The following is a 144,179-nucleotide window of genomic DNA, read 5'->3' as shown; positions in this document are numbered from 1 at the left end:
GGGGAAGACATGTAGTTACACCTGGAAAAAGGTACCCTGGATATAGAAATATAATTTCCAGCTACGGACATCACCCATCTTGCCCACCTCACCAGTGTAGGCGAAGAAACAGGGTTACGCCTGGAAAAATGGGTCCAAAATCTAGAAACATTTCCAGCTAGAGACATCACCCATCCGACCCATCTCACCAGTGTAGGGGAAGAAACGGGGTTACACCTGGAAAAAGGGGCCAACAATATAGCAATACCATTTCCAGCTAGACACATTACTCATCTGACCGATCTCACCAGTGTAGGGGTTATAGCTGGAAAAAGGGGCAGCAAATATAGAAATATCATTTCCAGCTAGAGACATCACCCATCTGGCCCATCTCACCAGTGTAGGGGAAGAAATGGGTTTACGCATGGAAAAAGGGGCCCCAAATATAGAAATATAATTTCCAGTGGGAGACATCCCCCAACTGGCCGATCTCACCAGTGTAGGGGAAGAAACGGGGTTACACCTGGGAAAAGGGGCCCCAAATAAAGAAATATAATATCAAGCCGAGATATCACCCATCTGCCCATCTCACCACTGTAGGGGAAGAAACGGGGTTACACATGGAAACATCGGCCCCAAATATATAAATATCATTTCCAGCTAGAGACATCACCCATCTGGCCCATCTCACCAGTGTAGGGGAATAAACTGGGTTAAACCTGGAAAAAGGGGCCACAAATATATAAATATCATTTTCAGCTAGAGACATCACCCATCTGGCCCATCTCACCAGTGTAGGGGAATAAACTGGGTTACACCTGGAAAAAGGGGCCACAAATATAGAAATATCATTTCCAGCTAGAGACATCACCTATCTGGCCCATCTCACCAGTGTAGGGGAAGAAACAGGGGTACGCCTGGAAAATGGGACCCCAATAAAAGAAATATAATTTCCAGCTAGAGACATCACCCACCTGGCCCATCTCAACAGTGTAGGGGAAGAAATGGGGTTACACATGGAAAAAGGAGCCCCGGATATAGAAATATCATTTCCAGCTAGAGACATCACCTATCTGGCCCATCTCACCAGTGTAGGTGAAGAAACGGGGTTTCTCCTGGATAAATGGGCCCAAAATATAGAAACATTTCCAGTTAGGGACATCACCCATCTGACCCATCTCACCAGTGTAGGGGAAGAAATGGAGTTACACCTGGAAAAAGGGGCCAACAATATAGCAATATCATTTCTAGCTAGATGCATCACCCATCTGACCGATCTCACCAGTGTTGGTTTTATGCCTGGAAAAAGGGGCCACAAATATAGAAATATAATTTCCAGCTAGGGACATCAGCCATCTTGCCCATCTCACCAGTGTAGGGGAAGAAATGGGTTTACGCCTGAAAAAAGGGCATCAAATATAGAAATGTAATTTCCAGCGAGGGACATCCCCCAACTGGCCAATCTCACCCGTGTAGGGGAAGAAACGGGGTTACACCTGGAAAAAGGGGCTACAAATATAGAAAATAAATTTCCAGCTAAGACATCACCCATCTGGCCCATCTCACCGGTGTAGGGGAAGAAACAGGGTTACGCTGGGAAAAAGGGGCCCCAAATATAGAAATATCATTTCCAGCTACGGACATCCCCCATCTGGCCCATCTCACCAGTGGAGGGGAAGAAAGGGGCCCCAAATACAGAAATATCATTTCCAGCTAGAGACATCACCCACCTGGCCCATCTCACCAGTGTAGGGGAAGAAACAGGGTTACACCTGGAAAAAGGGGCCCCAAATATAGAAATATAATTTCCAGCCTCGGACATCACCCATTTTGCCCACCTGACCAGTGTAGGCGAAGAAACAGGGTTCCGCCTGGAAAAATGGGCCCAAAATATAGAAACATTTCCAGCTAGAGACATCACCCATCCGACCCATCTCACCAGTGTAGGGGAAGAAAACGGTGTTACACCTGGAAAAAGGGGCCAACAATATAGCAATATCATTTCCATGTAGACACATCACCCATCTGACCGATCTCACCAGTGCAGGGGTTATGCATGGAAAAAGGGGCCGCAAATATAGAAATATTTCCAGCTAGGTATCAGACCCACCTCATCAGTGTAGGGGAAGAAACGGGGTTACACATGGAAAAAGGGGCCCCAAATATAGAAATATAATTTCCAGCGGGAGACATCCCCCAACTCGCCGATCTCACCAGTGTAGGAGAAGAAACAGAGTTACACCTGGGAAAAGGGGCCCCAAATAAAGAAATATAATTTCCAGCTAGAGACATCACCCATCGGCCCATCTCACCAGTGTAGGGGAATAAACTGGGTTAAACCTGGAAAAAGGGGCCACAAATATATAAATATCATTTCCAGCTAGAGACATCACCCATCTGGCACATCTCACCAGTGTAAGGGAATAAACTGGGTTACACCTGGAAAAAGGGGCCACAAATACAGAAATATAATTTCCAGCTAATGACATCACCTATCTGGCCCATCTCACCAGTGTAGGGGAAGAAACAGGGGTACGCCTGGAAAATGGGGCCCCAATAACAGAAATATAATTTCCAGCTAGAGACATCACCCACCTGGCCCATCTCAACAGTGTAGGGGAAGAAATGGGGTTACACCTGGAAAAAGGTGCCCCGGATATAGAAATATCATTTCCAGCTAGAGACATCACCCATCTTGCCCACCTCACCAGTGTAGGGGAAGAACCGGGGTTACACCTGGAAAAAGGGGCCAAGAATATAGCAATATCATTTCCAGCTAGGGACATCACCCATCTGGCCCTTCTCATCAGTGTAGGGGAAGAAACGGGGTTACACCTGGAAAAAGAGGCCCCAAATAAAGAAATATAATGTCCAGCCGAGATATCACCCATCTGCCCATCTCACCAGTGTAGGGGAAGAAACGGGGTTACACCTGGAAAGATTGGCCTCAAATATAGAAATATCATTTACAGCTTGAGACATCGCCCACCTGGCCCATCTCACCAGTGGAGGGGAAGAAAGGGGCCCCAAATACAGAAATATAATTTCCAGCTAGAAACATCACCCACATGGCCCATCTCACCAGTGTAGGGGAAGAAACAGGATTACACCTGGAAAAAGGTTCCCCGGATATAGAAATATCATTTCCAGCTACAGATATCAGCCATCTTGCCCACCTCACCAGTGTAGGCAAAGAAACGGGGTTACGCCTGGATAAATGGGCCCAAAATATAGAAACATTTCCAGCTAGAGACATCACCCATCTGACCCATCTCAACAGTGTAGGGGAAGAAATGGGGTTACACATGGAAAAAGGAGCCCCGGATATAGAAATATCATTTCCAGCTAGAGACATCACCTATCTGGCCCATCTCACCAGTGTAGGTGAAGAAACGGGGTTTCTCCTGGATAAATGGGCCCAAAATATAGAAACATTTCCAGTTAGGGACATCACCCATCTGACCCATCTCACCAGTGTAGGGGAAGAAATGGAGTTACACCTGGAAAAAGGGGCCAACAATATAGCAATATCATTTCTAGCTAGATGCATCACCCATCTGACCGATCTCACCAGTGTTGGTTTTATGCCTGGAAAAAGGGGCCACAAATATAGAAATATAATTTCCAGCTAGGGACATCAGCCATCTTGCCCATCTCACCAGTGTAGGGGAAGAAATGGGTTTACGCCTGAAAAAAGGGCATCAAATATAGAAATGTAATTTCCAGCGAGGGACATCCCCCAACTGGCCAATCTCACCCGTGTAGGGGAAGAAACGGGGTTACACCTGGAAAAAGGGGCTACAAATATAGAAAATAAATTTCCAGCTAAGACATCACCCATCTGGCCCATCTCACCGGTGTAGGGGAAGAAACAGGGTTACGCTGGGAAAAAGGGGCCCCAAATATAGAAATATCATTTCCAGCTACGGACATCCCCCATCTGGCCCATCTCACCAGTGGAGGGGAAGAAAGGGGCCCCAAATACAGAAATATCATTTCCAGCTAGAGACATCACCCACCTGGCCCATCTCACCAGTGTAGGGGAAGAAACAGGGTTACACCTGGAAAAAGGGGCCCCAAATATAGAAATATAATTTCCAGCCTCGGACATCACCCATTTTGCCCACCTGACCAGTGTAGGCGAAGAAACAGGGTTCCGCCTGGAAAAATGGGCCCAAAATATAGAAACATTTCCAGCTAGAGACATCACCCATCCGACCCATCTCACCAGTGTAGGGGAAGAAAACGGTGTTACACCTGGAAAAAGGGGCCAACAATATAGCAATATCATTTCCATGTAGACACATCACCCATCTGACCGATCTCACCAGTGCAGGGGTTATGCATGGAAAAAGGGGCCGCAAATATAGAAATATTTCCAGCTAGAGACATCACCCATCGGCCCATCTCACCAGTGTAGGGGAATAAACTGGGTTAAACCTGGAAAAAGGGGCCACAAATATATAAATATCATTTCCAGCTAGAGACATCACCCATCTGGCACATCTCACCAGTGTAAGGGAATAAACTGGGTTACACCTGGAAAAAGGGGCCACAAATACAGAAATATAATTTCCAGCTAATGACATCACCTATCTGGCCCATCTCACCAGTGTAGGGGAAGAAACAGGGGTACGCCTGGAAAATGGGGCCCCAATAACAGAAATATAATTTCCAGCTAGAGACATCACCCACCTGGCCCATCTCAACAGTGTAGGGGAAGAAATGGGGTTACACCTGGAAAAAGGTGCCCCGGATATAGAAATATCATTTCCAGCTAGAGACATCACCCATCTTGCCCACCTCACCAGTGTAGGGGAAGAACCGGGGTTACACCTGGAAAAAGGGGCCAAGAATATAGCAATATCATTTCCAGCTAGGGACATCACCCATCTGGCCCTTCTCATCAGTGTAGGGGAAGAAACGGGGTTACACCTGGAAAAAGAGGCCCCAAATAAAGAAATATAATGTCCAGCCGAGATATCACCCATCTGCCCATCTCACCAGTGTAGGGGAAGAAACGGGGTTACACCTGGAAAGATTGGCCTCAAATATAGAAATATCATTTACAGCTTGAGACATCGCCCACCTGGCCCATCTCACCAGTGGAGGGGAAGAAAGGGGCCCCAAATACAGAAATATAATTTCCAGCTAGAAACATCACCCACATGGCCCATCTCACCAGTGTAGGGGAAGAAACAGGATTACACCTGGAAAAAGGTTCCCCGGATATAGAAATATCATTTCCAGCTACAGATATCAGCCATCTTGCCCACCTCACCAGTGTAGGCAAAGAAACGGGGTTACGCCTGGATAAATGGGCCCAAAATATAGAAACATTTCCAGCTAGAGACATCACCCATCTGACCCATCTCAACTGTGTAGGGGAAGAAATGGGGTTACACCTGGAAAAAGGGGCCAACAATATAGCAATATCATTTCCATCTAGATGCATCACCCATCTGACAGATCTAACCAGTGTTGGCGTTATGCCTGGAAAAAAGGGCCACACATATAGAAATATAATTTCCAGCTAGGGACATCAGCCATCTGGCCCATCTCACCAGTGTAGGGGAAGAAATGGGTTTACGCCTGAAAAAGGGGCACCAAATATAGAAAGGTAATTTCCAGCGAGAGACATCCCCCAACTGGCCGATCTCACCCGTGTAGGGGAAGAAACGGGGTTACACCTGGAAAAAGGTGCCCCAAATAAAGAAATATAATTTCCAGCCGAGATATCACCCAACTAGCCGATCTCACCAGTGTAGGGGAAGAAACGGGATTACACCTGGAAAAATCGGCCTTAAATATAGAAATATCATTTACAGCTTAAGACATCGCCCACCTGGCCCATATCACCAGTGTAGGGCAAGAAATGGGGTACACCTGGAAAAAGTGGCTACAAATATAGAAATATAATTTCCAGCTAAGACATCACCCATCTGGCCCATCTCACCAGTTTAGGGCAAGAAATGGGGTTACACCTGGTAAACTGGGACACAAATATAGAAATATCATTTCCAGCTAAGACATCAGCCATCTGGCCCATCTAACCAGTGTAGGGGAAGAAACAGGGTTACGCCTGGAAAATAGGGGCCCCAAATATGGAAATAGCATTTTCAACCAGGGACATCACCCATCTGGCCCATCTCACCAGTGTAGGGGAAGACATGGGGTTATGCCTGGAAAAAGGGGCCCCAAATATAGAAATATAATTTCCAGCTAGAGACATCACCCATCTGGCCTATCACCCCAGGATAGGAGAAGAAACGGGTTTGACCTGGAAAAAGGGGCCAAAAATATAGAAATATCATTTCCAGCAGAGACATCACCCATCTGGCCTATCTGACCAGTGTAGGGGAAGAAACAGGGTTATGCCTGGATAAAAGGGGCCCCAAATACAGAATTATTATTTCCAACTAGAGACTTCACCCACCTGGCCCATCTCACCAGTGTATGGGAAGAAACGGGGTCACACCTGGAAAAAGGGGCCCCAAATACAGAAATATCATTTCCAGCTGAGACATCACCCATCTGGCCCACCTCACCAGTGTAGGGGAAGAAATGGATTACACCTGGAAAAATGGGCCCAAAATATAGCAATATCATTTCCGGCTAGACGCATAACCCATCTGACCACTCTCACCAGTGTAGGGGTTACGCCTGGAAAAAGGGGCCGCAAACAGAAATATAATTTCCAGCTAGACACATCACCTATCTGACCCATCTCACCAGTGTAGGGGAAGAAACAGGGTTACACCTGGAAAAAGAGTCCCCAAATATGTAAATATCATTTCCAGCTAGAGACATCACCCATCTGGCCCATCCCACCAGTGTAGGGGAAGAAATGGGTTACACCTTGAAAAAGGGGCCCCAAATATGTAAATTTCATTTCCAGCTAGGGACATCACCTATCCGACCCACCTCATCAGTGTAGGGAAGAAACAGGGTTACACCTTGAAAAAGGGGCACCAAATATAGAAATATAATTTCCAGCTAGAGACATCACCCATCTGGCCCATCACACCAGTGTAGGGCAAGAAATGGGGTTACACCTGGAAAAAGGGGCCACAAATATAGAAATATTATTTCCAGCTAAGACATCACCCATCTGGCCCATCTCACCAGTTTAGGGGAAGAAACAGGGTTAGACCTGGAAAAAGGGGCCCCAAATATAGAAATAACATTTCCAGCTTGAGACTTCACCCATCTGGCCCACCTCACCATTCGAGGGGAAGAAACGGATTACAACTGGAAAAAGGGGCTCCAAATATAGCAATATCATTTCCGGCTGGACGCATCACCCATCTGACCAATCTCACCAGTGTAGGGGTTACGCCTGGAAAAAGGGGCCGCAAATATAGACATATAATTTCAAGCTAGAAACATTACCTATCTGACCCATCTCACCAGTGTAGGGGAAGAAACAGGGTTACACCTGGAAAAAGGGGCCCAAAATAAAATATGTAAATATCATTTCCAGCTAGGGACATCACCCATCTAGCCTATCTCACCAGTGTAGGGGAAGAAAAAGGGTTACACTGGGAAAAAGGGGCCCCAAATATAGAAATATATTTTCTAGCAAGAGACATCACCCATCTTCCCCTTCTCACGAGTGTAGGGGAAGAAATGGGTTTAGCCTGGAAAAAGGGGCCCCAAATATAGAAATAACATTTCCAGCTAGAGACATCACCCATCTGGCCCACCTCACCAGTGTAGGGGAAGAAACGGGGTTACACCTGGAAAAAGGGGCCCCGATATAGAAATATCATGTCCAGCTAGGGACATCACCCATCTGGCCCACCTCACGAGTGTAGTGGATGAAACAGGGTTACACCTGGAAAAAGAGGCCCCAAATATAGAAATATCATTTCTAGCTGAGACATAACCCATCTGGCCCACCTCACCAGTGTAGGGGAAGAAACGGGGTTACACCTGGAAAAAGGGGCCCCAAATATAGAAATATCATTTCCAGCTGAGACATCACCCATCTGGCCCACCTCACCAGTGTAGGGGAAGAAACGGGGATACGCCTGGAAAACGGGCCCCCAAATACAGAAATATCATTTCCAGCTAGAGACATCACCCACCTGGCCCATCTCACCAGTGTAGGTGAAGAAACAGGGTTACACCTGGAAAAAAGGGCCCCAAATATAGAAATATAATTTCCAACTGAGACATCACCCATCTGGCACACCTCACCAGTGTAGGGGAAGAAAAGGAGTTACAGCTGGAAAAAGTGGCCCCAAATATAGAAATATAATTTCCAGCTAGAGACATCACCCACATGGCCCATCTCACCTGTGTAGGGGAAGAAACGGGATTACACCTGGAAAAAGGTGCCCCGGATATAGAAATATCATATCCAGCTATGGACATCACCCATCTTGCCCACCTGACCAGTGTAGGGGAAGAAACGGGGTTACGCCTGGAAAAAGAGGCCCCAAATATAGAAATATTTCCAGCTAGAGACATTACCCATTCGACCCATCTCACCAGTGTAGGGGAAGAAACGGGGTTACACCTGGAAAAAGGGACCCAAATATAGAAATATCATTTCCAGCTAGAGACATCACCCACCTGGCCCATCTCACCAGTGTAGGGGAAGAAATGGGGTTACACCTGGAAAAAGGGGCCCCAAATATAGAAATATCATTTCCAGGCAGAGACATCACCCATCTGCCCCTTCTCACCGGTGTAGGAGAAGAAACGGGCTTTAGCTTGGAAAAAGGGTCCCCAAATATAGAAATATCATTTCGAGCTAGAGACGTCACTCATCTGGCCCATCTCACCAGTTGAGGGGAAGAAAAGGGTATACGCCTGGAAAAAGGGGCTTCAAATATAGAAATATTATTTCCAGCTAGAGACATCACCTATCTGGCCCATCTCACCAGTGTAGGGGAATAAACGGGGTTACACCTGGAAAAAGGGGTCCCAAATATATAAATATCATTTCCAGCTAGAGACATCACCCATCTGGCCCATATCACCAGTGGAGGGGAAGAAATGGGGTTACACCTGTAAAAAGGTGCCCTGGATATAGAAATACCATTTCCAGCTACGGACATCACCCATCTTGCCCACCTCACCAGTGTAGGCGAAGAAACAGGGTTACACCTGGGAAAAGGGGCGCCAAATATAGAAATATTATTTCCAGGTAAGACATCACCCATCTGGCCGACCTCACCAGTGTAGGGGAAGAAACGGGGTTACACCTGGAAAAAGGGGCCCCAAATATAGAAATATCATTTCCAGCTGGAGACATCACCCACCCGGCCCATATCACCAGTGGAGGGGAAGACATGTAGTTACACCTGGAAAAAGGTACCCTGGATATAGAAATATAATTTCCAGCTACGGACATCACCCATCTTGCCCACCTCACCAGTGTAGGCGAAGAAACAGGGTTACGCCTGGAAAAATGGGTCCAAAATCTAGAAACATTTCCAGCTAGAGACATCACCCATCCGACCCATCTCACCAGTGTAGGGGAAGAAACGGGGTTACACCTGGAAAAAGGGGCCAACAATATAGCAATACCATTTCCAGCTAGACACATTACTCATCTGACCGATCTCACCCGTGTAGGGGTTATAGCTGGAAAAAGGGGCAGCAAATATAGAAATATCATTTCCAGCTAGAGACATCACCCATCTGGCCCATCTCACCAGTGTAGGGGAAGAAATGGGTTTACGCATGGAAAAAGGGGCCCCAAATATAGAAATATAATTTCCAGTGGGAGACATCCCCCAACTGGCCGATCTCACCAGTGTAGGGGAAGAAACGGGGTTACACCTGGGAAAAGGGGCCCCAAATAAAGAAATATAATATCAAGCCGAGATATCACCCATCTGCCCATCTCACCACTGTAGGGGAAGAAACGGGGTTACACATGGAAACATCGGCCCCAAATATATAAATATCATTTCCAGCTAGAGACATCACCCATCTGGCCCATCTCACCAGTGTAGGGGAATAAACTGGGTTAAACCTGGAAAAAGGGGCCACAAATATATAAATATCATTTTCAGCTAGAGACATCACCCATCTGGCCCATCTCACCAGTGTAGGGGAATAAACTGGGTTACACCTGGAAAAAGGGGCCACAAATATAGAAATATCATTTCCAGCTAGAGACATCACCTATCTGGCCCATCTCACCAGTGTAGGGGAAGAAACAGGGGTACGCCTGGAAAATGGGACCCCAATAAAAGAAATATAATTTCCAGCTAGAGACATCACCCACCTGGCCCATCTCAACAGTGTACGGGAAGAAATGGGGTTACACATGGAAAAAGGAGCCCCGGATATAGAAATATCATTTCCAGCTAGAGACATCACCTATCTGGCCCATCTCACCAGTGTAGGTGAAGAAACGGGGTTACTCCTGGATAAATGGGCCCAAAATATAGAAACATTTCCAGTTAGGGACATCACCCATCTGACCCATCTCACCAGTGTAGGGGAAGAAATGGAGTTACACCTGGAAAAAGGGGCCAACAATATAGCAATATCATTTCTAGCTAGATGCATCACCCATCTGACCGATCTCACCAGTGTTGGTTTTATGCCTGGAAAAAGGGGCCACAAATATAGAAATATAATTTCCAGCTAGGGACATCAGCCATCTTGCCCATCTCAACAGTGTAGGGGAAGAAATGGGTTTACGCCTGAAAAAAGGGCATCAAATATAGAAATGTAATTTCCAGCGAGGGACATCCCCCAACTGGCCAATCTCACCCGTGTAGGGGAAGAAACGGGGTTACACCTGGAAAAAGGGGCTACAAATCTAGAAAATAAATTTCCAGCTAAGACATCACCCATCTGGCCCATCTCACCGGTGTAGGGGAAGAAACAGGGTTACGCTGGGAAAAAGGGGCCCCAAATATAGAAATATCATTTCCAGCTACGGACATCCCCCATCTGGCCCATCTCACCAGTGGAGGGGAAGAAAGGGGCCCCAAATACAGAAATATCATTTCCAGCTAGAGACATCACCCACCTGGCCCATCTCACCAGTGTAGGGGAAGAAACAGGGTTACACCTGGAAAAAGGGGCCCCAAATATAGAAATATAATTTCCAGCCTCGGACATCACCCATTTTGCCCACCTGACCAGTGTAGGCGAAGAAACAGGGTTCCGCCTGGAAAAATGGGCCCAAAATATAGAAACATTTCCAGCTAGAGACATCACCCATCCGACCCATCTCACCAGTGTAGGGGAAGAAAACGGTGTTACACCTGGAAAAAGGGGCCAACAATATAGCAATATCATTTCCATGTAGACACATCACCCATCTGACCGATCTCACCAGTGCAGGGGTTATGCATGGAAAAAGGGGCCGCAAATATAGAAATATTTCCAGCTAGGTATCAGACCCACCTCATCAGTGTAGGGGAAGAAACGGGGTTACACATGGAAAAAGGGGCCCCAAATATAGAAATATAATTTCCAGCGGGAGACATCCCCCAACTCGCCGATCTCACCAGTGTAGGAGAAGAAACGGAGTTACACCTGGGAAAAGGGGCCCCAAATAAAGAAATATAATTTCCAGCTAGAGACATCACCCATCGGCCCATCTCACCAGTGTAGGGGAATAAACTGGGTTAAACCTGGAAAAAGGGGCCACAAATATATAAATATCATTTCCAGCTAGAGACATCACCCATCTGGCACATCTCACCAGTGTAAGGGAATAAACTGGGTTACACCTGGAAAAAGGGGCCACAAATACAGAAATATCATTTCCAGCTAATGACATCACCTATCTGGCCCATCTCACCAGTGTAGGGGAAGAAACAGGGGTACGCCTGGAAAATGGGGCCCCAATAACAGAAATATAATTTCCAGCTAGAGACATCACCCACCTGGCCCATCTCAACAGTGTAGGGGAAGAAATGGGGTTACACCTGGAAAAAGGTGCCCCGGATATAGAAATATCATTTCCAGCTAGAGACATCACCCATCTTGCCCACCTCACCAGTGTAGGGGAAGAACCGGGGTTACACCTGGAAAAAGGGGCCAAGAATATAGCAATATCATTTCCAGCTAGGGACATCACCCATCTGGCCCTTCTCATCAGTGTAGGGGAAGAAACGGGGTTACACCTGGAAAAAGAGGCCCCAAATAAAGAAATATAATGTCCAGCCGAGATATCACCCATCTGCCCATCTCACCAGTGTAGGGGAAGAAACGGGGTTACACCTGGAAAAATTGGCCTCAAATATAGAAATATCATTTACAGCTTGAGACATCGCCCACCTGGCCCATCTCACCAGTGGAGGGGAAGAAAGGGGCCCCAAATACAGAAATATAATTTCCAGCTAGAAACATCACCCACATGGCCCATCTCACCAGTGTAGGGGAAGAAACAGGATTACACCTGGAAAAAGGTTCCCCGGATATAGAAATATCATTTCCAGCTACAGATATCAGCCATCTTGCCCACCTCACCAGTGTAGGCAAAGAAACGGGGTTACGCCTGGATAAATGGGCCCAAAATATAGAAACATTTCCAGCTAGAGACATCACCCATCTGACCCATCTCAACTGTGTAGGGGAAGAAATGGGGTTACACCTGGAAAAAGGGGCCAACAATATAGCAATATCATTTCCATCTAGATGCATCACCCATCTGACAGATCTAACCAGTGTTGGCGTTATGCCTGGAAAAAAGGGCCACACATATACAAATATAATTTCCAGCTAGGGACATCAGCCATCTGGCCCATCTCACCAGTGTAGGGGAAGAAATGGGTTTACGCCTGAAAAAGGGGCACCAAATATAGAAAGGTAATTTCCAGCGAGAGACATCCCCCAACTGGCCGATCTCACCCGTGTAGGGGAAGAAACGGGGTTACACCTGGAAAAAGGTGCCCCAAATAAAGAAATATAATTTCCAGCCGAGATATCACCCAACTAGCCGATCTCACCAGTGTAGGGGAAGAAACGGGATTACACCTGGAAAAATCGGCCTTAAATATAGAAATATCATTTACAGCTTGAGACATCGCCCACCTGGCCCATATCACCAGTGTAGGGCAAGAAATGGGGTTACACCTGGAAAAAGTGGCTACAAATATAGAAATATAATTTCCAGCTAAGACATCACCCATCTGGCCCATCTCACCAGTTTAGGGCAAGAAATGGGGTTACACCTGGTAAACTGGGACACAAATATAGAAATATAATTTCCAGCTAAGACATCAGCCATCTGGCCCATCTAACCAGTGTAGGGGAAGAAACAGGGTTACGCCTGGAAAATAGGTGCCCCAAATATGGAAATAGCATTTTCAACCAGGGACATCACCCATCTGGCCCATCTCACCAGTGTAGGGGAAGACATGGGGTTATGCCTGGAAAAAGGGGCCCCAAATATAGAAATATAATTTCCAGCTAGAGACATCACCCATCTGGCCTATCACCCCAGGATAGGAGAAGAAACGGGTTTGACCTGGAAAAAGGGGCCAAAAATATAGAAATATCATTTCCAGCAGAGACATCACCCATCTGGCCTATCTGACCAGTGTAGGGGAAGAAACAGGGTTATGCCTGGATAAAAGGGGCCCCAAATACAGAATTATTATTTCCAACTAGAGACTTCACCCACCTGGCCCATCTCACCAGTGTATGGGAAGAAACGGGGTCACACCTGGAAAAAGGGGCCCCAAATACAGAAATATCATTTCCAGCTGAGACATCACCCATCTGGCCCACCTCACCAGTGTAGGGGAAGAAATGGATTACACCTGGAAAAATGGGCCCAAAATATAGCAATATCATTTCCGGCTAGACGCATAACCCATCTGACCACTCTCACCAGTGTAGGGGTTACGCCTGGAAAAAGGGGCCGCAAACAGAAATATAATTTCCAGCTAGACACATCACCTATCTGACCCATCTCACCAGTGTAGGGGAAGAAACATGGTTACACCTGGAAAAAGAGTCCCCAAATATGTAAATATCATTTCCAGCTAGAGACATCACCCATCTGGCCCATCCCACCAGTGTAGGGGAAGAAATGGGTTACACCTTGAAAAAGGGGCCCCAAATATGTAAATTTCATTTCCAGCTAGGGACATCACCTATCCGACCCACCTCATCAGTGTAGGGAAGAAACAGGGTTACACCTTGAAAAAGGGGCACCAAATATAGAAATATAATTTCCAGCTAGAGACATCACCCATCTGGCCCATCACACCAGTGTAGGGCAAGAAATGGGGTTACACCTGGAAAAAGGGGCCACAAATATAGAAATATTATTTCCAGCTAAGACATCACCCATCTGGCCCATCTCACCAGTTTAGGGGAAGAAACAGGGTTAGACCTGGAAAAAGGGGCCCCAAATATAGAAATAACATTTCCAGCTTGAGACTTCACCCATCTGGCCCACCTCACCATTCGAGGGGAAGAAACGGATTACAACTGGAAAAAGGGGCTCCAAATATAGCAATATCATTTCCGGCTGGACGCATCACCCATCTGACCAATCTCACCAGTGTAGGGGTTACGCCTGGAAAAAGGGGCCGCAAATATAGACATATAATTTCAAGCTAGAAACATTACCTATCTGACCCATCTCACCAGTGTAGGGGAAGAAACAGGGTTACACCTGGAAAAAGGGGCCCAAAATAAAATATGTAAATATCATTTCCAGCTAGGGACATCACCCATCTAGCCTATCTCACCAGTGTAGGGGAAGAAAAAGGGTTACACTGGGAAAAAGGGGCCCCAAATATAGAAATATATTTTCTAGCAAGAGACATCACCCATCTTCCCCTTCTCACGAGTGTAGGGGAAGAAATGGGTTTAGCCTGGAAAAAGGGGCCCCAAATATAGAAATAACATTTCCAGCTAGAGACATCACCCATCTGGCCCACCTCACCAGTGTAGGGGAAGAAACGGGGTTACACCTGGAAAAAGGGGCCCCGATATAGAAATATCATGTCCAGCTAGGGACATCACCCATCTGGCCCACCTCACGAGTGTAGTGGATGAAACAGGGTTACACCTGGAAAAAGAGGCCCCAAATATAGAAATATCATTTCCAGCTGAGACATAACCCATCTGGCCCACCTCACCAGTGTAGGGGAAGAAACGGGGTTACACCTGGAAAAAGGGGCCCCAAATATAGAAATATCATTTCCAGCTGAGACATCACCCATCTGGCCCACCTCACCAGTGTAGGGGAAGAAACGGGGATACGCCTGGAAAACGGGCCCCCAAATACAGAAATATCATTTCCAGCTAGAGACATCACCCACCTGGCCCATCTCACCAGTGTAGGTGAAGAAACAGGGTTACACCTGGAAAAAAGGGCCCCAAATATAGAAATATAATTTCCAACTGAGACATCACCCATCTGGCACACCTCACCAGTGTAGGGGAAGAAAAGGAGTTACAGCTGGAAAAAGTGGCCCCAAATATAGAAATATAATTTCCAGCTAGAGACATCACCCACATGGCCCATCTCACCTGTGTAGGGGAAGAAACGGGATTACACCTGGAAAAAGGTGCCCCGGATATAGAAATATCATATCCAGCTATGGACATCACCCATCTTGCCCACCTGACCAGTGTAGGGGAAGAAACGGGGTTACGCCTGGAAAAAGAGGCCCCAAATATAGAAATATTTCCAGCTAGAGACATTACCCATTCGACCCATCTCACCAGTGTAGGGGAAGAAACGGGGTTACACCTGGAAAAAGGGACCCAAATATAGAAATATCATTTCCAGCTAGAGACATCACCCACCTGGCCCATCTCACCAGTGTAGGGGAAGAAATGGGGTTACACCTGGAAAAAGGGGCCCCAAATATAGAAATATCATTTCCAGGCAGAGACATCACCCATCTGCCCCTTCTCACCGGTGTAGGAGAAGAAACGGGCTTTAGCTTGGAAAAAGGGTCCCCAAATATAGAAATATCATTTCGAGCTAGAGACGTCACTCATCTGGCCCATCTCACCAGTTGAGGGGAAGAAAAGGGTATACGCCTGGAAAAAGGGGCTTCAAATATAGAAATATTATTTCCAGCTAGAGACATCACCTATCTGGCCCATCTCACCAGTGTAGGGGAATAAACGGGGTTACACCTGGAAAAAGGGGTCCCAAATATATAAATATCATTTCCAGCTAGAGACATCACCCATCTGGCCCATATCACAAGTGGAGGGGAAGAAATGGGGTTACACCTGTAAAAAGGTGCCCTGGATATAGAAATACCATTTCCAGCTACGGACATCACCCATCTTGCCCACCTCACCAGTGTAGGCGAAGAAACAGGGTTACACCTGGGAAAAGGGGCCCCAAATATAGAAATATTATTTCCAGGTAAGACATCACCCATCTGGCCGACCTCACCAGTGTAGGGGAAGAAACGGGGTTACACCTGGAAAAAGGGGCCCCAAATATAGAAATATCATTTCCAGCTGGAGACATCACCCACCCGGCCCATATCACCAGTGGAGGGGAAGACATGTAGTTACACCTGGAAAAAGGTACCCTGGATATAGAAATATAATTTCCAGCTACGGACATCACCCATCTTGCCCACCTCACCAGTGTAGGCGAAGAAACAGGGTTACGCCTGGAAAAATGGGTCCAAAATCTAGAAACATTTCCAGCTAGAGACATCACCCATCCGACCCATCTCACCAGTGTAGGGGAAGAAACGGGGTTACACCTGGAAAAAGGGGCCAACAATATAGCAATACCATTTCCAGCTAGACACATTACTCATCTGACCGATCTCACCAGTGTAGGGGTTATAGCTGGAAAAAGGGGCAGCAAATATAGAAATATCATTTCCAGCTAGAGACATCACCCATCTGGCCCATCTCACCAGTGTAGGGGAAGAAATGGGTTTACGCATGGAAAAAGGGGCCCCAAATATAGAAATATAATTTCCAGTGGGAGACATCCCCCAACTGGCCGATCTCACCAGTGTAGGGGAAGAAACGGGGTTACACCTGGGAAAAGGGGCCCCAAATAAAGAAATATAATATCAAGCCGAGATATCACCCATCTGCCCATCTCACCACTGTAGGGGAAGAAACGGGGTTACACATGGAAAAATCGGCCCCAAATATATAAATATCATTTCCAGCTAGAGACATCACCCATCTGGCCCATCTCACCAGTGTAGGGGAATAAACTGGGTTAAACCTGGAAAAAGGGGCCACAAATATATAAATATCATTTTCAGCTAGAGACATCACCCATCTGGCCCATCTCACCAGTGTAGGGGAATAAACTGGGTTACACCTGGAAAAAGGGGCCACAAATATAGAAATATCATTTCCAGCTAGAGACATCACCTATCTGGCCCATCTCACCAGTGTAGGGGAAGAAACAGGGGTACGCCTGGAAAATGGGACCCCAATAAAAGAAATATAATTTCCAGCTAGAGACATCACCCACCTGGCCCATCTCAACAGTGTAGGGGAAGAAATGGGGTTACACATGGAAAAAGGAGCCCCGGATATAGAAATATCATTTCCAGCTAGAGACATCACCTATCTGGCCCATCTCACCAGTGTAGGGGAAGAAACGGGGTTACTCCTGGATAAATGGGCCCAAAATATAGAAACATTTCCAGTTAGGGACATCACCCATCTGACCCATCTCACCAGTGTAGGGGAAGAAATGGAGTTACACCTGGAAAAAGGGGCCAACAATATAGCAATATCATTTCTAGCTAGATGCATCACCCATCTGACCGATCTCACCAGTGTTGGTTTTATGCCTGGAAAAAGGGGCCACAAATATAGAAATATAATTTCCAGCTAGGGACATCAGCCATCTTGCCCATCTCACCAGTGTAGGGGAAGAAATGGGTTTACGCCTGAAAAAAGGGCATCAAATATAGAAATGTAATTTCCAGCGAGGGACATCCCCCAACTGGCCAATCTCACCCGTGTAGGGGAAGAAACGGGGTTACACCTGGAAAAAGGGGCTACAAATATAGAAAATAAATTTCCAGCTAAGACATCACCCATCTGGCCCATCTCACTGGTGTAGGGGAAGAAACAGGGTTACGCTGGGAAAAAGGGGCCCCAAATATAGAAATATCATTTCCAGCTACGGACATCCCCCATCTGGCCCATCTCACCAGTGGAGGGGAAGAAAGGGGCCCCAAATACAGAAATATCATTTCCAGCTAGAGACATCACCCACCTGGCCCATCTCACCATTGTAGGGGAAGAAACAGGGTTACACCTGGAAAAAGGGGCCCCAAATATAGAAATATAATTTCCAGCCTCGGACATCACCCATTTTGCCCACCTGACCAGTGTAGGCGAAGAAACAGGGTTCCGCCTGGAAAAATGGGCCCAAAATATAGAAACATTTCCAGCTAGAGACATCACCCATCCGACCCATCTCACCAGTGTAGGGGAAGAAAACGGTGTTACACCTGGAAAAAGGGGCCAACAATATAGCAATATCATTTCCATGTAGACACATCACCCATCTGACCGATCTCACCAGTGCAGGGGTTATGCATGGAAAAAGGGGCCGCAAATATAGAAATATTTCCAGCTAGGTATCAGACCCATCTCATCAGTGTAGGGGAAGAAACGGGGTTACACATGGAAAAAGGGGCCCCAAATATAGAAATATAATTTCCAGCGGGAGACATCCCCCAACTCGCCGATCTCACCAGTGTAGGAGAAGAAACGGAGTTACACCTGGGAAAAGGGGCCCCAAATAAAGAAATATAATTTCCAGCTAGAGACATCACCCATCGGCCCATCTCACCAGTGTAGGGGAATAAACTGGGTTAAACCTGGAAAAAGGGGCCACAAATATATAAATATCATTTCCAGCTAGAGACATCACCCATCTGGCACATCTCACCAGTGTAAGGGAATAAACTGGGTTACACCTGGAAAAAGGGGCCACAAATACAGAAATATCATTTCCAGCTAATGACATCACCTATCTGGCCCACCTCACCAGTGTAGGGGAAGAAACAGGGGTACGCCTGGAAAATGGGGCCCCAATAACAGAAATATAATTTCCAGCTAGAGACATCACCCACCTGGCCCATCTCAACAGTGTAGGGGAAGAAATGGGGTTACACCTGGAAAAAGGTGCCCCGGATATAGAAATATCATTTCCAGCTAGAGACATCACCCATCTTGCCCACCTCACCAGTGTAGGGGAAGAACCGGGGTTACACCTGGAAAAAGGGGCCAAGAATATAGCAATATCATTTCCAGCTAGGGACATCACCCATCTGGCCCTTCTCATCAGTGTAGGGGAAGAAACGGGGTTACACCTGGAAAAAGAGGCCCCAAATAAAGAAATATAATGTCCAGCCGAGATATCACCCATCTGCCCATCTCACCAGTGTAGGGGAAGAAACGGGGTTACACCTGGAAAAATTGGCCTCAAATATAGAAATATCATTTACAGCTTGAGACATCGCCCTCCTGGCCCATCTCACCAGTGGAGGGGAAGAAAGGGGCCCCAAATACAGAAATATAATTTTCAGCTAGAAACATCACCCACATGGCCCATCTCACCAGTGTAGGGGAAGAAACAGGATTACACCTGGAAAAAGGTTCCCCGGTTATAGAAATATCATTTCCAGCTACAGATATCAGCCATCTTGCCCACCTCACCAGTGTAGGCAAAGAAACGGGGTTACGCCTGGATAAATGGGCCCAAAATATAGAAACATTTCCAGCTAGAGACATCACCCATCTGACCCATCTCAACTGTGTAGGGGAAGAAATGGGGTTACACCTGGAAAAAGGGGCCAACAATATAGCAATATCATTTCCATCTAGATGCATCACCCATCTGACAGATCTAACCAGTGTTGGCGTTATGCCTGTAAAAAAGGGCCACACATATAGAAATATAATTTCCAGCTAGGGACATCAGCCATCTGGCCCATCTCACCAGTGTAGGGGAAGAAATGGGTTTACGCCTGAAAAAGGGGCACCAAATATAGAAAGGTAATTTCCAGCGAGAGACATCCCCCAACTGGCCGATCTCACCCGTGTAGGGGAAGAAACAGGGTTACACCTGGAAAAAGGTGCCCCAAATAAAGAAATATAATTTCCAGCCGAGATATCACCCAACTAGCCGATCTCACCAGTGTAGGGGAAGAAACGGGATTACACCTGGAAAAATCGGCCTTAAATATAGAAATATCATTTACAGCTTGAGACATCGCCCACCTGGCCCATATCACCAGTGTAGGGCAAGAAATGGGGTTACACCTGGAAAAAGTGGCTACAAATATAGAAATATAATTTCCAGCTAAGACATCACCCATCTGGCCCATCTCACCAGTTTAGGGCAAGAAATGGGGTTACACCTGGTAAACTGGGACACAAATATAGAAATATCATTTCCAGCTAAGACATCAGCCATCTGGCCCATCTAACCAGTGTAGGGGAAGAAACAGGGTTACGCCTGGAAAATAGGGGCCCCAAATATGGAAATAGCATTTTCAACCAGGGACATCACCCATCTGGCCCATCTCACCAGTGTAGGGGAAGACATGGGGTTATGCCTGGAAAAAGGGGCCCCAAATATAGAAATATAATTTCCAGCTAGAGACATCACCCATCTGGCCTATCACCCCAGGATAGGAGAAGAAACGGGTTTGACCTGGAAAAAGGGGCCAAAAATATAGAAATATCATTTCCAGCAGAGACATCACCCATCTGGCCTATCTGACCAGTGTAGGGGAAGAAACAGGGTTATGCCTGGATAAAAGGGGCCCCAAATACAGAATTATTATTTCCAACTAGAGACTTCACCCACCTGGCCCATCTCACCAGTGTATGGGAAGAAACGGGGTCACACCTGGAAAAAGGGGCCCCAAATACAGAAATATCATTTCCAGCTAGAGACTTCACCCACCTGGCCCATCTCACCAGTGTATGGGAAGAAACGGGGTCACACCTGGAAAAATGGGCCCCAAATATAGCAATATCATTTCCGGGTAGACGCATAACCCATCTGACCACTCTCACCAGTGTAGGGGTTACGCCTGGAAAAAGGGGCCGCAAACAGAAATATAATTTCCAGCTAGACACATCACCTATCTGACCCATCTCACCAGTGTAGGGGAAGAAACAGGGTTACACCTGGAAAAAGAGTCCCCAAATATGTAAATATCATTTCCAGCTAGAGACATCACCCATCTGGCCCATCCCACCAGTGTAGGGGAAGAAATGGGTTACACCTTGAAAAATTGCCCCAAATATGTAAATTTCATTTCCAGCTAGGGACATCACCTATCCGACCCACCTCACCAGTGTAGGGAAGAAACAGGGTTACACCTTGAAAAAGGGGCCCCAAATATGTACATTTCCTTACCAGCTAGGGACATCACCTATCCGACCCATCTCAAAAGTGTAGGGGAAGAAATGGGTTTACGCCTGGAAAAAGGGGCACCAAAATAGAAATATAATTTCCAGCTAGAGACATCACCCATCTGGCCCATCACACCAGTGTAGGGCAAGAAATGGGGTTACACATGGAAAAAGGGGCCACAAATATAGAAATATTATTTCCAGCTAAGACATCACCCATCTGGCCCATCTCACCAGTTTAGGGGAAGAAACAGGGTTAGACCTGGAAAAAGGGGCCCCAAATATAGAAATAACATTTCCAGCTAGAGACTTCACCCATCTGGCCCACCTCACCATTCGAGGGGAAGAAACGGATTACAACTGGAAAAAGGGGCTCCAAATATAGCAATATCATTTCCGGCTGGACGCATCACCCATCTGACCAATCTCACCAGTGTAGGGGTTACGCCTGGAAAAAGGGGCCGCAAATATAGACATATAATTTCAAGCTAGAAACATTACCTATCTGACCCATCTCACCAGTGTAGGGGAAGAAACAGGGTTACACCTGGAAAAAGGGGCCCAAAATAAAATATGTAAATATCATTTCCAGCTAGGGACATCACCCATCTAGCCTATCTCACCAGTGTAGGGGAAGAAAAAGGGTTACACTGGGAAAAAGGGGCCCCAAATATAGAAATATATTTTCTAGCAAGAGACATCACCCATCTTCCCCTTCTCACGAGTGTAGGGGAAGAAATGGGTTTAGCCTGGAAAAAGGGGCCCCAAATATAGAAATAACATTTCCAGCTAGAGACATCACCCATCTGGCCCACCTCACCAGTGTAGGGGAAGAAACGGGGTTACACCTGGAAAAAGGGGCCCCGATATAGAAATATCATGTCCAGCTAGGGACATCACCCATCTGGCCCACCTCACGAGTGTAGTGGATGAAACAGTGTTACACCTGGAAAAAGAGGCCCCAAATATAGAAATATCATTTCCAGCTGAGACATAACCCATCTGGCCCACCTCACCAGTGTAGGGGAAGAAACGGGGTTACACCTGGAAAAAGGGGCCCCAAATATAGAAATATCATTTCCAGCTGAGACATCACCCATCTGGCCCACCTCACCAGTGTAGGGGAAGAAACGGATTACACCTGGAAAAAGGGGCCCCAAATATAGCAATATCATTTCCGGCTAGACGCATCACCCATCTGACCAATCTCACCAGTGTAGGGGTTATGCCTGGAAAAAGGGGCCGCAAATATAGAAATAAAATTTGAAGCTAGAGGCATCACCGATCTGACCCATCTCACCAGTGTAGGGGAAGAAACAGGGTTACACCTGGAAAAAGGGGCCCCAAATATGTAAATATCATTTCCAGCTAGGGATATCACCCATCTGGCCTATCTCACCAGTGTAGGGGAAGAAATGGGCTTACGCCTGGAAAAAGGGGCACCAAATATAGAAATATCATTTCCAGCGAGAGACATCCCCCATCTGGCCAATCTCACCAGAGTAGTGGAGACATGTGGTTAAGCCTGGAAATAGGGGCCCCAAATATAGAAATATAATTTCCAGCTAGAGACATCACCCATCTGGCCCACCTCAACAGTGTAGGGGAAGAAACAGGGTTACACCTGGAAAAAGGGGCCCCAAATATAGAAATATCATTTCAGCTGAGACATCACCCATCTTGCCCATCTCACCAGTGTAGGGGAAGAAATGGGTTACACCTTGAAAAAGGGGCCCCAAATATGTAAATTTCATTTCCAGCTAGGGACATCACCTATCCGACCCATCTCACCAGTGTAGGGAAGAAACAGGGTTACACCTTGAAAAAGGGCCCCAAATATGTCAATTTCATTTCCAGCTAGGGACATCACCTATCCGACCCATCTCACCAGTGTAGGGGAAGAAATGGGTTTACGCCTGGAAAAAGGGGCACCAAATATAGAAATATAATTTCCAGCTAGAGACATCATCCATCTGGCCCATCTCACCAGTGTAGGGCAAGAAATGGGGTTACACCTGGAAAAAGGGGCCACAAATATAGAAATATCATTTCCAGATAAGACATCACCCATCTGGCCCATCTCACCAGTGTAGGGGAAGAAACAGGGTTACGCTGGGAAAAAGGGGCCCCAAATATAGAAATATAATTTCTAGCAAGAGACATCACCCATATGCCCCTTCTGACGAGTGTAGGGGAAGAAATGGGGTTATGCCTGGAAAAAGGGGCCCAAAATATAGAAATATCATTTCCAGCTAGAGACATCACCCATCTGCCCCTTCTCACCGGTGTAGGGGGAGAGACTGGGTTTAGCCTGGAAAAAGGGGCCCCAAATATGTAAATTTCATTTCCAGCTAGGACATCACTTATCCGACCCATCTCACCAGTGTAGGGGAAGAAACAGGGTTACACCTTGAAAAAGGGGCCCCAAATATGTAAATTTCATTTCCAGCTAGGGACATCACCTATCCAACCCATCTCACCAGTGTAGGGGAAGAAATGGGTTTACGCCTGGAAAAAGGGGCACCAAATATAGAAATATAATTTCCAGCTAGAGACATCACCCATCTGGGCCATCTCACCAGTGTAGGGGAAGAAATGGGTTACACCTTGAAAAAGGGGCCCCAAATATGTAAATTTCATTTCCAGCTAGGGACATCACCTATCCGACCCATCTCACCAGTGTAGGGAAGAAACAGGGTTACACCTTGAAAAAGGGGCACCAAATATGTACATTTCCTTACCAGCTAGGGACATCACCCATCTGGCCCATCTCACCAGTGTAGGGCAAGAAATGGGGTTACACCTGGAAAAAGGGGCCACAAATATAGAAATATCATTTCCAGCTAAGACATCACCCATCTGGCCCATCTCACCAGTGTAGGGCAAGAAATGGGGTTACACCTGGAAAAAGGGGCCACAAATATAGAAATATCATTTCCAGCTAAGACATCACCCATCTGGCCCATCTCACCAGTTTAGGGGAAGAAACAGGGTTAGACCTGGAAAAAGGGGCCCCAAATATGTAAATTTCATTTCCAGCTAGGGACATCACCTATCCAACCCATCTCACCAGTGTAGGGGAAGAAATGGGTTTACGCCTGGAAAATGGGGCACCAAATATAGAAATATAATTTCCAGCTAGAGAAATCACCCATCTGGCCCATCTCACAAGTGTAGGGGAAGAAACGGGGTTACACCTGGAAAAAAAGAGTCCCCAAATATGTAAATATCATTTCCAGCTAGAGACATCACCCAGCTGGGCCATCTCACCAGTGTAGGGGAAGAAATGGGTTACACCTTGAAAAAGGGGCCCCAAATATGTAAATTTCATTTCCAGCTAGGGACATCACCTATCCGACCCATCTCACCAGTGTAGGGAAGAAACAGGGTTACAACTTGAAAAAGGGGCACCAAATATGTACATTTCCTTACCAGCTAGGGACATCACCCATCTGGCCCATCTCACCAGTGTAGGGCAAGAAATGGGGTTACACCTGGAAAAAGGGGCCACAAATATAGAAATATCATTTCCAGCTAAGACATCACCCATCTGGCCCATCTCACCAGTGTAGGGCAAGAAATGGGGTTACACCTGGAAAAAGGGGCCACAAATATAGAAATATCATTTCCAGCTAAGACATCACCCATCTGGCCAATCTCACCAGTTTAGGGGAAGAAACAGGGTTAGACCTGGAAAAAGGGGCCACAAATATAGAAATAACATTTCCAGCTAGAGACTTCACCCATCTGGCCCACCTCACCAGTGTAGGGGAAGAAACGGATTACAACTGGAAAAAGGGGCCCCAAATATAGCAATATCATTTCTGGCTGGACGCATCATCCATCTGACCAATCTCACCAGTGTAGGGGTTACGCCTGGAAAAAGGGGCCGCAAATATAGAAATATAATTTCAAGCTAGAAACATCACCCATCTAGCCTATCTCACCAGTGTAGGGGAAGAAACAGGGTTACACTGGGAAAAAGGGGCCCCAAATATAGAAATATATTTTCTAGCAAGAGACATCACCCATCTGCCCCTTCTCACGAGTGTAGGGGAAGAAATGGGTTTAGCCTGGAAAAAGGGGCCCCAAATATAGAAATAACATTTCCAGCTAGAGACATCACCCATCTGGCCCACCTCACCAGTGTAGGGGAAGAAACGGGGTTACACCTGGAAAAAGGGGCCCCAGATATAGAAATATCATGTCCAGCTAGGGACATCACCCATCTGGCACACCTCACGAGTGTAGTGGATGAAACAGGGTTACACCTGGAAAAAGGTGCCCCAAATATAGAAATATCATTTCCACCTGAGACATCACCCATCTGGCCCACCTCACCAGTGTAGGGGAAGAAACGGGGTTACACCTGGAAAAAGGGGCCCCAAATATAGCAATATCATTTCCGGCTAGACGCATCACCCATCTGACCAATCTCACCAGTGTAGGGGTTACGCCTGGAAAAAGGGGCACCAAATATAGAAATATAATTTCAAGCTAGAGACATCACCTATCTGACCCATCTCACCAGTGTAGGGGAAGAAACAGGGTTACACCTGGAAAAAGGGGCCCCAAATATGTAAATATCATTTCCAGCTACGGACATCACCCATCTGGCCTATCTCACCAGTGTAGGGGAAGAAATGGGTTTATGCCTGGAAAAAGGGGCACCAAATATAGAAATATCATTTCCAGCGAGAAACATCCCCCATCTGGCCAATCTTACCAGAGTAGTGGAAGACATGGGGTTACGCCTGGAAAAAGGGGCACCAAATATAGAAATATCATTTCCAGCGAGAGACATTACCCATCTGGCCCATCTCACCAGTGTAGGGGAAGAAAAAGGGTTATGCTGGGAAAAAGGGGCCACAAATATAGAAATATCATTTCTAGCAAGAGACATCACCCATCTGCCCCTTCTCACCGGTGTAGGGGAAGAAACTGGGTTTAGCCTGGAAAAAGGGGCGCCAAATATAGAAATAACATTTCCAGCTAGAGACATCACCCATCTGGCCCATCTCACCAGTGGAGGGGAAGAAACAGGGTTACACCTGGAATAAGGGGCCCCAAATATAGAAATATCATGTCCATGTAGGGACATCACCCATCTGGCCCACCTCACCAGTGTAGGGGAAGAAACAGGGTTAGACCTGGAAAAAGGGGCCGCAAATATAGAAATATAATTTCCAGCTAGAGACATCACCTATCTGACCCATCTCAGAAGTGTAGGGGAAGAAACAGGGTTACACCTGGAAAAAGGGGCCGCAAACATAGAAATATAATTTCCAGCTAGAGAAAACACCCATCTGGCCCATCTCACCAGTGTAGGGGAAGAAATGGGTTTACGCCTGGAAAAAGGGGCACCAGATATATAAATATTATTTCCAGCGAGAGACATCCCCCATCTGGCCAATCTCACCGGAGTAGTGGAAGACATGGGGTTACGCCTAGAAAAAGGGGCCCCAAATATAGAAATATAATTTCCAGCTACAGACATCACCCATCTGGCCAATCTCCCCAGGGTAGGAGAAGAACGGGGTTACGCTGGGATAAAGGGGCCTTAAATATAGAAATATCATTTCCAGCAAGAGACATCACCCATCTGCCCCTTCTCACCAGTGTAGGGGAAGAAATGGGATTACGTCTGGAAAAAGGGGCCCCATATATAGTAATGTCATTTCCAGCTAGAGACATCACCCATCTGGCCCATCTCACCAGTGTAGGGGAAGAAATGGGTTACACCTTGAAAAAGGGGCCCCAAATATGTAAATTTCATTTCCAGCTAGGGACATCACCTATCCGACCCATTTCACCAGTGTAGGGAAGAAACAGGGATACACCTTGAAAAAGGGGCCCCAAATATGTAAATTTCATTTCCAGCTAGGGACATCACCTATCCGACCCATCTCACAAGTGTAGGGGAAGAAATGGGTTTACGCCTGGAAAAAGGGGCACCAAATATAGAAATATTATTTCCACCGAGAGACATCCCCCATCTGGTCCATCTCACCCATGTAGGGGATGAAACAGGGTTACACCTGGAAAAAGGGGCCCCAGATATAGAAATATCATGTCCAGGTAGGGACATCACCCATCTGGCCCACATCACCAGTGTAGAGGAAGAAACAGGGTTAGACCTGGAAAAAGGGGCCCCAAATATAGAAATATCTTTTCTAGCTTGAGACATCACCCATCTGGCCCACCTCACCAGTGTAGGGGAAGAAACAGGGTTAGACCTGGAAAAAGGGGCCGCAAATATAGAAATATCATTTCCAGCTAGAGACATCACCTATCTGACCCAACTCAGAAGTGTAGGGGAAGAAACAGGGTTACACCTGGAAAAAGAGGCCCCAAATATGTAAATATCATTTCCAGCTAGAGACATCACCCATCTGGCCCATCTCACCAGTGTAGGGGAAGAAAAAGGGTTACGCTGGGAAAAAGGGGCCACAAATATAGAAATATCATTTCTAGCAAGAGATATCACCCATCTGCCCCTTCTCACCGGTGTAGGGGAAGAAACTGGGTTTAGCCTGGAAAAAGGGGCCCCAAATATAGAAATAACATTTCCAGCTAGAGACATCACCCATCTGGCCCATCTCACCAGTGGAGGGGAAGAAACAGGGTTACACCTGGAAAAAGGGGCCCCAAATATAGAAATATCATGTCCAGGTAGGGATATCACCCATCTGGCCCACCTCACCAGTGTAGGGGAAGAAACAGGGTTAGACCTGGAAAAAGGGGCCGCAAATATAGAAATATAATTTCCAGCTAGAGACATCACCTATCTGACCCATCTCAGAAGTGTAGGGGAAGAAACAGGGTTACACCTGGAAAAAGGGGCCGCAAACATAGAAATATAATTTCCCGCTAGAGACATCACCCATCTGGCCCATCTCACCAGTGTAGGGGAAGAAATGGGTTTACGCCTGGAAAAAGGGGCACCAAATATATAAATATTATTTCCAGCGAGAGACATCCCCCATCTGGCCAATCTCACCGGAGTAGTGGAAGACATGGGGTTACGCCTAGAAAAAGGGGCCCCAAATATAGAAATATAATTTCCAGCTACAGACATCACCCATCTGGCCAATCTCCCCAGGGTAGGAGAAGAAACGGGGTTATGCTGGGATAAAGGGGCCTTAAATATAGAAATATCATTTCCAGCAAGAGACATCACCCATCTGCCCCTTCTCACCAGTGTAAGGGAAGAAATGGGATTACGTCTGGAAAAAGGGGCCCCAAATATAGTAATGTCATTTCCAGCTAGAGACATCACCCATCTGGCCCATCTCACCAGCGTAGGGGAAGAAATGGGTTACACCTTGAAGAAGGGGCCCCAAATATGTAAATTTCATTTCCAGCTAGGGACATCACCTATCCGACCCATTTCACCAGAGTAGGGAAGAAACAGGGATACACCTTGAAAAAGGGGCCCCAAATATGTAAATTTCATTTCCAGCTAGGGACATCACCTATCCGACCCATCTCACAAGTGTAGGGGAAGAAATGGGTTTACGCCTGGAAAAAGGGGCACCAAATATAGAAATATTATTTCCAGCGAGAGACATCCCCCATCTGGTCCATCTCACCCATGTAGGGGATGAAACAGGGTTACACCTGGAAAAAGGGGCCCCAGATATAGAAATATCATGTCCAGGTAGGGACATCACCCATCTGGCCCACATCACCAGTGTAGGGGAAGAAACAGGGTTAGACCTGGAAAAAGGGGCCCCAAATATAGAAATATCTTTTCTAGCTAGAGACATCACCCATCTGGCCCACCTCACCAGTGTAGGGGAAGAAACAGGGTTAGACCTGGAAAAAGGGGCCGCAAATATAGAAATATCATTTCCAGCTAGAGACATCACCTATCTGACCCAACTCACCAGTGTAGGGGAAGAAATGGGTTTACGGCTGGAAAAAGGGGCCCCAAATATATAAATATTATTTCCAGCGAGAGACATCCCCCATCTGGCCAATCTCACCGGAGTAGTGGAAGACACGCCTAGAAAAAGCGGCCCCAAATATAGAAATATCATTTCTAGCAAGAGACATCACCCATCTGCCCCTTCTCATGAGTGTAGGGGAAGAGATGGGGTTATGCCTGGAAAAAGGGGCCCAAAATATAGAAATATCATTTCCAGCTAGAGACATAACCCATCTGCCCCTTCTCACCGGTGTGGGGGAAGAAACTGGGTTTAGCCTGGAAAAAGGGGCCCCAAATATAGAAATAACATTTCCAGCTAGAGACATCACCTATCTGGCCCACCTCACCAGTGTAGGGGAAGAAATGGGGTTACACTTGGAAAAATGGGCCCCAAATATAGAAATATAATTTCCAGCTAGGGACATCACCCATCTGGCCTATCTCACCAGTGTAGGGGAAGAAATGGGTTTATGCCTGGAAAAAGGGGCCGCAAATATAGAAATATAATTTCAAGCTAGAGACATCACCTATATGACCCATCTCACCAGTGTAGGTGAAGAAATGGGGTTACACCTGGAAAAAGAGGCCCAAAATATAGAAATATCATTTCCAGCTAGAGACATCACCCATCTGCCCCTTCTCACCGGTGTAAGGGAAGAAACTGGGTTTAGCCTGGAAAAAGGGGCCCCAAATATAGAAATATCATTTCCAGCTGAGACATCACCCATCTGGCCCACCTCACCAGTGTAGGGGAAGAAACAGGGTTACACCTGGAAAAAGGGGCACCAAATAGAGAAATATAATTTCCAGCTGAGACATCACCCATCTGGCCTACCTCACAGTGTAGGGGAAGAAACGGATTACACCTGGAAAAAGGGGCCCCAAATATAGAAATATCATTTCCGGCTAGACGCATCACCCATCTGACCAATCTCACCAGTGTAGGGGTTACGCCTGGAAAAAGGGGCCGCAAATATAGAAATATAATTTCAAGCTAGAGACATCACCTATCTGACCCATCTCACCAGTGTGGGGGAAGAAACAGGGTTGCACCTGGAAAAAGGGGCCCCAAATATGTAAATATCATTTCCAGCTAGGGACATCACCCATCTAGCCTATCTCACCAGTGTAGGGGAAGAAACAGGGTTACGCTGGGAAAAAGGGGCCCCAAATATAGAAATGTCATTTCTAGCTAGAGACATCACCCATCTGCCCCTTCTCATGAGTGTAGGGGAAGAAATGGGGTTATGCCTGGAAAAAGGGGCCCAAAATACAGAAATATCATTTCCAGCTAGAGACATCACCCATCTGCCCCTTCTCACCGGTGTAGGGGAAGAAACTGGGTTTAGCCTGGAAAAAGGGGCACCAAATATAGAAATATCATTTCCAGCGAGAGACATCACCCATCTGCCCCTTCTCACCAGTGGAGCGGAAGAAACTGGGTTACACCTGGAAAAAGAGGCCCCAAATATGTAAATATCATTTCCAGCTAGAGACATCACCCATCTGGCCCATCTCACTAGTGTAGGGGAAGAAATGGGTTTACGCCTGGAAAAAGGGGCCCCAAATATAGAAATATTATTTCCAGCGAGAGACATCCCCCATCTGGCCAATCTCACCGGAGTAGTGGAAGACACGCCTAGAAAAAGGGGCCCCAAATATACAAATATCATTTCTAGCAAGAGACATCACCCATCTGCCCCTTCTCACCAGTGTAGGTGAAGAAATGGGGTTACGCCTGGAAAAAGAGGCCCAAAATATAGAAATATCATTTCCAGCTAGAGACATCACCCATCTGCCCCTTCTCACCGGTGTAGGGGAAGAAACTGGGTTTAGCCTGGAAAAAGGGGACCCAAATATAGAAATTTAATTTCCACCTAGAGACATCACCCATCTGCCCCTTCTCACAAGTGTAGGGGAAGACATGGGGTTACGCCTAGAAAAAGGGGCCCCATATATAGTAATGTCATTTCCAGCTAGGGACATCACCTATCCGACCCATCTCACCAGTGTAGGGGATGAAATGGGTTTACGCCTGGAAAAAGGGGCACCAAATATAGAAATATAATTTCCAGCTAGAGACATCACCCATCTGGCCCATCTCACCAGTGTAGGGCAAGAAATGGGGTTACACCTGGAAAAAGGGGCCACAAATATAGAAATATCATTTCCAGCTAGAGACATCACCCATCTGGCCCATCTCACCAGTGGAGGGGAAGAAACAGGGTTACGCTGGGAAAAAGGGGCCCCAAATATAGAAATATATATTCTAGCAAGAGACATCACCCATCTGCCCCTTCTCACCGGTGTAGGGGAAGAAAGGGGGTTATGCCTGAAAAAAGGGGCCCAAAATATAGAAATATCATTTCCAGCTAGAGACATCACCCATCTGCCCTTTCCCACCGGTGTAGGGGAAGAAACTGGGTTTAGCCTGGAAAAAGGGGCCCCAAATATAGAAATATCATTTCCAGCTAGAGACATCACCCATCTGGCCCATCTCACCAGTGTAGGGGAAGAAATGGGTTTATGCCTGGAAAAAGGGGCCCCAAATATAGAAATATTATTTTCATCGAGAGACATCCCCCATCTGGCCAATCTCATCGGAGTAGTGGAAGACATGGGGTACGCCTAGAAAAAGGGGCCCCAAATATAGAAATATAATTTCTAGCAAGAGACATCACCCATCTGCCCCTTCTCACCAGTGTAGGTGAAGAAATGGGGTTACGCCTGGAAAAAGAGGCCCAAAATATAGAAATATCATTTCCAGCTAGAGACATCACCCATCTGCCCCTTCTCACCGGTGTAGGGGAAGAAACTGGGTTTAGCCTGGAAAAAGGGGCCCTAAATATAGAAATATAATTTCCAGCTAGAGACATCACCCATCTGCCCCATCTCACCAGTGGAGGGGAAGAAATGGGGATACGCCTGGAAAAATGGGCACCAAATATAGAAATATAATTTCCAGCTTGAGACATCACCCACGTGGCCCATCTCACCAGAGTTGGGGATGAAAAGGGGTTACACCTGGAAAAAGGAGCCCCGGATATAGAAATATCATTTCCAGCTACGGACATCACCCATCTTCCCCTTCTCACCAGTGTAGGTGAAGAAATGGGGTTACGCCTGGAAAAAGAGGCCCAAAATATAGAAATATCATTTCCAGCTAGAGACATCACCCATCTGCCCATCTCACCAGTGGAGCGGAAGAAACAGGGTTACACCTGGGAAAAGAGGCCCCAAATATGTAAATTTCATTTCCAGCTAGGGACAATACCTATCCGACCCATCTCACCAGTGAAGGGCAAGAAATGGGGTTACACCTGGAAAAAGGGGCATCAAATATAGAAATATAATTTCCAGCTAGAGACATCACCCATCTGGCCCATCTCACCAGTGTAGGGCAAGAAATGGGGTTACACCTGGAAAAAGGGGCCACAAATATAGAAATATCATTTCCAGCTAAGACATTACCCATCTGGCCCATCTCACCAGTGTCGGGGAAGAAACAGGGTTACGCTGGGAAAAAGGGGCCCCAAATATAGAAATATAATTTCTAGCAAGAGACATCACCCATCTGCCCCTTCTCACCAGTGTAGGGAAAGAAATGGGGTTACGCCTGGAAAAAGGGGCCCCAAATATAGAAATAACATTTCCAGCTAGAGACATCACCCATCTGGCCCATCTCACCAGTGTAGGGGAAGAAATGGGTTTACGCCTGGAAAAAGGGGACCCAAATATAGAAATATTATTTCCAGCTAGAGACATCACCCATCTGGCCTATCTCCCCAGTGTAGGAGAAGAAACGGGGTTACACCTGGAAAAAGGGGCCAAAAGTATAGAAATATCATTTCCAGTTAGAGACATCACCCATCTGGCCCATCTCACCAGTGTAGGGGAAGAAACAGGGTTATGCCTGGAGAAAAGGGGCCCCAAATACAGAATTATTATTTCCAGCTAGAGATTTCACCCACCTGGCCCATCTCACCAGTGTAGGGGAAGAAACGGGGTTACACCTGGAAAAAGGGACCCCAAATACAGAAATATCATTTCCAGCTGAGACATCACCCATCTGGCCCACCTCACCAGTGTAAGGGAAGAAATGGATTACACCTGGAAAAATAAGCCCCAAATATAGCAATATCATTTCCGGCTAGACGCATCACCGATCTGACCACTCTCACCAGTGTAGGGGTTACGCCTGGAAAAAGGGGCCGCAAACAGAAATATAATTTCCAGCTAGACACATCACCTATTTGACCCATCTCACCAGTGTAGGGGAAGAAACAGGGTTACACCTTGAAAAAGGGGCCCTAAATATGTAAATATTTCCAGCTAGAGACATCACCTATCCGACCCATCTCACCAGTGTAGGGAAAGAAATAGGGTTACACCTTGAAAAAGGGGCCCCAAATATGTAAATTTCATTTCCAGCTAGGGACATCACCTATCCGACCCATCTCAACAGTGTAGGGAAAGAAATAGGGTTACACCTTGAAAAAGGGGCCCCAAATATGTAAATTTCATTTCCAGCTAGGGACATCACCTATCCGACCCATCTCAACAGTGTAGTGGAAGAAATGGGTTTACGCCTGGAAAAAGGGGCACCAAATATAGAAATATAATTTCCAGCTAGAGACATCACCCATCTGGCCCATCTCACCAGTGTAGGGGAAAAAACAGGGTTACACCTGGAAAAAGAGTCCCCAAATATGTAAATATCATTTCCAGGTAGAGACATCACCATCTGGCCCATCTCACCAGTTGAGGGGAAGAAATGGGTTACACCTTGAAAAAGGGGCCCCAAATATGTAAATTTCCTTTCCAGCTAGGGACATCACCTATCCGACCCATCTCACCAGTGTAGGGGAAGAAATGGGGTTACACCTGGAAAAAGGGGCCACAAATATAGAAATATCATTTCCAGCTAAGACATCACCCATCTGGCCCCTCTCACCAGTGTAGGGGAAGAAACAGGGTTACGCTGGGAAAAAGGGGCCCCAAAAATAGAAATATCATTTCTAGCAAGAGACATCACCCATCTGCCCCTTCTCACCAGTGTAAGGGAAGAAATGGGGTTATGCCTGGAAAAAGGTGCTGAAAATATAGAAATATCATTTCCAGCTAGAGACATCACCCATCTGCCCCTTCTCACCGGTGTAGGGGAAGAAACTGGGTTTAGCCTGGAAAAAGGGGCCCCAAATATGTAAATTTCATTTCCAGCTAGGGACATCACCTATCCGACCCATCTCACCAGTGTAGGGGAAGAAATGGGTTTACGCCTGGAAAAAGGGGCACCAAATATAGAAATATAATTTCCAGCTAGAGACATCACCCATCTGGCCCATCTCACCAGTGTAGGGGAAGAAACGGGGTTACACCTGGAAAAAAAGAGTCCCCAATTATGTAAATATCATTTCCAGCTAGAGACATCACCCATCTGGCCCATCTCACCAGTGTAGGGGAAGAAATGGGTTACACTTGAAAAAGGGGCCCCAAATATGTAAATTGAATTTTCAGCTAGGGACATCACCTATCCGACCGATCTCACCAGTGTAGGGAAGAAACAGGGTTACACCTTGAAAAAGGGGCCCCAAATATGTAAATTTCCTTTCCAGCTAGGGACATCACCTATCGAACCCATCTCACCAGTGTAGGGGAAGAAATGGGTTTACGCCTGGAAAAAGGGGCACCAAATATAGAAATATAATTTCCAACTAGAGACATCACCCATCTGGCCCATCACACCAGTGTAGGGCAAGAAATGGGGTTACACCTGGAAAAAGGGGCCACAAATATAGAAATATCATTTCCAGCTAAGACATGACCCATCTGGCCCATCTCACCAGTGTAAGGGAAGAAACAGGGTTACGCTGGGAAAATGGGGCCCCAAATATAGAAATATCATTTCCAGCAGAGACATCACCCATCTGGCCCACCTCACCAGTGTAGGGGAAGAAACGGATTACACCTGGAAAAAAGGGGCCCCAAATATAGCAATATCATTTCCAGCTGGACGCATCACCCATCTGACCGATCTCACCAGTGTAGGGGTTACGCCTGGAAAAAGGGGCCGCACATATAGAAATATAATTTCAAGCTAGAGACATCACCTATCTGACCCATTTCACCAGTGTAGGGGAAGAAACAGGGTTACACCTGGAAAAAGGGGCCCCAAATATGTAAATATCATTTCCAGCTAGGGACATCACCCATCTAGCCTATCTCACCGGTGTAGGGGAAGAAACTGGGTTTAGCCTGGAAAAAGGGGCCCCAAAGATAGAAATAACATTTCCAGCTAGAGACATCACCCACCTGGCCCACCTCACCAGTGTAGGGGAATAAATGGGGTTACACTTGGAAAAATGGGCCCCAAATATAGAAATATAATTTCCAGCTAGGGACATCACCCATCTGGCATATCTCACCAGTGTAGGGGAAGAAATGGGTTTATGCCTGGAAAAGGGGCCTCAAATATAGAAATATCATGTCCAGCTGAGAGATCACCCATCTAGCCCACCTCACCAGTGTAGGGGAAGAAACGGGGTTACACCTGGAAAAAGGGGCATCAAATATAGAAATATAATTTCCAGCTAGAGACATCACCCATCTGGCCCATCTCACCAGTGTAGGGCAAGAAATGGGGTTACACCTGGAAAAAGGGGCCACAAATATAGAAATATCATTTCCAGCTAAGACATTACCCATCTGGCCCATCTCACCAGTGTCGGGGAAGAAACAGGGTTACGCTGGGAAAAAGGGGCCCCAAATATAGAAATATAATTTCTAGCAAGAGACATCACCCATCTGCCCCTTCTCACCAGTGTAGGGAAAGAAATGGGGTTACGCCTGGAAAAAGGGGCCCCAAATATAGAAATAACATTTCCAGCTAGAGACATCACCCATCTGGCCCATCTCACCAGTGTAGGGGAAGAAATGGGTTTACGCCTGGAAAAAGGGGACCCAAATATAGAAATATTATTTCCAGCTAGAGACATCACCCATCTGGCCTATCTCCCCAGTGTAGGAGAAGAAACGGGGTTACACCTGGAAAAAGGGGCCAAAAGTATAGAAATATCATTTCCAGTTAGAGACATCACCCATCTGGCCCATCTCACCAGTGTAGGGGAAGAAACAGGGTTATGCCTGGAGAAAAGGGGCCCCAAATACAGAATTATTATTTCCAGCTAGAGATTTCACCCACCTGGCCCATCTCACCAGTGTAGGGGAAGAAACGGGGTTACACCTGGAAAAAGGGACCCCAAATACAGAAATATCATTTCCAGCTGAGACATCACCCATCTGGCCCACCTCACCAGTGTAAGGGAAGAAATGGATTACACCTGGAAAAATAAGCCCCAAATATAGCAATATCATTTCCGGCTAGACGCATCACCGATCTGACCACTCTCACCAGTGTAGGGGTTACGCCTGGAAAAAGGGGCCGCAAACAGAAATATAATTTCCAGCTAGACACATCACCTATTTGACCCATCTCACCAGTGTAGGGGAAGAAACAGGGTTACACCTTGAAAAAGGGGCCCTAAATATGTAAATATTTCCAGCTAGAGACATCACCTATCCGACCCATCTCACCAGTGTAGGGAAAGAAATAGGGTTACACCTTGAAAAAGGGGCCCCAAATATGTAAATTTCATTTCCAGCTAGGGACATCACCTATCCGACCCATCTCAACAGTGTAGGGAAAGAAATAGGGTTACACCTTGAAAAAGGGGCCCCAAATATGTAAATTTCATTTCCAGCTAGGGACATCACCTATCCGACCCATCTCAACAGTGTAGTGGAAGAAATGGGTTTACGCCTGGAAAAAGGGGCACCAAATATAGAAATATAATTTCCAGCTAGAGACATCACCCATCTGGCCCATCTCACCAGTGTAGGGGAAAAAACAGGGTTACACCTGGAAAAAGAGTCCCCAAATATGTAAATATCATTTCCAGGTAGAGACATCACCATCTGGCCCATCTCACCAGTTGAGGGGAAGAAATGGGTTACACCTTGAAAAAGGGGCCCCAAATATGTAAATTTCCTTTCCAGCTAGGGACATCACCTATCCGACCCATCTCACCAGTGTAGGGGAAGAAATGGGGTTACACCTGGAAAAAGGGGCCACAAATATAGAAATATCATTTCCAGCTAAGACATCACCCATCTGGCCCCTCTCACCAGTGTAGGGGAAGAAACAGGGTTACGCTGGGAAAAAGGGGCCCCAAAAATAGAAATATCATTTCTAGCAAGAGACATCACCCATCTGCCCCTTCTCACCAGTGTAAGGGAAGAAATGGGGTTATGCCTGGAAAAAGGTGCTGAAAATATAGAAATATCATTTCCAGCTAGAGACATCACCCATCTGCCCCTTCTCACAGGTGTAGGGGAAGAAACTGGGTTTAGCCTGGAAAAAGGGGCCCCAAATATGTAAATTTCATTTCCAGCTAGGGACATCACCTATCCGACCCATCTCACCAGTGTAGGGGAAGAAATGGGTTTACGCCTGGAAAAAGGGGCACCAAATATAGAAATATAATTTCCAGCTAGAGACATCACCCATCTGGCCCATCTCACCAGTGTAGGGGAAGAAACGGGGTTACACCTGGAAAAAAAGAGTCCCCAATTATGTAAATATCATTTCCAGCTAGAGACATCACCCATCTGGCCCATCTCACCAGTGTAGGGGAAGAAATGGGTTACACTTGAAAAAGGGGCCCCAAATATGTAAATTGAATTTTCAGCTAGGGACATCACCTATCCGACCGATCTCACCAGTGTAGGGAAGAAACAGGGTTACACCTTGAAAAAGGGGCCCTAAATATGTAAATTTCCTTTCCAGCTAGGGACATCACCTATCGGACCCATCTCACCAGTGTAGGGGAAGAAATGGGTTTACGCCTGGAAAAAGGGGCACCAAATATAGAAATATAATTTCCAACTAGAGACATCACCCATCTGGCCCATCACACCAGTGTAGGGCAAGAAATGGGGTTACACCTGGAAAAAGGGGCCACAAATATAGAAATATTATTTCCAGCTAAGACATGACCCATCTGGCCCATCTCACCAGTGTAAGGGAAGAAACAGGGTTACGCTGGGAAAATGGGGCCCCAAATATAGAAATATCATTTCCAGCAGAGACATCACCCATCTGGCCCACCTCACCAGTGTAGGGGAAGAAACGGATTACACCTGGAAAAAAGGGGCCCCAAATATAGCAATATCATTTCCAGCTGGACGCATCACCCATCTGACCGATCTCACCAGTGTAGGGGTTACGCCTGGAAAAAGGGGCCGCACATATAGAAATATAATTTCAAGCTAGAGACATCACCTATCTGACCCATTTCACCAGTGTAGGGGAAGAAACAGGGTTACACCTGGAAAAAGGGGCCCCAAATATGTAAATATCATTTCCAGCTAGGGACATCACCCATCTAGCCTATCTCACCGGTGTAGGGGAAGAAACTGGGTTTAGCCTGGAAAAAGGGGCCCCAAAGATAGAAATAACATTTCCAGCTAGAGACATCACCCACCTGGCCCACCTCACCAGTGTAGGGGAATAAATGGGGTTACACTTGGAAAAATGGGCCCCAAATATAGAAATATAATTTCCAGCTAGGGACATCACCCATCTGGCATATCTCACCAGTGTAGGGGAAGAAATGGGTTTATGCCTGGAAAAAGGGGCCTCAAATATAGAAATATCATGTCCAGCTGAGAGATCACCCATCTAGCCCACCTCACCAGTGTAGGGGAAGAAACGGGGTTACACCTGGAAAAAGGGGCCCCAAATATAGAAATATAATTTCCTGCTGAGACATCACCCATCTGGCACACCTCACCAGTGTAGGGGAAGAAACGGATTACACCTGGAAAAAGGGGCCCCAAATATAGCAATATCATTTCCGGCTAGACGCATCACCCATCTGACCAATCTCGCCCGTGTATGGGTTACGCCTGGAAAAAGGGGCCACAAATATAGAAATATCATTTCCAGCTAGAGGCATCACCCATCTGCCCCTTCTCACCGGTGTAGGGGAAGAAACTGGGTTTAGCCTGGAAAAAGGGGCCCCAAATATGTAAATATCATTTCCAGCTAGGGACATCACCCATCTGGCCTATCTCACCAGTGTAGGGGAAGAAATGGGTTTACGCCTCGAAAAAGGGGCACCAAATATAGAAATATCATTTCCAGCGAGAGACATCCCCCATCTGGCCAATCTCACCAGAGTAGTGGAAGACATGGGGTTACGCCTGGAAAAAGGGGCCCCAAATATAGAAATATCATTTCCAGCTAGACACATTACCCATCTGACCGATCTCACCAGTGTAGGGGTTATGCCTGGAAAAAGGGGCCGCAAATATAGAAATATCATTTCCAGCTAGGGACATCACCCATCTGGCCCATCTCACCAGTGTAGGGGAAGAAATGGGTTTATGCCTGGAAAAAGGGGCCCCAAATATAGAAATATAATTTCCAGTGGGAGACATCCCCCAACTGGCCGATCTCACCAGTGTAGGGGAAGAAACGGGGTTACACTTGGGAAAAGGGGCCCCAAATAAAGAAATATAATTTCAAGCCGAGATATCACCCATCTGCCCATCTCACCACTGTAGGGGAAGAAACGGGGTTACACATGGAAAAATCGGCCCCAAATATATAAATATCATTTCCAGCTAGAGACATCACCCATCTGGCCCATCTCACCAGTGTAGGGGAATAAACTGGGTTAAACCTGGAAAAAGGGGCCACAAATATATAAATATCAATTAAAGCTAGAGACATCACCCATCTGGCCCATCTCACCAGTGGAGGGGAAGAAAGGGGCCCCAAATACAGAAATATAATTTGCAGCTAGGGACATCACCTATCTGGCCCATCTCACCAGTGTAGGGGATGAAACAGGGGTATGCCTGGAAAATGGGACCCCAATAACAGAAATATCATTTCCAGCTAGAGACATCACCCACCTGGCCCATCTCAACAGTGTAGGGGAAGAAATGGGGTTACACCTGGAAAAAGGAGCCCCGGATATAGAAATATCATTTCCAGCTACGGACATCACCCATCTTGCCCATCTCACCAGTGTAGGGGTAGAAACGGGGTTACACCTGGAAAAAAGGGCCCCAAATATGTAAATTTCATTTCCAGCTAGGGACATCACCTATCCGACCCATCTCACCAGTGTAGGGGATGAAATGGGTTTACGCCTGGAAAAAGGGGCACCAAATATAGAAATATAATTTCCAGCTAGAGACATCACCCATCTGGCCCATCTCACCAGTGTAGGGCAAGAAATGGGGTTACACCTGGAAAAAGGGGCCACAAATATAGAAATATAATTTCCAGCTAGAGACATCACCCATCTGGCCCATCTCACCAGTGGAGGGGAAGAAACAGGGTTACGCTGGGAAAAAGGGGCCCCAAATATAGAAATATATATTCTAGCAAGAGACATCACCCATCTGCCCCTTCTCACCAGTGTAGGGGAAGAAAGGGGGTTATGCCTGAAAAAAGGGGCCCAAAATATAGAAATATCATTTCCAGCTAGAGACATCACCCATCTGCCCCTTCTCACCGGTGTAGGGGAAGAAACTGGGTTTAGCCTGGAAAAAGGGGCCCCAAATATAGAAATATCATTTCCAGCTAGAGACATCACCCATCTGGCCCATCTCACCAGTGTAGGGGAAGAAATGGGTTTACGCCTGGAAAAAGGGGCCCCAAATATAGAAATATTATTTTCATCGAGAGACATCCCCCATCTGGCCAATCTCATCGGAGTAGTGGAAGACATGGCGTACGCCTAGAAAAAGGGGCCCCAAATATAGAAATATAATTTCTAGCAAGAGACATCACCCATCTGCCCCTTCTCACCAGTGTAGGTGAAGAAATGGGGTTACGCCTGGAAAAAGAGGCAAAAAATATAGAAATATCATTTCCAGCTAGAGACATCACCCAACTGCGCCTTCTCACCGGTGTAGGGGAAGAAACTGGGTTTAGCCTGGAAAAAGGGGCCCTAAATATAGAAATATAATTTCCAGCTAGAGACATCACCCATCTGCTCCATCTCACCAGTGGAGGGGAAGAAATGGGGATACGCCTGGAAAAATGGGCACCAAATATAGAAATATAATTTCCAGCTTGAGACATCACCCATCTGGCCCATCTCACCAGAGTTGGGGATGAAAAGGGGTTACACCTGGAAAAAGGAGCCCCGGATATAGAAATATCATTTCCAGCTACGGACATCACCCATCTTCCCCTTCTCACCAGTGTAGGGGAAGAAACGGGGTTACACCTGGAAAAAGGGGCCAACAATATAGCAGTATCATTTCCAGCTAGACACATTACCCATCTGACCGATCTCACCAGTGTAGGGGTTATGCCTGGAAAAAGGGGCCGCAAATATAGAAATATCATTTCCAGCTAGGGACATCACCCATCTGGCCCATCTCACCAGTGTAGGGGAAGAAATGGGTTTATGCCTGGAAAAAGGGGCCCCAAATATAGAAATATAATTTCCAGTGGGAGACATCCCCCAACTGGCCGATCTCACCAGTGTAGGGGAAGAAACGGGGTTACACTTGGGAAAAGGGGCCCCAAATAAAGAAATATAATTTCAAGCCGAGATATCACCCATCTGCCCATCTCACCACTGTAGGGGAAGAAACGGGGTTACACATGGAAAAATCGGCCCCAAATATATAAATATCATTTCCAGCTAGAGACATCACCCATCTGGCCCATCTCACCAGTGTAGGGGAATAAACTGGGTTAAACCTGGAAAAAGGGGCCACAAATATATAAATATCAATTAAAGCTAGAGACATCACCCATCTGGCCCATCTCACCAGTGGAGGGGAAGAAAGGGGCCCCAAATACAGAAATATAATTTGCAGCTAGGGACATCACCTATCTGGCCCATCTCACCAGTGTAGGGGATGAAACAGGGGTATGCCTGGAAAATGGGACCCCAATAACAGAAATATCATTTCCAGCTAGAGACATCACCCACCTGGCCCATCTCAACAGTGTAGGGGAAGAAATGGGGTTACACCTGGAAAAAGGAGCCCCGGATATAGTAATATCATTTCCAGCTACGGACATCACCCTTCTTGCCCATCTCACCAGTGAAGGGGTAGAAACGGGGTTACACCTGGAAAAAAGGGCCCCAAATATGTAAATTTCATTTCCAGCTAGGGACATCACCTATCCGACCCATCTCACCAGTGTAGGGGATGAAATGGGTTTACGCCTGGAAAAAGGGGCACCAAATATAGAAATATAATTTCCAGCTAGAGACATCACCCATCTGGCCCATCTCACCAGTGTAGGGCAAGAAATGGGGTTACACCTGGAAAAAGGGGCCACAAATATAGAAATATCATTTCCAGCTAGAGACATCACCCATAAGGCCCATCTCACCAGTGGAGGGGAAGAAACAGGGTTACGCTGGGAAAAAGGGGCCCCAAATATAGAAATATATATTCTAGCAAGAGACATCACCCATCTGCCCCTTCTCACCAGTGTAGGGGAAGAAAGGGGGTTATGCCTGAAAAAAGGGGCCCAAAATATAGAAATATCATTTCCAGCTAGAGACATCACCCATCTGCCCCTTCTCACCGGTGTAGGGGAAAAAACTGGGTTTAGCCTGGAAAAAGGGGCCCCAAATATAGAAATATCATTTCCAGCTAGAGACATCACCCATCTGGCCCATCTCACCAGTGTAGGGGAAGAAATGGGTTTACGCCTGGAAAAAGGGGCCCCAAATATAGAAATATTATTTTCATCGAGAGACATCCCCCATCTGGCCAATCTCATCGGAGTAGTGGAAGACATGGCGTACGCCTAGAAAAAGGGGCCCCAAATATAGAAATATAATTTCTAGCAAGAGACATCACCCATCTGCCCCTTCTCACCAGTGTAGGTGAAGAAATGGGGTTACGCCTGGAAAAAGAGGCCCAAAATATAGAAATATCATTTCCAGCTAGAGACATCACCCATCTGCCCCTTCTCACCGGTGTAGGGGAAGAAACTGGGTTTAGCCTGGAAAAAGGGGCCCTAAATATAGAAATATAATTTCCAGCTAGAGACATCACCCATCTGCTCCATCTCACCAGTGGAGGGGAAGAAATGGGGATACGCCTGGAAAAATGGGCACCAAATATAGAAATATAATTTCCAGCTTGAGACATCACCCATCTGGCCCATCTCACCAGAGTTGGGGATGAAAAGGGGTTACACCTGGAAAAAGGAGCCCCGGATATAGAAATATCATTTCCAGCTATGGACATCACCCATCTTCCCCTTCTCACCAGTGTGGGTGAAGAAATGGGGTTACGCCTGGAAAAAGAGGACCAAAATATAGAAATATCATTTCCAGCTAGAGACATCACCCATCTGCCCATCTCACCAGTGGAGCGGAAGAAACAGGGTTACACCTGGGAAAAGAGGCCCCAAATATGTAAATTTCATTTCCAGCTAGGGACAATACCTATCCGACCCATCTCACCAGTGAAGGGCAAGAAATGGGGTTACACCTGGAAAAAGGGGCATCAAATATAGAAATATAATTTCCAGCTAGAGACATCACCCATCTGGCCCATCTCACCAGTGTAGGGCAAGAAATGGGGTTACACCTGGAAAAAGGGGCCACAAATATAGAAATATCATTTCCAGCTAAGATATTACCCATCTGGCCCATCTCACCAGTGTCGGGGAAGAAACAGGGTTACGCTGGGAAAAAGGGGCCCCAAATATAGAAATATAATTTCTAGCAAGAGACATCACCCATCTGCCCCTTCTCACCAGTGTAGGGGAAGAAATGGGGTTACGCCTGGAAAAAGGGGCCCCAAATACAGAAATAACATTTCCAGCTAGAGACATCACCCATCTGGCCCATCTCACCAGTGTAGGGGAAGAAATGGGTTTACGCCTGGAAAAAGGGGCCCCAAATATAGAAATATTATTTCCAGCTAGAGACATCACCCATCTGGCCTATCTCCCCAGTGTAGGAGAAGAAACGGGGTTACACCTGGAAAAAGGGGCCAAAAGTATAGAAATATCATTTCCAGTTAGAGACATCACCCATCTGGCCCATCTCACCAGTGTAGGGGAAGAAACAGGGTTATGCCTGGAGAAAAGGGGCCCCAAATACAGAATTATTATTTCCAGCTAGAGATTTCACCCACCTGGCCCATCTCACCAGTGTAGGGGAAGAAACGGGGTTACACCTGGAAAAAGGGACCCCAAATACAGAAATATCATTTCCAGCTGAGACATCACCCATCTGGCCCACCTCACCAGTGTAAGGGAAGAAATGGATTACACCTGGAAAAATAAGCCCCAAATATAGCAATATCATTTCCGGCTAGACGCATCACCGATCTGACCACTCTCACCAGTGTAGGGGTTACGCCTGGAAAAAGGGGCCGCAAACAGAAATATAATTTCCAGCTAGACACATCACCTATTTGACCCATCTCACCAGTGTAGGGGAAGAAACAGGGTTACACCTTGAAAAAGGGGCCCTAAATATGTAAATATTTCCAGCTAGAGACATCACCTATCCGACCCATCTCACCAGTGTAGGGAAAGAAATAGGGCTACACCTTGAAAAAGGGGCCCCAAATATGTAAATTTCATTTCCAGCTAGGGACATCACCTATCCGACCCATCTCAACAGTGTAGGGAAAGAAATAGGGTTACACCTTGAAAAAGGGGCCCCAAATATGTAAATTTCATTTCCAGCTAGGGACATCACCTATCCGACCCATCTCAACAGTGTAGTGGAAGAAATGGGTTTACGCCTGGAAAAAGGGGCACCAAATATAGAAATATAATTTCCAGCTAGAGACATCACCCATCTGGCCCATCTCACCAGTGTAGGGGAAAAAACAGGGTTACACCTGGAAAAAGAGTCCCCAAATATGTAAATATCATTTCCAGGTAGAGACATCACCATCTGGCCCATCTCACCAGTTGAGGGGAAGAAATGGGTTACACCTTGAAAAAGGGGCCCCAAATATGTAAATTTCCTTTCCAGCTAGGGACATCACCTATCCGACCCATCTCACCAGTGTAGGGGAAGAAATGGGTTTACGCCTGGAAAAAGGGGCACCAAATATAGAAATATAATTTCCAGCTAGAGACTTCACCCATCTGGCCCATCTCACCAGTGTAGGGCAAGAAATGGGGTTACACCTGGAAAAAGGGGCCACAAATATAGAAATATCATTTCCAGCTAAGACATCACCCATCTGGCCCCTCTCACCAGTGTAGGGGAAGAAACAGGGTTACGCTGGGAAAAAGGGGCCCCAAAAATAGAAATATCATTTCTAGCAAGAGACATCACCCATCTGCCCCTTCTCACCAGTGTAAGGGAAGAAATGGGGTTATGCCTGGAAAAAGGGGCTGAAAATATAGAAATATCATTTCCAGCTAGAGACATCACCCATCTGCCCCTTCTCACCGGTGTAGGGGAAGAAACTGGGTTTAGCCTGGAAAAAGGGGCCCCAAATATGTAAATTTCATTTCCAGCTAGGGACATCACCTATCCGACCCATCTCAACAGTGTAGTGGAAGAAATGGGTTTACGCCTGGAAAAAGGGGCACCAAATATAGAAATATAATTTCCAGCTAGAGACATCACCCATCTGGCCCATCTCACCAGTGTAGGGGAAAAAACAGGGTTACACCTGGAAAAAGAGTCCCCAAATATGTAAATATCATTTCCAGGTAGAGACATCACCATCTGGCCCATCTCACCAGTTGAGGGGAAGAAATGGGTTACAGCTTGAAAAAGGGGCCCCAAATATGTAAATTTCCTTTCCAGCTAGGGACATCACCTATCCGACCCATCTCACCAGTGTAGGGGAAGAAATGGGTTTACGCCTTGAAAAAGGGGCACCAAATATAGAAATATAATTTCCAGCTAGAGACTTCACCCATCTGGCCCATCTCACCAGTGTAGGGCAAGAAATGGGGTTACACCTGGAAAAAGGGGCCACAAATATAGAAATATCATTTCCAGCTAAGACATCACCCATCTGGCCCCTCTCACCAGTGTAGGGGAAGAAACAGGGTTACGCTGGGAAAAAGGGGCCCCAAAAATAGAAATATCATTTCTAGCAAGAGACATCACCCATCTGCCCCTTCTCACCAGTGTAAGGGAAGAAATGGGGTTATGCCTGGAAAAAGGGGCTGAAAATATAGAAATATCATTTCCAGCTAGAGACATCACCCATCTGCCCCTTCTCACCGGTGTAGGGGAAGAAACTGGGTTTAGCCTGGAAAAAGGGGCCCCAAATATGTAAATTTCATTTCCAGCTAGGGACATCACCTATCCGACCCATCTCACCAGTGTAGGGGAAGAAATGGGTTTACGCCTGGAAAAAGGGGCACCAAATATAGAAATATAATTTCCAGCTAGAGACATCACCCATCTGGCCCATCTCACCAGTGTAGGGGAAGAAACGGGGTTACACCTGGAAAAAAAGAGTCCCCAATTATGTAAATATCATTTCCAGCTAGAGACATCACCCATCTGGCCCATCTCACCAGTGTAGGGGAAGAAATGGGTTACACTTGAAAAAGGGGCCCCAAATATGTAAATTGAATTTTCAGCTAGGGACATCACCTATCCGACCGATCTCACCAGTGTAGGGAAGAAACAGGGTTACACCTTGAAAAAGGGGCCCCAAATATGTAAATTTCCTTTCCAGCTAGGGACATCACCTATCGGACCCATCTCACCAGTGTAGGGGAAGAAATGGGTTTACGCCTGGAAAAAGGGGCACCAAATATAGAAATATAATTTCCAACTAGAGACATCACCCATCTGGCCCATCACACCAGTGTAGGGCAAGAAATGGGGTTACACCTGGAAAAAGGGGCCACAAATATAGAAATATAATTTCCAGCTAAGACATGACCCATCTGGCCCATCTCACCAGTGTAAGGGAAGAAACAGGGTTACGCTGGGAAAATGGGGCCCCAAATATAGAAATATCATTTCCAGCAGAGACATCACCCATCTGGCCCACCTCACCAGTGTAGGGGAAGAAACGGATTACACCTGGAAAAAAGGGGCCCCAAATATAGCAATATCATTTCCAGCTGGACGCATCACCCATCTGACCGATCTCACCAGTGTAGGGGTTACGCCTGGAAAAAGGGGCCGCACATATAGAAATATAATTTCAAGCTAGAGACATCACCTATCTGACCCATTTCACCAGTGTAGGGGAAGAAACAGGGTTACACCTGGAAAAAGGGGCCCCAAATATGTAAATATCATTTCCAGCTAGGGACATCACCCATCTAGCCTATCTCACCGGTGTAGGGGAAGAAACTGGGTTTAGCCTGGAAAAAGGGGCCCCAAAGATAGAAATAACATTTCCAGCTAGAGACATCACCCACCTGGCCCACCTCACCAGTGTAGGGGAATAAATGGGGTTACACTTGGAAAAATGGGCCCCAAATATAGAAATATAATTTCCAGCTAGGGACATCACCCATCTGGCATATCTCACCAGTGTAGGGGAAGAAATGGGTTTATGCCTGGAAAAAGGGGCCTCAAATATAGAAATATCATGTCCAGCTGAGAGATCACCCATCTAGCCCACCTCACCAGTGTAGGGGAAGAAACGGGGTTACACCTGGAAAAAGGGGCCCCAAATATAGAAATATAATTTCCTGCTGAGACATCACCCATCTGGCCCACCTCACCAGTGTAGGGGAAGAAACGGATTACACCTGGAAAAAGGGGCCCCAAATATAGCAATATCATTTCCGGCTAGACGCATCACCCATCTGACCAATCTCACCAGTGTAGGGGTTACGCCTGGAAAAAGGGGCCTCAAATATAGAAATATCATGTCCAGCTGAGAGATCACCCATCTAGCCCACCTCACCGGTGTAGGGGAAGAAACTGGGTTTAGCCTGGAAAAAGGGGCCCCAAATATGTAAATATCATTTCCAGCTAGGGACATCACCCATCTGGCCTATCTCACCAGTGTAGGGGAAGAAATGGGTTTACGCCTCGAAAAAGGGGCACCAAATATAGAAATATCATTTCCAGCGAGAGACATCCCCCATCTGGCCAATCTCACCAGAGTAGTGGAAGACATGGGGTTACGCCTGGAAAAAGGGGCCCCAAATATAGAAATATCATTTCCAGCTGAGACATCACCCATCCGACCTATCTCACCAGTGTAGGGGAAGAAACGGGGTTACACCTGGAAAAAGGGGCCAACAATATAGCAGTATCATTTCCAGCTAGACACATTACCCATCTGACCGATCTCACCAGTGTAGGGGTTATGCCTGGAAAAAGGGGCCGCAAATATAGAAATATCATTTCCAGCTAGGGACATCACCCATCGGGCCCATCTCACCAGTGTAGGGGAAGAAATGGGTTTATGCCTGGAAAAAGGGGCCCCAAATATAGAAATATAATTTCCAGTGGGAGACATCCCCCAACTGGCCGATCTCAGCAGTGTAGGGGAAGAAACGGGGTTACACTTGGGAAAAGGGGCCCCAAATAAAGAAATATAATTTCAAGCCGAGATATCACCTATCTGCCCATCTCACCACTGTAGGGGAAGAAACGGGGTTACACATGGAAAAATCGGCCCAAATATATAAATATCATTTCCAGCTAGAGACATCACCCATCTGGCCCATCTCACCAGTGTAGGGGAATAAACTGGGTTAAACCTGGAAAAAGGGGCCACAAATATATAAATATCAATTAAAGCTAGAGACATCACCCATCTGGCCCATCTCACCAGTGGAGGGGAAGAAAGGGGCCCCAAATACAGAAATATAATTTGCAGCTAGGGACATCACCTATCTGGCCCATCTCACCAGTGTAGGGGATGAAACAGGGGTATGCCTGGAAAATGGGACCCCAATAACAGAAATATCATTTCCAGCTAGAGACATCACCCACCTGGCCCATCTCAACAGTGTAGGGGAAGAAATGGGGTTACACCTGGAAAAAGGAGCCCCGGATATAGTAATATCATTTCCAGCTACGGACATCACCCATCTTGCCCATCTCACCAGTGTAGGGGTAGAAACGGGGTTACACCTGGAAAAAAGGGCCCCAAATATGTAAATTTCATTTCCAGCTAGGGACATCACCTATCCGACTCATCTCACCAGTGTAGGGGATGAAATGGGTTTACGCCTGGAAAAAGGGGCACCAAATATAGAAATATAATTTCCAGCTAGAGACATCACCCATCTGGCCCATCTCACCAGTGTAGGGCAAGAAATGGGGTTACACCTGGAAAAAGGGGCCACAAATATAGAAATATCATTTCCAGCTAGAGACATCACCCATCTGGCCCATCTCACCAGTGGAGGGGAAGAAACAGGGTTACGCTGGGAAAAAGGGGCCCCAAATATAGAAATATATATTCTAGCAAGAGACATCACCCATCTGCCCCTTCTCACCAGTGTAGGGGAAGAAAGGGGGTTATGCCTGAAAAAAGGGGCCCAAAATATAGAAATATCATTTCCAGCTAGAGACATCACCCATCTGCCCCTTCTCACCGGTGTAGGGGAAGAAACTGGGTTTAGCCTGGAAAAAGGGGCCCCAAATATAGAAATATCATTTCCAGCTAGAGACATCACCCATCTGGCCCATCTCACCAGTGTAGGGGAAGAAATGGGTTTACGCCTGGAAAAAGGGGCCCCAAATATAGAAATATTATTTTCATCGAGAGACATCCCCCATCTGGCCAATCTCATCGGAGTAGTGGAAGACATGGGGTACGCCTAGAAAAAGGGACCCCAAATATAGAAATATAATTTCTAGCAAGAGACATCACCCATCTGCCCCTTCTCACCAGTGTAGGTGAAGAAATGGGGTTACGCCTGGAAAAAGAGGCCCAAAATATAGAAATATCATTTCCAGCTAGAGACATCACCCATCTGCCCCTTCTCACCGGTGTAGGGGAAGAAACTGGGTTTAGCCTGGAAAAAGGGGCCCTAAATATAGAAATATAATTTCCAGCTAGAGACATCACCCATCTGCTCCATCTCACCAGTGGAGGGGAAGAAATGGGGATACGCCTGGAAAAATGGGCACCAAATATAGAAATATAATTTCCAGCTTGAGACATCACCCATCTGGCCCATCTCACCAGAGTTGGGGATGAAAAGGGGTTACACCTGGAAAAAGGAGCCCCGGATATAGAAATATCATTTCCAGCTACGGACATCACCCATCTTCCCCTTCTCACCAGTGTAGGTGAAGAAATGGGGTTACGCCTGGAAAAAGAGGCCCAAAATATAGAAATATCATTTCCAGCTAGAGACATCACCCATCTGCCCATCTCACCAGTGGAGCGGAAGAAACAGGGTTACACCTGGGAAAAGAGGCCCCAAATATGTAAATTTCATTTCCAGCTAGGGACAATACCTATCCGACCCATCTCACCAGTGAAGGGCAAGAAATGGGGTTACACCTGGAAAAAGGGGCATCAAATATAGAAATATAATTTCCAGCTAGAGACATCACCCATCTGGCCCATCTCACCAGTGTAGGGCAAGAAATGGGGTTACACCTGGAAAAAGGGGCCACAAATATAGAAATATCATTTCCAGCTAAGACATTACCCATCTGGCCCATCTCACCAGTGTCGGGGAAGAAACAGGGTTACGCTGGGAAAAAGGGGCCCCAAATATAGAAATATAATTTCTAGCAAGACACATCACCCATCTGCCCCTTCTCACCAGTGTAGGGGAAGAAATGGGGTTACGCCTGGAAAAAGGGGCCCCAAATATAGAAATAACATTTCCAGCTAGAGACATCACCCATCTGGCCCATCTCACCAGTGTAGGGGAAGAAATGGGTTTACGCCTGGAAAAAGGGGCCCCAAATATAGAAATATTATTTCCAGCTAGAGACATCACCCATCTGGCCTATCTCCCCAGTGTAGGAGAAGAAACGGGGTTACACCTGGAAAAAGGGCCAAAAGTATAGAAATATCATTTCCAGTTAGAGACATCACCCACCTGGCCCATCTCACCAGTGTAGGGGAAGAAACAGGGTTATGCCTGGAGAAAAGGGGCCCCAAATACAGAATTATTATTTCCAGCTAGAGATTTCACCCACCTGGCCCATCTCACCAGTGTAGGGGAAGAAACGGGGTTACACCTGGAAAAAGGGACCCCAAATACAGAAATATCATTTCCAGCTGAGACATCACCCATCTGGCCCACCTCACCAGTGTAAGGGAAGAAATGGATTACACCTGGAAAAATAAGCCCCAAATATAGCAATATCATTTCCGGCTAGACGCATCACCGATCTGACCACTCTCACCAGTGTAGGGGTTACGCCTGGAAAAAGGGGCCGCAAACAGAAATATAATTTCCAGCTAGACACATCACCTATTTGACCCATCTCACCAGTGTAGGGGAAGAAACAGGGTTACACCTTGAAAAAGGGGCCCTAAATATGTAAATATTTCCAGCTAGAGACATCACCTATCCGACCCATCTCAACAGTGTAGGGAAAGAAATAGGGTTACACCTTGAAAAAGGGGCCCCAAATATGTAAATTTCATTTCCAGCTAGGGACATCACCTATCCGACCCATCTCAACAGTGTAGGGAAAGAAATAGGGTTACACCTTGAAAAAGGGGCCCCAAATATGTAAATTTCATTTCCAGCTAGGGACATCACCTATCCGACCCATCTCAACAGTGTAGTGGAAGAAATGGGTTTACGCCTGGAAAAAGGGGCACCAAATATAGAAATATAATTTCCAGCTAGAGACATCACCCATCTGGCCCATCTCACCAGTGTAGGGGAAAAAACAGGGTTACACCTGGAAAAAGAGTCCCCAAATATGTAAATATCATTTCCAGGTAGAGACATCACCATCTGGCCCATCTCACCAGTTGAGGGGAAGAAATGGGTTACACCTTGAAAAAGGGGCCCCAAATATGTAAATTTCCTTTCCAGCTAGGGACATCACCTATCCGACCCATCTCACCAGTGTAGGGGAAGAAATGGGTTTACGCCTGGAAAAAGGGGCACCAAATATAGAAATATAATTTCCAGCTAGAGACTTCACCCATCTGGCCCATCTCACCAGTGTAGGGCAAGAAATGGGGTTACACCTGGAAAAAGGGGCCACAAATATAGAAATATCATTTCCAGCTAATACATCACCCATCTGGCCCCTCTCACCAGTGTAGGGGAAGAAACAGGGTTACGCTGGGAAAAAGGGGCCCCAAAAATAGAAATATCATTTCTAGCAAGAGACATCACCCATCTGCCCCTTCTCACCAGTGTAAGGGAAGAAATGGGGTTATGCCTGGAAAAAGGGGCTGAAAATATAGAAATATCATTTCCAGCTAGAGACATCACCCATCTGCCCCTTCTCACCGGTGTAGGGGAAGAAACTGGGTTTAGCCTGGAAAAAGGGGCCCCAAATATGTAAATTTCATTTCCAGCTAGGGACATCACCTATCCGACCCATCTCACCAGTGTAGGGGAAGAAATGGGTTTACGCCTGGAAAAAGGGGCACCAAATATAGAAATATAATTTCCAGCTAGAGACATCACCCATCTGGCCCATCTCATCAGTGTAGGGGAAGAAACGGGGTTACACCTGGAAAAAAAGAGTCCCCAATTATGTAAATATCATTTCCAGCTAGAGACATCACCCATCTGGCCCATCTCACCAGTGTAGGGGAAGAAATGGGTTACACTTGAAAAAGGGGCCCCAAATATGTAAATTGAATTTTCAGCTAGGGACATCACCTATCCGACCGATCTCACCAGTGTAGGGAAGAAACAGGGTTACACCTTGAAAAAGGGGCCCCAAATATGTAAATTTCCTTTCCAGCTAGGGACATCACCTATCGGACCCATCTCACCAGTGTAGGGGAAGAAATGGGTTTACGCCTGGAAAAAGGGGCACCAAATATAGAAATATAATTTCCAACTAGAGACATCACCCATCTGGCCCATCACACCAGTGTAGGGCAAGAAATGGGGTTACACCTGGAAAAAGGGGCCACAAATATAGAAATATCATTTCCAGCTAAGACATGACCCATCTGGCCCATCTCACCAGTGTAAGGGAAGAAACAGGGTTACGCTGGGAAAATGGGGCCCCAAATATAGAAATATCATTTCCAGCAGAGACATCACCCATCTGGCCCACCTCACCAGTGTAGGGGAAGAAACGGATTACACCTGGAAAAAAGGGGCCCCAAATATAGCAATATCATTTCCAGCTGGACGCATCACCCATCTGACCGATCTCACCAGTGTAGGGGTTACGCCTGGAAAAAGGGGCCGCACATATAGAAATATAATTTCAAGCTAGAGACATCACCTATCTGACCCATTTCACCAGTGTAGGGGAAGAAACAGGGTTACACCTGGAAAAAGGGGCCCCAAATATGTAAATATCATTTCCAGCTAGGGACATCACCCATCTAGCCTATCTCACCGGTGTAGGGGAAGAAACTGGGTTTAGCCTGGAAAAAGGGGCCCCAAAGATAGAAATAACATTTCCAGCTAGAGACATCACCCACCTGGCCCACCTCACCAGTGTAGGGGAATAAATGGGGTTACACTTGGAAAAATGGGCCCCAAATATAGAAATATAATTTCCAGCTAGGGACATCACCCATCTGGCATATCTCACCAGTGTAGGGGAAGAAATGGGTTTATGCCTGGAAAAAGGGGCCTCAAATATTGAAATATCATGTCCAGCTGAGAGATCACCCATCTAGCCCACCTCACCAGTGTAGGGGATGAAACGGGGTTACACCTGGAAAAAGGGGCCCCAAATATAGAAATATAATTTCCTGCTGAGACATCACCCATCTGGCCCACCTCACCAGTGTAGGGGAAGAAACGGATTACACCTGGAAAAAGGGGCCCCAAATATAGCAATATCATTTCCGGCTAGACGCATCACCCATCTGACCAATCTCACCAGTGTAGGGGTTACGCCTGGAAAAAGGGGCCACAAATATAGAAATATCATTTCCAGCTAGAGGCATCACCCATCTGCCCCTTCTCACCGGTGTAGGGGAAGAAACTGGGTTTAGCCTGGAAAAAGGGGCCCCAAATATGTAAATATCATTTCCAGCTAGGGACATCACCCATCTGGCCTATCTCATCAGTGTAGGGGAAGAAATGGGTTTACGCCTCGAAAAAGGGGCACCAAATATAGAAATATCATTTCCAGCGAGAGACATCCCCCATCTGGCCAATCTCACCAGAGTAGTGGAAAAAATGGGGTTACGCCTGGAAAAAGGGGCCCCAAATATAGAAATATCATTTCCAGCTGAGACATCACCCATCCGACCTATCTCACCAGTGTAGGGGAAGAAACGGGGTTACACCTGGAAAAAGGGGCCAACAATATAGCAGTATCATTTCCAGCTAGACACATTACCCATCTGACCGATCTCACCAGTGTAGGGGTTATGCCTGGAAAAAGGGGCCGCAAATATAGAAATATCATTTCCAGCTAGGGACATCACCCATCTGGCCCATCTCACCAGTGTAGGGGAAGAAATGGGTTTATGCCTGGAAAAAGGGGCCCCAAATATAGAAATATAATTTCCAGTGGGAGACATCCCCCAACTGGCCGATCTCACCAGTGTAGGGGAAGAAACGGGGTTACACTTGGGAAAAGGGGCCCCAAATAAAGAAATATAATTTCAAGCCGAGATATCACCCATCTGCCCATCTCACCACTGTAGGGGAAGAAACGGGGTTACACATGGAAAAATCGGCCCCAAATATATAAATATCATTTCCAGCTAGAGACATCACCCATCTGGCCCATCTCACCAGTGTAGGGGAATAAACTGGGTTAAACCTGGAAAAAGGGGCCACAAATATATACATATCAATTAAAGCTAGAGACATCACCCATCTGGCCCATCTCACCAGTGGAGGGGAAGAAAGGGGCCCCAAATACAGAAATATAATTTGCAGCTAGGGACATCACCTATCTGGCCCATCTCACCAGTGTAGGGGATGAAACAGGGGTATGCCTGGAAAATGGGACCCCAATAACAGAAATATCATTTCCAGCTAGAGACATCACCCACCTGGCCCATCTCAACAGTGTAGGGGAAGAAATGGGGTTACACCTGGAAAAAGGAGCCCCGGATATAGTAATATCATTTCCAGCTACGGACATCACCCATCTTGCCCATCCCACCAGTGTAGGGGTAGAAACGGGGTTACACCTGGAAAAAAGGGCCCCAAATATGTAAATTTCATTTCCAGCTAGGGACATCACCTATCCGACTCATCTCACCAGTGTAGGGGATGAAATGGGTTTACGCCTGGAAAAAGGGGCACCAAATATAGAAATATAATTTCCAGCTAGAGACATCACCCATCTGGCCCATCTCACCAGTGTAGGGCAAGAAATGGGGTTACACCTGGAAAAAGGGGCCACAAATATAGAAATATCATTTCCAGCTAGAGACATCACCCATCTGGCCCATCTCACCAGTGGAGGGGAAGAAACAGGGTTACGCTGGGAAAAAGGGGCCCCAAATATAGAAATATATATTCTAGCAAGAGACATCACCCATCTGCCCCTTCTCACCAGTGTAGGGGAAGAAAGGGGGTTATGCCTGAAAAAAGGGGCCCAAAATATAGAAATATCATTTCCAGCTAGAGACATCACCCATCTGCCCCTTCTCACCGGTGTAGGGGAAGAAACTGGGTTTAGCCTGGAAAAAGGGGCCCCAAATATAGAAATATCATTTCCAGCTAGAGACATCACCCATCTGGCCCATCTCACCAGTGTAGGGGAAGAAATGGGTTTACGCCTGGAAAAAGGGGCCCCAAATATAGAAATATTATTTTCATCGAGAGACATCCCCCATCTGGCCAATCTCATCGGAGTAGTGGAAGACATGGGGTACGCCTAGAAAAAGGGGCCCCAAATATAGAAATATAATTTCTAGCAAGAGACATCACCCATCTGCCCCTTCTCACCAGTGTAGGTGAAGAAATGGGGTTACGCCTGGAAAAAGAGGCCCAAAATATAGAAATATCATTTCCAGCTAGAGACATCACCCATCTGCCCCTTCTCACCGGTGTAGGGGAAGAAACTGGGTTTAGCCTGGAAAAAGGGGCCCTAAATATAGAAATATAATTTCCAGCTAGAGACATCACCCATCTGCTCCATCTCACCAGTGGAGGGGAAGAAATGGGGATACGCCTGGAAAAATGGGCACCAAATATAGAAATATAATTTCCAGCTTGAGACATCACCCATCTGGCCCATCTCACCAGAGTTGGGGATGAAAAGGGGTTACACCTGGAAAAAGGAGCCCCGGATATAGAAATATCATTTCCAGCTACGGACATCACCCATCTTCCCCTTCTCACCAGTGTAGGTGAAGAAATGGGGTTACGCCTGGAAAAAGAGGCCCAAAATATAGAAATATCATTTCCAGCTAGAGACATCACCCATCTGCCCATCTCACCAGTGGAGCGGAAGAAACAGGGTTACACCTGGGAAAAGAGGCCCCAAATATGTAAATTTCATTTCCAGCTAGGGACAATACCTATCCGACCCATCTCACCAGTGAAGGGCAAGAAATGGGGTTACACCTGGAAAAAGGGGCATCAAATATAGAAATATAATTTCCAGCTAGAGACATCACCCATCTGGCCCATCTCACCAGTGTAGGGCAAGAAATGGGGTTACACCTGGAAAAAGGGGCCACAAATATAGAAATATCATTTCCAGCTAAGACATTACCCATCTGGCCCATCTCACCAGTGTCGGGGAAGAAACAGGGTTACGCTGGGAAAAAGGGGCCCCAAATATAGAAATATAATTTCTAGCAAGAGACATCACCCATCTGCCCCTTCTCACCAGTGTAGGGGAAGAAATGGGGTTACGCCTGGAAAAAGGGGCCCCAAATATAGAAATAACATTTCCAGCTAGAGACATCACCCATCTGGCCCATCTCACCAGTGTAGGGGAAGAAATGGGTTTACGCCTGGAAAAAGGGGCCCCAAATATAGAAATATTATTTCCAGCTAGAGACATCACCCATCTGGCCTATCTCCCCAGTGTAGGAGAAGAAACGGGGTTACACCTGGAAAAAGGGCCAAAAGTATAGAAATATCATTTCCAGTTAGAGACATCACCCACCTGGCCCATCTCACCAGTGTAGGGGAAGAAACAGGGTTATGCCTGGAGAAAAGGGGCCCCAAATACAGAATTATTATTTCCAGCTAGAGATTTCACCCACCTGGCCCATCTCACCAGTGTAGGGGAAGAAACGGGGTTACACCTGGAAAAAGGGACCCCAAATACAGAAATATCATTTCCAGCTGAGACATCACCCATCTGGCCCACCTCACCAGTGTAAGGGAAGAAATGGATTACACCTGGAAAAATAAGCCCCAAATATAGCAATATCATTTCCGGCTAGACGCATCACCGATCTGACCACTCTCACCAGTGTAGGGGTTACGCCTGGAAAAAGGGGCCGCAAACAGAAATATAATTTCCAGCTAGACACATCACCTATTTGACCCATCTCACCAGTGTAGGGGAAGAAACAGGGTTACACCTTGAAAAAGGGGCCCTAAATATGTAAATATTTCCAGCTAGAGACATCACCTATCCGACCCATCTCAACAGTGTAGGGAAAGAAATAGGGTTACACCTTGAAAAAGGGGCCCCAAATATGTAAATTTCATTTCCAGCTAGGGACATCACCTATCCGACCCATCTCAACAGTGTAGGGAAAGAAATAGGGTTACACCTTGAAAAAGGGGCCCCAAATATGTAAATTTCATTTCCAGCTAGGGACATCACCTATCCGACCCATCTCAACAGTGTAGTGGAAGAAATGGGTTTACGCCTGGAAAAAGGGGCACCAAATATAGAAATATAATTTCCAGCTAGAGACATCACCCATCTGGCCCATCTCACCAGTGTAGGGGAAAAAACAGGGTTACACCTGGAAAAAGAGTCCCCAAATATGTAAATATCATTTCCAGGTAGAGACATCACCATCTGGCCCATCTCACCAGTTGAGGGGAAGAAATGGGTTACACCTTGAAAAAGGGGCCCCAAATATGTAAATTTCCTTTCCAGCTAGGGACATCACCTATCCGACCCATCTCACCAGTGTAGGGGAAGAAATGGGTTTACGCCTGGAAAAAGGGGCACCAAATATAGAAATATAATTTCCAGCTAGAGACTTCACCCATCTGGCCCATCTCACCAGTGTAGGGCAAGAAATGGGGTTACACCTGGAAAAAGGGGCCACAAATATAGAAATATCATTTCCAGCTAAGACATCACCCATCTGGCCCCTCTCACCAGTGTAGGGGAAGAAACAGGGTTACGCTGGGAAAAAGGGGCCCCAAAAATAGAAATATCATTTCTAGCAAGAGACATCACCCATCTGCCCCTTCTCACCAGTGTAAGGGAAGAAATGGGGTTATGCCTGGAAAAAGGGGCTGAAAATATAGAAATATCATTTCCAGCTAGAGACATCACCCATCTGCCCCTTCTCACCAGTGTAGGGGAAGAAACTGGGTTTAGCCTGGAAAAAGGGGCCCCAAATATGTAAATTTCATTTCCAGCTAGGGACATCACCTATCCGACCCATCTCACCAGTGTAGGGGAAGAAATGGGTTTACGCCTGGAAAAAGGGGCACCAAATATAGAAATATAATTTCCAGCTAGAGACATCACCCATCTGGCCCATCTCATCAGTGTAGGGGAAGAAACGGGGTTACACCTGGAAAAAAAGAGTCCCCAATTATGTAAATATCATTTCCAGCTAGAGACATCACCCATCTGGCCCATCTCACCAGTGTAGGGGAAGAAATGGGTTACACTTGAAAAAGGGGCCCCAAATATGTAAATTGAATTTTCAGCTAGGGACATCACCTATCCGACCGATCTCACCAGTGTAGGGAAGAAACAGGGTTACACCTTGAAAAAGGGGCCCCAAATATGTAAATTTCCTTTCCAGCTAGGGACATCACCTATCGGACCCATCTCACCAGTGTAGGGGAAGAAATGGGTTTACGCCTGGAAAAAGGGGCACCAAATATAGAAATATAATTTCCAACTAGAGACATCACCCATCTGGCCCATCACACCAGTGTAGGGCAAGAAATGGGGTTACACCTGGAAAAAGGGGCCACAAATATAGAAATATCATTTCCAGCTAAGACATGACCCATCTGGCCCATCTCACCAGTGTAAGGGAAGAAACAGGGTTACGCTGGGAAAATGGGGCCCCAAATATAGAAATATCATTTCCAGCAGAGACATCACCCATCTGGCCCACCTCACCAGTGTAGGGGAAGAAACGGATTACACCTGGAAAAAAGGGGCCCCAAATATAGCAATATCATTTCCAGCTGGACGCATCACCCATTTGACCGATCTCACCAGTGTAGGGGTTACGCCTGGAAAAAGGGGCCGCACATATAGAAATATAATTTCAAGCTAGAGACATCACCTATCCGACCCATTTCACCAGTGTAGGGGAAGAAACAGGGTTACACCTGGAAAAAGGGGCCCCAAATATGTAAATATCATTTCCAGCTAGGGACATCACCCATCTAGCCTATCTCACCGGTGTAGGGGAAGAAACTGGGTTTAGCCTGGAAAAAGGGGCCCCAAAGATAGAAATAACATTTCCAGCTAGAGACATCACCCACCTGGCCCACCTCACCAGTGTAGGGGAATAAATGGGGTTACACTTGGAAAAATGGGCCCCAAATAAAGAAATATAATTTCCAGCTAGGGACATCACCCATCTGGCATATCTCACCAGTGTAGGGGAAGAAATGGGTTTATGCCTGGAAAAAGGGGCCTCAAATATAGAAATATCATGTCCAGCTGAGAGATCACCCATCTAGCCCACCTCACCAGTGTAGGGGAAGAAACGGGGTTACACCTGGAAAAAGGGGCCCCAAATATAGAAATATAATTTCCTGCTGAGACATCACCCATCTGGCCCACCTCACCAGTGTAGGGGAAGAAACGGATTACACCTGGAAAAAGGGGCCCCAAATATAGCAATATCATTTCCGGCTAGACGCATCACCCATCTGACCAATCTCACCAGTGTAGGGGTTACGCCTGGAAAAAGGGGCCACAAATATAGAAATATCATTTCCAGCTAGAGGCATCACCCATCTGCCCCTTCTCACCGGTGTAGGGGAAGAAACTGGGTTTAGCCTGGAAAAAGGGGCCCCAAATATGTAAATATCATTTCCAGCTAGGGACATCACCCATCTGGCCTATCTCACCAGTGTAGGGGAAGAAATGGGTTTACGCCTCGAAAAAGGGGCACCAAATATAGAAATATCATTTCCAGCGAGAGACATCCCCCATCTGGCCAATCTCACCAGAGTAGTGGAAGAAATGGGGTTACGCCTGGAAAAAGGGGCCCCAAATATAGAAATATCATTTCCAGCTGAGACATCACCCATCCGACCTATCTCACCAGTGTAGGGGAAGAAACGGGGTTACACCTGGAAAAAGGGGCCAACAATATAGCAGTATCATTTCCAGCTAGACACATTACCCATCTGACCGATCTCACCAGTGTAGGGGTTATGCCTGGAAAAAGGGGCCGCAAATATAGAAATATCATTTCCAGCTAGGGACATCACCCATCTGGCCCATCTCACCAGTGTAGGGGAAGAAATGGGTTTATGCCTGGAAAAAGGGGCCCCAAATATAGAAATATAATTTCCAGTGGGAGACATCCCCCAACTGGCCGATCTCACCAGTGTAGGGGAAGAAACGGGGTTACACTTGGGAAAAGGGGCCCCAAATAAAGAAATATAATTTCAAGCCGAGATATCACCCATCTGCCCATCTCACCACTGTAGGGGAAGAAACGGGGTTACACATGGAAAAATCGGCCCCAAATATATAAATATCATTTCCAGCTAGAGACATCACCCATCTGGCCCATCTCACCAGTGTAGGGGAATAAACTGGGTTAAACCTGGAAAAAGGGGCCACAAATATATACATATCAATTAAAGCTAGAGACATCACCCATCTGGCCCATCTCACCAGTGGAGGGGAAGAAAGGGGCCCCAAATACAGAAATATAATTTGCAGCTAGGGACATCACCTATCTGGCCCATCTCACCAGTGTAGGGGATGAAACAGGGGTATGCCTGGAAAATGGGACCCCAATAACAGAAATATCATTTCCAGCTAGAGACATCACCCACCTGGCCCATCTCAACAGTGTAGGGGAAGAAATGGGGTTACACCTGGAAAAAGGAGCCCCGGATATAGTAATATCATTTCCAGCTACGGACATCACCCATCTTGGCCACCTCACCAGTGTAGGCGAAGAAACAGGGTTATGCCTAGAAAAATGGGCCCAAAATATAGAAACATTTCCAGCTAGAGACATCACCCATCTGACCCATCTCACCAGTGTAGGGGAAGAAACGGGGTTACACCTGGAAAAAGGGGCCAACAATATAGCAATATCATTACCAGTTAGACGCATCACCCATCTGACCGATCTCACCAGTGTAGGGGTTATGCCTGGAAAAATTGGCAGCAAATATAGAAATATCATTTCCAGCTAGACGCATCACCCATCTGGCCCATCTCACCAGTGTAGGGGAAGAAACGGGGTTACACCTGGAAAAAGGGTCCCCAAATATAGAAATATCATTTCCAGCTAGAGACATCTCCTATCTGGCCCATCTCACCAGTGAAGGGGAAGAAACGGAGCTACGCATGGAGAAAGGGGCCCCATATATAGAAATATAATTTCCAACCGAGATATCACCCATCTGCCCATCTCACCAGTGTAGGGGAAGAAACGGGGTTACACCTGGAAAAATCGGCCCAAATATAGAAATATCATTTCCAGCTAGAGACATCACCCATCTGCCCACCTCACCAGTGTAGGGGAAGAAACAGGGTTACACCTGGAAAAAGGTTCCCTGGATATAGAAATATCATTTCCAGCTACAGATATCACCCATCTTGCCCAACTCACCAGTTTAGGCGAAGAAACGGGTTACGCCTGGATAAATGGGCCCAAAATATAGAAACATTTCCAGCTAGGGACATCACCCATCTGACCCATCTCACCAGTGTAGGGGAAGAAATGGGGTTACACCTGGAAAAAGGGGCCAACAATATAGCAATATCATTTCCAGCTAGATGCATCACCCATCTGACCGATCTCACCAGTGTTGGTGTTATGCTGGGAAAAAGAGGCCACAAATATAGAAATATAATTTCCAGCTAGGGACATCAGCCATCTTGCCCATCTCACCAGTGTAGGGGAAGAAATGGGTTTACGCCTGAAAAAAGGGCACCAAATATAGAAATGTAATTTCCAGCGAGAGACATCCCCCAACTGGCCGATCTCACCCGTGTAGGGGAAGAAACGGGGTTAACCCTGGAAAAAGGTGCCCCAAATAAAGAAATATAATTTCCAGCCGAGATATCACCCAACTGGCCGATCTCACCAGTGTAGGGGAAGAAACGGGATTACACCTGGAAAAATCGGCCTTAAATATAGAAATATCATTTACAGCTTGAGACATCGCCCACCTGGCCCATCTCACCAGTGTAGGGCAAGAAATGGGGTTACACCTGGAAAAAGGGGCTACAAATATAGAAAATAAATTTCCAGCTAAAACATCACCCATCTGGCCCATCTCACCGGTGTAGGGGAAGAAACAGGGTTACGCTGGGAAAAAGGGGCCCCAAATGTAGAAATATCATTTCCAGCTACTGACATCCCCCATCTGGCCCATCTCACCAGTGGAGGGGAAGAAAGGGGCCCCAAATACAGAAATATAATTTCCAGCTAGAGACATCACCCACCTGGCCCATCTCACCAGTGTAGGGGAAGAAACAGGGTTACACCTGGAAAAAGGGGCCCCAAATATAGAAATATAATTTCCAGCTACGGACATCACCCATTTTGCCCACCTGACCAGTGTAGGCGAAGCAACAGGGTTCCGCCTGGAAAAATGGGCCCAAAATATAGAAACATTTCCAGCTAGAGACATCACCCATCCGACCCATCTCACCAGTGTAGGGGAAGAAACGGGGTTACACCTGGAAAAAGGGCCAACAATATAGCAATATCATTTCCAGGTAGACACATCACCCATCTGACCGATCTCACCAGTGCAGGGGTTATGCCTGGAAAAAGAGGCCGCAAATATAGAAATATCATTTCCAGCTAGGGACATCACCCATCTGGCCCACCTCACCAGTGTAGGGGAAGAAACGGGGTTACACCTGGAAAAAGGGTCCCCAAATATAGAAATATCATTTCCAGCTAGAGACATCTCCTATCTGGCCCATCTCACCAGTGAAGGGGAAGAAACGGAGCTACGCATGGAGAAAGGGGCCCCATATATAGAAATATAATTTCCAACCGAGATATCACCCATCTGCCCATCTCACCAGTGTAGGGGAAGAAACGGGGTTACACCTGGAAAAAGGGTCCCCAAATATAGAAATATCATTTCCAGCTAGAGACATCTCCTATCTGGCCCATCTCACCAGTGAAGGGGAAGAAACGGAGCTACGCATGGAGAAAGGGGCCCCATATATAGAAATATAATTTCCAACCGAGATATCACCCATCTGCCCATCTCACCAGTGTAGGGGAAGAAACGGGGTTACACCTGGAAAAATCGGCCCAAATATAGAAATATCATTTCCAGCTAGAGACATCACCCATCTGCCCACCTCACCAGTGTAGGGGAAGAAACAGGGTTACACCTGGAAAAAGGTTCCCTGGATATAGAAATATCATTTCCAGCTACAGATATCACCCATCTTGCCCAACTCACCAGTTTAGGCGAAGAAACGGGTTACGCCTGGATAAATGGGCCCAAAATATAGAAACATTTCCAGCTAGGGACATCACCCATCTGACCCATCTCACCAGTGTAGGGGAAGAAATGGGGTTACACCTGGAAAAAGGGGCCAACAATATAGCAATATCATTTCCAGCTAGATGCATCACCCATCTGACCGATCTCACCAGTGTTGGTGTTATGCTGGGAAAAAGAGGCCACAAATATAGAAATATAATTTCCAGCTAGGGACATCAGCCATCTTGCCCATCTCACCAGTGTAGGGGAAGAAATGGGTTTACGCCTGAAAAAAGGGCACCAAATATAGAAATGTAATTTCCAGCGAGAGACATCCCCCAACTGGCCGATCTCACCCGTGTAGGGGAAGAAACGGGGTTAACCCTGGAAAAAGGTGCCCCAAATAAAGAAATATAATTTCCAGCCGAGATATCACCCAACTGGCCGATCTCACCAGTGTAGGGGAAGAAACGGGATTACACCTGGAAAAATCGGCCTTAAATATAGAAATATCATTTACAGCTTGAGACATCGCCCACCTGGCCCATCTCACCAGTGTAGGGCAAGAAATGGGGTTACACCTGGAAAAAGGGGCTACAAATATAGAAAATAAATTTCCAGCTAAAACATCACCCATCTGGCCCATCTCACCGGTGTAGGGGAAGAAACAGGGTTACGCTGGGAAAAAGGGGCCCCAAATGTAGAAATATCATTTCCAGCTACTGACATCCCCCATCTGGCCCATCTCACCAGTGGAGGGGAAGAAAGGGGCCCCAAATACAGAAATATAATTTCCAGCTAGAGACATCACCCACCTGGCCCATCTCACCAGTGTAGGGGAAGAAACAGGGTTACACCTGGAAAAAGGGGCCCCAAATATAGAAATATAATTTCCAGCTACGGACATCACCCATTTTGCCCACCTGACCAGTGTAGGCGAAGCAACAGGGTTCCGCCTGGAAAAATGGGCCCAAAATATAGAAACATTTCCAGCTAGAGACATCACCCATCCGACCCATCTCACCAGTGTAGGGGAAGAAACGGGGTTACACCTGGAAAAAGGGCCAACAATATAGCAATATCATTTCCAGGTAGACACATCACCCATCTGACCGATCTCACCAGTGCAGGGGTTATGCCTGGAAAAAGAGGCCGCAAATATAGAAATATCATTTCCAGCTAGGGACATCACCCATCTGGCCCACCTCATCAGTGTAGTGGAAGAAACGGGGTTACACATGGAAAAAGGGGCCCCAAATATAGAAATATAATTTCCAGCGGGAGACATCCCCCAACTCGCCGATCTCACCAGTGTAGGGGTAGAAACAGAGTTACACCTGGGAAAAGGGGCCCCAAATAAAGAAATAAAATTTCCAGCTAGAGACATCACCCATCTGGCCCATCTCACCAGTGTAGGGGAATAAACTGGTTTAAACCTGGAAAAAGGGGCCACAAATATATAAATATCATTTCCAGCTAGAGACATCACCCATCTGGCCCATCTCACCAGTGTAGGGGAATAAACTGGGTTACACCTGGAAAAAGGGGCCCCAAATATAGAAATATCATTTCCAGCTATGGACATCCCCCATCTGTCCCATCTCACCAGTGGAGGGGAAGAAAGGGGCCCCAAATACAGAAATATATTTCCAGCTAATGACATCACCTATCTGGCCCATCTCACCAGTGTAGGGGAAGAAACAGGGTTACGCCTGGAAAATGGGGCCCCAATAACAGAAATATCATTTCCAGCTAGAGACATCACCCACCTGGCCCATCTCAACAGTGTAGGGGAAGAAATGGGGTTACACCTGGAAAAGGGTGCCCCAGATATAGAAATATAATTTCCAGCTAGAGACATCACCCATCTTGCCCACCTCACCAGTGTAGGGGAAGAAACGGGGATACGCCTGGAAAACGGGTCCCCAAATACAGAAATATCATTTCCAGCTAGAGACATCACCCACCTGGCCCATCTCACCAGTGTAGGCGAAGAAACAGGGTTACACCTGGAAAAAAGGGCCCCAAATATAGAAATATAATTTCCAACTGAGACATCACCCATCTGGCACACCTCACCAGTGTAGGGGAAGAAAAGTAGTTACAGCTGGAAAAAGTGGCCCCAAATATAGAAATATAATTTCCAGCTAGAGACATCACCCACATGGCCCATCTCACCTGTGTAGGGGAAGAAACGGGATTACACCTGGAAAAAGGTGCCCCGGATATAGAAATATCATATCCAGCTACGGACATCACCCATCTTGCCCACCTGACCAGTGTAGGGGAAGAAACGGGGTTACGCCTGGAAAAAGAGGCCCCAAATATAGAAATATTTCCAGCTAGAGACATTACCCATTCGACCCATCTCACCAGTGTAGGGGAAGAAACGGGGTTACACCTGGAAAAAGGGACCCAAATATAGAAATATCATTTCCAGCTAGAGACATCACCCACCTGGCCCATCTCACCAGTGTAGGGGAAGAAATGGGGTTACACCTGGAAAAAGGGGCCCCAAATATAGAAATATCATTTCCAGGCAGAGACATCACCCATCTGCCCCTTCTCACCGGTGTAGGAGAAGAAACAGGCTTTAGCTTGGAAAAAGGGTCCCCAAATATAGAAATATCATTTCGAGCTAGAGACATCACTCATCTGGCCCATCTCACCAGTTGAGGGGAAGAAAAGGGTATACGCCTGGAAAAAGGGGCCTCAAATATAGAAATATTATTTCCAGCTAGAGACATCACCTATCTGGCCCATCTCACCAGTGTAGGGGAAGAAACAGGGTTACACCTGGAAAAAGGGGTCCCAAATATATAAATATCATTTCCAGCTAGAGACATCACCCATCTGGCCCATATCACCAGTGGAGGGGAAGAAATGGGGTTACACCTGTAAAAAGGTGCCCTGGATATAGAAATACCATTTCCAGCTACGGATATCACCCATCTTGCCCACCTCACCAGTGTAGGCGAAGAAACAGGGTTACGCCTGGAAAAATGGGTCCAAAATATAGAAACATTTCCAGCTAGAGACATCACCCATCCGACCCATCTCACCAGTGTAAGGGAAGAAACGGGGTTACACCTGGAAAAAGGGGCCAACAATATAGCAATATCATTTCCAGCTAGACACATTACTCATCTGACCGATCTCACCAGTGTAGGGGTTATGCCTGGAAAAAGGGGCCGCAAATATAGAAATATCATTTCCAGCTAGGGACATCACCCAACTGGCCCATCTCACCAGTGTAGGGGAAGAAATGGGTTTACGCCTGGAAAAAGGGGCCCCAAATATAGAAATATAATTTCCAGTGGGAGACATCCCCCAACTGGCCGATCTCACCAGTGTAGGGGAAGAAACGGGGTTACACCTGGGAAAAGGGGCCCCAAATAAAGAAATATAATATCAAGCCGAGATATCACCCATCTGCCCATCTCACCACTGTAGGGGAAGAAACAGGGTTACACATTGAAAAATCGGCCCCAAAAATATAAATATCATTTCCTTCTAGAGACATCACCCATCTGGCCCATCTCACCAGTGTAGGGGAATAAACTGGGTTAAACCTGGAAAAAGGGGCCACAAATATATAAATATAATTTCCAGCTAGAGACATCACCCACATGGCCCATCTCACCTGTGTAGGGGAAGAAACGGGATTACACCTGGAAAAAGGTGCCCCGGATATAGAAATATCATATCCAGCTACGGACATCACCCATCTTGCCCACCTGACCATAGTAGGGGAAGAAACGGGGTTACGCCTGGAAAAAGAGGCCCCAAATATAGAAATATTTCCAGCTAGAGACATTACCCATTCGACCCATCTCACCAGTGTAGGGGAAGAAACGGGGTTACACCTGGAAAAAGGGACCCAAATATAGAAATATCATTTCCAGGCAGAGACATTACCCTTCTGCCCCTTCTCACCGGTGTAGGAGAAGAAACGGGCTTTAGCCTGGAAAAAGGGGCCCCAAATATAGAAATATCATTTCGAGCTAGAGACATCACTCATCTGGCCCATCTCACCAGTTGAGGGGAAGAAAAGGGTATACACCTGGAAAAAGGGGCCTCAAATATAGAAATACCATTTCCAGCTAGAGACATCACCTATCTGGCCAATCTCACCAGTGTAGGGGAAGAAACGGGGTTACACCTGGAAAAAGGGACCCCAAATATATAAATATCATTTCCAGCTAGAGACATTACCTATCTGGCCCATCTCACCAGTGTAGGGGAAGAACCAGGGGTTATGCCTGGAAAATGGGGCCCCAATTACAGAAATATAATTTCCAGCTAGAAACATCACCCATCTGGCCCATCTCACCAGTGTAGGGGAAGAAACTGGGTTACACCTGTAAAAAGGGGCCCCAAATATAGAAATATCATTTCCAGCTACAGACATCACCCATCTGGCCCATCTCACCAGTGGAGGGGAATAAAGGGGCGCCAAATACAGAAATTTCCTTTCGAGCTAGAGACATCACTTATCTGGCCCATCTCACCAGTGTAGGAGAAGAAACAGGGTTATGCCTGGAAAATGGGGCCCCAAATACAGAAATATAATTTCCAGCTAGAGACATCACCCATCTGCCCATCTCATCAGTGTAGGCTGTGCTGAGGTCTCCTTCCTGCTGCCCTCCTCCCCTATGCCCACGTTCTCCTCACCTGAGCTGTTGGATTCAATGGTTTCCTGGAGGCGTCGCCGGGTGAGGTAGTCTCTTTTCTTTTTGGGATGCACTTGCTTGTTACGGAGAGAAGCCACAGTGACAGCTAAGGAACAGCTGTCCTGTGGCTCCCCTTCTGGAATCAAGCCGGAAAGGGAAAAAACCCCGGAGGGAAAAACCCTTGATGAAAGACAGGCTCTACTTTAGAAGTCAAAATCCCCAATGGTGCTGACTGGAGGAGGTGGAGAAAGTTCCAACCGGAGGAAGTAGGGAGTGATGTCACAGAAGGTAAATTGCAGTCCAGTAGATGGAGATTCTGGACGAGTGAAAAGGAGTAGAAGACTCCGCCGGAAGAAGCAGCCGTCCTTACTGTGCAGGGAGGAGAAGGAGGTGGTGGATGCAGCAGGTCCAGGAGCGCCGGGAGCAGGAAAGGGCACTTCGGAGACCCAGGTAAAAGGGAAAGACCCTGAGGGTGAGAGAAACAAGAGAGCAAGCGAGAGAGAGAGAGAGAGAGAGAGAAGGAGAGGCTCCGTGGAGCCGGAACCAAACACGAGTGAAAAAATATGTAAGCAAGGCTCGGCAGAGAGCCGTAGAGAGAGGAGGAGCAGAGGAGAGAGGAAAGCACACAAGTGCAAAGTATCGATGAAAAGAAACAGCTAAGTCACTGGCAGAACCGAAGGAAGCCAGAAACACGAAGTGAGAGGGACCCGGAAACAGGAAGCGTCCTGAATCACTGAATCGAGGGTTGCAACGCAACGCATCTCCTGTGGGCGGAGATTAAATGCTGCACGGAGCTGTGTGTAAGGAAACAAAAGATGGACTAAAACCCTCTATGTCGGTTTCTCCAATTCCAATGAGCAAGAATCTGCCAATCTCGTCCTCTGCCATAACGGCGGATGACATAGGCAAAGAAACAGGGTTACACCTGGGAAAAGGGGCCCCAAATATAGAAATATTATTTCCAGGTAAGACATCACCCATCTGGCCGACCTCACCAGTGTAGGGGAAGAAACGGGGTTACACCTGGAAAAAGGGGCCCCAAATATAGAAATATCATTTCCAGATGGAGACATCACCCACCCGGCCCATATCACCAGTGGAGGGGAAGACATGTAGTTACACCTGGAAAAAGGTACCCTCGATATAGAAATATAATTTCCAGCTACGGACATCACCCATCTTGCCCACCTCACCAGTGTAGGCGAAGAAACAGGGTTACGCCTGGAAAAATGGGTCCAAAATCTAGAAACATTTCCAGCTAGAGACATCACCCATCCGACCCATCTCACCAGTGTAGGGGAAGAAACGGGGTTACACCTGGAAAAAGGGGCCAACAATATAGCAATACCATTTCCAGCTAAACACATTACTCATCTGACCGATCTCACCAGTGTAGGGGTTATAGCTGGAAAAAGGGGCAGCAAATATAGAAATATCATTTCCAGCTAGAGACATCACCCATCTGACCCATCTCACCAGTGTAGGGGAAGAAATGGGTTTACGCATGGAAAAAGGGGTCCCAAATATAGAAATATAATTTCCAGTGGGAGACATCCCCCAACTGGCCGATCTCACCAGTGTAGGGGAAGAAACGGGGTTACACCTGGGAAAAGGGAACCCAAATAAAGAAATATAATATCAAGCCGAGATATCACCCATCTGCCCATCTCAACACTGTAGGGGAAGAAACGGGGTTACACATGGAAAAATCGGCCCCAAATATATAAATATCATTTCCAGCTAGAGACATCACCCATCTGGCCCATCTCACCAGTGTAGGGGAATAAACTGGGTTAAACCTGGAAAAAGGGGCCACAAATATATAAATATCATTTCCAGCTAGAGACATCACCCATCTGGCCCATCTCACCAGTGTAGGGGAATAAACTGGGTTACACCTGGAAAAAGGGGCCACAAATATAGAAATATCATTTCCAGCTAGAGACATCACCAATCTGACCCATCTCACCAGTGGAGGGGAAGAAAGGGGCCCCAAATACAGAAATATAATTTCCAGCTAGAGACATCACCTATCTGGCCCATCTCACCAGTGTAGGGGAAGAAACAGGGGTACGCCTGGAAAATGGGACCCCAATAAAAGAAATATAATTTCCAGCTAGAGACATCACCCACCTGGCCCATCTCAACAGTGTAGGGGAAGAAATTGGGTTACACATGGAAAAAAGAGCCCCGGATATAGAAATACCATTTCCAGCTAGAGACATCACCTATCTGGCCCATCTCACCAGTGTAGGCGAAGAAACGGGGTTACGCCTGGATAAATGGGCCCAAAATATAGAAACATTTCCAGCTAGAGACATCACCCATCTGACCGATCTCACCAGTGTTGGTGTTATGCCTGGAAAAAGGGGCCACAAATATAGAAATCTAATTTCCAGCTAGGGACATCAGCTATCTTGCCCATCTCACCAGTGTAGGGGAAGAAATGGGTTTACGCCTGAAAAAAGGGCACCAAATATAGAAATGTAATTTCCAGCGAGGGACATCCCCCAACTGGCCAATCTCACCCGTGTAGGGGAAGAAACGGGGTTACACCTGGAAAAAGGGGCTACAAATATAGAAAATAAATTTCCAGCTAAGACATCACCCATCTGGCCCATCTCACCGGTGTAGGGGAAGAAACAGGGTTACGCTGGGAAAAAGGGGCCCCAAATATAGAAATATCATTTCTAGCTACGGACATCCCCCATCTGGCCCATCTCACCAGTGGAGGGGAAGAAAGGGGCCCCAAATACAGAAATATCATTTCCAGCTAGAGACATCACCCACCTGGCCCATCTCACCAGTGTAGGGGAAGAAACGGGGTTACACCTGGAAAAAGGGGCCCCAAATATAGAAATATAATTTCCAGCCTCGGACATCACCCATTTTGCCCACCTGACCAGTGTAGGCGAAGAAACAGGGTTCCGCCTGGAAAAATGGGCCCAAAATATAGAAACATTTCCAGCTAGAGACATCACCCATCCGACCCATCTCACCAGTGTAGGGGAAGAAAACGGTGTTACACCTGGAAAAAGGGGCCAACAATATAGCAATATCATTTCCAGGTAGACACATCACCCATCTGACCGATCTCACCAGTGCAGGGGTTATGCATGGAAAAAGGGGCCGCAAATATAGAAATATTTCCAGCTAGGTTTCGGACCCACCTCATCAGTGTAGGGGAAGAAACGGGGTTACACATGGAAAAAGGGGCCCCAAATATAGAAATATAATTTCCAGCGGGAGACATCCCCCAACTCGCCGATCTCACCAGTGTAGGAGAAGAAACGGAGTTACACCTGGGAAAAGGGGCCCCAAATAAAGAAATATAATTTCCAGCTAGAGACATCACCCATCGGCCCATCTCACCAGTGTAGGGGAATAAACTGGGTTAAACCTGGAAAAAGGGGCCACAAATATATAAATATCATTTCCAGCTAGAGACATCACCCATCTGGCACATCTCACCAGTGTAAGGGAATAAACTGGGTTACACCTGGAAAAAGGGGCCACAAATACAGAAATATCATTTCCAGCTGATGACATCACCTATCTGGCCCATCTCACCAGTGTAGGGGAAGAAACAGGGGTACGCCTGGAAAATGCGGCCCCAATAACAGAAATATAATTTCCAGCTAGAGACATCACCCACCTGGCCCATCTCAACAGTGTAGGGGAAGAAATGGGGTTACACCTGGAAAAAGGTGCCCCGGATATAGAAATATCATTTCCAGCTAGAGACATCACCCATCTTGCCCACCTCACCAGTGTAGGGGAAGAACCGGGGTTACACCTGGAAAAAGGGGCCAAGAATATAGCAATATCATTTCCAGCTAGGGACATCACCCATCTGGCCCATCTCATCAGTGTAGGGGAAGAAACGGGGTTACACCTGGAAAAAGAGGCCCCAAATAAAGAAATATAATTTCCAGCCGAGATATCACCCATCTGCCCATCTCACCAGTGTAGGGGAAGAAACGGGGTTACACCTGGAAAAATTGGCCTCAAATATAGAAATATCATTTACAGCTTGAGACATCGCCCACCTGGCCCATCTCACCAGTGGAGGGGAAGAAAGGGGCCCCAAATACAGAAATATAATTTCCAGCTAGAAACATCACCCACCTGGCCCATCTCACCAGTGTAGGGGAAGAAACAGGATTACACCTGGAAAAAGGTTCCCCGGATATAGAAATATCATTTCCAGCTACAGATATCACCCATCTGACCCATCTCAACAGTGTAGGGGAAGAAATGGGGTTACACCTGGAAAAAGGGCCCAACAATATAGCAATATCATTTCCATCTAGATGCATCACCCATCTGACAGATCTAACCAGTGTTGGCGTTATGCTTGGAAAAAAGGGCCACAAATATAGAAATATAATTTCCAGCTAGGGACATCAGCCATCTGGCCCATCTCACCAGTGTAGGGGAAGAAATGGGTTTACGCCTGAAAAAGGGGCACCAAATATAGAAAGGTAATTTCCAGCGAGAGACATCCCCCAACTGGCCGATCTCACCCGTGTAGGGGAAGAAACGGGGTTACACCTGGAAAAAGGTGCCCCAAATAAAGAAATATAATTTCCAGCCGAGATATCACCCAACTAGCCGATCTCACCAGTGTAGGGGAAGAAACGGGATTACACCTGGAAAAATCGGCCTTAAATATAGAAATATCATTTACAGCTTGAGACATCGCCCACCTGGCCCATATCACCAGTGTAGGGCAAGAAATGGGGTTACACCTGGAAAAAGTGGCTACAAATATAGAAATATAATTTCCAGCTAAGACATCACCCATCTGGCCTATCTCACCAGTGTAGGGGAAGAAACGGGATTACACCTGGAAAAATCGGCCTTAAATATAGAAATATCATTTACAGCTTGAGACATCGCCCACCTGGCCCATATCACCAGTGTAGGGCAAGAAATGGGGTTACACCTGGAAAAAGTGGCTACAAATATAGAAATATAATTTCCAGCTAAGACATCACCCATCTGGCCCATCTCACCAGTTTAGGGCAAGAAATGGGGTTACACCTGGTAAACTGGGACACAAATATAGAAAAATCATTTCCAGCTAAGACATCACCCATCTGGCCTATCTCCCCAGGATAGGAGAAGAAACGGGGTTAGACCTGGAAAAAGGGGCCAAAAATATAGAAATATCATTTCCAGCAGAGACATCACCCATCTGGCCTATCTGACCAGTGTAGGGGAAGAAACAGGGTTATGCCTGGATAAAAGGGGCCCCAAATACAGAATTATTATTTCCAACTAGAGACTTCACCCACCTTGCCCATCTCACCAGTGTATGGGAAGAAACGGGGTCACACCTGGAAAAAGGGGCCCCAAATACAGAAATATCATTTCCAGCTGAGACATCACCCATCTGGCCCACCTCACCAGTGTAGGGGAAGAAATGGATTACACCTGGAAAAATGGGCCCCAAATATAGCAATATCATTTCCGGCTAGACGCATAACCCATCTGACCACTCTCACCAGTGTAGGGTTTACGCCTGGAAAAAGGGGCCGCAAACAGAAATATAATTTCCAGCTAGACACATCACCTATCTGACCCATCTCACCAGTGTAGGGGAAGAAACAGGGTTACACCTGGAAAAAGAGTCCCCAAATATGTAAATATCATTTCCAGCTAGAGACATCACCCATCTGGCCCATCCCACCAGTGTAGGGGAAGAAATGGGTTACACCTTGAAAAAGGGGCCCCAAATATGTAAATTTCATTTCCAGCTAGGGACATCACCTATCCGACCCATCTCACCAGTGTAGGGAAGAAACAGGGTTACACCTTGAAAAAGGGGCCCCAAATATGTACATTTCCTTACCAGCTAGGGACATCACCTATCCGACCCATCTCAAAAGTGTAGGGGAAGAAATGGGTTTACGCCTGGAAAAAGGGGCACCAAATATAGAAATATAATTTCCAGCTAGAGACATCACCCATCTGGCCCATCACACCAGTGTAGGGCAAGAAATGGGGTTACACCTGGAAAAAGGGGCCACAAATATAGAAATATCATTTCCAGCTAAGACATCACCCATCTGGCCCATCTCACCAGTTTAGGGGAAGAAACAGGGTTAGACCTGGAAAAAGGGGCCCCAAATATAGAAATAACATTTCCAGCTAGAGACTTCACCCATCTGGCCCACCTCACCATTCGAGGGGAAGAAACGGATTACAACTGGAAAAAGGGGCCCCAAATAAAGCAATATCATTTCCGGCTGGACGCATCACCCATCTGACCAATCTCACCAGTGTAGGGGTTACGCCTGGAAAAAGGGGCCGCAAATATAGACATATAATTTCAAGCTAGAAACATTACCTATCTGACCCATCTCACCAGTGTAGGGGAAGAAACAGGGTTACACCTGGAAAAAGGGGCCCAAAATAAAATATGTAAATATCATTTCCAGCTAGGGACATCACCCATCTAGCCTATATCACCAGTGTAGGGGAAGAAAAAGGGTTACACTGGGAAAAAGGGGCCCCAAATATAGAAATATATTTTCTAGCAAGAGACATCACCCATCTTCCCCTTCTCACGAGTGTAGGGGAAGAAATGGGTTTAGCCTGGAAAAAGGGGCCCCAAATATAGAAATAACATTTCCAGCTAGAGACATCACCCATCTGGCCCACCTCACCAGTGTAGGGGAAGAAACGGGGTTACACCTGGAAAAAGGGGCCCCGATATAGAAATATCATGTCCAGCTAGGGACATCACCCATCTGGCCCACCTCACGAGTGTAGTGGATGAAACAGGGTTACACCTGGAAAAAGAGGCCCCAAATATAGAAATATCATTTCCAGCTGAGACATAACCCATCTGGCCCACCTCACCAGTGTAGGGGAAGAAATGGGGTTACACCTGGAAAAAGGGGCCCCAAATATAGAAATATCATTTCCAGCTGAGACATCACCCATCTGGCCCACCTCACCAGTGTAGGGGAAGAAACGGATTACACCTGGAAAAAGGGGCCCCAAATATAGCAATATCATTTCCGGCTAGACGCATCACCCATCTGACCAATCTCACCAGTGTAGGGGTTACGCCTGGTAAAAGGGGCCGCAAATATAGAAATAAAATTTCAAGCTAGAGGCATCACCGATCTGACCCATCTCACCAGTGTAGGGGAAGAAACAGGGTTACACCTGGAAAAAGGGGCCCCAAATATGTAAATATCATTTCCAGCTAGGGACATCACCCATCTGGCCTATCTCACCAGTGTAGGGGAAGAAATGGGCTTACGCCTGGAAAAAGGGGCACCAAATATAGAAATATCATTTCCAGCGAGAGACATCCCCCATCTGGCCAATCTCACCAGAGTAGTGGAGACATGTGGTTAAGCCTGGAAATAGGGGTCCCAAATATAGAAATATAATTTCCAGCTAGAGACATCACCCATCTGGCCCACCTCACCAGTGTAGAGGAAGAAACAGGGTTACACCTGGAAAAAGGGGCCCCAAATATAGAAATATCATTTCCAGCTGAGACATCACCCATCTGGCCCACCTCACCAGTGTAGGGGAAGAAACAGGGTTACACCTGGAAAAAGGGGCCCCAAATAGAGAAATATCATTTCAGCTGAGACATCACCCATCTGGCCCATCTCACCAGTGTAGGGGAAGAAATGGGTTACACCTTGAAAAAGGGGCCCCAAATATGTAAATTTCATTTCCAGCTAGGGACATCACCTATCCGACCCATCTCACCAGTGTAGGGAAGAAACAGGGTTACACCTTGAAAAAGGGCCCCAAATATGTCAATTTCATTTCCAGCTAGGGACATCACCTATCCGACCCATCTCACCAGTGTAGGGGAAGAAATGGGTTTACGCCTGGAAAAAGGGGCACCAAATATAGAAATATAATTTCCAGCTAGAGACATCATCCATCTGGCCCATCTCACCAGTGTAGGGCAAGAAATGGGGTTACACCTGGAAAAAGGGGCCACAAATATAGAAATATCATTTCCAGCTAAGACATCACCCATCTGGCCCATCTCACCAGTGTAGGGGAAGAAACAGGGTTACGCTGGGAAAAAGGGGCCCCAAATATAGAAATATAATTTCTAGCAAGAGACATCACCCATATGCCCCTTCTGACCAGTGTAGGGGAAGAAATGGGGTTATGCCTGGAAAAAGGGGCCCAAAATATAGAAATATCATTTCCAGCTAGAGACATCACCCATCTGCCCCTTCTCACCGGTGTAGGGGGAGAGACTGGGTTTAGCCTGGAAAAAGGGGCCCCAAATATGTAAATTTCATTTCCAGCTAGGACATCACTTATCCGACCCATCTCACCAGTGTAGGGGAAGAAACAGGGTTACACCTTGAAAAAGGGGCCCCAAATATGTAAATTTCATTTCCAGCTAGGGACATCACCTATCCAACCCATCTCACCAGTGTAGGGGAAGAAATGGGTTTATGCCTGGAAAAAGGGGCACCAAATATAGAAATATAATTTCCAGCTAGAGACATCACCCATCTGGGCCATCTCACCAGTGTAGGGGAAGAAATGGGTTACACCTTGAAAAAGGGGCCCCAAATATGTAAATTTCATTTCCAGCTAGGGACATCACCTATCCGACCCATCTCACCAGTGTAGGGAAGAAACAGGGTTACACCTTGAAAAAGGGGCACCAAATATGTACATTTCCTTACCAGCTAGGGACATCACCCATCTGGCCCATCTCACCAGTGTAGGGGAAGAAATGGGTTTACGCCTGGAAAAAGGGGCACCAAATATAGAAATATAATTTCCAGCTAGAGACATCACCCATCTGGCCCATCACACCAGTGTAGGGCAAGAAATGGGGTTACACCTGGAAAAAGGGGCCACAAATATAGAAATATCATTTCCAGCTAAGACATCACCCATCTGGCCCATCTCACCAGTTTAGGGGAAGAAACAGGGTTAGACCTGGAAAAAGGGGCCCCAAATATAGAAATAACATTTCCAGCTAGAGACTTCACCCATCTGGCCCACCTCACCATTCGAGGGGAAGAAACGGATTACAACTGGAAAAAGGGGCCCCAAATATAGCAATATCATTTCCGGCTGGACGCATCACCCATCTGACCAATCTCACCAGTGTAGGGGTTACGCCTGGAAAAAGGGGCCGCAAATATAGACATATAATTTCAAGCTAGAAACATTACGTATCTGACCCATCTCACCAGTGTAGGGGAAGAAACAGGGTTACACCTGGAAAAAGGGGCCCAAAATAAAATATGTAAATATCATTTCCAGCTAGAGACATCACCCATCTGGCCCACCTCACCAGTGTAGGGGAAGAAACGGGGTTACACCTGGAAAAAGGGGCCCCGATATAGAAATATCATGTCCAGCTAGGGACATCACCCATCTGGCCCACCACACGAGTGTAGTGGATGAAACAGGGTTACACCTGGAAAAAGAGGCCCCAAATATAGAAATATCATTTCCAGCTGAGACATAACCCATCTGGCCCACCTCACCAGTGTAGGGGAAGAAACGGGGTTACACCTGGAAAAAGGGGCCCCAAATATAGAAATATCATTTCCAGCTGAGACATCACCCATCTGGCCCACCTCACCAGTGTAGGGGAAGAAACGGATTACACCTGGAAAAAGGGGCCCCAAATATAGCAATATCATTTCCGGCTAGACGCATCACCCATCTGACCAATCTCACCAGTGTAGGGGTTACGCCTGGAAAAAGGGGCCGCAAATATAGAAATAAAATTTCAAGCTAGAGGCATCACCGATCTGACCCATCTCACCAGTGTAGGGGAAGAAACAGGGTTACACCTGGAAAAAGGGGCCCCAAATATGTAAATATCATTTCCAGCTAGGGACATCACCCATCTGGCCTATCTCACCAGTGTAGGGGAAGAAATGGGCTTACGCCTGGAAAAAGGGGCACCAAATATAGAAATATCATTTCCAGCGAGAGACATCCCCCATCTGGGCAATCTCACCAGAGTAGTGGAGACATGTGGTTAAGCCTGGAAATAGGGGCCCCAAATATAGAAATATAATTTCCAGCTAGAGACATCACCCATCTGGCCCACCTCACCAGTGTAGGGGAAGAAACAGGGTTACACCTGGAAAATGGGGCCCCAAATATAGAAATATCATTTCCAGCTGAGACATCACCCATCTGGCCCACCTCACCAGTGTAGGGGAAGAAACAGGGTTACACCTGGAAAAAGGGGCCCCAAATAGAGAAATATCATTTCAGCTGAGACATCACCCATCTGGCCCATCTCACCAGTGTAGGGGAAGAAATGGGTTACACCTTGAAAAAGGGGCCCCAAATATGTAAATTTCATTTCCAGCTAGGGACATCACCTATCCGACCCATCTCACCAGTGTAGGGAAGAAACAGGGTTACACCTTGAAAAAGGGCCCCAAATATGTCAATTTCATTTCCAGCTAGGGACATCACCTATCCGACCCATCTCACCAGTGTAGGGGAAGAAATGGGTTTACGCCTGGAAAAAGGGGCACCAAATATAGAAATATAATTTCCAGCTAGAGACATCATCCATCTGGCCCATCTCACCAGTGTAGGGCAAGAAATGGGGTTACACCTGGAAAAAGGGGCCACAAATATAGAAATATCATTTCCAGCTAAGACATCACCCATCTGGCCCATCTCACCAGTGTAGGGGAAGAAACAGGGTTACGCTGGGAAAAAGGGGCCCCAAATATAGAAATATAATTTCTAGCAAGAGACATCACCCATATGCCCCTTCTGACCAGTGTAGGGGAAGACATGGGGTTATGCCTGGAAAAAGGGGCCCAAAATATAGAAATATCATTTCCAGCTAGAGACATCACCCATCTGCCCCTTCTCACCGGTGTAGGGGGAGAGACTGGGTTTAGCCTGGAAAAAGGGGCCCCAAATATGTAAATTTCATTTCCAGCTAGGACATCACTTATCCGACCCATCTCACCAGTGTAGGGGAAGAAACAGGGTTACACCTTGAAAAAGGGGCCCCAAATATGTAAATTTCATTTCCAGCTAGGGACATCACCTATCCAACCCATCCCACCAGTTTAGGGAAGAAACAGGGTTACGCCTGGAAAAAGGGGCACCAAATATAGAAATATAATTTCCAGCTAGAGAAATCACCCATCTGGCCCATCTCACAAGTGTAGGGGAAGAAACGGGGTTACACCTGGAAAAAAAGAGTCCCCAAATATGTAAATATCATTTCCAGCTAGAGACATCACCCATCTGGGCCATCTCACCAGTGTAGGGGAAGAAATGGGTTACACCTTGAAAAAGGGGCCCCAAATATGTAAATTTCATTTCCAGCTAGGGACATCACCTATCCGACCCATCTCACCAGTGTAGGGAAGAAACAGGGTTACACCTTGAAAAAGGGGCACCAAATATGTACATTTCCTTACCAGCTAGGGACATCACCCATCTGGCCCATCTCACCAGTGTAGGGGAAGAAATGGGTTTACGCCTGGAAAAAGGGGCACCAAATATAGAAATATAATTTCCAGCTAGAGACATCACCCATCTGGCCCATCACACCAGTGTAGGGCAAGAAATGGGGTTACACCTGGAAAAAGGGGCCACAAATATAGAAATATCATTTCCAGCTAAGACATCACCCATCTGGCCCATCTCACCAGTTTAGGGGAAGAAACAGGGTTAGACCTGGAAAAAGGGGCCCCAAATATAGAAATAACATTTCCAGCTAGAGACTTCACCCATCTGGCCCACCTGACCAGTGTAGGGGAAGAAACGGATTACACATGGAAAAAGGGGCCCCAAATATAGCAATATCATTTCCGGCTGGACGCATCATCCATCTGACCAATCTCACCAGTGTAGGGGTTACGCCTGGAAAAAGGGGCCGCAAATATAGAAATATAATTTCAAGCTAGAAACATTACCTATCTGACCCATCTCACCAGTGTAGGGGAAGAAACAGGGTTACACCTGTAAAAAGGGGCCCAAAATAAAATATGTAAATATCATTTCCAGCTAGGGACATCACCCATCTAGCCTATCTCACCAGTGTAGGGGAAGAAACAGGGTTACACTGGGAAAAAGGGGCCCCAAATATAGAAATATATTTTCTAGCAAGAGACATCACCCATCTGCCCCTTCTCACGAGTGTAGGGGAAGAAATGGGTTTAGCCTGGAAAAAGGGGCCCCAAATATAGAAATAACATTTCCAGCTAGAGATATCACCCATCTGGCCCACCTCACCAGTGTAGGGGAAGAAACGGGGTTACACCTGGAAAAAGGGGCCCCAGATATAGAAATATCATGTCCAGCTAGGGACATCACCCATCTGGCCCACCTCACGAGTGTAGTGGATGAAACAGGGTTACACCTGGAAAAAGGTGCCCCAAATATAGAAATATCATTTCCACCTGAGACATCACCCATCTGGCCCACCTCACCAGTGTAGGGGAAGAAACGGGGTTACACCTGGAAAAAGGGGCCCCAAATATAGCAATATCATTTCCGGCTAGACGCATCACCCATCTGACCAATCTCACCAGTGTAGGGGTTACGCCTGGAAAAAGGGGCCCCAAATATGTAAATATCATTTCCAGCTAGGGACATCACCCATCTGGCCTATCTCACCAGTGTAGGGGAAGAAATGGGCTTACGTCTGGAAAAAGGGGCACCAAATATAGAAATATCATTTCCAGCTGAGACATCACCCATCTGGCCCACCTCACCAGTGTAGGGGAAGAAACAGGGTTACACCTGGAAAAAGGGGCCCCAAATAGAGAAATATCATTTCCAGCTGAGACATCACCCATCTGGCCCACCTCACCAGTGTAGGGGAAGAAACAGATTACACCTGGAAAAAGGGGCCCCAAATATAGCAATATCATTTCCGGCTAGACGCATCACCCATCTTACCAATCTCACCAGTGTAGGGGTTACGCCTGGAAAAAGGGGCCGCGAATATAGAAATATAATTTCAAGCTAGAGACATCACCTATCTGACCCATCTCACCAGTGTAGGGGAAGAAACAGGGTTACACCTGGAAAAAGGGGCCCCAAATATGTAAATATCATTTCCAGCTACGGACATCACCCATCTGGCCTATCTCACCAGTGTAGGGGAAGAAATGGGTTTATGCCTGGAAAAAGGGGCACCAAATATAGAAATATCATTTCCAGCAAGAGACATCCCCCATCTGGCCAATCTTACCAGAGTAGTGGAAGACATGGGGTTACGCCTGGAAAAAGGGGCACCAAATATAGAAATATCATTTCCAGCGAGAGACATTACCCATCTGGCCCATCTCACCAGTGTAGGGGAAGAAAAAGGGTTACGCTGGGAAAAAGGGGCCACAAATATAGAAATATCATTTCTAGCAAGAGACATCACCCATCTGCCCCTTCTCACCGGTGTAGGGGAAGAAACTGGGTTTAGCCTGGAAAAAGGGGCCCCAAATATAGAAATAACATTTCCAGCTAGAGACATCACCCATCTGGCCCATCTCACCAGTGGAGGGGAAGAAACAGGGTTACACCTGGAAAAAGGGGCCCCAAATATAGAAATATCATGTCCAGGTAGGGACATCACCCATCTGGCCCACCTCACCAGTGTAGGGGAAGAAACAGGGTTAGACCTGGAAAAAGGGGCCGCAAATATAGAAATATAATTTCCAGCTAGAGACATCACCTATCTGACCCATCTCAGAAGTGTAGGGGAAGAAACAGGGTTACACCTGGAAAAAGGGGCCGCAAACATAGAAATATAATTTCCAGCTAGAGACATCACCCATCTGGCCCATCTCACCAGTGTAGGGGAAGAAATGGGTTTACGCCTGGAAAAAGGGGCACCAAATATATAAATATTATTTCCAGCGAGAGACATCCCCCATCTGGCCAATCTCACCGGAGTAGTGGAAGACATGGGGTTACGCATAGAAAAAGGGGCCCCAAATATAGAAATATAATTTCCAGCTCCAGACATCACCCATCTGGCCAATCTCCCCAGGGTAGGAGAAGAACGGGGTTACGCTGGGATAAAGGGGCCTTAAATATAGAAATATCATTTCCAGCAAGAGACATCACCCATCTGCCCCTTCTCACCAGTGTAGGGGAAGAAATGGGATTACGTCTGGAAAAAGGGGCCCCATATATAGTAATGTCATTTCCAGCTAGAGACATCACCCATCTGGCCCATCTCACCAGTGTAGGGGAAGAAATGGGTTACACCTTGAAAAAGGGGCCCCAAATATGTAAATTTCATTTCCAGCTAGGGACATCACCTATCCGACCCATTTCACCAGTGTAGGGAAGAAACAGGGATACACCTTGAAAAAGGGGCCCCAAATATGTAAATTTCATTTCCAGCTAGGGACATCACCTATCCGACCCATCTCACCCATGTAGGGGATGAAACAGGGTTACACCTGGAAAAAGGGGCCCCAGATATAGAAATATCATGTCCAGGTAGGGACATCACCCATCTGGCCCACATCACCAGTGTAGGGGAAGAAACAGGGTTAGACCTGGAAAAAGGGGCCCCAAATATAGAAATATCTTTTCTAGCTAGAGACATCACCCATCTGGCCCACCTCACCAGTGTAGGGGAAGAAACAGGGTTAGACCTGGAAAAAGGGGCCGCAAATATAGAAATATCATTTCCAGCTAGAGACATCACCTATCTGACCCAACTCAGAAGTGTAGGGGAAGAAACAGGGTTACACCTGGAAAAAGAGGCCCCAAATATGTAAATATCATTTCCAGCTAGAGACATCACCCATCTGGCCCATCTCACCAGTGTAGGGGAAGAAAAAGGGTTACGCTGGGAAAAAGGGGCCACGAATATAGAAATATCATTTCTAGCAAGAGACATCACCCATCTGCCCCTTCTCACCGGTGTAGGGGAAGAAACTGGGTTTAGCCTGGAAAAAGGGGCCCCAAATATAGAAATAACATTTCCAGCTAGAGACATCACCTATCTGACCCAACTCAGAAGTGTAGGGGAAGAAACAGGGTTACACCTGGAAAAAGAGGCCCCAAATATGTAAATATCATTTCCAGCTAGAGACATCACCCATCTGGCCCACCTCACCAGTGTAGGGGAAGAAACAGGGTTAGACCTGGAAAAAGGGGCCGCAAATATAGAAATATCATTTCCAGCTAGAGACATCACCTATCTGACCCAACTCAGAAGTGTAGGGGAAGAAACAGGGTTACACCTGGAAAAAGCGGCCCCAAATATGTAAATATCATTTCCAGCTAGAGACATCACCCATCTGGCCCATCTCACCAGTGTAGGGGAAGAAATGGGTTTACGGCTGGAAAAAGGGGCCCCAAATATATAAATATTATTTCCAGCGAGAGACATCCCCCATCTGACCAATCTCACCGGAGTAGTGGAAGACATGGGGTTACGCCTAGAAAAAGGGGCCCCAAATACAGAAATATAATTTCCAGCTAGAGACATCACCCATCTGGCCCATCTCCCCAGGGTAGGAGAAGAAACGGGGTTACGCTGGGATAAAGGGGCCCTAAATATAGAAATATCATTTCCAGCAAGAGACATCACCCATCTGCCCCTTCTCACCAGTGTAGGGGAAGAAATGGGGTTACGTCTGGAAAAAGGGGCCCCATATATAGTAATGTCATTTCCAGCTAGAGACATCACCCATCTGGCCAATCTCACCAGTGTAGGGGAAGAAATGGGTTACACCTTGAAAAAGGGGCCCCAAATATGTAAATTTCATTTCCAGCTAGGGACAATACCTATCCGACCCATCTCACCAGTGTAGGGCAAGAAATGGGGTTACACCTGGAAAAAGGGGCACCAAATATAGAAATATAATTTCCAGCTAAGACATTACCCATCTGGCCCATCTCACCAGTGTAGGGGAAGAAACAGGGTTACGCTGGGAAAAAGGGGCCCCAAATATAGAAATATAATTTCTAGCAAGAGACATCACCCATCTGCCCCTTCTCACCAGTGTAGGGGAAGAAATGGGGTTACGCCTGGAAAAAGGGGCCCAAAATATAGAAATATCATTTCCAGCTAGAGACATCACCCATCTGCCCCTTCTCACCGGTGTAGGGGAAGAAACTGGGTTTAGCCTGGAAAAAGGGGCCCCAAATATAGAAATAACATTTCCAGCTAGAGACATCACCCATCTGGCCCATCTCACCAGTGTAGGGGAAGAAATGGGTTTACGCCTGGAAAAAGGGGCCCCAAATATAGAAATATTATTTCCAGCGAGAGACATCCCCCATCTGGCCAATCTCACCGGAGTAGTGGAAGACACGCCTAGAAAAAGGGGCCCCAAATATAGAAATATCATTTCTAGCAAGAGACATCACCCATCTGCCCCTTCTCACCAGTGTAGGGGAAGAAATGGGTTTACGCCTGGAAAAAGGGGCCCCAAATATAGAAATATTATTTCCAGCGAGAGACATCCCCCATCTGGCCAATCTCACCGGAGTAGTGGAAGACACGCCTAGAAAAAGGGGCCCCAAATATAGAAATATCATTTCCAGCTAGAGACATAACCCATCTGCCCCTTCTCACCGGTGTGGGGGAAGAAACTGGGTTTAGCCTTGAGAAAGGGGCCCCAAATATAGAAATAACATTTCCAGCTAGAGACATCACCTATCTGGCCCACCTCACCAGTGTAGGGGAAGAAATGGGGTTACACTTGGAAAAATGGGCCCCAAATATAGAAATATAATTTCCAGCTAGGGACATCACCCATCTGGCCTATCTCACCAGTGTAGGGGAAGAAATGGGTTTATGCCTGGAAAAAGGGGCCGCAAATATAGAAATATAATTTCAAGCTAGAGACATCACCTATATGACCCATCTCACCAGTGTAGGTGAAGAAATGGGGTTACGCCTGGAAAAAGAGGCCCAAAATATAGAAATATCATTTCCAGCTAGAGACATCACCCATCTGCCCCTTCTCACCGGTGTAAGGGAAGAAACTGGGTTTAGCCTGGAAAAAGGGGCCCCAAATATAGAAATATCATTTCCAGCTGAGACATCACCCATCTGGCCCACCTCACCAGTGTAGGGGAAGAAACAGGGTTACACCTGGAAAAAGGGGCACCAAATAGAGAAATATAATTTCCAGCTGAGACATCACCCATCTGGCCTACCTCACCAGTGTAGGGGAAGAAACGGATTACACCTGGAAAAAGGGGCCCCAAATATAGAAATATCATTTCCGGCTAGACGCATCACACATCTGACCAATCTCACCAGTGTAGGGGTTACGCCTTGAAAAAGGGGCCGCAAATATAGAAATATAATTTCAAGCTAGAGACATCACCTATCTGACCCATCTCACCAGTGTAGGGGAAGAAACAGGGTTGCACCTGGAAAAAGGGGCCCCAAATATGTAAATATCATTTCCAGCTAGGGACATCGCCCATCTAGCCTATCTCACCAGTGTAGGGGAAGAAACAGGGTTACGCTGGGAAAAAGGGGCCCCAAATATAGAAATGTCATTTCTAGCAAGAGACATCACCCATCTGCCCCTTCTCATGAGTGTAGGGGAAGAAATGGGGTTATGCCTGGAAAAAGGGGCCCAAAATACAGAAATATCATTTCCAGCTAGAGACATCACCCATCTGCCCCTTGTCACCGGTGTAGGGGAAGAAACTGGGTTTAGCCTGGAAAAAGGGGCACCAAATATAGAAATATCATTTCCAGCGAGAGACATCACCCATCTGCCCCTTCTCACCAGTGGAGCGGAAGAAACTGGGTTACACCTGGAAAAAGAGGCCCCAAATATGTAAATATCATTTCCAGCTAGAGACATCACCCATCTGGCCCATCTCACTAGTGTAGGGGAAGAAATGGGTTTACGCCTGGAAAAAGGGGCCCCAAATATAGAAATATTATTTCCAGCGAGAGACATCCCCCATCTGGCCAATCTCACCGGAGTAGTGGAAGACACGCCTAGAAAAAGGGGCCCCAAATATACAAATATCATTTCTAGCAAGAGACATCACCCATCTGCCCCTTCTCACCAGTGTAGGTGAAGAAATGGGGTTACGCCTGGAAAAAGAGGCCCAAAATATAGAAATATCATTTCCAGCTAGAGACATCACCCATCTGCCCCTTCTCACCGGTGTAGGGCAAGAAACTGGGTTTAGCCTGGAAAAAGGGGACCCAAATATAGAAATATAATTTCCACCTAGAGACATCACCCATCTGCCCCTTCACACAAGTGTAGGGGAAGACATGGGGTTACGCCTAGAAAAAGGGGCCCCATATAGAGTAATGTCATTTCCAGCTAGAGACATCACCCATCTGGCCCATCTCACCAGTGTAGGGGTAGAAACGGGGTTACACCTGGAAAAAAGGGCCCAAATATGTAAATTTCATTTCCAGCTAGGGACATCCCCTATCCGACCCATCTCACCAGTGTAGGGGATGAAATGGGTTTACGCCTGGAAAAAGGGGCACCAAATATAGAAATATAATTTCCAGCTAGAGACATCACCCATCTGGCCCATCTCACCAGTGTAGGGCAAGAAATGGGGTTACACCTGGAAAAAGGGGCCACAAATATAGAAATATCATTTCCAGCTAGAGACATCACCCATCTGCCCCTTCTCACCGGTGTAGGGGAAGAAACTGGGTTTAGCCTGGAAAAAGGGGCCCCAAATATAGAAATATCATTTCCAGCTAGAGACATCACCCATCCGGCCCATCTCACCAGTGTAGGGGAAGAAATGGGTTTACGCCTGGAAAAAGGGGCCCCAAATATAGAAATATTATTTCCATCGAGAGACATCCCCCATCTGGCCAATCTCATCGGAGTAGTGGAAGACATGGGGTACGCCTAGAAAAAGGGGCCCCAAATATAGAAATATAATTTCTAGCAAGAGACATCACCCATCTGCCCCTTCTCACCAGTGTAGGTGAAGAAATGGGGTTACGCCTGGAAAAAGAGGCCCAAAATATAGAAATATCATTTCCAGCTAGAGACATCACCCATCTGCTCCATCTCACCAGTGGAGGGGAAGAAATGGGGATACGCCTGGAAAAATGGGCACCAAATATAGAAATATAATTTCCAGCTTGAGACATCACCCATCTGGCCCATCTCACCAGAGTAGGGGATGAAAAGGGGTTACACCTGGAAAAAGGAGCCCCGGATATAGAAATATCATTTCCAGCTACGGACATCACCCATCTTCCCCTTCTCACCAGTGTAGGTGAAGAAATGGGGTTACGCCTGGAAAAAGAGGCCCAAAATATAGAAATATCATTTCCAGCTAGAGACATCACCCATCTGCCCATCTCACCAGTGGAGCGGAAGAAACAGGGTTACACCTGGGAAAAGAGGCCCCAAATATGCAAATTTCATTTCCAGCTAGGGACAATACCTATCCGACCCATCTCACCAGTGTAGGGCAAGAAATGGGGTTACACCTGGAAAAAGGGGCATCAAATATAGAAATATAATTTCCAGCTAGAGACATCACCCATCTGGCCCATCTCACCAGTGTAGGGGAAGAAATGGGGTTACGTCTGGAAAAAGGGGCCCCATATATAGTAATGTCATTTCCAGCTAGAGACATCACCCATCTGGCCTATCTGACCAGTGTAGGGGAAGAAACAGGGTTATGCCTGGATAAAAGGGGCCCCAAATACAGAATTATTATTTCCAACTAGAGACTTCACCCACCTGGCCCATCTCACCAGTGTATGGGAAGAAACGGGGTCACACCTGGAAAAAGGGGCCCCTAATACAGAAATATAATTTCCAGCTGAGACATCACCCATCTGGCCCACCTCACCAGTGTAGGGGAAGAAATGGATTACACCTGGAAAAATGGGCCCCAAATATAGCAATATCATTTCCGGCTAGACGCATAACCCATCTGACCCATCTCACCAGTGTAGGGGAAGAAACAGGGTTACACCTGGAAAAAGAGTCCCCAAATATGTAAATATCATTTCCAGCTAGAGACATCACCCATCTGGCCCATCCCACCAGTGTAGGGGAAGAAATGGGTTACACCTTGAAAAAGGGGCCCCAAATATGTAAATTTCATTTCCAGCTAGGGACATCACCTATCCGACCCATCTCACCAGTGTAGGGAAGAAACAGGGTTACACCTTGAAAAAGGGGCCCCAAATATGTACATTTCCTTACCAGCTAGGGACATCACCTATCCGACCCATCTCAAAAGTGTAGGGGAAGAAATGGGTTTACACCTGGAAAAAGGGGCACCAAATATAGAAATATAATTTCCAGCTAGAGACATCACCCATCTGGCCCATCACACCAGTGTAGGGCAAGAAATGGGGTTACACCTGGAAAAAGGGGCCACAAATATAGAAATATCATTTCCAGCTAAGACATCACCCATCTGGTCCATCTCACCAGTTTAGGGGAAGAAACAGGGTTAGACCTGGAAAAAGGGGCCCCAAATATAGAAATAACATTTCCAGCTAGAGACTTCACCCATCTGGCCCACCTCACCATTCGAGGGGAAGAAACGGATTACAACTGGAAAAAGGGGCCCCAAATATAGCAATATAATTTCCGGCTGGACGCATCACCCATCTGACCAATCTCACCAGTGTAGGGGTTACGCCTGGAAAAAGGGACCGCAAATATAGACATATAATTTCAAGCTAGAAACATTACCTATCTGACCCATCTCACCAGTGTAGGGGAAGAAACAGGGTTACACCTGGAAAAAGGGGCCCAAAATAAAATATGTAAATATCATTTCCAGCTAGGGACATCACCCATCTAGCCTATCTCACCAGTGTAGGGGAAGAAAAAGGGTTACACTGGGAAAAAGGGGCCCCAAATATAGAAATATATTTTCTAGCAAGAGACATCACCCATCTTCCCCTTCTCATGTGTGTAGGGGAAGAAATGGGTTTAGCCTGGAAAAAGGGGCCCCAAATATAGAAATAACATTTCCAGCTAGAGACATCACCCATCTGGCCCACCTCACCAGTGTAGGGGAAGAAACGGGGTTACACCTGGAAAAAGGGGCCCCGATATAGAAATATCATGTCCAGCTAGGGACATCACCCATCTGGCCCACCTCACGAGTGTAGTGGATGAAACAGGGTTACACCTGGAAAAAGAGGCCCCAAATATAGAAATATCATTTCCAGCTGAGACATAACCCATCTGGCCCACCTCACCAGTGTAGGGGAAGAAACGGGGTTACACCTGGAAAAAGGGGCCCCAAATATAGAAATATCATTTCCAGCTGAGACATCACCCATCTGGCCCACATCACCAGTGTAGGGGAAGAAACGGATTACACCTGGAAAAAGGGGCCCCAAATATAGCAATATCATTTCCGGCTAGACGCATCACCCATCTGACCAATCTCACCAGTGTAGGGGTTACGCCTGGAAAAAGGGGCCGCAAATATAGAAATAAAATTTCAAGCTAGAGGCATCACCGATCTGACCCATCTCACCAGTGTAGGGGAAGAAACAGGGTTACACCTGGAAAAAGGGGCCCCAAATATGTAAATATCATTTCCAGCTAGGGACATCACCCATCTGGCCTATCTCACCAGTGTAGGGGAAGAAATTGGCTTACGCCTGGAAAAAGGGGCACCAAATATAGAAATATCATTTCCAGCGAGAGACATCCCCCATCTGGCCAATCTCACCAGAGTAGTGGAGACATGTGGTTAAGCCTGGAAATAGGGGTCCCAAATATAGAAATATAATTTCCAGCTAGAGACATCACCCATCTGGCCCACCTCACCAGTGTAGAGGAAGAAACAGGGTTACACCTGGAAAAAGGGGCCCCAAATATAGAAATATCATTTCCAGCTGAGACATCACCCATCTGGCCCACCTCACCAGTGTAGGGGAAGAAACAGGGTTACACCTGGAAAAAGGGGCCCCAAATAGAGAAATATCATTTCAGCTGAGACATCACCCATCTGGCCCATCTCACCAGTGTAGGGGAAGAAATGGGTTACACCTTGAAAAAGGGGCCCCAAATATGTAAATTTCATTTCCAGCTAGGGACATCACCTATCCGACCCATCTCACCAGTGTAGGGAAGAAACAGGGTTACACCTTGAAAAAGGGCCCCAAATATGTCAATTTCATTTCCAGCTAGGGACATCACCTATCCGACCCATCTCACCAGTGTAGGGGAAGAAATGGGTTTACGCCTGGAAAAAGGGGCACCAAATATAGAAATATAATTTCCAGCTAGAGACATCATCCATCTGGCCCATCTCACCAGTGTAGGGCAAGAAATGGGGTTACACCTGGAAAAAGGGGCCACAAATATAGAAATATCATTTCCAGCTAAGACATCACCCATCTGGCCCATCTCACCAGTGTAGGGGAAGAAACAGGGTTACGCTGGGAAAAAGGGGCCCCAAATATAGAAATATAATTTCTAGCAAGAGACATCACCCATATGCCCCTTCTGACCAGTGTAGGGGAAGACATGGGGTTATGCCTGGAAAAAGGGGCCCAAAATATAGAAATATCATTTCCAGCTAGAGACATCACCCATCTGCCCCTTCTCACCGGTGTAGGGGGAGAGACTGGGTTTAGCCTGGAAAAAGGGGCCCCAAATATGTAAATTTCATTTCCAGCTAGGACATCACTTATCCGACCCATCTCACCAGTGTAGGGGAAGAAACAGGGTTACACCTTGAAAAAGGGGCCCCAAATATGTAAATTTCATTTCCAGCTAGGGACATCACCTATCCAACCCATCCCACCAGTTTAGGGAAGAAACAGGGTTACGCCTGGAAAAAGGGGCACCAAATATAGAAATATAATTTCCAGCTAGAGAAATCACCCATCTGGCCCATCTCACAAGTGTAGGGGAAGAAACGGGGTTACACCTGGAAAAAAAGAGTCCCCAAATATGTAAATATCATTTCCAGCTAGAGACATCACCCATCTGGGCCATCTCACCAGTGTAGGGGAAGAAATGGGTTACACCTTGAAAAAGGGGCCCCAAATATGTAAATTTCATTTCCAGCTAGGGACATCACCTATCCGACCCATCTCACCAGTGTAGGGAAGAAACAGGGTTACACCTTGAAAAAGGGGCACCAAATATGTACATTTCCTTACCAGCTAGGGACATCACCCATCTGGCCCATCTCACCAGTGTAGGGGAAGAAATGGGTTTACGCCTGGAAAAAGGGGCACCAAATATAGAAATATAATTTCCAGCTAGAGACATCACCCATCTGGCCCATCACACCAGTGTAGGGCAAGAAATGGGGTTACACCTGGAAAAAGGGGCCACAAATATAGAAATATCATTTCCAGCTAAGACATCACCCATCTGGCCCATCTCACCAGTTTAGGGGAAGAAACAGGGTTAGACCTGGAAAAAGGGGCCCCAAATATAGAAATAACATTTCCAGCTAGAGACTTCACCCATCTGGCCCACCTGACCAGTGTAGGGGAAGAAACGGATTACACATGGAAAAAGGGGCCCCAAATATAGCAATATCATTTCCGGCTGGACGCATCATCCATCTGACCAATCTCACCAGTGTAGGGGTTACGCCTGGAAAAAGGGGCCGCAAATATAGAAATATAATTTCAAGCTAGAAACATTACCTATCTGACCCATCTCACCAGTGTAGGGGAAGAAACAGGGTTACACCTGGAAAAAGGGGCCCAAAATAAAATATGTAAATATCATTTCCAGCTAGGGACATCACCCATCTAGCCTATCTCACCAGTGTAGGGGAAGAAACAGGGTTACACTGGGAAAAAGGGGCCCCAAATATAGAAATATATTTTCTAGCAAGAGACATCACCCATCTGCCCCTTCTCACGAGTGTAGGGGAAGAAATGGGTTTAGCCTGGAAAAAGGGGCCCCAAATATAGAAATAACATTTCCAGCTAGAGATATCACCCATCTGGCCCACCTCACCAGTGTAGGGGAAGAAACGGGGTTACACCTGGAAAAAGGGGCCCCAGATATAGAAATATCATGTCCAGCTAGGGACATCACCCATCTGGCCCACCTCACGAGTGTAGTGGATGAAACAGGGTTACACCTGGAAAAAGGTGCCCCAAATATAGAAATATCATTTCCACCTGAGACATCACCCATCTGGCCCACCTCACCAGTGTAGGGGAAGAAACGGGGTTACACCTGGAAAAAGGGGCCCCAAATATAGCAATATCATTTCCGGCTAGACGCATCACCCATCTGACCAATCTCACCAGTGTAGGGGTTACGCCTGGAAAAAGGGGCCCCAAATATGTAAATATCATTTCCAGCTAGGGACATCACCCATCTGGCCTATCTCACCAGTGTAGGGGAAGAAATGGGCTTACGTCTGGAAAAAGGGGCACCAAATATAGAAATATCATTTCCAGCTGAGACATCACCCATCTGGCCCACCTCACCAGTGTAGGGGAAGAAACAGGGTTACACCTGGAAAAAGGGGCCCCAAATATGTAAATATCATTTCCAGCTACGGACATCACCCATCTGGCCTATCTCACCAGTGTAGGGGAAGAAATGGGTTTATGCCTGGAAAAAGGGGCACCAAATATAGAAATATCATTTCCAGCAAGAGACATCCCCCATCTGGCCAATCTTACCAGAGTAGTGGAAGACATGGGGTTACGCCTGGAAAAAGGGGCACCAAATATAGAAATATCATTTCCAGCGAGAGACATTACCCATCTGGCCCATCTCACCAGTGTAGGGGAAGAAAAAGGGTTACGCTGGGAAAAAGGGGCCACAAATATAGAAATATCATTTCTAGCAAGAGACATCACCCATCTGCCCCTTCTCACCGGTGTAGGGGAAGAAACTGGGTTTAGCCTGGAAAAAGGGGCCCCAAATATAGAAATAACATTTCCAGCTAGAGACATCACCCATCTGGCCCATCTCACCAGTGGAGGGGAAGAAACAGGGTTACACCTGGAAAAAGGGGCCCCAAATATAGAAATATCATGTCCAGGTAGGGACATCACCCATCTGGCCCACCTCACCAGTGTAGGGGAAGAAACAGGGTTAGACCTGGAAAAAGGGGCCGCAAATATAGAAATATAATTTCCAGCTAGAGACATCACCTATCTGACCCATCTCAGAAGTGTAGGGGAAGAAACAGGGTTACACCTGGAAAAAGGGGCCGCAAACATAGAAATATAATTTCCAGCTAGAGACATCACCCATCTGGCCCATCTCACCAGTGTAGGGGAAGAAATGGGTTTACGCCTGGAAAAAGGGGCACCAAATATATAAATATTATTTCCAGCGAGAGACATCCCCCATCTGGCCAATCTCACCGGAGTAGTGGAAGACATGGGGTTACGCCTAGAAAAAGGGGCCCCAAATATAGAAATATAATTTCCAGCTCCAGACATCACCCATCTGGCCAATCTCCCCAGGGTAGGAGAAGAACGGGGTTACGCTGGGATAAAGGGGCCTTAAATATAGAAATATCATTTCCAGCAAGAGACATCACCCATCTGCCCCTTCTCACCAGTGTAGGGGAAGAAATGGGATTACGTCTGGAAAAAGGGGCCCCATATATAGTAATGTCATTTCCAGCTAGAGACATCACCCATCTGGCCCATCTCACCAGTGTAGGGGAAGAAATGGGTTACACCTTGAAAAAGGGGCCCCAAATATGTAAATTTCATTTCCAGCTAGGGACATCACCTATCCGACCCATTTCACCAGTGTAGGGAAGAAACAGGGATACACCTTGAAAAAGGGGCCCCAAATATGTAAATTTCATTTCCAGCTAGGGACATCACCTATCCGACCCATCTCACAAGTATAGGGGAAGAAATGGGTTTACGCCTGGAAAAGGGGGCACCAAATATAGAAATATTATTTCCAGCGAGAGACATCCCCCATCTGGTCCATCTCACCCATGTAGGGGATGAAACAGGGTTACACCTGGAAAAAGGGGCCCCAGATATAGAAATATCATGTCCAGGTAGGGACATCACCCATCTGGCCCACATCACCAGTGTAGGGGAAGAAACAGGGTTAGACCTGGAAAAAGGGGCCCCAAATATAGAAATATCTTTTCTAGCTAGAGACATCACCCATCTGGCCCACCTCACCAGTGTAGGGGAAGAAACAGGGTTAGACCTGGAAAAAGGGGCCGCAAATATAGAAATATCATTTCCAGCTAGAGACATCACCTATCTGACCCAACTCAGAAGTGTAGGGGAAGAAACAGGGTTACACCTGGAAAAAGAGGCCCCAAATATGTAAATATCATTTCCAGCTAGAGACATCACCCATCTGGCCCATCTCACCAGTGTAGGGGAAGAAAAAGGGTTACGCTGGGAAAAAGGGGCCACGAATATAGAAATATCATTTCTAGCAAGAGACATCACCCATCTGCCCCTTCTCACCGGTGTAGGGGAAGAAACTGGGTTTAGCCTGGAAAAAGGGGCCCCAAATATAGAAATAACATTTCCAGCTAGAGACATCACCTATCTGACCCAACTCAGAAGTGTAGGGGAAGAAACAGGGTTACACCTGGAAAAAGAGGCCCCAAATATGTAAATATCATTTCCAGCTAGAGACATCACCCATCTGGCCCACCTCACCAGTGTAGGGGAAGAAACAGGGTTAGACCTGGAAAAAGGGGCCGCAAATATAGAAATATCATTTCCAGCTAGAGACATCACCTATCTGACCCAACTCAGAAGTGTAGGGGAAGAAACAGGGTTACACCTGGAAAAAGCGGCCCCAAATATGTAAATATCATTTCCAGCTAGAGACATCACCCATCTGGCCCATCTCACCAGTGTAGGGGAAGAAATGGGTTTACGGCTGGAAAAAGGGGCCCCAAATATATAAATATTATTTCCAGCGAGAGACATCCCCCATCTGACCAATCTCACCGGAGTAGTGGAAGACATGGGGTTACGCCTAGAAAAAGGGGCCCCAAATACAGAAATATAATTTCCAGCTAGAGACATCACCCATCTGGCCCATCTCCCCAGGGTAGGAGAAGAAACGGGGTTACGCTGGGATAAAGGGGCCCTAAATATAGAAATATCATTTCCAGCAAGAGACATCACCCATCTGCCCCTTCTCACCAGTGTAGGGGAAGAAATGGGGTTACGTCTGGAAAAAGGGGCCCCATATATAGTAATGTCATTTCCAGCTAGAGACATCACCCATCTGGCCAATCTCACCAGTGTAGGGGAAGAAATGGGTTACACCTTGAAAAAGGGGCCCCAAATATGTAAATTTCATTTCCAGCTAGGGACAATACCTATCCGACCCATCTCACCAGTGTAGGGCAAGAAATGGGGTTACACCTGGAAAAAGGGGCACCAAATATAGAAATATAATTTCCAGCTAGAGACATCACCCATCTGGCCCATCTCACCAGTGTAGGGCAAGAAATGGGGTTATATCTGGAAAAAGGGGCCACAAATATAGAAATATCATTTCCAGCTAAGACATTACCCATCTGGCCCATCTCACCAGTGTAGGGGAAGAAACAGGGTTACGCTGGGAAAAAGGGGCCCCAAATATAGAAATATAATTTCTAGCAAGAGACATCACCCATCTGCCCCTTCTCACCAGTGTAGGGGAAGAAATGGGGTTACGCCTGGAAAAAGGGGCCCAAAATATAGAAATATCATTTCCAGCTAGAGACATCACCCATCTGCCCCTTCTCACCGGTGTAGGGGAAGAAACTGGGTTTAGCCTGGAAAAAGGGGCCCCAAATATAGAAATAACATTTCCAGCTAGAGACATCACCCATCTGGCCCATCTCACCAGTGTAGGGGAAGAAATGGGTTTACGCCTGGAAAAAGGGGCCCCAAATATAGAAATATTATTTCCAGCGAGAGACATCCCCCATCTGGCCAATCTCACCGGAGTAGTGGAAGACACGCCTAGAAAAAGGGGCCCCAAATATAGAAATATCATTTCTAGCAAGAGACATCACCCATCTGCCCCTTCTCACCAGTGTAGGGGAAGAAATGGGTTTACGCCTGGAAAAAGGGGCCCCAAATATAGAAATATTATTTCCAGCGAGAGACATCCCCCATCTGGCCAATCTCACCGGAGTAGTGGAAGACACGCCTAGAAAAAGGGGCCCCAAATATAGAAATATCATTTCCAGCTAGAGACATAACCCATCTGCCCCTTCTCACCGGTGTGGGGGAAGAAACTGGGTTTAGCCTTGAGAAAGGGGCCCCAAATATAGAAATAACATTTCCAGCTAGAGACATCACCTATCTGGCCCACCTCACCAGTGTAGGGGAAGAAATGGGGTTACACTTGGAAAAATGGGCCCCAAATATAGAAATATAATTTCCAGCTAGGGACATCACCCATCTGGCCTATCTCACCAGTGTAGGGGAATAAATGGGTTTATGCCTGGAAAAAGGGGCCGCAAATATAGAAATATAATTTCAAGCTAGAGACATCACCTATATGACCCATCTCACCAGTGTAGGTGAAGAAATGGGGTTACGCCTGGAAAAAGAGGCCCAAAATATAGAAATATCATTTCCAGCTAGAGACATCACCCATCTGCCCCTTCTCACCGGTGTAAGGGAAGAAACTGGGTTTAGCCTGGAAAAAGGGGCCCCAAATATAGAAATATCATTTCCAGCTGAGACATCACCCATCTGGCCCACCTCACCAGTGTAGGGGAAGAAACAGGGTTACACCTGGAAAAAGGGGCACCAAATAGAGAAATATAATTTCCAGCTGAGACATCACCCATCTGGCCTACCTCACCAGTGTAGGGGAAGAAACGGATTACACCTGGAAAAAGGGGCCCCAAATATAGAAATATCATTTCCGGCTAGACGCATCACACATCTGACCAATCTCACCAGTGTAGGGGTTACGCCTTGAAAAAGGGGCCGCAAATATAGAAATATAATTTCAAGCTAGAGACATCACCTATCTGACCCATCTCACCAGTGTAGGGGAAGAAACAGGGTTGCACCTGGAAAAAGGGGCCCCAAATATGTAAATATCATTTCCAGCTAGGGACATCGCCCATCTAGCCTATCTCACCAGTGTAGGGGAAGAAACAGGGTTACGCTGGGAAAAAGGGGCCCCAAATATAGAAATGTCATTTCTAGCAAGAGACATCACCCATCTGCCCCTTCTCATGAGTGTAGGGGAAGAAATGGGGTTATGCCTGGAAAAAGGGGCCCAAAATACAGAAATATCATTTCCAGCTAGAGACATCACCCATCTGCCCCTTGTCACCGGTGTAGGGGAAGAAACTGGGTTTAGCCTGGAAAAAGGGGCACCAAATATAGAAATATCATTTCCAGCGAGAGACATCACCCATCTGCCCCTTCTCACCAGTGGAGCGGAAGAAACTGGGTTACACCTGGAAAAAGAGGCCCCAAATATGTAAATATCATTTCCAGCTAGAGACATCACCCATCTGGCCCATCTCACTAGTGTAGGGGAAGAAATGGGTTTACGCCTGGAAAAAGGGGCCCCAAATATAGAAATATTATTTCCAGCGAGAGACATCCCCCATCTGGCCAATCTCACCGGAGTAGTGGAAGACACGCCTAGAAAAAGGGGCCCCAAATATACAAATATCATTTCTAGCAAGAGACATCACCCATCTGCCCCTTCTCACCAGTGTAGGTGAAGAAATGGGGTTACGCCTGGAAAAAGAGGCCCAAAATATAGAAATATCATTTCCAGCTAGAGACATCACCCATCTGCCCCTTCTCACCGGTGTAGGGCAAGAAACTGGGTTTAGCCTGGAAAAAGGGGACCCAAATATAGAAATATAATTTCCACCTAGAGACATCACCCATCTGCCCCTTCACACAAGTGTAGGGGAAGACATGGGGTTACGCCTAGAAAAAGGGGCCCCATATAGAGTAATGTCATTTCCAGCTAGAGACATCACCCATCTGGCCCATCTCACCAGTGTAGGGGTAGAAACGGGGTTACACCTGGAAAAAAGGGCCCAAATATGTAAATTTCATTTCCAGCTAGGGACATCCCCTATCCGACCCATCTCACCAGTGTAGGGGATGAAATGGGTTTACGCCTGGAAAAAGGGGCACCAAATATAGAAATATAATTTCCAGCTAGAGACATCACCCATCTGGCCCATCTCACCAGTGTAGGGCAAGAAATGGGGTTACACCTGGAAAAAGGGGCCACAAATATAGAAATATCATTTCCAGCTAGAGACATCACCCATCTGCCCCTTCTCACCGGTGTAGGGGAAGAAACTGGGTTTAGCCTGGAAAAAGGGGCCCCAAATATAGAAATATCATTTCCAGCTAGAGACATCACCCATCCGGCCCATCTCACCAGTGTAGGGGAAGAAATGGGTTTACGCCTGGAAAAAGGGGCCCCAAATATAGAAATATTATTTCCATCGAGAGACATCCCCCATCTGGCCAATCTCATCGGAGTAGTGGAAGACATGGGGTACGCCTAGAAAAAGGGGCCCCAAATATAGAAATATAATTTCTAGCAAGAGACATCACCCATCTGCCCCTTCTCACCAGTGTAGGTGAAGAAATGGGGTTACGCCTGGAAAAAGAGGCCCAAAATATAGAAATATCATTTCCAGCTAGAGACATCACCCATCTGCTCCATCTCACCAGTGGAGGGGAAGAAATGGGGATACGCCTGGAAAAATGGGCACCAAATATAGAAATATAATTTCCAGCTTGAGACATCACCCATCTGGCCCATCTCACCAGAGTAGGGGATGAAAAGGGGTTACACCTGGAAAAAGGAGCCCCGGATATAGAAATATCATTTCCAGCTACGGACATCACCCATCTTCCCCTTCTCACCAGTGTAGGTGAAGAAATGGGGTTACGCCTGGAAAAAGAGGCCCAAAATATAGAAATATCATTTCCAGCTAGAGACATCACCCATCTGCCCATCTCACCAGTGGAGCGGAAGAAACAGGGTTACACCTGGGAAAAGAGGCCCCAAATATGCAAATTTCATTTCCAGCTAGGGACAATACCTATCCGACCCATCTCACCAGTGTAGGGCAAGAAATGGGGTTACACCTGGAAAAAGGGGCATCAAATATAGAAATATAATTTCCAGCTAGAGACATCACCCATCTGGCCCATCTCACCAGTGTAGGGGAAGAAATGGGGTTACGTCTGGAAAAAGGGGCCCCATATATAGTAATGTCATTTCCAGCTAGAGACATCACCCATCTGGCCTATCTGACCAGTGTAGGGGAAGAAACAGGGTTATGCCTGGATAAAAGGGGCCCCAAATACAGAATTATTATTTCCAACTAGAGACTTCACCCACCTGGCCCATCTCACCAGTGTATGGGAAGAAACGGGGTCACACCTGGAAAAAGGGGCCCCTAATACAGAAATATAATTTCCAGCTGAGACATCACCCATCTGGCCCACCTCACCAGTGTAGGGGAAGAAATGGATTACACCTGGAAAAATGGGCCCCAAATATAGCAATATCATTTCCGGCTAGACGCATAACCCATCTGACCCATCTCTCCAGTGTAGGGGAAGAAACAGGGTTACACCTGGAAAAAGAGTCCCCAAATATGTAAATATCATTTCCAGCTAGAGACATCACCCATCTGGCCCATCCCACCAGTGTAGGGGAAGAAATGGGTTACACCTTGAAAAAGGGGCCCCAAATATGTAAATTTCATTTCCAGCTAGGGACATCACCTATCCGACCCATCTCACCAGTGTAGGGAAGAAACAGGGTTACACCTTGAAAAAGGGGCCCCAAATATGTACATTTCCTTACCAGCTAGGGACATCACCTATCCGACCCATCTCAAAAGTGTAGGGGAAGAAATGGGTTTACACCTGGAAAAAGGGGCACCAAATATAGAAATATAATTTCCAGCTAGAGACATCACCCATCTGGCCCATCACACCAGTGTAGGGCAAGAAATGGGGTTACACCTGGAAAAAGGGGCCACAAATATAGAAATATCATTTCCAGCTAAGACATCACCCATCTGGTCCATCTCACCAGTTTAGGGGAAGAAACAGGGTTAGACCTGGAAAAAGGGGCCCCAAATATAGAAATAACATTTCCAGCTAGAGACTTCACCCATCTGGCCCACCTCACCATTCGAGGGGAAGAAACGGATTACAACTGGAAAAAGGGGCCCCAAATATAGCAATATAATTTCCGGCTGGACGCATCACCCATCTGACCAATCTCACCAGTGTAGGGGTTACGCCTGGAAAAAGGGACCGCAAATATAGACATATAATTTCAAGCTAGAAACATTACCTATCTGACCCATCTCACCAGTGTAGGGGAAGAAACAGGGTTACACCTGGAAAAAGGGGCCCAAAATAAAATATGTAAATATCATTTCCAGCTAGGGACATCACCCATCTAGCCTATCTCACCAGTGTAGGGGAAGAAAAAGGGTTACACTGGGAAAAAGGGGCCCCAAATATAGAAATATATTTTCTAGCAAGAGACATCACCCATCTTCCCCTTCTCATGTGTGTAGGGGAAGAAATGGGTTTAGCCTGGAAAAAGGGGCCCCAAATATAGAAATAACATTTCCAGCTAGAGACATCACCCATCTGGCCCACCTCACCAGTGTAGGGGAAGAAACGGGGTTACACCTGGAAAAAGGGGCCCCGATATAGAAATATCATGTCCAGCTAGGGACATCACCCATCTGGCCCACCTCACGAGTGTAGTGGATGAAACAGGGTTACACCTGGAAAAAGAGGCCCCAAATATAGAAATATCATTTCCAGCTGAGACATAACCCATCTGGCCCACCTCACCAGTGTAGGGGAAGAAACGGGGTTACACCTGGAAAAAGGGGCCCCAAATATAGAAATATCATTTCCAGCTGAGACATCACCCATCTGGCCCACATCACCAGTGTAGGGGAAGAAACGGATTACACCTGGAAAAAGGGGCCCCAAATATAGCAATATCATTTCCGGCTAGACGCATCACCCATCTGACCAATCTCACCAGTGTAGGGGTTACGCCTGGAAAAAGGGGCCGCAAATATAGAAATAAAATTTCAAGCTAGAGGCATCACCGATCTGACCCATCTCACCAGTGTAGGGGAAGAAACAGGGTTACACCTGGAAAAAGGGGCCCCAAATATGTAAATATCATTTCCAGCTAGGGACATCACCCATCTGGCCTATCTCACCAGTGTAGGGGAAGAAATTGGCTTACGCCTGGAAAAAGGGGCACCAAATATAGAAATATCATTTCCAGCGAGAGACATCCCCCATCTGGCCAATCTCACCAGAGTAGTGGAGACATGTGGTTAAGCCTGGAAATAGGGGTCCCAAATATAGAAATATAATTTCCAGCTAGAGACATCACCCATCTGGCCCACCTCACCAGTGTAGAGGAAGAAACAGGGTTACACCTGGAAAAAGGGGCCCCAAATATAGAAATATCATTTCCAGCTGAGACATCACCCATCTGGCCCACCTCACCAGTGTAGGGGAAGAAACAGGGTTACACCTGGAAAAAGGGGCCCCAAATAGAGAAATATCATTTCAGCTGAGACATCACCCATCTGGCCCATCTCACCAGTGTAGGGGAAGAAATGGGTTACACCTTGAAAAAGGGGCCCCAAATATGTAAATTTCATTTCCAGCTAGGGACATCACCTATCCGACCCATCTCACCAGTGTAGGGAAGAAACAGGGTTACACCTTGAAAAAGGGCCCCAAATATGTCAATTTCATTTCCAGCTAGGGACATCACCTATCCGACCCATCTCACCAGTGTAGGGGAAGAAATGGGTTTACGCCTGGAAAAAGGGGCACCAAATATAGAAATATAATTTCCAGCTAGAGACATCATCCATCTGGCCCATCTCACCAGTGTAGGGCAAGAAATGGGGTTACACCTGGAAAAAGGGGCCACAAATATAGAAATATCATTTCCAGCTAAGACATCACCCATCTGGCCCATCTCACCAGTGTAGGGGAAGAAACAGGGTTACGCTGGGAAAAAGGGGCCCCAAATATAGAAATATAATTTCTAGCAAGAGACATCACCCATATGCCCCTTCTGACCAGTGTAGGGGAAGACATGGGGTTATGCCTGGAAAAAGGGGCCCAAAATATAGAAATATCATTTCCAGCTAGAGACATCACCCATCTGCCCCTTCTCACCGGTGTAGGGGGAGAGACTGGGTTTAGCCTGGAAAAAGGGGCCCCAAATATGTAAATTTCATTTCCAGCTAGGACATCACTTATCCGACCCATCTCACCAGTGTAGGGGAAGAAACAGGGTTACACCTTGAAAAAGGGGCCCCAAATATGTAAATTTCATTTCCAGCTAGGGACATCACCTATCCAACCCATCCCACCAGTTTAGGGAAGAAACAGGGTTACGCCTGGAAAAAGGGGCACCAAATATAGAAATATAATTTCCAGCTAGAGAAATCACCCATCTGGCCCATCTCACAAGTGTAGGGGAAGAAACGGGGTTACACCTGGAAAAAAAGAGTCCCCAAATATGTAAATATCATTTCCAGCTAGAGACATCACCCATCTGGGCCATCTCACCAGTGTAGGGTAAGAAATGGGTTACACCTTGAAAAAGGGGCCCCAAATATGTAAATTTCATTTCCAGCTAGGGACATCACCTATCCGACCCATCTCACCAGTGTAGGGAAGAAACAGGGTTACACCTTGAAAAAGGGGCACCAAATATGTACATTTCCTTACCAGCTAGGGACATCACCCATCTGGCCCATCTCACCAGTGTAGGGGAAGAAATGGGTTTACGCCTGGAAAAAGGGGCACCAAATATAGAAATATAATTTCCAGCTAGAGACATCACCCATCTGGCCCATCACACCAGTGTAGGGCAAGAAATGGGGTTACACCTGGAAAAAGGGGCCACAAATATAGAAATATCATTTCCAGCTAAGACATCACCCATCTGGCCCATCTCACCAGTTTAGGGGAAGAAACAGGGTTAGACCTGGAAAAAGGGGCCCCAAATATAGAAATAACATTTCCAGCTAGAGACTTCACCCATCTGGCCCACCTGACCAGTGTAGGGGAAGAAACGGATTACACATGGAAAAAGGGGCCCCAAATATAGCAATATCATTTCCGGCTGGACGCATCATCCATCTGACCAATCTCACCAGTGTAGGGGTTACGCCTGGAAAAAGGGGCCGCAAATATAGAAATATAATTTCAAGCTAGAAACATTACCTATCTGACCCATCTCACCAGTGTAGGGGAAGAAACAGGGTTACACCTGGAAAAAGGGGCCCAAAATAAAATATGTAAATATCATTTCCAGCTAGGGACATCACCCATCTAGCCTATCTCACCAGTGTAGGGGAAGAAACAGGGTTACACTGGGAAAAAGGGGCCCCAAATATAGAAATATATTTTCTAGCAAGAGACATCACCCATCTGCCCCTTCTCACGAGTGTAGGGGAAGAAATGGGTTTAGCCTGGAAAAAGGGGCCCCAAATATAGAAATAACATTTCCAGCTAGAGATATCACCCATCTGGCCCACCTCACCAGTGTAGGGGAAGAAACGGGGTTACACCTGGAAAAAGGGGCCCCAGATATAGAAATATCATGTCCAGCTAGGGACATCACCCATCTGGCCCACCTCACGAGTGTAGTGGATGAAACAGGGTTACACCTGGAAAAAGGTGCCCCAAATATAGAAATATCATTTCCACCTGAGACATCACCCATCTGGCCCACCTCACCAGTGTAGGGGAAGAAACGGGGTTACACCTGGAAAAAGGGGCCCCAAATATAGCAATATCATTTCCGGCTAGACGCATCACCCATCTGACCAATCTCACCAGTGTAGGGGTTACGCCTGGAAAAAGGGGCCCCAAATATGTAAATATCATTTCCAGCTAGGGACATCACCCATCTGGCCTATCTCACCAGTGTAGGGGAAGAAATGGGCTTACGTCTGGAAAAAGGGGCACCAAATATAGAAATATCATTTCCAGCTGAGACATCACCCATCTGGCCCACCTCACCAGTGTAGGGGAAGAAACAGGGTTACACCTGGAAAAAGGGGCCCCAAATATGTAAATATCATTTCCAGCTACGGACATCACCCATCTGGCCTATCTCACCAGTGTAGGGGAAGAAATGGGTTTATGCCTGGAAAAAGGGGCACCAAATATAGAAATATCATTTCCAGCAAGAGACATCCCCCATCTGGCCAATCTTACCAGAGTAGTGGAAGACATGGGGTTACGCCTGGAAAAAGGGGCACCAAATATAGAAATATCATTTCCAGCGAGAGACATTACCCATCTGGCCCATCTCACCAGTGTAGGGGAAGAAAAAGGGTTACGCTGGGAAAAAGGGGCCACAAATATAGAAATATCATTTCTAGCAAGAGACATCACCCATCTGCCCCTTCTCACCGGTGTAGGGGAAGAAACTGGGTTTAGCCTGGAAAAAGGGGCCCCAAATATAGAAATAACATTTCCAGCTAGAGACATCACCCATCTGGCCCATCTCACCAGTGGAGGGGAAGAAACAGGGTTACACCTGGAAAAAGGGGCCCCAAATATAGAAATATCATGTCCAGGTAGGGACATCACCCATCTGGCCCACCTCACCAGTGTAGGGGAAGAAACAGGGTTAGACCTGGAAAAAGGGGCCGCAAATATAGAAATATAATTTCCAGCTAGAGACATCACCTATCTGACCCATCTCAGAAGTGTAGGGGAAGAAACAGGGTTACACCTGGAAAAAGGGGCCGCAAACATAGAAATATAATTTCCAGCTAGAGACATCACCCATCTGGCCCATCTCACCAGTGTAGGGGAAGAAATGGGTTTACGCCTGGAAAAAGGGGCACCAAATATATAAATATTATTTCCAGCGAGAGACATCCCCCATCTGGCCAATCTCACCGGAGTAGTGGAAGACATGGGGTTACGCCTAGAAAAAGGGGCCCCAAATATAGAAATATAATTTCCAGCTCCAGACATCACCCATCTGGCCAATCTCCCCAGGGTAGGAGAAGAACGGGGTTACGCTGGGATAAAGGGGCCTTAAATATAGAAATATCATTTCCAGCAAGAGACATCACCCATCTGCCCCTTCTCACCAGTGTAGGGGAAGAAATGGGATTACGTCTGGAAACAGGGGCCCCATATATAGTAATGTCATTTCCAGCTAGAGACATCACCCATCTGGCCCATCTCACCAGTGTAGGGGAAGAAATGGGTTACACCTTGAAAAAGGGGCCCCAAATATGTAAATTTCATTTCCAGCTAGGGACATCACCTATCCGACCCATTTCACCAGTGTAGGGAAGAAACAGGGATACACCTTGAAAAAGGGGCCCCAAATATGTAAATTTCATTTCCAGCTAGGGACATCACCTATCCGACCCATCTCACAAGTATAGGGGAAGAAATGGGTTTACGCCTGGAAAAGGGGGCACCAAATATAGAAATATTATTTCCAGCGAGAGACATCCCCCATCTGGTCCATCTCACCCATGTAGGGGATGAAACAGGGTTACACCTGGAAAAAGGGGCCCCAGATATAGAAATATCATGTCCAGGTAGGGACATCACCCATCTGGCCCACATCACCAGTGTAGGGGAAGAAACAGGGTTAGACCTGGAAAAAGGGGCCCCAAATATAGAAATATCTTTTCTAGCTAGAGACATCACCCATCTGGCCCACCTCACCAGTGTAGGGGAAGAAACAGGGTTAGACCTGGAAAAAGGGGCCGCAAATATAGAAATATCATTTCCAGCTAGAGACATCACCTATCTGACCCAACTCAGAAGTGTAGGGGAAGAAACAGGGTTACACCTGGAAAAAGAGGCCCCAAATATGTAAATATCATTTCCAGCTAGAGACATCACCCATCTGGCCCATCTCACCAGTGTAGGGGAAGAAAAAGGGTTACGCTGGGAAAAAGGGGCCACGAATATAGAAATATCATTTCTAGCAAGAGACATCACCCATCTGCCCCTTCTCACCGGTGTAGGGGAAGAAACTGGGTTTAGCCTGGAAAAAGGGGCCCCAAATATAGAAATAACATTTCCAGCTAGAGACATCACCTATCTGACCCAACTCAGAAGTGTAGGGGAAGAAACAGGGTTACACCTGGAAAAAGAGGCCCCAAATATGTAAATATCATTTCCAGCTAGAGACATCACCCATCTGGCCCACCTCACCAGTGTAGGGGAAGAAACAGGGTTAGACCTGGAAAAAGGGGCCGCAAATATAGAAATATCATTTCCAGCTAGAGACATCACCTATCTGACCCAACTCAGAAGTGTAGGGGAAGAAACAGGGTTACACCTGGAAAAAGCGGCCCCAAATATGTAAATATCATTTCCAGCTAGAGACATCACCCATCTGGCCCATCTCACCAGTGTAGGGGAAGAAATGGGTTTACGGCTGGAAAAAGGGGCCCCAAATATATAAATATTATTTCCAGCGAGAGACATCCCCCATCTGACCAATCTCACCGGAGTAGTGGAAGACATGGGGTTACGCCTAGAAAAAGGGGCCCCAAATACAGAAATATAATTTCCAGCTAGAGACATCACCCATCTGGCCCATCTCCCCAGGGTAGGAGAAGAAACGGGGTTACGCTGGGATAAAGGGGCCCTAAATATAGAAATATCATTTCCAGCAAGAGACATCACCCATCTGCCCCTTCTCACCAGTGTAGGGGAAGAAATGGGGTTACGTCTGGAAAAAGGGGCCCCATATATAGTAATGTCATTTCCAGCTAGAGACATCACCCATCTGGCCAATCTCACCAGTGTAGGGGAAGAAATGGGTTACACCTTGAAAAAGGGGCCCCAAATATGTAAATTTCATTTCCAGCTAGGGACAATACCTATCCGACCCATCTCACCAGTGTAGGGCAAGAAATGGGGTTACACCTGGAAAAAGGGGCACCAAATATAGAAATATAATTTCCAGCTAGAGACATCACCCATCTGGCCCATCTCACCAGTGTAGGGCAAGAAATGGGGTTATATCTGGAAAAAGGGGCCACAAATATAGAAATATCATTTCCAGCTAAGACATTACCCATCTGGCCCATCTCACCAGTGTAGGGGAAGAAACAGGGTTACGCTGGGAAAAAGGGGCCCCAAATATAGAAATATAATTTCTAGCAAGAGACATCACCCATCTGCCCCTTCTCACCAGTGTAGGGGAAGAAATGGGGTTACGCCTGGAAAAAGGGGCCCAAAATATAGAAATATCATTTCCAGCTAGAGACATCACCCATCTGCCCCTTCTCACCGGTGTAGGGGAAGAAACTGGGTTTAGCCTGGAAAAAGGGGCCCCAAATATAGAAATAACATTTCCAGCTAGAGACATCACCCATCTGGCCCATCTCACCAGTGTAGGGGAAGAAATGGGTTTACGCCTGGAAAAAGGGGCCCCAGATATAGAAATATCATGTCCAGCTAGGGACATCACCCATCTGGCCCACCTCACGAGTGTAGTGGATGAAACAGGGTTACACCTGGAAAAAGGTGCCCCAAATATAGAAATATCATTTCCACCTGAGACATCACCCATCTGGCCCACCTCACCAGTGTAGGGGAAGAAACGGGGTTACACCTGGAAAAAGGGGCCCCAAATATAGCAATATCATTTCCGGCTAGACGCATCACCCATCTGACCAATCTCACCAGTGTAGGGGTTACGCCTGGAAAAAGGGGCCCCAAATATGTAAATATCATTTCCAGCTAGGGACATCACCCATCTGGCCTATCTCACCAGTGTAGGGGAAGAAATGGGCTTACGTCTGGAAAAAGGGGCACCAAATATAGAAATATCATTTCCAGCTGAGACATCACCCATCTGGCCCACCTCACCAGTGTAGGGGAAGAAACAGGGTTACACCTGGAAAAAGGGGCCCCAAATATGTAAATATCATTTCCAGCTACGGACATCACCCATCTGGCCTATCTCACCAGTGTAGGGGAAGAAATGGGTTTATGCCTGGAAAAAGGGGCACCAAATATAGAAATATCATTTCCAGCAAGAGACATCCCCCATCTGGCCAATCTTACCAGAGTAGTGGAAGACATGGGGTTACGCCTGGAAAAAGGGGCACCAAATATAGAAATATCATTTCCAGCGAGAGACATTACCCATCTGGCCCATCTCACCAGTGTAGGGGAAGAAAAAGGGTTACGCTGGGAAAAAGGGGCCACAAATATAGAAATATCATTTCTAGCAAGAGACATCACCCATCTGCCCCTTCTCACCGGTGTAGGGGAAGAAACTGGGTTTAGCCTGGAAAAAGGGGCCCCAAATATAGAAATAACATTTCCAGCTAGAGACATCACCCATCTGGCCCATCTCACCAGTGGAGGGGAAGAAACAGGGTTACACCTGGAAAAAGGGGCCCCAAATATAGAAATATCATGTCCAGGTAGGGACATCACCCATCTGGCCCACCTCACCAGTGTAGGGGAAGAAACAGGGTTAGACCTGGAAAAAGGGGCCGCAAATATAGAAATATAATTTCCAGCTAGAGACATCACCTATCTGACCCATCTCAGAAGTGTAGGGGAAGAAACAGGGTTACACCTGGAAAAAGGGGCCGCAAACATAGAAATATAATTTCCAGCTAGAGACATCACCCATCTGGCCCATCTCACCAGTGTAGGGGAAGAAATGGGTTTACGCCTGGAAAAAGGGGCACCAAATATATAAATATTATTTCCAGCGAGAGACATCCCCCATCTGGCCAATCTCACCGGAGTAGTGGAAGACATGGGGTTACGCCTAGAAAAAGGGGCCCCAAATATAGAAATATAATTTCCAGCTCCAGACATCACCCATCTGGCCAATCTCCCCAGGGTAGGAGAAGAACGGGGTTACGCTGGGATAAAGGGGCCTTAAATATAGAAATATCATTTCCAGCAAGAGACATCACCCATCTGCCCCTTCTCACCAGTGTAGGGGAAGAAATGGGATTACGTCTGGAAAAAGGGGCCCCATATATAGTAATGTCATTTCCAGCTAGAGACATCACCCATCTGGCCCATCTCACCAGTGTAGGGGAAGAAATGGGTTACACCTTGAAAAAGGGGCCCCAAATATGTAAATTTCATTTCCAGCTAGGGACATCACCTATCCGACCCATTTCACCAGTGTAGGGAAGAAACAGGGATACACCTTGAAAAAGGGGCCCCAAATATGTAAATTTCATTTCCAGCTAGGGACATCACCTATCCGACCCATCTCACAAGTATAGGGGAAGAAATGGGTTTACGCCTGGAAAAGGAGGCACCAAATATAGAAATATTATTTCCAGCGAGAGACATCCCCCATCTGGTCCATCTCACCCATGTAGGGGATGAAACAGGGTTACACCTGGAAAAAGGGGCCCCAGATATAGAAATATCATGTCCAGGTAGGGACATCACCCATCTGGCCCACATCACCAGTGTAGGGGAAGAAACAGGGTTAGACCTGGAAAAAGGGGCCCCAAATATAGAAATATCTTTTCTAGCTAGAGACATCACCCATCTGGCCCACCTCACCAGTGTAGGGGAAGAAACAGGGTTAGACCTGGAAAAAGGGGCCGCAAATATAGAAATATCATTTCCAGCTAGAGACATCACCTATCTGACCCAACTCAGAAGTGTAGGGGAAGAAACAGGGTTACACCTGGAAAAAGAGGCCCCAAATATGTAAATATCATTTCCAGCTAGAGACATCACCCATCTGGCCCATCTCACCAGTGTAGGGGAAGAAAAAGGGTTACGCTGGGAAAAAGGGGCCACGAATATAGAAATATCATTTCTAGCAAGAGACATCACCCATCTGCCCCTTCTCACCGGTGTAGGGGAAGAAACTGGGTTTAGCCTGGAAAAAGGGGCCCCAAATATAGAAATAACATTTCCAGCTAGAGACATCACCTATCTGACCCAACTCAGAAGTGTAGGGGAAGAAACAGGGTTACACCTGGAAAAAGAGGCCCCAAATATGTAAATATCATTTCCAGCTAGAGACATCACCCATCTGGCCCACCTCACCAGTGTAGGGGAAGAAACAGGGTTAGACCTGGAAAAAGGGGCCGCAAATATAGAAATATCATTTCCAGCTAGAGACATCACCTATCTGACCCAACTCAGAAGTGTAGGGGAAGAAACAGGGTTACACCTGGAAAAAGCGGCCCCAAATATGTAAATATCATTTCCAGCTAGAGACATCACCCATCTGGCCCATCTCACCAGTGTAGGGGAAGAAATGGGTTTACGGCTGGAAAAAGGGGCCCCAAATATATAAATATTATTTCCAGCGAGAGACATCCCCCATCTGACCAATCTCACCGGAGTAGTGGAAGACATGGGGTTACGCCTAGAAAAAGGGGCCCCAAATACAGAAATATAATTTCCAGCTAGAGACATCACCCATCTGGCCCATCTCCCCAGGGTAGGAGAAGAAACGGGGTTACGCTGGGATAAAGGGGCCCTAAATATAGAAATATCATTTCCAGCAAGAGACATCACCCATCTGCCCCTTCTCACCAGTGTAGGGGAAGAAATGGGGTTACGTCTGGAAAAAGGGGCCCCATATATAGTAATGTCATTTCCAGCTAGAGACATCACCCATCTGGCCAATCTCACCAGTGTAGGGGAAGAAATGGGTTACACCTTGAAAAAGGGGCCCCAAATATGTAAATTTCATTTCCAGCTAGGGACAATACCTATCCGACCCATCTCACCAGTGTAGGGCAAGAAATGGGGTTACACCTGGAAAAAGGGGCACCAAATATAGAAATATAATTTCCAGCTAGAGACATCACCCATCTGGCCCATCTCACCAGTGTAGGGCAAGAAATGGGGTTATATCTGGAAAAAGGGGCCACAAATATAGAAATATCATTTCCAGCTAAGACATTACCCATCTGGCCCATCTCACCAGTGTAGGGGAAGAAACAGGGTTACGCTGGGAAAAAGGGGCCCCAAATATAGAAATATAATTTCTAGCAAGAGACATCACCCATCTGCCCCTTCTCACCAGTGTAGGGGAAGAAATGGGGTTACGCCTGGAAAAAGGGGCCCAAAATATAGAAATATCATTTCCAGCTAGAGACATCACCCATCTGCCCCTTCTCACCGGTGTAGGGGAAGAAACTGGGTTTAGCCTGGAAAAAGGGGCCCCAAATATAGAAATAACATTTCCAGCTAGAGACATCACCCATCTGGCCCATCTCACCAGTGTAGGGGAAGAAATGGGTTTACGCCTGGAAAAAGGGGCCCCAAATATAGAAATATTATTTCCAGCGAGAGACATCCCCCATCTGGCCAATCTCACCGGAGTAGTGGAAGACACGCCTAGAAAAAGGGGCCCCAAATATAGAAATATCATTTCTAGCAAGAGACATCACCCATCTGCCCCTTCTCACCAGTGTAGGGGAAGAAATGGGTTTACGCCTGGAAAAAGGGGCCCCAAATATAGAAATATTATTTCCAGCGAGAGACATCCCCCATCTGGCCAATCTCACCGGAGTAGTGGAAGACACGCCTAGAAAAAGGGGCCCCAAATATAGAAATATCATTTCCAGCTAGAGACATAACCCATCTGCCCCTTCTCACCGGTGTGGGGGAAGAAACTGGGTTTAGCCTTGAGAAAGGGGCCCCAAATATAGAAATAACATTTCCAGCTAGAGACATCACCTATCTGGCCCACCTCACCAGTGTAGGGGAAGAAATGGGGTTACACTTGGAAAAATGGGCCCCAAATATAGAAATATAATTTCCAGCTAGGGACATCACCCATCTGGCCTATCTCACCAGTGTAGGGGAATAAATGGGTTTATGCCTGGAAAAAGGGGCCGCAAATATAGAAATATAATTTCAAGCTAGAGACATCACCTATATGACCCATCTCACCAGTGTAGGTGAAGAAATGGGGTTACGCCTGGAAAAAGAGGCCCAAAATATAGAAATATCATTTCCAGCTAGAGACATCACCCATCTGCCCCTTCTCACCGGTGTAAGGGAAGAAACTGGGTTTAGCCTGGAAAAAGGGGCCCCAAATATAGAAATATCATTTCCAGCTGAGACATCACCCATCTGGCCCACCTCACCAGTGTAGGGGAAGAAACAGGGTTACACCTGGAAAAAGGGGCACCAAATAGAGAAATATAATTTCCAGCTGAGACATCACCCATCTGGCCTACCTCACCAGTGTAGGGGAAGAAACGGATTACACCTGGAAAAAGGGGCCCCAAATATAGAAATATCATTTCCGGCTAGACGCATCACACATCTGACCAATCTCACCAGTGTAGGGGTTACGCCTTGAAAAAGGGGCCGCAAATATAGAAATATAATTTCAAGCTAGAGACATCACCTATCTGACCCATCTCACCAGTGTAGGGGAAGAAACAGGGTTGCACCTGGAAAAAGGGGCCCCAAATATGTAAATATCATTTCCAGCTAGGGACATCGCCCATCTAGCCTATCTCACCAGTGTAGGGGAAGAAACAGGGTTACGCTGGGAAAAAGGGGCCCCAAATATAGAAATGTCATTTCTAGCAAGAGACATCACCCATCTGCCCCTTCTCATGAGTGTAGGGGAAGAAATGGGGTTATGCCTGGAAAAAGGGGCCCAAAATACAGAAATATCATTTCCAGCTAGAGACATCACCCATCTGCCCCTTGTCACCGGTGTAGGGGAAGAAACTGGGTTTAGCCTGGAAAAAGGGGCACCAAATATAGAAATATCATTTCCAGCGAGAGACATCACCCATCTGCCCCTTCTCACCAGTGGAGCGGAAGAAACTGGGTTACACCTGGAAAAAGAGGCCCCAAATATGTAAATATCATTTCCAGCTAGAGACATCACCCATCTGGCCCATCTCACTAGTGTAGGGGAAGAAATGGGTTTACGCCTGGAAAAAGGGGCCCCAAATATAGAAATATTATTTCCAGCGAGAGACATCCCCCATCTGGTCAATCTCACCGGAGTAGTGGAAGACACGCCTAGAAAAAGGGGCCCCAAATATACAAATATCATTTCTAGCAAGAGACATCACCCATCTGCCCCTTCTCACCAGTGTAGGTGAAGAAATGGGGTTACGCCTGGAAAAAGAGGCCCAAAATATAGAAATATCATTTCCAGCTAGAGACATCACCCATCTGCCCCTTCTCACCGGTGTAGGGCAAGAAACTGGGTTTAGCCTGGAAAAAGGGGACCCAAATATAGAAATATAATTTCCACCTAGAGACATCACCCATCTGCCCCTTCACACAAGTGTAGGGGAAGACATGGGGTTACGCCTAGAAAAAGGGGCCCCATATAGAGTAATGTCATTTCCAGCTAGAGACATCACCCATCTGGCCCATCTCACCAGTGTAGGGGTAGAAACGGGGTTACACCTGGAAAAAAGGGCCCAAATATGTAAATTTCATTTCCAGCTAGGGACATCCCCTATCCGACCCATCTCACCAGTGTAGGGGATGAAATGGGTTTACGCCTGGAAAAAGGGGCACCAAATATAGAAATATAATTTCCAGCTAGAGACATCACCCATCTGGCCCATCTCACCAGTGTAGGGCAAGAAATGGGGTTACACCTGGAAAAAGGGGCCACAAATATAGAAATATCATTTCCAGCTAGAGACATCACCCATCTGCCCCTTCTCACCGGTGTAGGGGAAGAAACTGGGTTTAGCCTGGAAAAAGGGGCCCCAAATATAGAAATATCATTTCCAGCTAGAGACATCACCCATCCGGCCCATCTCACCAGTGTAGGGGAAGAAATGGGTTTACGCCTGGAAAAAGGGGCCCCAAATATAGAAATATTATTTCCATCGAGAGACATCCCCCATCTGGCCAATCTCATCGGAGTAGTGGAAGACATGGGGTACGCCTAGAAAAAGGGGCCCCAAATATAGAAATATAATTTCTAGCAAGAGACATCACCCATCTGCCCCTTCTCACCAGTGTAGGTGAAGAAATGGGGTTACGCCTGGAAAAAGAGGCCCAAAATATAGAAATATCATTTCCAGCTAGAGACATCACCCATCTGCTCCATCTCACCAGTGGAGGGGAAGAAATGGGGATACGCCTGGAAAAATGGGCACCAAATATAGAAATATAATTTCCAGCTTGAGACATCACCCATCTGGCCCATCTCACCAGAGTAGGGGATGAAAAGGGGTTACACCTGGAAAAAGGAGCCCCGGATATAGAAATATCATTTCCAGCTACGGACATCACCCATCTTCCCCTTCTCACCAGTGTAGGTGAAGAAATGGGGTTACGCCTGGAAAAAGAGGCCCAAAATATAGAAATATCATTTCCAGCTAGAGACATCACCCATCTGCCCATCTCACCAGTGGAGCGGAAGAAACAGGGTTACACCTGGGAAAAGAGGCCCCAAATATGCAAATTTCATTTCCAGCTAGGGACAATACCTATCCGACCCATCTCACCAGTGTAGGGCAAGAAATGGGGTTACACCTGGAAAAAGGGGCATCAAATATAGAAATATAATTTCCAGCTAGAGACATCACCCATCTGGCCCATCTCACCAGTGTAGGGGAAGAAATGGGGTTACGTCTGGAAAAAGGGGCCCCATATATAGTAATGTCATTTCCAGCTAGAGACATCACCCATCTGGCCTATCTGACCAGTGTAGGGGAAGAAACAGGGTTATGCCTGGATAAAAGGGGCCCCAAATACAGAATTATTATTTCCAACTAGAGACTTCACCCACCTGGCCCATCTCACCAGTGTATGGGAAGAAACGGGGTCACACCTGGAAAAAGGGGCCCCTAATACAGAAATATAATTTCCAGCTGAGACATCACCCATCTGGCCCACCTCACCAGTGTAGGGGAAGAAATGGATTACACCTGGAAAAATGGGCCCCAAATATAGCAATATCATTTCCGGCTAGACGCATAACCCATCTGACCCATCTCACCAGTGTAGGGGAAGAAACAGGGTTACACCTGGAAAAAGAGTCCCCAAATATGTAAATATCATTTCCAGCTAGAGACATCACCCATCTGGCCCATCCCACCAGTGTAGGGGAAGAAATGGGTTACACCTTGAAAAAGGGGCCCCAAATATGTAAATTTCATTTCCAGCTAGGGACATCACCTATCCGACCCATCTCACCAGTGTAGGGAAGAAACAGGGTTACACCTTGAAAAAGGGGCCCCAAATATGTACATTTCCTTACCAGCTAGGGACATCACCTATCCGACCCATCTCAAAAGTGTAGGGGAAGAAATGGGTTTACACCTGGAAAAAGGGGCACCAAATATAGAAATATAATTTCCAGCTAGAGACATCACCCATCTGGCCCATCACACCAGTGTAGGGCAAGAAATGGGGTTACACCTGGAAAAAGGGGCCACAAATATAGAAATATCATTTCCAGCTAAGACATCACCCATCTGGTCCATCTCACCAGTTTAGGGGAAGAAACAGGGTTAGACCTGGAAAAAGGGGCCCCAAATATAGAAATAACATTTCCAGCTAGAGACTTCACCCATCTGGCCCACCTCACCATTCGAGGGGAAGAAACGGATTACAACTGGAAAAAGGGGCCCCAAATATAGCAATATAATTTCCGGCTGGACGCATCACCCATCTGACCAATCTCACCAGTGTAGGGGTTACGCCTGGAAAAAGGGACCGCAAATATAGACATATAATTTCAAGCTAGAAACATTACCTATCTGACCCATCTCACCAGTGTAGGGGAAGAAACAGGGTTACACCTGGAAAAAGGGGCCCAAAATAAAATATGTAAATATCATTTCCAGCTAGGGACATCACCCATCTAGCCTATCTCACCAGTGTAGGGGAAGAAAAAGGGTTACACTGGGAAAAAGGGGCCCCAAATATAGAAATATATTTTCTAGCAAGAGACATCACCCATCTTCCCCTTCTCATGTGTGTAGGGGAAGAAATGGGTTTAGCCTGGAAAAAGGGGCCCCAAATATAGAAATAACATTTCCAGCTAGAGACATCACCCATCTGGCCCACCTCACCAGTGTAGGGGAAGAAACGGGGTTACACCTGGAAAAAGGGGCCCCGATATAGAAATATCATGTCCAGCTAGGGACATCACCCATCTGGCCCACCTCACGAGTGTAGTGGATGAAACAGGGTTACACCTGGAAAAAGAGGCCCCAAATATAGAAATATCATTTCCAGCTGAGACATAACCCATCTGGCCCACCTCACCAGTGTAGGGGAAGAAACGGGGTTACACCTGGAAAAAGGGGCCCCAAATATAGAAATATCATTTCCAGCTGAGACATCACCCATCTGGCCCACATCACCAGTGTAGGGGAAGAAACGGATTACACCTGGAAAAAGGGGCCCCAAATATAGCAATATCATTTCCGGCTAGACGCATCACCCATCTGACCAATCTCACCAGTGTAGGGGTTACGCCTGGAAAAAGGGGCCGCAAATATAGAAATAAAATTTCAAGCTAGAGGCATCACCGATCTGACCCATCTCACCAGTGTAGGGGAAGAAACAGGGTTACACCTGGAAAAAGGGGCCCCAAATATGTAAATATCATTTCCAGCTAGGGACATCACCCATCTGGCCTATCTCACCAGTGTAGGGGAAGAAATTGGCTTACGCCTGGAAAAAGGGGCACCAAATATAGAAATATCATTTCCAGCGAGAGACATCCCCCATCTGGCCAATCTCACCAGAGTAGTGGAGACATGTGGTTAAGCCTGGAAATAGGGGTCCCAAATATAGAAATATAATTTCCAGCTAGAGACATCACCCATCTGGCCCACCTCACCAGTGTAGAGGAAGAAACAGGGTTACACCTGGAAAAAGGGGCCCCAAATATAGAAATATCATTTCCAGCTGAGACATCACCCATCTGGCCCACCTCACCAGTGTAGGGGAAGAAACAGGGTTACACCTGGAAAAAGGGGCCCCAAATAGAGAAATATCATTTCAGCTGAGACATCACCCATCTGGCCCATCTCACCAGTGTAGGGGAAGAAATGGGTTACACCTTGAAAAAGGGGCCCCAAATATGTAAATTTCATTTCCAGCTAGGGACATCACCTATCCGACCCATCTCACCAGTGTAGGGAAGAAACAGGGTTACACCTTGAAAAAGGGCCCCAAATATGTCAATTTCATTTCCAGCTAGGGACATCACCTATCCGACCCATCTCACCAGTGTAGGGGAAGAAATGGGTTTACGCCTGGAAAAAGGGGCACCAAATATAGAAATATAATTTCCAGCTAGAGACATCATCCATCTGGCCCATCTCACCAGTGTAGGGCAAGAAATGGGGTTACACCTGGAAAAAGGGGCCACAAATATAGAAATAACATTTCCAGCTAAGACATCACCCATCTGGCCCATCTCACCAGTGTAGGGGAAGAAACAGGGTTACGCTGGGAAAAAGGGGCCCCAAATATAGAAATATAATTTCTAGCAAGAGACATCACCCATATGCCCCTTCTGACCAGAGTAGTGGAGACATGTAGTTAAGCCTGGAAATAGGGGTCCCAAATATAGAAATATAATTTCCAGCTAGAGACATCACCCATCTGGCCCACCTCACCAGTGTAGAGGAAGAAACAGGGTTACACCTGGAAAAAGGGGCCCCAAATATAGAAATATCATTTCCAGCTGAGACATCACCCATCTGGCCCACCTCACCAGTGTAGGGGAAGAAACAGGGTTACACCTGGAAAAAGGGGCCCCAAATAGAGAAATATCATTTCAGCTGAGACATCACCCATCTGGCCCATCTCACCAGTGTAGGGGAAGAAATGGGTTACACCTTGAAAAAGGGGCCCCAAATATGTAAATTTCATTTCCAGCTAGGGACATCACCTATCCGACCCATCTCACCAGTGTAGGGAAGAAACAGGGTTACACCTTGAAAAAGGGCCCCAAATATGTCAATTTCATTTCCAGCTAGGGACATCACCTATCCGACCCATCTCACCAGTGTAGGGGAAGAAATGGGTTTACGCCTGGAAAAAGGGGCACCAAATATAGAAATATAATTTCCAGCTAGAGACATCATCCATCTGGCCCATCTCACCAGTGTAGGGCAAGAAATGGGGTTACACCTGGAAAAAGGGGCCACAAATATAGAAATAACATTTCCAGCTAAGACATCACCCATCTGGCCCATCTCACCAGTGTAGGGGAAGAAACAGGGTTACGCTGGGAAAAAGGGGCCCCAAATATAGAAATATAATTTCTAGCAAGAGACATCACCCATATGCCCCTTCTGACCAGTGTAGGGGAAGAAATGGGGTTATGCCTGGAAAAAGGGGCCCAAAATATAGAAATATCATTTCCAGCTAGAGACATCACCCATCTGCCCCTTCTCACCGGTGTAGGGGGAGAGACTGGGTTTAGCCTGGAAAAAGGGGCCCCAAATATGTAAATTTCATTTCCAGCTAGGACATCACTTATCCGACCCATCTCACCAGTGTAGGGGAAGAAACAGGGTTACACCTTGAAAAAGGGGCCCCAAATATGTAAATTTCATTTCCAGCTAGGGACATCACCTATCCAACCCATCTCACCAGTGTAGGGGGAGAAATGGGTTTATGCCTGGAAAAAGGGGCAACAAATATAGAAATATAATTTCCAGCTAGAGAAATCACCCATCTGGCCCATCTCACAAGTGTAGGGGAAGAAACGGGGTTACACCTGGAAAAAAAGAGTCCCCAAATATGTAAATATCATTTCCAGCTAGAGACATCACCCATCTGGGCCATCTCACCAGTGTAGGGGAAGAAATGGGTTACACCTTGAAAAAGGGGCCCCAAATATGTAAATTTCATTTCCAGCTAGGGACATCACCTATCCGACCCATCTCACCAGTGTAGGGAAGAAACAGGGTTACACCTTGAAAAAGGGGCACCAAATATGTACATTTCCTTACCAGCTAGGGACATCACCCATCTGGCCCATCTCACCAGTGTAGGGGAAGAAATGGGTTTACGCCTGGAAAAAGGGGCACCAAATATAGAAATATAATTTCCAGCTAGAGACATCACCCATCTGGCCCATCACACCAGTGTAGGGCAAGAAATGGGGTTACACCTGGAAAAAGGGGCCACAAATATAGAAATAACATTTCCAGCTAGAGACTTCACCCATCTGGCCCACCTCACCAGTGTAGGGGAAGAAACGGATTACAACTGGAAAAAGGGGCCCCAAATATAGCAATATCATTTCCGGCTGGACGCATCATCCATCTGACCAATCTCACCAGTGTAGGGGTTACGCCTGGAAAAAGGGGCCGCAAATATAGAAATATAATTTCAAGCTAGAAACATTACCTATCTGACCCATCTCACCAGTGTAGGGGAAGAAACAGGGTTACACCTGGAAAAAGGGGCCCAAAATAAAATATGTAAATATCATTTCCAGCTAGGGACATCACCCATCTAGCCTATCTCACCAGTGTAGGGGAAGAAACAGGGTTACACTGGGAAAAAGGGGCCCCAAATATAGAAATATATTTTCTAGCAAGAGACATCACCCATCTGCCCCTTCTCACGAGTGTAGGGGAAGAAATGGGTTTAGCCTGGAAAAAGGGGCCCCAAATATAGAAATAACATTTCCAGCTAGAGATATCACCCATCTGGCCCACCTCACCAGTGTAGGGGAAGAAACGGGGTTACACCTGGAAAAAGGGGCCCCAGATATAGAAATATCATGTCCAGCTAGGGACATCACCCATCTGGCCCACCTCACGAGTGTAGTGGATGAAACAGGGTTACACCTGGAAAAAGGTGCCCCAAATATAGAAATATCATTTCCACCTGAGACATCACCCATCTGGCCCACCTCACCAGTGTAGGGGAAGAAACGGGGTTACACCTGGAAAAAGGGGCCCCAAATATAGCAATATCATTTCCGGCTAGACGCATCACCCATCTGACCAATCTCACCAGTGTAGGGGTTACGCCTGGAAAAAGGGGCCCCAAATATGTAAATATCATTTCCAGCTAGGGACATCACCCATCTGGCCTATCTCACCAGTGTAGGGGAAGAAATGGGCTTACGTCTGGAAAAAGGGGCACCAAATATAGAAATATCATTTCCAGCTGAGACATCACCCATCTGGCCCACCTCACCAGTGTAGGGGAAGAAACAGGGTTACACCTGGAAAAAGGGGCCCCAAATAGAGAAATATCATTTCCAGCTGAGACATCACCCATCTGGCCCACCTCACCAGTGTAGGGGAAGAAACAGATTACACCTGGAAAAAGGGGCCCCAAATATAGCAATATCATTTCCGGCTAGACGCATCACCCATCTTACCAATCTCACCAGTGTAGGGGTTACGCCTGGGAAAAGGGGCCGCGAATATAGAAATATAATTTCAAGCTAGAGACATCACCTATCTGACCCATCTCACCAGTGTAGGGGAAGAAACAGGGTTACACCTGGAAAAAGGGGCCCCAAATATGTAAATATCATTTCCAGCTACGGACATCACCCATCTGGCCTATCTCACCAGTGTAGGGGAAGAAATGGGTTTATGCCTGGAAAAAGGGGCACCAAATATAGAAATATCATTTCCAGCAAGAGACATCCCCCATCTGGCCAATCTTACCAGAGTAGTGGAAGACATGGGGTTACGCCTGGAAAAAGGGGCACCAAATATAGAAATATCATTTCCAGCGAGAGACATTACCCATCTGGCCCATCTCACCAGTGTAGGGGAAGAAAAAGGGTTACGCTGGGAAAAAGGGGCCACAAATATAGAAATATCATTTCTAGCAAGAGACATCACCCATCTGCCCCTTCTCACCGGTGTAGGGGAAGAAACTGGGTTTAGCCTGGAAAAAGGGGCCCCAAATATAGAAATAACATTTCCAGCTAGAGACATCACCCATCTGGCCCATCTCACCAGTGGAGGGGAAGAAACAGGGTTACACCTGGAAAAAGGGGCCCCAAATATAGAAATATCATGTCCAGGTAGGGACATCACCCATCTGGCCCACCTCACCAGTGTAGGGGAAGAAATGGGTTTACGCCTGGAAAAAGGGGCACCAAATATATAAATATTATTTCCAGCGAGAGACATCCCCCATCTGGCCAATCTCACCGGAGTAGTGGAAGACATGGGGTTACGCCTAGAAAAAGGGGCCCCAAATATAGAAATATAATTTCCAGCTCCAGACATCACCCATCTGGCCAATCTCCCCAGGGTAGGAGAAGAACGGGGTTACGCTGGGATAAAGGGGCCTTAAATATAGAAATATCATTTCCAGCAAGAGACATCACCCATCTGCCCCTTCTCACCAGTGTAGGGGAAGAAATGGGATTACGTCTGGAAAAAGGGGCCCCATATATAGTAATGTCATTTCGAGCTAGAGACATCACCCATCTGGCCCATCTCACCAGTGTAGGGGAAGAAATGGGTTACACCTTGAAAAAGGGGCCCCAAATATGTAAATTTCATTTCCAGCTAGGGACATCACCTATCCGACCCATTTCACCAGTGTAGGGAAGAAACAGGGATACACCTTGAAAAAGGGGCCCCAAATATGTAAATTTCATTTCCAGCTAGGGACATCACCTATCCGACCCATCTCACAAGTATAGGGGAAGAAATGGGTTTACGCCTGGAAAAGGGGGCACCAAATATAGAAATATTATTTCCAGCGAGAGACATCCCCCATCTGGTCCATCTCACCCATGTAGGGGATGAAACAGGGTTACACCTGGAAAAAGGGGCCCCAGATATAGAAATATCATGTCCAGGTAGGGACATCACCCATCTGGCCCACATCACCAGTGTAGGGGAAGAAACAGGGTTAGACCTGGAAAAAGGGGCCCCAAATATAGAAATATCTTTTCTAGCTAGAGACATCACCCATCTGGCCCACCTCACCAGTGTAGGGGAAGAAACAGGGTTAGACCTGGAAAAAGGGGCCGCAAATATAGAAATATCATTTCCAGCTAGAGACATCACCTATCTGACCCAACTCAGAAGTGTAGGGGAAGAAACAGGGTTACACCTGGAAAAAGAGGCCCCAAATATGTAAATATCATTTCCAGCTAGAGACATCACCCATCTGGCCCATCTCACCAGTGTAGGGGAAGAAAAAGGGTTACGCTGGGAAAAAGGGGCCACGAATTTAGAAATATCATTTCTAGCAAGAGACATCACCCATCTGCCCCTTCTCACCGGTGTAGGGGAAGAAACTGGGTTTAGCCTGGAAAAAGGGGCCCCAAATATAGAAATAACATTTCCAGCTAGAGACATCACCCATCTGGCCCATCTCACCAGTGGAGGGGAAGAAACAGGGTTACACCTGGAAAAAGGGGCCCCAAATATAGAAATATCATGTCCAAGTAGGGATATCACCCATCTGGCCCACCTCACCAGTGTAGGGGAAGAAACAGGGTTAGACCTGGAAAAAGGGGCCGCAAATATAGAAATATAATTTCCAGCTAGAGACATCACCTATCTGACCCATCTCAGAAGTGTAGGGGAAGAAACAGGGTTACACCTGGAAAAAGGGGCCGCAAACATAGAAATATAATTTCCAGCGAGAGACATCCCCCATCTGGTCCATCTCACCCATGTAGGGGATGAAACAGGGTTACACCTGGAAAAAGGGGCCCCAGATATAGAAATATCATGTCCAGGTAGGGACATCACCCATCTGGCCCACATCACCAGTGTAGGGGAAGAAACAGGGTTAGACCTGGAAAAAGGGGCCCCAAATATAGAAATATCTTTTCTAGCTAGAGACATCACCCATCTGGCCCACCTCACCAGTGTAGGGGAAGAAACAGGGTTAGACCTGGAAAAAGGGGCCGCAAATATAGAAATATCATTTCCAGCTAGAGACATCACCTATCTGACCCAACTCAGAAGTGTAGGGGAAGAAACAGGGTTACACCTGGAAAAAGAGGCCCCAAATATGTAAATATCATTTCCAGCTAGAGACATCACCCATCTGGCCCATCTCACCAGTGTAGGGGAAGAAAAAGGGTTACGCTGGGAAAAAGGGGCCACGAATATAGAAATATCATTTCTAGCAAGAGACATCACCCATCTGCCCCTTCTCACCGGTGTAGGGGAAGAAACTGGGTTTAGCCTGGAAAAAGGGGCCCCAAATATAGAAATAACATTTCCAGCTAGAGACATCACCCATCTGGCCCATCTCACCAGTGGAGGGGAAGAAACAGGGTTACACCTGGAAAAAGGGGCCCCAAATATAGAAATATCATGTCCAAGTAGGGATATCACCCATCTGGCCCACCTCACCAGTGTAGGGGAAGAAACAGGGTTAGACCTGGAAAAAGGGGCCGCAAATATAGAAATATAATTTCCAGCTAGAGACATCACCTATCTGACCCATCTCAGAAGTGTAGGGGAAGAAACAGGGTTACACCTGGAAAAAGGGGCCGCAAACATAGAAATATAATTTCCAGCGAGAGACATCCCCCATCTGGTCCATCTCACCCATGTAGGGGATGAAACAGGGTTACACCTGGAAAAAGGGGCCCCAGATATAGAAATATCATGTCCAGGTAGGGACATCACCCATCTGGCCCACATCACCAGTGTAGGGGAAGAAACAGGGTTAGACCTGGAAAAAGGGGCCCCAAATATAGAAATATCTTTTCTAGCTAGAGACATCACCCATCTGGCCCACCTCACCAGTGTAGGGGAAGAAACAGGGTTAGACCTGGAAAAAGGGGCCGCAAATATAGAAATATCATTTCCAGCTAGAGACATCACCTATCTGACCCAACTCAGAAGTGTAGGGGAAGAAACAGGGTTACACCTGGAAAAAGAGGCCCCAAATATGTAAATATCATTTCCAGCTAGAGACATCACCCATCTGGCCCATCTCACCAGTGTAGGGGAAGAAAAAGGGTTACGCTGGGAAAAAGGGGCCACGAATATAGAAATATCATTTCTAGCAAGAGACATCACCCATCTGCCCCTTCTCACCGGTGTAGGGGAAGAAACTGGGTTTAGCCTGGAAAAAGGGGCCCCAAATATAGAAATAACATTTCCAGCTAGAGACATCACCCATCTGGCCCATCTCACCAGTGGAGGGGAAGAAACAGGGTTACACCTGGAAAAAGGAGCCCCAAATATAGAAATATCATGTCCAAGTAGGGATATCACCCATCTGGCCCACCTCACCAGTGTAGGGGAAGAAACAGGGTTAGACCTGGAAAAAGGGGCCGCAAATATAGAAATATAATTTCCAGCTAGAGACATCACCTATCTGACCCATCTCAGAAGTGTAGGGGAAGAAACAGGGTTACACCTGGAAAAAGGGGCCGCAAACATAGAAATATAATTTCCCGCTAGAGACATCACCCATCTGGCCCATCTCACCAGTGTAGGGGAAGAAATGGGTTTACGCCTGGAAAAAGGGGCACCAAATATATAAATATTATTTCCAGCGAGAGACATCCCCCATCTGGCCAATCTCACCGGAGTAGTGGAAGACATGGGGTTACGCCTAGAAAAAGGTGCCCCAAATATAGAAATATAATTTCCAGCTACAGACATCACCCATCTGGCCAATCTCCCCAGGGTAGGAGAAGAAACGGGGTTACGCTGGGATAAAGGGACCTTAAATATAGAAATATCATTTCCAGCAAGAGACATCACCCATCTGCCCCTTCTCACCAGTGTAAGGGAAGAAATGGGATTACGTCTGGAAAAAGGGGCCCCAAATATAGTAATGTCATTTCCAGCTAGAGACATCACCCATCTGGCTCATCTCACCAGTGAAGGGGAAGAAATAGGTTACACCTTGAAGAAGGGGCCCCAAATATGTAAATTTAATTTCCAGCTAGGGACATCACCTATCCGACCCATCTCACAAGTGTAGGGGAAGAAATGGGTTTACGCCTGGAAAAAGGGGCACCAAATATAGAAATATTATTTCCAGCGAGAGACATCCCCCATCTGGTCCATCTCACCCATGTAGGGGATGAAACAGGGTTACACCTGGAAAAAGGGGCCCCAGATATAGAAATATCATGTCCAGGTAGGGACATCACCCATCTGGCCCACATCACCAGTGTAGGGGAAGAAACAGGGTTAGACCTGGAAAAAGGGGCCCCAAATATAGAAATATCTTTTCTAGCTAGAGACATCACCCATCTGGCCCACCTCACCAGTGTAGGGGAAGAAACAGGGTTAGACCTGGAAAAAGGGGCCGCAAATATAGAAATATCATTTCCAGCTAGAGACATCACCTATCTGACCCAACTCAGAAGTGTAGGGGAAGAAACAGGGTTACACCTGGAAAAAGCGGCCCCAAATATGTAAATATCATTTCCAGCTAGAGACATCACCCATCTGGCCCATCTCACCAGTGTAGGGGAAGAAATGGGTTTACGGCTGGAAAAAGGGGCCCCAAATATATAAATATTATTTCCAGCGAGAGACATCCCCCATCTGACCAATCTCACCGGAGTAGTGGAAGACATGGGGTTACGCCTAGAAAAAGGGGCCCCAAATATAGAAATATAATTTCCAGCTAGAGACATCACCCATCTGGCCCATCTCCCCAGGGTAGGAGAAGAAACGGGGTTACGCTGCGATAAAGGGGCCCTAAATATAGAAATATCATTTCCAGCAAGAGACATCACCCATCTGCCCCTTCTCACCAGTGTAGGGGAAGAAATGGGGTTACGTCTGGAAAAAGGGGCCCCATATATAGTAATGTCATTTCCAGCTAGAGACATCACCCATCTGGCCAATCTCACCAGTGTAGGGGAAGAAATGGGTTACACCTTGAAAAAGGGGCCCCAAATATGTAAATTTCATTTCCAGCTAGGGACAATACCTATCCGACCCATCTCACCAGTGTAGGGCAAGAAATGGGGTTACACCTGGAAAAAGGGGCACCAAATATAGAAATATAATTTCCAGCTAGAGACATCACCCATCTGGCCCATCTCACCAGTGTAGGGCAAGAAATGGGGTTACACCTGGAAAAAGGGGCCACAAATATAGAAATATCATTTCCAGCTAAGACATTACCCATCTGGCCCATCTCACCAGTGTAGGGGAAGAAACAGGGTTACGCTGGGAAAAAGGGGCCCCAAATATAGAAATATAATTTCTAGCAAGAGACATCACCCATCTGCCCCTTCTCACCAGTGTAGGGGAAGAAATGGGGTTACGCCTGGAAAAAGGGGCCCAAAATATAGAAATATCATTTCCAGCTAGAGACATCACCCATCTGCCCCTTCTCACCGGTGTAGGGGAAGAAACTGGGTTTAGCCTGGAAAAAGGGGCCCCAAATATAGAAATAACATTTCCAGCTAGAGACATCACCCATCTGGCCCATCTCACCAGTGTAGGGGAAGAAATGGGTTTATGCCTGGAAAAAGGGGCCCCAAATATAGAAATATTATTTCCAGCGAGAGACATTCCCCATCTGGCCAATCTCACCGGAATAGTGGAAGACACGCCTAGAAAAAGGGGCCCCAAATATAGAAATATCATTTCTAGCAAGAGACATCACCCATCTGCCCCTTCTCATGAGTGTAGGGGAAGAGATGGGGTTATGCCTGGAAAAAGGGTACCAAAATATAGAAATATCATTTCCAGCTAGAGACATAACCCATCTGCCCCTTCTCACCGGTGTGGGGGAAGAAACTGGGTTTAGCCTGGAAAAAGGGGCCCCAAATATAGAAATAACATTTCCAGCTAGAGACATCACCTATCTGGCCCACCTCACCAGTGTAGGGGAAGAAATGGGGTTACACTTGGAAAAATGGGCCCCAAATATAGAAATATAATTTCCAGCTAGGGACATCACCCATCTGGCCTATCTCACCAGTGTAGGGGAAGAAATGGGTTTATGCCTGGAAAAAGGGGCCGCAAATATAGAAATATAATTTCAAGCTAGAGACATCACCCATCTGCCCCTTCTCACCGGTGTAAGGGAAGAAACTGGGTTTAGCCTGGAAAAAGGGGCCCCAAATATAGAAATATCATTTCCAGCTGAGACATCACCCATCTGGCCCACCTCACCAGTGCAGGGGAAGAAACAGGGTTACACCTGGAAAAAGGGGCCCCAAATAGAGAAATATAATTTCCAGCTGAGACATCACCCATCTGGCCTACCTCACCAGTGTAGGGGAAGAAACAGATTACACCTGGAAAAAGGGGCCCCAAATATAGAAATATCATTTCCGGCTAGACGCATCACCCATCTGACCAATCTCACCAGTGTAGGGGTTACGCCTGGAAAAAGGGGCCGCAAATATAGAAATATAATTTCAAGCTAGAGACATCACCTATCTGACCCATCCAACCAGTGTAGGGGAAGAAACAGGGTTGCACCTGGAAAAAGGGGCCCCAAATATGTAAATATCATTTCCAGCTAGGGACATCACCCATCTAGCCTATCTCACCAGTGTAGGGGAAGAAACAGGGTTACGCTGGGAAAAAGGGGCCCCAAATATAGAAATGTCATTTCTAGCAAGAGACATCACCCATCTGCCCCTTCTCATGAGTGTAGGGGAAGAGATGGGGTTATGCCTGGAAAAAGGGTACCAAAATATAGAAATATCATTTCCAGCTAGAGACATAACCCATCTGCCCCTTCTCACCGGTGTGGGGGAAGAAACTGGGTTTAGCCTGGAAAAAGGGGCCCCAAATATAGAAATAACATTTCCAGCTAGAGACATCACCTATCTGGCCCACCTCACCAGTGTAGGGGAAGAAATGGGGTTACACTTGGAAAAATGGGCCCCAAATATAGAAATATAATTTCCAGCTAGGGACATCACCCATCTGGCCTATCTCACCAGTGTAGGGGAAGAAATGGGTTTATGCCTGGAAAAAGGGGCCGCAAATATAGAAATATAATTTCAAGCTAGAGACATCACCCATCTGCCCCTTCTCACCGGTGTAAGGGAAGAAACTGGGTTTAGCCTGGAAAAAGGGGCCCCAAATATAGAAATATCATTTCCAGCTGAGACATCACCCATCTGGCCCACCTCACCAGTGTAGGGGAAGAAACAGGGTTACACCTGGAAAAAGGGGCCCCAAATAGAGAAATATAATTTCCAGCTGAGACATCACCCATCTGGCCTACCTCACCAGTGTAGGGGAAGAAACAGATTACACCTGGAAAAAGGGGCCCCAAATATAGAAATATCATTTCCGGCTAGACGCATCACCCATCTGACCAATCTCACCAGTGTAGGGGTTACGCCTGGAAAAAGGGGCCGCAAATATAGAAATATAATTTCAAGCTAGAGACATCACCTATCTGACCCATCCAACCAGTGTAGGGGAAGAAACAGGGTTGCACCTGGAAAAAGGGGCCCCAAATATGTAAATATCATTTCCAGCTAGGGACATCACCCATCTAGCCTATCTCACCAGTGTAGGGGAAGAAACAGGGTTACGCTGGGAAAAAGGGGCCCCAAATATAGAAATGTCATTTCTAGCAAGAGACATCACCCATCTGCCCCTTCTCATGAGTGTAGGGGAAGAAATGGGGTTATGCCTGGAAAAAGGGGCCCAAAATACAGAAATATCATTTCCAGCTAGAGACATCACCCATCTGCCCCTTCTCACCGGTGTAGGGGAAGAAACTGGGTTTAGCCTGGAAAAAGGGGCCCCAAATATAGAAATAACATTTCCAGCTAGAGACATCGCCCATCTCACCAGTGGAGGGGAAGAAACAGGGTTACACCTGGAAAAAGGGGCCCCAAATATAGAAATATCATTTCCAGCAAGAGACATCACCCATCTGCCCCTTCTCACCAGTGTAGGGGAAGAAATGGGGTTACGTCTGGAAAAAGGGGCCCCATATATAGTAATGTCATTTCCAGCTAGAGACATCACCCATCTGGCCAATCTCACCAGTGTAGGGGAAGAAATGGGTTACACCTTGAAAAAGGGGCCCCAAATATGTAAATTTCATTTCCAGCTAGGGACAATACCTATCCGACCCATCTCACCAGTGTAGGGCAAGAAATGGGGTTACAACTGGAAAAAGGGGCACCAAATATAGAAATATAATTTCCAGCTAGAGACATCACCCATCTGGCCCATCTCACCAGTGTAGGGCAAGAAATGGGGTTACACCTGGAAAAAGGGGCCCCAAATATAGAAATAACATTTCCAGCTAGAGACATCACCCATCTGGCCCATCTCACCAGTGGAGGGGAAGAAACAGGGTTACACCTGGAAAAAGGGGCCCCAAATATAGAAATATCATTTCCAGCAAGAGACATCACCCATCTGCCCCTTCTCACCAGTGTAGGGGAAGAAATGGGGTTACGTCTGGAAAAAGGGGCCCCATATATAGTAATGTCATTTCCAGCTAGAGACATCACCCATCTGGCCAATCTCACCAGTGTAGGGGAAGAAATGGGTTACACCTTGAAAAAGGGGCCCCAAATATGTAAATTTCATTTCCAGCTAGGGACAATACCTATCCGACCCATCTCACCAGTGTAGGGCAAGAAATGGGGTTACACCTGGAAAAAGGGGCACCAAATATAGAAATATAATTTCCAGCTAGAGACATCACCCATCTGGCCCATCTCACCAGTGTAGGGCAAGAAATGGGGTTACACCTGGAAAAAGGGGCCACAAATATAGAAATATCATTTCCAGCTAAGACATTACCCATCTGGCCCATCTCACCAGTGTAGGGGAAGAAACAGGGTTACGCTGGGAAAAAGGGGCCCCAAATATAGAAATATAATTTCTAGCAAGAGACATCACCCATCTTCCCCTTCTCACCAGTGTAGGGGAAGAAATGGGGTTACGCCTGGAAAAAGGGGCCCAAAATATAGAAATATCATTTCCAGCTAGAGACATCACCCATCTGCCCCTTCTCACCGGTGTAGGGGAAGAAACTGGGTTTAGCCTGGAAAAAGGGGCCCCAAATATAGAAATAACATTTCCAGCTAGAGACATCACCCATCTGGCCCATCTCACCAGTGTAGGGGAAGAAATGGGTTTACGCCTGGAAAAAGGGGCCCCAAATATAGAAATATTATTTCCAGCGAGAGACATTCCCCATCTGGCCAATCTCACCGGAATAGTGGAAGACACGCCTAGAAAAAGGGGCCCCAAATATAGAAATATCATTTCTAGCAAGAGACATCACCCATCTGCCCCTTCTCATGAGTGTAGGGGAAGAGATGGGGTTATGCCTGGAAAAAGGGTACCAAAATATAGAAATATCATTTCCAGCTAGAGACATAACCCATCTGCCCCTTCTCACCGGTGTGCGGGAAGAAACTGGGTTTAGCCTGGAAAAAGGGGCCCCAAATATAGAAATAACATTTCCAGCTAGAGACATCACCTATCTGGCCCACCTCACCAGTGTAGGGGAAGAAATGGGGTTACACTTGGAAAAATGGGCCCCAAATATAGAAATATAATTTCCAGCTAGGGACATCACCCATCTGGCCTATCTCACCAGTGTAGGGGAAGAAATGGGTTTATGCCTGGAAAAAGGGGCCGCAAATATAGAAATATAATTTCAAGCTAGAGACATCACCCATCTGCCCCTTCTCACCGGTGTAAGGGAAGAAACTGGGTTTAGCCTGGAAAAAGGGGCCCCAAATATAGAAATATCATTTCCAGCTGAGAAATCACCCATCTGGCCCACCTCACCAGTGTAGGGGAAGAAACAGGGTTACACCTGGAAAAAGGGGCCCCAAATAGAGAAATATAATTTCCAGCTGAGACATCACCCATCTGGCCTACCTCACCAGTGTAGGGGAAGAAACAGATTACACCTGGAAAAAGGGGCCCCAAATATAGAAATATCATTTCCGGCTAGACGCATCACCCATCTGACCAATCTCACCAGTGTAGGGGTTACGCCTGGAAAAAGGGGCCGCAAATATAGAAATATAATTTCAAGCTAGAGACATCACCTATCTGACCCATCTCACCAGTGTAGGGGAAGAAACAGCGTTGCACCTGGAAAAAGGGGCCCCAAATATGTAAATATCATTTCCAGCTAGGGACATCACCCATCTAGCCTATCTCACCAGTGTAGGGGAAGAAACAGGGTTACGCTGGGAAAAAGGGGCCCCAAATATAGAAATGTCATTTCTAGCAAGAGACATCACCCATCTGCCCCTTCTCATGAGTGTAGGGGAAGAAATGGGGTTATGCCTGGAAAAAGGGGCCCAAAATACAGAAATATCATTTCCAGCTAGAGACATCACCCATCTGCCCCTTCTCACCGGTGTAGGGGAAGAAACTGGGTTTAGCCTGGAAAAAGGGGCACCAAATAAAGAAATATCATTTCCAGCGAGAGACATCACCCATCTGCCCCTTCTCACCAGTGGAGCGGAAGAAACTGGGTTACACCTAGAAAAAGAGGCCCCAAATATGTAAATATCATTTCCAGTTAGAGACATCACCCATCTGGCGCATCTCACTAGTGTAGGGGAAGAAATGGGTTTACGCCTGGAAAAAGGGGCCCCAAATATAGAAATATTATTTCCAGCGAGAGACATCCCCCATCTGGCCAATCTCACCGGAGTAGTGGAAGACACGCCTAGAAAAAGGGGCCCCAAATATACAAATATCATTTCTAGCAAGAGACATCACCCATCTGCCCCTTCTCACCAGTGTAGGTGAAGAAATGGGGTTACGCCTGGAAAAAGAGGCCCAAAATATAGAAATATCATTTCCAGCTAGAGACATCACCCATCTGCCCCTTCTCACCGGTGTAGGGCAAGAAACTGGGTTTAGCCTGGAAAAAGGGGACCCAAATATAGAAATATAATTTCCACCTAGAGACATCACCCATCTGCCCCTTCTCACAAGTGTAGGGGAAGACATGGGGTTACGCCTAGAAAAAGGGGCCCCATATATAGTAATGTCATTTCCAGCTAGAGACATCACCCATCTGGCCCATCTCACCAGTGTAGGGGTAGAAACGGGGTTACACCTGGAAAAAAGGGCCCCAAATATGTAACTTTCATTTCCAGCTAGGGACATCACCTATCCGACCCATCTCACCAGTGTAGGGGATGAAATGGGTTTACGCCTGGAAAAAGGGGCACCAAATATAGAAATATAATTTCCAGCTAGAGACATCACCCATCTGGCACATCTCACCAGTGTAGGGCAAGAAATGGGGTTACACCTGGAAAAAGCGGCCACAAATATAGAAATATCATTTCCAGCTAGAGACATCACCCATCTGGGCCATCTCACCAGTGGAGGGGAAGAAACAGGGTTACGCTGGGAAAAAGGGGCCCCAAATATAGAAATATAATTTCTAGCAAGAGACATCACCCATCTGCCCCTTCTCACCAGTGTAGGGGAAGAAATGGGGTTATTCCTGAAAAAAGGGGCCCAAAATATAGAAATATCATTACCAGCTAGAGACATCACCCATCTGCCCCTTCTCACCGGTGTAGGGGAAGAAACTGGGTTTAGCCTGGAAAAAGGGGCCCCAAATATAGAAATATCATTTCCAGCTGAGACATCACCCATCTGGCCCACCTCACCAGTGTAGGGGAAGAAACAGGGTTACACTTGGAAAAATGGGCCCCAAATATAGAAATATAATTTCCAGCTAGGGACATCACCCATCTGGCCTATCTCACCAGTGTAGGGGAAGAAATGGGTTTATGCCTGGAAAAATGGGCCCCAAATATAGAAATATAATTTCCAGCTAGAGACATCACCCATCTGCCCCTTCTCACCGGTGTAAGGGAAGAAACTGGGTTTAGCCTGGAAAAAGGGGCCCCAAATATAGAAATATCATTTCCAGCTGAGACATCACCCATCTGGCCCACCTCACCAGTGTAGGGGAAGAAACAGGGTTACACCTGGAAAAAGGGGCACCAAATAGAGAAATATCATTTCCAGCTGAGACATCACCCATCTGGCCTACCTCACCAGTGTAGGGGAAGAAACGGATTACACCTGGAAAAAGGGGCCCCAAATATAGAAATATCATTTCCGGCTAGACGCATCACCCATCTGACCAATCTCACCAGTGTAGGGGTTACGCCTGGAAAAAGGGGCCGCAAATATAGAAATATAATTTCAAGCTAGAGACATCACCTATCTGACCCATCTCACCAGTGTAGGGGAAGAAACAGGGTTACACCTGGAAAAAGGGGCCCCAAATATGTAAATATCATTTCCAGCTAGGGACATCACCCATCTGGCTTATCTCACCAGTGTAGGGGAAGAAATGGGCTTACGCCTGGAAAAAGGGGCACCAAATATAGAAATATCATTTCCAGCGAGAGACATCCCCCATCTGGCCTATCTCACCAGTGTAGGGGAAGAAACAGGGTTACGCTGGGAAAAAGGGGCCCCAAATATAGAAATATAATTTCTAGCAAGAGACATCACCCATCTGCCCCTTCTCACGAGTGTAGGGGAAGAAATGGGTTTAGCCTGGAAAAAGGGGCCCCAAATATAGAAATAACATTTCCAGCTAGAGACATCACCCATCTGGCCCACCTCACCAGTGTAGGGGAAGAAACGGGGTTACACCTGGAAAAAGGGGCCCCGATATAGAAATATCATGTCCAGCTAGGGACATCACCCATCTGGCCCACCTCACGAGTGTAGTGGATGAAACAGGGTTACACCTGGAAAAAGAGGCCCCAAATATAGAAATATCATTTCCAGCTGAGACATAACCCATCTGGCCCACCTCACCAGTGTAGGGGAAGAAACGGGGTTACACCTGGAAAAAGGGGCCCCAAATATAGAAATATCATTTCCAGCTGAGACATCACCCATCTGGCCCACCTCACCAGTGTAGGGGAAGAAACGGATTACACCTGGAAAAAGGGGCCCCAAATATAGCAATATCATTTCCGGCTAGACGCATCACCCATCTGACCAATCTCACCAGTGTAGGGGTTACGCCTGGAAAAAGGGGCCGCAAATATAGAAATAAAATTTCAAGCTAGAGGCATCACCGATCTGACCCATCTCACCAGTGTAGGGGAAGAAACAGGGTTACACCTGGAAAAAGGGGCCCCAAATATGTAAATATCATTTCCAGCTAGGGACATCACCCATCTAGCCTATCTCACCAGTGTAGGGGAAGAAATGGGCTTACGCCTGGAAAAAGGGTCACCAAATATAGAAATATCATTTCCAGCGAGAGACATCCCCCATCTGGCCAATCTCACCAGAGTAGTGGAGACATGTGGTTAAGCCTGGAAATAGGGGCCCCAAATATAGAAATATAATTTCCAGCTAGAGACATCACCCATCTGGCCCACCTCACCGGTGTAGGGGAAGAAACTGGGTTTAGCCTGGAAAAAGGGGCCCCAAATATAGAAATATCATTTCCAGCTAGAGACATCACCCATCCGGCCCATCTCACCAGTTTAGGGGAAGAAATGGGTTTACGCCTGGAAAAAGGGGCCCCAAATATAGAAATATTATTTCCATCGAGAGACATCCCCCATCTGGCCAATCTCATCGGAGTAGTGGAAGACATGGGGTACGCCTAGAAAAAGGGGCCCCAAATATAGAAATATAATTTCTAGCAAGAGACATCACCCATCTGCCCCTTCTCACCAGTGTAGGTGAAGAAATGGGGTTACGCCTGGAAAAAGAGGCCCAAAATATAGAAATATCATTTCCAGCTAGAGACATCACCCATCTGCCCCTTCTCACCGGTGTAGGGGAAGAAACTGGGTTAAGCCTGGAAAAAGGGGCCCTAAATATAGAAATATAATTTCCAGCTAGAGACATCACCCATCTGCTCCATCTCACCAGTGGAGGGGAAGAAATGGGTTTACGCCTGGAAAAAGGGGCCCCAAATATAGAAATATTATTTCCAGCGAGAGACATCCCCCATCTGGCCAATCACACCGGAGTAGTGGAAGACACGCCTAGAAAAAGGGGCCCCAAATATACAAATATCATTTCTAGCAAGAGACATCACCCATCTGCCCCTTCTCACCAGTGTAGGTGAAGAAATGGGGTTACGCCTGGAAAAAGAGGCCCAAAATATAGAAATATCATTTCCAGCTAGAGACATCACCCATCTGCCCCTTCTCACCGGTGTAGGGCAAGAAACTGGGTTTAGCCTGGAAAAAGGGGACCCAAATATAGAAATATAATTTCCACCTAGAGACATCACCCATCTGCCCCTTCTCACAAGTGTAGGGGAAGACATGGGGTTACGCCTAGAAAAAGGGGCCCCATATATAGTAATGTCATTTCCAGCTAGAGACATCACCCATCTGGCCCATCTCACCAGTGTAGGGGTAGAAACGGGGTTACACCTGGAAAAAAGGGCCCCAAATGTGTAACTTTCATTTCCAGCTAGGGACATCACCTATCCGACCCATCTCACCAGTGTAGGGGATGAAATGGGTTTACGCCTGGAAAAAGGGGCACCAAATATAGAAATATAATTTCCAGCTAGAGACATCACCCATCTGGCACATCTCACCAGTGTAGGGCAAGAAATGGGGTTACACCTGGAAAAAGCGGCCACAAATATAGAAATATCATTTCCAGCTAGAGACATCACCCATCTGGGCCATCTCACCAGTGGAGGGGAAGAAACAGGGTTACGCTGGGAAAAAGGGGCCCCAAATATAGAAATATAATTTCTAGCAAGAGACATCACCCATCTGCCCCTTCTCACCAGTGTAGGGGAAGAAATGGGTTTAGCCTGGAAAAAAGGGGCCCAAAATATAGAAATATCATTTCCAGCTAGAGACATCACCCATCTGCCCCTTCTCACCGGTGTAGGGGAAGAAACGGGGTTACACCTGGAAAAAGGGGCCCCGATATAGAAATATCATGTCCAGCTAGGGACATCACCCATCTGGCCCACCTCACGAGTGTAGTGGATGAAACAGGGTTACACCTGGAAAAAGAGGCCCCAAATATAGAAATATCATTTCCAGCTGAGACATAACCCATCTGGCCCACCTCACCAGTGTAGGGGAAGAAACGGGGTTACACCTGGAAAAAGGGGCCCCAAATATAGAAATATCATTTCCAGCTAGAGACATCACCCATCTGGGCCATCTCACCAGTGGAGGGGAAGAAACAGGGTTACGCTGGGAAAAAGGGGCCCCAAATATAGAAATATAATTTCTAGCAAGAGACATCACCCATCTGCCCCTTCTCACCAGTGTAGGGGAAGAAATGGGGTTATTCCTGAAAAAAGGGGCCCAAAATATAGAAATATCATTTCCAGCTAGAGACATCACCCATCTGCCCCTTCTCACCGGTGTAGGGGAAGAAACTGGGTTTAGCCTGGAAAAAGGGGCCCCAAATATAGAAATATCATTTCCAGCTGAGACATCACCCATCTGGCCCACCTCACCAGTGTAGGGGAAGAAACAGGGTTACACTTGGAAAAATGGGCCCCAAATATAGAAATATAATTTCCAGCTAGGGACATCACCCATCTGGCCTATCTCACCAGTGTAGGGGAAGAAATGGGTTTATGCCTGGAAAAATGGGCCCCAAATATAGAAATATAATTTCCAGCTAGAGACATCACCCATCTGCCCCTTCTCACCGGTGTAAGGGAAGAAACTGGGTTTAGCCTGGAAAAAGGGGCCCCAAATATAGAAATATCATTTCCAGCTGAGACATCACCCATCTGGCCCACCTCACCAGTGTAGGGGAAGAAACAGGGTTACACCTGGAAAAAGGGGCACCAAATAGAGAAATATCATTTCCAGCTGAGACATCACCCATCTGGCCTACCTCACCAGTGTAGGGGAAGAAACGGATTACACCTGGAAAAAGGGGCCCCAAATATAGAAATATCATTTCCGGCTAGACGCATCACCCATCTGACCAATCTCACCAGTGTAGGGGTTACGCCTGGAAAAAGGGGCCGCAAATATAGAAATATAATTTCAAGCTAGAGACATCACCTATCTGACCCATCTCACCAGTGTAGGGGAAGAAACAGGGTTACACCTGGAAAAAGGGGCCCCAAATATGTAAATATCATTTCCAGCTAGGGACATCACCCATCTGGCTTATCTCACCAGTGTAGGGGAAGAAATGGGCTTACGCCTGGAAAAAGGGGCACCAAATATAGAAATATCATTTCCAGCGAGAGACATCCCCCATCTGGCCTATCTCACCAGTGTAGGGGAAGAAACAGGGTTATGCTGGGAAAAAGGGGCCCCAAATATAGAAATATAATTTCTAGCAAGAGACATCACCCATCTGCCCCTTCTCACGAGTGTAGGGGAAGAAATGGGTTTAGCCTGGAAAAAGGGGCCCCAAATATAGAAATAACATTTCCAGCTAGAGACATCACCCATCTGGCCCACCTCACCAGTGTAGGGGAAGAAACGGGGTTACACCTGGAAAAAGGGGCCCCGATATAGAAATATCATGTCCAGCTAGGGACATCACCCATCTGGCCCACCTCACGAGTGTAGTGGATGAAACAGGGTTACACCTGGAAAAAGAGGCCCCAAATATAGAAATATCATTTCCAGCTGAGACATAACCCATCTGGCCCACCTCACCAGTGTAGGGGAAGAAACGGGGTTACACCTGGAAAAAGGGGCCCCAAATATAGAAATATCATTTCCAGCTGAGACATCACCCATCTGGCCCACCTCACCAGTGTAGGGGAAGAAACAGATTACACCTGGAAAAAGGGGCCCCAAATATAGCAATATCATTTCCGGCTAGACGCATCACCCATCTGACCAATCTCACCAGTGTAGGGGTTACGCCTGGAAAAAGGGGCCGCAAATATAGAAATAAAATTTCAAGCTAGAGGCATCACCGATCTGACCCATCTCACCAGTGTAGGGGAAGAAACAGGGTTACACCTGGAAAAAGGGGCCCCAAATATGTAAATATCATTTCCAGCTAGGGACATCACCCATCTAGCCTATCTCACCAGTGTAGGGGAAGAAATGGGCTTACGCCTGGAAAAAGGGTCACTAAATATAGAAATATCATTTCCAGCGAGAGACATCCCCCATCTGGCCAATCTCACCAGAGTAGTGGAGACATGTGGTTAAGCCTGGAAATAGGGGCCCCAAATATAGAAATATAATTTCCAGCTAGAGACATCACCCATCTGGCCCACCTCACCGGTGTAGGGGAAGAAACTGGGTTTAGCCTGGAAAAAGGGGCCCCAAATATAGAAATATCATTTCCAGCTAGAGACATCACCCATCCGGCCCATCTCACCAGTTTAGGTGAAGAAATGGTTTTACGCCTGGAAAAAGGGGCCCCAAATATAGAAATATTATTTCCATCGAGAGACATCCCCCATCTGGCCAATCTCATCGGAGTAGTGGAAGACATGGGGTACGCCTAGAAAAAGGGGCCCCAAATATAGAAATATAATTTCTAGCAAGAGACATCACCCATCTGCCCCTTCTCACCAGTGTAGGTGAAGAAATGGGGTTACGCCTGGAAAAAGAGGCCCAAAATATAGAAATATCATTTCCAGCTAGAGACATCACCCATCTGCCCCTTCTCACCGGTGTAGGGGAAGAAACTGGGTTTAGCCTGGAAAAAGGGGCCCTAAATATAGAAATATAATTTCCAGCTTGAGACATCACCCATCTGGCCCATCTCACCAGAGTAGGGGATGAAAAGGGGTTACACCTGGAAAAAGGAGCCCCGGATATAGAAATATCATTTCCAGCTACAGACATCACCCATCTTCCCCTTCTCACCAGTGTAGGTGAAGAAATGGGGTTACGCCTGGAAAAAGAGGCACAAAATATAGAAATATCATTTCCAGCTAGAGACATCACCCATCTGCCCCTTCTCACCGGTGTAGGGGGAGAGACTGGGTTTAGCCTGGAAAAAGGGGCCCCAAATATGTAAATTTCATTTCCAGCTAGGACATCACTTATCCGACCCATCTCACCAGTGTAGGGAAGAAACAGGGTTACACCTTGAAAAAGGGCCCCAAATATGTCAATTTCATTTCCAGCTAGGGACATCACCTATCCGACCCATCTCACCAGTGTAGGGGAAGAAATGGGTTTACGCCTGGAAAAAGGGACACCAAATATAGAAATATAATTTCCAGCTAGAGACATCATCCATCTGGCCCATCTCACCAGTGTAGGGCAAGAAACAGGGTTACACCTGGAAAAAGGGGCCCCAAATATAGAAATATCATTTCCAGCTAAGACATCACCCATCTGGCCCATCTCACCAGTGTAGGGGAAGAAACAGGGTTACGCTGGGAAAAAGGGGCCCCAAATATAGAAATATAATTTCTAGCAAGAGACATCACCCATATGCCCCTTCTGACCAGTGTAGGGGAAGAAATGGGGTTATGCCTGGAAAAAGGGGCCCAAAATATAGAAATATCATTTCCAGCTAGAGACATCACCCATCTGCCCCTTCTCACCGGTGTAGGGGGAGAGACTGGGTTTAGCCTGGAAAAAGGGGCCCCAAATATGTAAATTTCATTTCCAGCTAGGACATCACTTATCCGACCCATTTCACCAGTGTAGGGGAAGAAACAGGGTTACACCTTGAAAAAGGGGCCCCAAATATGTAAATTTCATTTCCCGCTAGGGACATCACCTATCCAACCCATCTCACCAGTGTAGGGGAAGAAATGGGTTTACGCCTGGAAAAAGGGGCACCAAATATAGAAATATCATTTCCAGCTAGAGACATCACCCATCTGGCCCATCTCACCAGTGGAGGGGAAGAAACAGGGTTACGCTGGGAAAAAGGGGCCCCAAATATAGAAATATAATTTCTAGCAAGAGACATCACCCATCTGCCCCTTCTCACCAGTGTAGGGGAAGAAATGGGGTTATGCCTGAAAAAAGGGGCCCAAAATATAGAAATATCATTTCCAGCTAGAGACATCACCCATCTGCCCCTTCTCACCGGTGTAGGGGAAGAAACTGGGTTTAGCCTGGAAACAGGGGCCCCAAATATAGAAATATCATTTCCAGCTAGAGACATCACCCATCCGGCCCATCTCACCAGTGTAGGGGAAGAAATGGGTTTACGCCTGGAAAAAGGGGCCCCAAATATAGAAATATTATTTCCATCGAGAGACATCCCCCATCTGGCCAATCTCATCGGAGTAGTGGAAGACATGGGGTATGCCTAGAAAAAGGGGCCCCAAATATAGAAATATAATTTCTAGCAAGAGACATCACCCATCTGCCCCTTCTCAGCAGTGTAGGTGAAGAAATGGGGTTACGCCTGGAAAAAGAGGCCCAAAATATAGAAATATCATTTCCAGCTAGAGACATCACCCATCTGCCCCTTCTCACCGGTGTAGGGGAAGAAACTGGGTTTAGCCTGGAAAAAGGGGCCCTAAATATAGAAATATAATTTCCAGCTAGAGACATCACCCATCTGCTCCATCTCACCAGTGGAGGGGAAGAAATGGGGATATGCCTGGAAAAATGGGCACCAAATATAGAAATATAATTTCCAGCTTGAGACATCACCCATCTGGCCCATCTCACCAGAGTAGGGGATGAAAAGGGGTTACACCTGGAAAAAGGAGCCCCGGATATAGAAATATCATTTCCAGCTACGGACATCACCCACCTTCCCCTTCGCACCAGTGTAGGTGAAGAAATGGGGTTACGCCTGGAAAAAGAGGCCCAAAATATAGAAATATCATTTCCAGCTAGAGACATCACCCATCTGCCCATCTCACCAGTGGAGCGGAAGAAACAGGGTTACACCTGGGAAAAGAGGCCCCAAATATGTAAATTTCATTTCCAGCTAGGGACAATACCTATCCGACCCATCTCACCAGTGTAGGGCAAGAAATGGGGTTACACCTGGAAAAAGGGGCATCAAATATAGAAATATAATTTCCAGCTAGAGACATCACCCATCTGGCCCATCTCACCAGTGTAGGGGAAGAAATGGGGTTACGTCTGGAAAAAGGGGCCCCATATATAGTAATGTCATTTCCAGCTAGAGACATCACCCACCTGGCCCATCTCACCAGTGTATGGGAAGAAACGGGGTCACACCTGGAAAAAGGGGCCCCTAATACAGAAATATCATTTCCAGCTGAGACATCACCCATCTGGCCCACCTCACCAGTGTAGGGGAAGAAATGGATTACACCTGGAAAAATGGGCCCCAAATATAGCAATATCATTTCCGGCTAGACGCATAACCCATCTGACCCATCTCACCAGTGTAGGGGAAGAAACAGGTTACACCTGGAAAAAGAGTCCCCAAATATGTAAATATCATTTCCAGCTAGAGACATCACCCATCTGGCCCATCCCACCAGTGAAGGGGAAGAAATGGGTTACACCTTGAAAAAGGGGCCCCAAATATGTAAATTTCATTTCCAGCTAGGGACATCACCTATCTGACCCATCTCACCAGTGTAGGGAAGAAACAGGGTTACACCTTGAAAAAGGGGCCCCAAATATGTACATTTCCTTACCAGCTAGGGACATCACCTATCCGACCCATCTCAAAAGTGTAGGGGAAGAAATGGGTTTACGCCTGGAAAAAGGGGCACCAAATATAGAAATATAATTTCCAGCTAGAGACATCACCCATCTGGCCCATCACACCAGTGTAGGGCAAGAAATGGGGTTACACCTGGAAAAAGGGGCCACAAATATAGAAATATCATTTCCAGCTAAGACATCACCCATCTGGCCCATCTCACCAGTTTAGGGGAAGAAACAGGGTTAGACCTGGAAAAAGGGGCCCCAAATATAGAAATAACATTTCCAGCTAGAGACTTCACCCATCTGGCCCACCTCACCATTTGAGGGGAAGAAACGGATTACAACTGGAAAAAGGGGCCCCAAATATAGCAATATCATTTCCGGCTGGACGCATCACCCATCTGACCAATCTCACCAGTGTAGGGGTTACGCCTGGAAAAAGGGGCCGCAAATATAGACATATAATTTCAAGCTAGAAACATTACCTATCTGACCCATCTCACCAGTGTAGGGGAAGAAACAGGGTTACACCTGGAAAAAGGGGCCCAAAATAAAATATGTAAATATCATTTCCAGCTAGGGACATCACCCATCTAGCCTATCTCACCAGTGTAGGGGAAGAAAAAGGGTTACACTGGGAAAAAGGGGCCCCAAATATAGAAATATATTTTCTAGCAAGAGACATCACCCATCTTCCCCTTCTCACGAGTGTAGGGGAAGAAATGGGTTTAGCCTGGAAAAAGGGGCCCCAAATATAGAAATAACATTTCCAGCTAGAGACATCACCCATCTGGCCCACCTCACCAGTGTAGGGGAAGAAACGGGGTTACACCTGGAAAAAGAGGCCCCGATATAGAAATATCATGTCCAGCTAGGGACATCACCCACCTGGCCCACCTCACGAGTGTAGTGGATGAAACAGGGTTACACCTGGAAAAAGAGGCCCCAAATATAGAAATATCATTTCCAGCTGAGACATAACCCATCTGGCCCACCTCACCAGTGTAGGGGAAGAAACGGGGTTACACCTGGAAAAAGGGGCCCCAAATATAGAAATATCATTTCCAGCTGAGACATCACCCATCTGGCCCACCTCACCAGTGTAGGGGAAGAAACGGATTACACCTGGAAAAAGGGGCCCCAAATATAGCAATATCATTTCCGGCTAGACGCATCACCCATCTGACCAAACTCACCAGTGTAGGGGTTACGCCTGGAAAAAGGGGCCGCAAATATAGAAATAAAATTTCAAGCTAGAGGCATCACCGATCTGACCCATCTCACCAGTGTAGGGGAAGAAACAGGGTTACACCTGGAAAAAGGGGCCCCAAATATGTAAATATCATTTCCAGCTAGGGACATCACCCATCTGGCCTATCTCACCAGTGTAGGGGAAGAAATGGGCTTACGCCTGGAAAAAGGGGCACCAAATATAGAAATATCATTTCCAGCGAGAGACATCCCCCATCTGGCCAATCTCACCAGAGTAGTGGAGACATGTGGTTAAGCCTGGAAATAGGGGCCCCAAATATAGAAATATAATTTCCAGCTAGAGACATCACCCATCTGGCCCACCTCACCAGTGTAGGGGAAGAAACAGGGTTACACCTGGAAAAAGGGGCCCCAAATATAGAAATATCATTTCCAGCTGAGACATCACCCATCTGGCCCACCTCACCAGTGTAGGGGAAGAAACAGGGTTACACCTGGAAAAAGGGGCCCCAAATAGAGAAATATCATTTCAGCTGAGACATCACCCATCCGGCCCATCTCACCAGTGTAGGGGAAGAAATGGGTTACACCTTGAAAAAGGGGCCCCAAATATGTAAATTTCATTTCCAGCTAGGGACATCACCTATCCGACCCATCTCACCAGTGTAGGGAAGAAACAGGGTTACACCTTGAAAAAGGGCCCCAAATATGTCAATTTCATTTCCAGCTAGGGACATCACCTATCCGACCCATCTCACCAGTGTAGGGGAAGAAATGGGTTTACGCCTGGAAAA

This window comes from Ambystoma mexicanum, chromosome 2q, assembly GCF_040938575.1.
Source record: "Ambystoma mexicanum isolate Mex_15411 chromosome 2q, UKY_AmexF1_1, whole genome shotgun sequence".
NCBI classification, from domain to species: domain Eukaryota; kingdom Metazoa; phylum Chordata; class Amphibia; order Caudata; family Ambystomatidae; genus Ambystoma; species Ambystoma mexicanum.
The sequence above is the reverse complement of the archived record's forward strand: the minus strand, read 5'-3'. Positions refer to the sequence as shown.